The sequence below is a fragment of the Leuresthes tenuis genome, unplaced genomic scaffold (assembly GCF_036924035.1).
Source record: "Leuresthes tenuis unplaced genomic scaffold, fLeuTen1.0.hap1 SCAF_3, whole genome shotgun sequence".
Lineage (NCBI taxonomy): Eukaryota > Metazoa > Chordata > Actinopteri > Atheriniformes > Atherinopsidae > Leuresthes > Leuresthes tenuis.
Genome location: NW_027325357.1, coordinates 24,103,776 through 24,247,954, shown reverse-complemented (window position 1 = coordinate 24,247,954; position 144,179 = coordinate 24,103,776). Strand labels below are relative to the sequence as shown.

Sequence of the window (144,179 nt, the reverse complement as noted above, 5' to 3'; positions counted from 1 at the left end):
AGCTTTGAACAACCTTTGCAGAGCATTCCTGTTTGGTTGTATCAATGTCCTCCTGCAGTTTTATATTACAGCCAGCTTTTGAAACCTTATAATAATGTCATAGTTTTTCATAATTTCAGCTATTTTGTAGTTGGCATCAAAGTCTACTGAAGCAGAGTGCCAGTTTTGTATTAACTTATGTATGAAAAGACACTCCTATGCATGGAACAAAACAAAAAAAACGCTCTGTGTGTGGGTGTATGGCAACAGTGCCTCAACTTCTCAGTCCTCCATAAGGCTGTCAGCTGGCTTGAAAATATGACAAAACAACATGATGAGACAAAATTAGTCAAATATTTGTATAATGCTTGGATTTCCCAGGGTTTTGAAAAAGCAACATTTGCTGTAGAGGGATATTTTGGGGTTTTTTTGCAGTGGGATTTTGTGAAGTACTTATGAGTACTTATGAGTCATTGTCTTACTTTGTAGTAGAAAGCAGTCAGCTGCTTTCAGTCTGAAGAAGCAGGGAGAAATGTGACAGCCAACCAAGCTGACTAAGAGTGGATTTTATACATGGGGACACTTTTGCATCGGATTAGTTACGCTGAAGACCATTCATGTTACAAAAGAGACTGAGTTACATGGAATCTTTTTAGGAAGATTTTTGGAAGAAATAGAAACTGGGCTGAGTTCATCTGCCTGCATCTATTCCTGTAAACCACGCAGCAGCAGCTTGCGGGTAGAGGGCTTGTTTGGAAATAATACTTTCAAATGCAAAGTCATGACATGTTGTCATTTGCACATGAAACATGTAAGCCAGGTATTTCAGTTCTGAAAAGACTAAAATACCAGGCCTTAGTAAAAAGTTAATTTGCGCCATCAACAGGCCTTTTGTGTGCACTAGTTGTTGGTATATAAAATTAATGATTATGCCTGTTGATAGCTCTACATTTAGGTTTTACTAAATTACATTAATATGCTAATAGAGATGGAATTATGTTGTGATTTAGATGGTATGGTAATAGCCATTAACGATCCAGTACCCGTGACAAATTATCTGCCTACTTAAATGTGGCAGGGGAACCTGTATTTTTAGGTAGTTTGAACAATGGACATTTTGAAACATTTCTACTCCTTGTGACTAAAACCATAAAAAGAACGAGGTTATGACTTTGTCTAAAAAAAACTACAAGAAGTTATTTCCAGTCCTACATAATGAAACCATTTGAAATATAATTGTGCATATCCTACATTTAAATCTGTCAACCTGCGCAACGTTTTAGGGGCGTTATCTTGTATTCAGAAATACCCAATTAGAACCGATTAGAAATACTGTGGAAAGAGTACAATGAAAATCTCAGAGAATGTTGGGGTTGTTAGTACCTTTAAATATTCAAGAGAATTCTACTACAACATAGCCTCATGCAAGTGTTCTTGAAACATTACTTTATGGTTCTTGTCAATCTAATCATACAATGCCCACAGGTTAACTTTAGTGAGCTTAATCCTGTGATATGCAGGCACTTTGGTGTTGTATTATTTTGAAGGTAGAATATGAAAACTCCAATATGAGCAATAAATCCTTGTGTTCTGTGTTTATTCTGTGCTGTACTTTCAAGATAGTGTCAGTCTCAACTCGTCCTGACATTTGTTCAGAATTTAATTTGGATACCTATATTACGTAATTATTTTTCACTATCCAGGCTTTTTCATCTACTTGTGCGTTATGCTGGTTGAAGATTTCATGGCGTGTTCACCCTTGTAGCTTAGTTTGGCTTTCTGTTCTGGTTTGGTTTTCCTGTCGAACCAACGGATGTCTGAAATAAGACACATTGAGAAGGTCACACCTTGATATGACAGCTTTTCTAAAGTATATTTAGTTGACTTTCAACACAGTGCTTTACGCCAGGCTAAGTGTGCTCCTTGGGTTGAAGCAGAGCTTATGTGGTGTTTTATTTTTCAGAGATGTCAATAAGAACTTAAAGAGAACTTTAAAAAATAGCACTGGGAGGTAAGCTGGTAAAGCAGAGATATGCGGCAAAGGAAAAATGGTTCTGACACCTGCACTGAATAGTATTGAGTAATAGTGGTTGTGTTTGACAAAGAAGATAAGTTTGAAATCAAGACTCAGGTACTGTGCAGTACGTTTAAATGTGTTTGGTCTGTGATGACATTAACATTTTAATATTTACCTTCCAGCATAGTTTGTTTGGAAGTTACCCAAACACTCTTTTCAAAGGGCTTGAGTCTGCTTGTCTGGTGTGAACCAAGATTCAGACAACCGGTTTTTGAACTTCCTGTCTCATAGAGCAATCACAACACACTGCCTTCTGGAGCTTGAGAGGGTGGTGAAGAATAAATCGATGGTGGCCACACTTAACTTTCAAGAGTTTGAATCCAAGCACTTGAGTAAAGATGTCTGTTATCTTGCTACACAGACTTCTGTTTGGATGTAGGGGAAAAAAGCACTTGTTTGGATTCAAGAAAATGTTATGGTTTGGGCAAAATAGCCCCTTTTAAACACTGAAAACATGTTCATTGACATAATTTGCAACAAGCATCTCCTCCTTTTTATTGGTTTACTAGGGTGACATCGTTGCCATCAATGTTGCACGTACTGAAAGATTTCTATTGAATTCTGTTCTGGTGTGATGAAGTGTGAAGTCAAAGGGTCCTGACCGGATGCTCATATGAGGCAATTTTTCATTGATAAATTGATTAGGTTTAAGTTTAAGGTTCAAGTTTAAGAAAAAACGTCTGAACAAACACTGAAATTACTTACTAAAACAGAAGAAATCGTTCACATTCTTGGACACAAACCGGACCAGAACTAAAACTCATGCATCTTTTTCCATCTTTGATCCACACCAGACTAAACAAACTGTGGAGCACTGCAAAAATATTGCTCCCCTATTTCTGTTGTATTATTTGAAACCTTGCCTACAACTTGTAAACATTAGAGACTGCAGTTGTCCATATGCAATCATAGAATCAGACATGTTCTTTGTATATTTTCTCTTTTGGTACAACCAAGATTCAACTGCTGACGTGGAATAAGCCCATTTTCCAAACTAGAACATTCTCCTCCCTCACAATCTGCCGTCTTTCTGTTACTTTTCCTCCACATTATCCCTTCTGCACATAAATGCATCCCCCTGTCTCATCTTTTCTCCCCATCTCCTCCCCACGCTACAGACTAAAACAAACAGTTTATTTAAACAAGTGCTTCACTTTTGTTCCCTGCCACGAGTCGGGTCAGAAGGAAGCTGGCAGCAGATAGTGTGTGTTCAATGCATCACTGCTCAAGAGTCAATTAACTTAGGTCTGTGCAAATGAATAGAACAAGGGCGTAATCAGCTCCAATATCCCACTAAGTCCTGCCTCCTGACTCGTGTATTAAAGCATGCTGGTAAATTGACTGCTCTGGACTTTAGTGGGATGAATCTTAAGTGGTAGAGATTGGAGAATGCAAAAGAACACGGTCCAGAGTTTTTTTTTGAGGAGAGAAGAGAGATGAGAAGGAGAGATACACAGGGCCTGACTGCACCAGCTTAACAAAATGAGCTTTAAGGACACGGTCTGTTCAGATAACCTCCTCCTTCACAACACTGCATCAGCACCAGCATTATGAGACAGAGCAGGGTGCGTTACAAGTGCTTTTAATTAATTACCTTCCCATGGCCACAAACACAGCTTCAGTCACTCCGCACCATCGCCCCCAAACACTAATCCAGGAAATCCATGCTGACAATCCTCTCAAGGCTGTCCTCTCCTCTTAACATTCATTTTCCTGCTCATTTTACGTGTTGAACGCTAGTGAAATTTTATGTTTAGGATAATTTCCCAAGAGTGATTTAGCTGCCACTCCTCATAAATATAAGCAGACCAATGAGATCACAGTGAGATCTGCTCACCACAAATTTAACATCCAACTTACATTCCTGTTTCACAAGAATTTACCTATGATTTAATCAAGGCACTGTGTGCTGTAGAGTGTATACAGCGGTACCCCTAGGCAAGGCTGGATATCACCGGCTTCCCTTAAAATAATTAGTGTCTATTTATACAAGATGAAGACAGAATTATAATTCTGAAATATATATAGCAATGTGTATGTCATTGGTAGGACCTTTCGAAATATTTTACTCAACTGTTTTTCACTCGAGAATTGAAAGTCAATGTGTGTTTGACTTTTTACTTTTTTTGGAGACCGTCGAAAATAACACAAGGAAATGAACAAAGTGCTTTTCTTCTACGGAAATTTCTCATGAACACTACTATTAATCAATATCCTCTGAAAGTCTGAATTATTGTAGAAACAAGTGTGTTTCAACACCTTTGATAAGAGAGCATAAAAATCTAAAACAACCAACACAAGAGCCCACACTGTGTACCAGCTGTGACATGAGAAGTGAATAAAACTTTCAAATTGAATATGTCTGCCTTGCTCTTCCAATATTTCATTTCAGCTCTGTTCTGTTCAGTGAGCAGTGCAATAAAAGTTTGAATCATTTTTAAAGGCCGGTAAATCGAATCTGTGTGATTGGACACAATGGGGAAAAGGAGAAGAAAGGCCACAGTCATCAGCAGGCTGCAAGGTATTAGAGGCTCCTCTTATAGGAAGGCTTGGGGCTTTCGTCAATGTCAACTGGCACAATGGAGCAGGATCCAGGCTGGAGAACTCGTCAGTTATTTCATTGTTATTTGGTTCAGCCCATGTTCTCATTTTTCTCTGGCCAATATCCCAAAGGAAATTGAAGGTGCCGCTTTGTTGTCGCTGTCTATCTTGTGGTGACATGTTTAGAAATGCAGAAAATGAAAAAATAGAAAATGCCTTCGGGTGTGCTTACACTTGTGGTTTGTTTAACAGAATACAGAATAATTGTTACATACAACCTTTGTATCTAAAATAAGTTCACACATATGGAGTTGTGTTTCATTCATTAGCTCAAAATCAACGAAATCAGTCTCTACTCTCAACTTTTACTGTGTATTTGATTAGGTTCACAGTCTGAGTAGGTATATTTATCTACTCCACACAGCCCTAAAGCATTCCACAATGGAATAAAAGTATAAGTAGAGACTGTGGCACATATAGCACTTCCTTTAAAAGTATAGTTTCTGGCATTTTATGAATGCCTGAATGACCACTGCACAATTCTGCAGCTGAACTAGTCTGAAATTATCATAATATAAGAGTCTGTAATCTTCAGTCACTGCTTAGAATGGACTACAATATTGACTGCCCATCAGAGGATATTGAATAATAGAGTGGTGATTTCAGACAAAGACATTCTCTAACTGTATTCTTTCACTTACTAAGCACAAAAGAGCAATGATGATCTACACCTAATGACTGTTTTGTTCCCTCTGACTCACGTTGAAGTTACTGAACAGACTGAGATTGTGCAAAATCACTGTTACTCTAATGTGTGATATATTCTGACAAAAAACAAAGAAAAAAATAAATACCATGAGTAAAAAATATACATTTGTTTTAACTAGACTGGTCCTAAAATTCCTAAAAAACTGAGGTTGGATTGCTGAGACTGTCCGTGCTCTGTCTCCTGGTAACTTCTTAAATTCAAAGCTGTCTGCAGGAAAATGTGTGTAAATACAAGCAGAGACGAGAGAAGTCATCAATTACCGAATATCCATCGGTTGTGATATCAATTAGGAAGTTGAGGTTGTCATAGTTAGTTTGCGTGCAACATTCTGTATTACCCAGACACAATTTATCAAAACTTTGTCACAAACTGCTGCTCTTTAGAAAGAAATTCTCCAAGTGACATGCAGTCATGAGTGTTACATTGCATTCTGCCACACATCAGTGTAAAATTTTGGTTTCTGGTGGAACAGATGTGAACATATGGACGTTTCAGTTTAATCCTGCTCTCTATTCACATTGAAGTCTATGGAGTTTGTTGGCCTCAGTCATTTGGAGGCTTCTTCACGATCTGTTGACTTAGGGTGTTGTGTTATGAGAGAGACAATAATTCCTAATTTTTTATGGCTTTAGAATGAAAAGTGTGAACATTGCTGCAGTTCATTGAAAAAAAAGTATTCAGAAATGTTCAGCTTCCTCCATTGCTGAGTTTCAGCTGCACTTCATTTCTGTACACTGCCTATTCATCTTTATGGGGATTTTTTATCCAAAAGAAAGTGGAATTGTAATGTACAAAAATTCCAGCAACTACCATATGCCACTGTGCTAGAATCTGCTAGAATCCCCTTCTGCACAACAATTCCAATCTTCTATAAAACCAGGAGCTACCTTCATTTTCAAAGGCTGGCATTCGATGTCCAGTTCATTTTCTGTCTTTAAAACACTGGCCATAAGAGCACAGTGAATGATCATTTGAAAATTTCTAAAAGCTAATAAAGGTCCGTGGGATTTGTGTACAGTGTAAAATCACTTCATGCATTTGTCCATTGCCTTGTAGATTTGGAACGTTTGCCCAAGCATATATGTTATGACAAATTTGAAAACTGCATAAAAGAAAATGGAAGGGTGGTTAAATAAACAGCTGGCAGAATGGTTATTTCTTATTCTTATTCTTTCTTATTCTATTTCTTATTCTGTGAATAAGAATTGTTAAATTCTTATTCTGTGAATAAGAAAGTAAAGTAAGATGAAGAGAAACAAAACTTGAATAACTAAATAATACTTTACTGATCCCAAAATAAAGTAAGGGGCCTCAGAGCAGTCACCTGCACAGAGCCAGCGCAGATTATCAGTTTGTCCAGTTTCTTTGAGGCTCTGCTGCTGCCCCAACTGATGCCTGAAAAACAAATTGTACTCTCCACCACAGAGTTATGTTCAGGAAGCTGAAGGACAGAGTCAGTGTCACTCAAAAGTCTTGACTACATGATCTCTGTTAGTAATAAAAATGTGTTCCCAAATGTTAAATCCTCATTCACTAAACTTAACCATTAACACCAAGTAAACTCTTTTTTTTACACATGACACATTCACATTTTCTAATTAAGTAAGATTTAATGAAGTTAGTTTACAAAGTAAAGTAAACCAAAATAAAAAGTTTAAAAAAACAATCAAAACATTCACATTGTTGGTAGTTTCTGTCCACAACATGTTTAACAATGATGATATTTGATGTCCCTTTAAGAATACTTGAAGAGTATCTTTAAGATAGAAAAAGGTTTAGTAAGCATTTATCATCATTTACACACAGGAAATTGTTTTAAAACAATACTGATAAAAATAAGAACAATAATTAAGAAAAATACCACTAATGATAATAATAAACACCCAGACCCGTTGAGCTTGTCTGTGTCGTACTGGTGTACATGAATCCCAGAGCATCCATCTCTGTTACCCTTGTTCCCCGATGAGCTGTGCATCTCCAGCCCAATAAAAAACTCATGGAACTCTGCTGACAGCTCTGTGCTGCAGAGGGCTCTGATCAAAAAAGAGCTACAGCCATTCTAATAGCCACATCTCATTGCATTATATTTCACACAGTAAATACGGCATCAACCTGTCAAGGCCCGGTGAAATTTAGCACACGGTGCTGGCAGCCAATTTTTTTTATTTTTGAAAAAACTATCCAGGCAGGAGCTTTTCCATGTAAAAATGGGAGCAGACTGATACATTTGAACTGACCTTGTTGCAAATTTTTTTGAGGCACTGAGCATCAGCTTCAGACGCAGACACCCTTTATTGTCCAGAAGTCACCGGTAGACGAGCTATAAACACAATTAGAGGGCATAATTGTTTACTGCAAAATTCCAGCCTTAGATATTTACTCAATGTCTACAATCCTCACGATATCTACAATTATAGAAAAGTGTGTGCAATTAATGCTGGCATGTTTGAGCACCAATAGTTTTTTTGTTACTTTTTCAGCAGAAATGATTCATCAGCATTTATCTTTAAACAGCATGTAGTACCCACAATGAGCTTTTGCTCGAGTGGCAGCATGAAAATATTACTTTTGTATTTCATCTGCCATCATCAGTATATTTTTTCACTCCTTTTGTGGCAGCAGAGTTAGACAAAGCAGATATCAAGGGCAGAAGCAGAAAACCAGATAATCCTACTCCAGGCTTCATTCTGATGAAGCAGCGCACAAAGTGTTCAACTTTGAGAGGCTTGACTCTGAAGGATTCTGACTGATCACTGACAGCTTAGCTGAGACAGCTCTGTTTTCTGAGGAAAAATGTTGTTGTGTACATTTAGTGGTTGGAACTTTACACCTAAAGACTCCTTTCAGAAACCCTCAGCAGATCTGCAATTTGTCATGTCTTGTTTTGTGTTTTGTGTTTTTTCTGTCATGTCTTGGGTTTTGTTTTCAGGTTTTAGGTTTATTTTTACTCAATAGTTTTTTGCCATGTTTTCCTTGTCACGTCTTTAGGTTCATTCAAGTCACCTGTCTTTGTTTTCACAGCTGTGCTTCATCCCCAATCACCTTCCCACAGTACTTTAGTTTCCAGGTTCCCTCAGTTTAGTGCAAAAATCCTCACCTTAACTGTTAACTCTCGGCACCTTGATTCTTGCCACGAGCTGCATGTCTTCAGGTTTGTCAGGTCAGGTTTTGCCTCTTGTTCTTCCACAGCCATAGTCTTGTTTCATTTATTCCACAAGTTGTATTCAAATTTGAACACAACTTGGAGATTTTGTACAGTTCATGTCTTGATGATCTGTATTAGCTGAGTGACATGATTATATTGATAAGGAAAACGTAACACCTATGGGAATTTTGCATGATAGAAATGTTTTTAGGTGCTGCACTGACCTGCCTATATAGCATTTTCAATACTCGTAATGCTGTGCCAATACAGAGATGTTATGTCCTGTCATGATAACAGGTTGACATAGCTTTGTACAGAAGGGACTCCTGGGAAGTTCTAGAGTGATCAAATTCTGTCAAACTCGGTCCCATGATCTCAGTTCTACAAAAAATAGTGACAATAAGAAAACCAAAGACTGCTAGTCTGAAAGAGCTGCCAGAAGCTTATGAGAAATGATTACAAACATTGTCTGAATGTTTTAAATGTCAAATGATTTAAAGATTAATTGTGTTTGAGTTACTCAGTTGCATTATGGCATTATTACACCTCCTTTTAATAATTTAACAATGTTTAGTTGATTTGTTTCCATTAGACTTTACTCACAAGGTAACGGTAACATGTTCTTTTTTCAGAGCATCTTACTAACCGTGCATATTTCAGACATTTCAGTCTTTCTCTTGTGGAAGAAATAATCAATTTTGAAACTCCTGCAGTGAGATTCTAATATTTTCTAAATTGAGCCGAAGTCACACTATATTATCCTTTAACAGAAGCTGTGAGAAAAGTATTTTTGTAATGAACTAGAAAAAAGGAATGACAGAGAGCTCAGTCAGGTGCCGCACATTGTGAGAGTCTGATTAGAGGTACTGCTTTGAGTATCATCTTGCATGGAAATAAAGAACATTGTAAAACTGATTAGACAGAGGGATAATTTGAGAGAAATAGTGGAAACAGTTCATTAATTAGGCAATTGTTATATCCCTCGTCTAATCATAGTCTATGATTTGAGTCAGAGCCATTAGAATAAAAAACAACAGTCCATCAAATTAGATTTGAACAATTTCTTGAGTGTTTCTGCAACATATCAAACAAGTGTAATCTTATTATCTTCAATGTATAAGACAGTGTTGAGCTTAGACTGAACAAACCAAACTGATTTCATTACTCACAAAGAAGAAATGACAGGGCACTTAGGGATCCTGCTGATGGCAGTGATCTCACATCATGCACACTTAATGGAAGCTATGTTCTTGTGGTTTCCATATCAATGGAGCTGAAATGTCAGTGCAGTAATATACGTATCCCTTTCTGACCCTGCAGACTTAATTAAAGATCCTGGACACATCTGAAAGACGCCAAGATGAAAAAGATTGTTTTGATGAAGATGTTTTGCTTCTATGGTGGTAGCACGGTCTTCTGTACCACACGCTAACATGGGGCATGGCTGCCTTGGCTCAGCTGATAAAGTGGTAATTTTCCAACTAGAATATCGGTGCTTTATCTCCCTGTCCCTCCACGTGTTGAAGAGTCCTTGGACAAAACAGTCCTTGGACAGAGAAAAAACCCTCCTACTGTATAGAATAGCACATTTATGCTATGAAATGCTGAATAGGTGTCTTTATGAATGGACGCTTTGTAGAACATAGACAAGGTTAGAAAGGTGCGATGTAAGTGTGGATCATTTACGTCATATGTCTAGACATAGCCATGTACATGGATAATCAGCCAATGGAACTGGTAATTGTGTCACTTTTGATGTTTGAAGGACACTAAATTCAGAACCTCTGTCGTTCTTCCACTGTTTATATGACTAAATGCAGTTTACTGTAAATCCCATTTTGAGTGAACGCCTTTCAGTGCTTTTTGTAAGTTGTGGTTCACACTACACTGTACAGCTACCCTAACTCTGGAGAAACAAAAGAAAAGTTTGTAAACCCACAATGACAGCTGATAAAATTGCGGCAAAAATAATTTTCCTCCGTCACAAAAGCCCCTATCCTGGAGCAGCACATGGTGGGAAACCAGGAATAGTTCTGACCTAGTTGGAGTTTCTGCACCTCACCATCCAACTTCACCCTACTTCTAAATTCTGGGTCCCATGCCCTGGTTACTAGAGCCAAATATCTTCTCTAACTTTTCTCTTTTTTGATCTTAGCACTTTTGAATTAGTCAAAACATGACATTTCAAGTGACTGCTCAAATCAACCTCAAATTTTCATTTCATTCATTCGGCACAATCTTTTGTCCAAAGCGACTAACAGGTGAGGGACGCATTTGGAAGCGTCATGTCGGCGTCAGCAATTTTGCCCAAAGACATTTACACATAGAGAGGGGGAATAGGGAAGGGTCCTGCTGAAGGACGACCACTTTAACTCCTGGGCTACAGCCACAAGATGCAAGTATATTATGGTTATACTATCAACATTTTGTTCATAATATCACAATGCTTGCCATACATCTTTCAGTTAGTTAAAATTGATGAAAATTTGTATTATTTGTTATCACTGCTTAACTCTACATCAGTGACAAGTTTACAGTGTTCCTGGGGTGTAAAACACACATTCAAATAATGAATTAAATAGAAATCATGAGGAAACATAAGGAAAAAAACACAATAAAGCACAAACTTTAAAAAACAACATAACAATTTAGTTTTCTTGAGATAGGGGGTGAGTGTATGTTAGTATTTGTCAGTATATTCAGTGCCTGACTGAAGCTAAGTTGTCACAGATGCCACTGCCTGTACTCAAGAGCTGACATTTACTAAATTCAGTGCAGCAGATAGAAAATACACATGACTCAACTTAATGTTATAGATCCTCCCCAAGTGTCATGACTGAGACGATGAAAATGAGGATAAACCTTTGAGCTCACCATAATCCCCTTGTGACGTGGAGAAACTGCATCTTCTCATGGTAACATATGATGTCGAAAAAACAAAAGGCAGATTTCTTGTGAAGATAAAGTAGTTTGATTTGTCGCAAAAACAAGCTGTGTTATCTTGGGATAGCAGAATAATAAACTTGTGATCTTGCGATAACAGCATCAAAATACTTTTATGAGGCCAAGGAGGCAGCTCTCTGTTTCCTTAATCAACACAACAAGAGCACAAAAACTATAAGAAAAACGAGAAAAAGCGTCTTAGAAAACAGCAAAACAGGTCAATTATTTGTAATAGTGCCTTTTCTGAAATGTTGCCCCTTTTTTTTCAACGTTTTGTATTCTGTCTTTTGTGAAATTCTTTAAAAAATGAACCATGTCTTGTTGTATTTGGTGAGATGTGGAATGTTTTCTGTCTTGTTGTTGATCCTCTTCAGATGATTGTGATGATGTGATTTGGGTTTGCTGATGTGTATTGTCCACAGTAGTGTACAGCTTGTCTGTGACACAAAACAATAAAATAAAATGTAGGCTGATTAATACTTTTGTAATAGATAAAGCCTTGAAAAGTTCAGTTGTTTTATTCTGACTCTCCACAATATGATTGAAGTAAATACATCAAATACTGTTTTCATTACTCTCTGATGTGGATCGAATCATCCCCATGCACTTCTGACTATTGATTAACAAGCCAGGAGTTCTGAGACCTTTGACAAACAGATACAAGTGGGAATAATCCATTGCTGGCCACATTAATGGTGGTGTCCATTTATATACATGAAGGTCAGCCGATCAATGGTTAGTATTAAAACAAGAAACACAAGGTGGTGCTTTGTCAAATCAATGTGTGAGCAATCTATCGCCACGACGCCATAAAGTTTTGACCTTTTCAGTTGATAAAAATAAATCTCCATGGATCACTCAGGATTTTTGTGTCTACTTTCAACAAGTTCCCTGTAGCCATCAATTTCAAAATTAGACTGAATGCATCAACTCTTTTCTGGACATATATTTAACATGCACATAGAAATACCCTATAAGAATTCAGATGAACAAAGGAGAAATCTTACTAATAAATCTTCCATGAGACTGGTTATATGAATATTCTATCAACTAAAGTTTTGGTAGTCATCCCAGGAATGGATTTAGAATTATATGTAATGTGGCCAGTGAAAGGGCTTCTGTGCACAGTATTTCAGCACCATGCACAGCACCCAACTAAGTGAAGAGTTAAAGCCAAGTCTAAGAACAGTGAGAAACTGTGCTGCACTATGGGGTGTTGTGGCCAAAAATCTCTACTTTAGTCTCATGTCTCCAAAGGACATTGTTACAGAAGTCTTGAGATGCAACTTTGCAGACCTAAATCATGTTGAAAGAGGAAGAGGCTTTTTGTTTGCAACTATTCCAAAACAACCGTACCCAAGTCTTTTTCTAATTGTACTCTCATGGACTTTAACAAATGACATGCTAACCGAGGCCTGTAAAGTCTGAGATGTTGCATTTGAGTTTTGTGCATTGTTGTCTGAGCATTCTATGGTCAGTCATGGGGTGAACTTGTTGGGGCATTCACTTGTGGGAAGATTGGCTGCTGTCTTGAATGTTTCCCACTTGGGAACAATCTTTCTCATTGTAGAATGAATAACTGCTATTCTGAAATAGCCTTATAGTTCTTCCCAGTGTAACAGGTGTGCGAGAACCCAGTTGCAGTAACCAAAACCACAGGATTGTTCAATAAAGACTTTTTAATCTCTTCTTGAATTGTCTTTACATGAGTCAAACAAGCTGTATGTATGCAGTCCAAAAGCAGGCTTAATCACAGATTATCTTGAGATGTCAAACCTCTCGTACAAATCCAGTAAGTTGATGCAATCCTGCAGAGTAGGAGCAGAACGCCACACCAGCAGGCAAACACCAGTAAGGGAAAAGACTGAGATTGTGGTCGGAGACAGAGGGCAGAATAGTTTACCGGGAGAACGACGGCGCAGGTTAGTCAAAGGCAGGCAGGGTCAGCATCGGGCGATCAGTCCAAACTGAAATGCTGGCGCGTCTTGCATGGAGGCAAGCTTGCATGGATGCAACAATCTGGCAGTGAGTCTGTGAACTTAAATACAGGTTTGATTACTGATGAGGAGCACCTGAGTGCACAGGTGAACAGAGTTGGCTGATGAGCTGGGAGTGGCCAGCAGGGGGAGTGGCCAGCAGGGAGAGTGGCGCAGAGGGGTGGAGAGTGGAAAATACTGGCAGAGCAGCAGAGGAATGGATTGTGACATACAGAGAGATGGGCAGAAACACTTCCTTCTCAGCCGCTGTGTCAACAAACTCCTGAGTAGAGAATTGCCAAATTGTCGGCTTTTATGGAGGTGCTCAAACTCACTAATAATTTAGTTTATAATAAATATTTCATTGGCAGCTTTATTGGATGCTACTTATCCTGGAACTAGCAAAGGCTCACTTAGGTTTTTTCAAACTGCCTCTGCATGTTGCTTTAGTTATTAATTCAGCAAATAATGACATGGTGTAATATGTGTTTTAAGAAAATGTTTATTTTCATCAATTCATTTACTTTTTCATAGTTTCCCTGATAAGTGAGAAAATAGAATTGAAAAATATTGTCACGTCTTCTATCACATGACTATAGTCGGGTGTCTATACATTATGTCAGGAGTTTTGATATTTCTATCAATGAGGGATAAATGAGGGAAATGATAGACCATTAACTGGAGGCAACAGAGGGTGTGTTGCTGAACTGGTACATGTATGGCTCGCACATTCTCTGCTCTTGGAGAGAGTGCTGGCCGGAGGAGAGTGATGCACCAGAGATTGGTTGTTGATCAGAGTCGTCCCTTAATAGCTGCCCTGTTTTCTCGAAAAAAATCAGTTGAGAGGTTTGTAGCTGAGGGGTGGAGATGGATTTAGCAATGTTTTCAAGGTGGAAAATAATTTCCAAGTGTATGTTGTGGTGGTGCTAATCTTGTCTTTGTTAAAAGCAGTTTCAGACCCCTGTGCTGAATGTAAATGAGGATAGGCGGTATAGATAAACCTTGACATTAGCTTTGTTTTTGGACTCTTGCCTTTTTCTCATCTGAGATCAGTAATTTGAATATTATCTTTTATCCACAGGTGAGGTAGTTTAGAACCAGCAGGTTTGGTTGATAGAGATCAAATGCTATATGATCTTAGTGTCCTACAGAGAGACTCTTTGGCAGTGCTGGCATTTATTGAGGAAAATGGTCTTAGAGGAGGTAGAACAGAGAAAACAACAATCTACTAGAAAAGTGAATGCGAGAGATTTCAACATTTGCAGTGAAATGAGACCATTGGTGGTGGAACAGAGGAAAACATTGAAGTGAATGATTCAGATGAAGAACTACAAGCCTTCTTTAGGCCAAATGAGAAGATCATGAGCAGGAATTGTATGAACTCATATCTCCTGTGATAAGTAGAGGCAAACCATGTTCTGGAGTATAAGACAACAAGTTGTCTAGCTCATCCACAGAGTTGGGCAGTAACTAAAAATGTAAGGAGACTTTTATTGGAACAGCTGCCGAGATAGCATGCAATTCTTTGCACTGGTTGGATTGGGTTTTTTTTCTGGTTTGGTTAAAATCTCAGCCAGTGGATCAAGAGATAAATGATCAGCGTTTCAAGCAATAAAGTGAGCTCTGTAACTGCAAACTGGAAGTTTTACTATCCATCAGAGAAGTGGGGACACGTTGGTGAGGTTTGCTATAGTGACTTGAGACCAGACACATTTCTTTTAGTATGACAATTTTATCATGTACAGGAAGTTACAGAAATATAGTGGGCCTACATAGTTTAATGCTAGTGCTCAGGGGCATAGGACAGTTTTCCTAATCTATAGCCTTTCTCTGTGGTAGATTTGCTAGTTTTTACATTAGGACATTGTCACAGGAAGCTGCAGAACATGAGGCCTAATTATCTGTATTATTCTAACATGTATTTAACTAAACAGGATTGTTCATATGTTGGTGGATTTAACACCCAGCTGAGAATTTGTGAAGCTAAAAGTGCAAAATAGCACTTTTCAGTTGCAGTACACTGCAACTGCAGTATCAAACATCCTGCGAGCTTGGGAGCTCTTTGAGTTCAGCACCACGGGAGCTTATACTCCTCATTCTATCTGATATGAGAGGTGAACAGCTCTCTCTTTTCTCCAGGTTGTTCTCACAGTCAGTTACATGACCATGAACCATCATCAGAGACCTTGTGACTCAACATTAGTTTTCTGCTTGTGTTAAGCTGGGGCACCTTGGCCTTGTCTGCTCTTTCTAAATTCCCATGAATGCGATTTCTCATCTTGATGAACTGCGCCTGATCTCTTGTTAAAGTTTTTTGAGATGTTAAATTGACAATTATCTTGTAAAGCAGCCTGAATATAATATGTCTGTCCTTGTGGGAGCTGTGAATACAGCCTCTGTCACACCAGTAGAGCTTTGTCTGATTCTGATTCATTGTTTTTGCAGACACTAGGAATCATACAAACAAGCCCACTTTAAGTGTTTTCCCACCACAGCAGTTCAAACCCATGTGAACTTACTAATGCACATGTTATAGTGAAGCAGTATTTGTCTTTGTCTAAAGTACCTGAGCTGTAAAGCAGTGTGTTAAAAGCATACACTTTTGTAAAACAGATAGAGGCAAAAACATTGAAAACTTCAAAACAGATTCTAATTCTAACTGACTGACTCTAACTACCTGGATTCTCAAGTTAAGTTGTTCTAAAGAACCTAAAACTTGCTGAGTGCTATGAATCAGTTTGAGAACGTCGGGTCAATATTTCTATTTTCTGAACTGCTCAGAATAAAAGACGACTGTTTTTAAAAAAGAAAAGTCCAAGATGACACTTTTTGTGGTGAAAATTTTGAGCAAGGTTACTTTTTATTTTTTTATTCCTATCTCCAGTTTTAAACTCACAGATTCAATGACTTAAAGCTAAAGTTAACAGGTAATAATCAATAACGTCCCTCTTGGCGAGTATCATAGATAGTGAATGTCTTCTGTAGTCTTATTTGAGTTCGTTATTGGAGGACTTTCCCCTATTCTTCATGCAGAAAATTTTGGGCTATCTTGCAAGTACCTAATGAGTAACTTTTGAACCAACTTTACAAAGTTTTCTAAAAAGAACCAAGGTAGAAATACTGTGGAGTAAACAAACTACGCTGTGTAGTGTCAATATCTGCATTATGCATGACTGCAGTAAACAAAGTAGGAATTATTCTTAACTAAGTATGTTGTGATAATGCTTTAATGTCAGTGAAAATGTAACATGTTTCTTTCTGAGAAGCAGAAACAATGAGTAAACTTCAGTAAAAGTAAGTAACCTGCAAAAGTTTGTAACCTCTTGCCATCTCCCGCTTACTGCAGAGCTGATGATTTTCGCTGATATTCTGCCGAATCCATTATTTCTTCTATCAGTGAAATGTTCCCCCTGCAGCTGGCTGCAACAGAAAACACCAAGCATGATCAAACCCATCCCCACACTAAACAGTCAGAGGTGTTCTTTTCATAAGAAACTCCTCCCAAACAAACATACAGTATATTTGATCATTACATCAAAATCATTGCTGGAGCCTATCCCAGCTGTGACTGAGGGAGAAGCAGGGTACACCCTGGACAGGTCGTCGCTTCATACTACTGATACAGAATTTTGTTGTCAGAACACAGGAAACGTTTTTCCATAATTACTTCTCCATGAAGGTCATACGTTACAGGTGCTGCTGTACAGTGGACCAGCGAAAAAACCAGGCACAGACCAAAGGTAATTTTCAGTCCAACTTGGGTTTTGTTTTTTTCTCTTTCTGACAGATTTCCTTCTGAAAGTTGTCCAGGTCTTCCAAGCCAAAACTTTAACTCCATTGTCCCCATTAACTGCCCTGATTACATAACAAACTGATCAAATGGCTTCCAGAAAATGCTTTGCCATCTTTCTATACCCTTCTTGCACTTAGGGAACGTCACTTATTTTACTTTTCAGCTTTCTATGCAGCTACTTAAATGAGCCAATGGCTGTTGATCGTATGAACAGTTATCAGTGTTTGAGTTTTTACCTCAGAAGTTTACTAAATTACTATTTTACTAAATGACTATTTTAACTTAGTCTAACTTCTTTCTACTTAATTGCATGATAACTAAAACAATATTTAGGCATGGGTCCCCAAACCTTTCACAAAGTAAGAGATGGTATGTTGTGCATACCACATGTAAATCACCAATAAATAACCTTGGCGGGTTAAAACAGGTTTTGAAGTTAACATAAATCCCAAGTGTATTGTCTGCAGGGGCGATAAGGACCTGTTTGTTTTGCCTCCATACTGCAGTAAGCTAAAAATTGACTGGTACTATCTGAGCCTCTGGCGATTATCTGATGTGCCAGAGGGTTCATGCTGCAAAGACTAATTAGTTTCATTAACTTGCACTCAAGATAAAAAACAATTGCTCTCATGTAATTGAAATCCTGATTTTCTTATCCCTCAGCTCTCCTGTCGCCACAGCCTTGTCTCATGCTACTCTGGATGCAAAATTGGCCCCCTGACCAGCCCCTCCTGCTCTGTGCTTGAGGTTGATCTCACCATCTCCCCACTTTTTGCCTTTTTGCTAATTAATTTTGTCATACTCACACACCTCATCAGTTTTGTAAGCTCCTGTGAAAACTGCTCTGTTGTGAGAATCACTATTTTGGAGGTGTGACATTCCCTTCTGTGCTCTTGACAGTATCAAAAAACAAAAAACCGAGTGTTTGGCTTTTATGTGTTAGAGTGCACTAACACATAAAAGCCAAACATGCTGAAACACTCCTTATCATGGCCAGAACGTGTTAGAAAAATGTAGAATTTCTCACTAGAGTTGTGAGAAAATAAACCTGGCGGTCATCTGGAAAATCTGAAATTGTTCTGCTTCATCGAGTTGTGATAATCTTTTGCTGTTATGTTTTTTTCTTACTTCTCAAAGGAACTGTCACAAGTTGTCACCAAATTGCCAAACATGTTATTGTGACATCATAAATTCATGTGAGTAAAAGTTGTAATTGTTACTGTTACTATCAACAATTAGAATCCCTGTTAGCAACTCCATCATTTATCAGAAACATCATCATTGAATAATAAATAAAAGCTGCATTTAAAGTTCCAGCATCCACCTTTATTCAGCAACTGCAACAGAAACAACTAGATAGTCATGTTAACAGCTGGTGTCTTCATAATGAGATGTCACTTTTCATTCAAAATGAAACTCAGAGAATCAAGCTGAACCGTGATCCAACAAGACAGCCTGGATAGCATTTCCGAGACTTTGAACACACATGAAACAATCCCGCGAGGTAGAGCTCACTGACAGAAAGTACACACCAGTGGAACTATATTCAAGGTCAATGCAGACACTCTTCTACAAATTACAAAGCATTCACAGCCACTTAGCACATTTGTCTTATTATTCCTTTCACAATCCTCTTTGTTTCCTTCATCGTATCAGCAAGCGATAGTACAGCGTGATACTTGTGTGTTTTGGTGAAATGTTTCACCCCTCCCAAACATTGGCTTGTTACCAGATTTGTTGCTCGTATCAATATCCTCATCAGTATGAATTTATCATTATTATTTATGATTATTGAGTTTTACTGCAGCAGCAGTATAGATGGGTCATGTAGTCAAAAACTACACAAATATGCCTGATGTCATCTCAACCACAGAGATTAAAGCATTATTTTCATTTACTGATTTCCGATCTTTCTGATCTTGATTTCCTGATTATACAATCTAGTTTCCTATCAAATATAATCTAATTACATATATAAAAGGACAATATTCATAGTCACTTGCTTTAAGATAAACATTTCTTGTAATTAATTTGGTGCTCCTATATATTATATGGGAATTTATACAACTTGATATAAACAGTATATGGCTAAAACATCATTAGCTATCAATTAGAGCCACAGAAAAAAAAGCTTGTTGTTTTCATGTGTTTCTTTCTGTGTTCGTTGGTTTTCTTATTATTTGGTTTATTCATTGTGACAAATGCAGGTAAGACAGTCCCAAAGAAGACACAGAGCAAAAAAAAAAAAAAACTCCAAAAACTGCTTCCAAAAATCATCTCTTAAAGCTGGCTCCAAAAGCAAAGTCAACAACAATAATATCTGACATTGTGTTTGTTTTGTACTTTATTTATTACCAATGCCAAAAGTATCAACATTAGCCTCAGCTCAGTAAAATGGGTGTCAAGTTTTGGTGCTCTTATAAACAACAGAAAACTGTACCAATTTGGTGCGTGTCCTCTCCTAAAATCACCTGCTTGTTTTGTCCACCACTTCCCAAAAAATGAACTAATATACTGCAGTTCACCATGGAAATGAGCTTGCAGCTTAACTGAACACCACCTACCCCACTTGATTTGTCTGTAACATATCCTTTTCATCTCCTCTCTACAGCTTCCAGTCTTTTATGGCAGAGCAGATGACGGCTGATGTGTGAGATTTTGTGTGGAATTGTTTGGAAATTAAAAAACACCAGGGTTTGACCGAGAGACACAGCGGGGACTGACTCAAACCCGCTTGCTCTGTAGAGAGATATCGGCGTTTTGACCAAAGGGGGTGTGCCTACCATAAACGACCTTTTCAAACACTCAGACTGAATACCTTGTATTGAGGCTGCATTGGTAAATTTCTTTCTAGCCCACAGCTGCTTTGTTCTATTGAGAGTTAGAGCTGCATAAATCAAAGATGAAGATATTCTGATTGGCCATGACATCAAAGCAACCCCCATAAAAAGGTTGATACATGGACTTAGCAACACCTCTAAAGGTGTTCAGGGGTATTAGGCATCAACACTTTGGCAGCCGATCCTTTCATTTCTGTCAGTTTTCACTTTAGGTCTGGAGTGGGCTTTCCATGTTCATTAGACAGGGCATCCCATGGATGCTTTGTCCGATGGATGTCAGTGGAATTTGGGAGTCAATGCCTTCCATTTTCCCATTCTTCAATTCACTCCTGTGCAATTTTTGCATTTTAGCAGGATGCATTATCCTGCTCAGTTAGGCCTCAGCCATCAGGGAATACTGTTGCCTTGAAGAGCTATAAGTGGTCTGCATCAGTGCTGTGGTAGATTGGTGCATGTCAAAGTTTCATCCACAAGAATGCCAGCAGCACACTCCACAGCACAAATCCCACTTCTTTCACCAGTTTCCCTTTATAGTGCTGCCTGCTGCCATGTCTTACCCCAGTAAACAATATGCATTCACTCTGCCAGCCACTTGATGTTAAAGAAACATGCACCCACATACCAGGCCACTGTTCCCTTGACCTGTGGTGCAGTTTGAACCCACTGTACATTGTGCTTTTTGATGGTAGGTTTTCAGTCTGTTAATGGAGCAAATTGCGATGCACTGTGTCTTTTGGTACTTTTTTTTTTTCATCACAGTCAGCATTAAGGTTTTCATACGTTTTTGCTACAGTGGCACCTATGTAGGATCAGATATGCACTGGGCGTGAGTGAAGGAACCTTTTGTGTCTATGACCTGGTCAGAGGTTCACCATTAAACCAATTGTTCTTCCTTGAAGCAATTTTAACTGGTACTAACCATTACGTTCAAACCAGATCTTTTGAACAGACGTTTTGTTACTCCTGTCACATCCATGTATATCACTATTCTTTTTTCTCCCAAAAGCACATCATCTTCACATAGTGACCGTGCAAGTTCTCTCGTGTCTCTGTGACACCTTAACAGGAGCCATTTAGATTAGATAATCAACATTTTTCTCTTCCTTCATTAGTAGTTCCAACGTTGCTGCTGATAGGCATACAACCTATCAGCTCTACAAACATGACAGAACTGAAAAAGGATGACTGTAGCGGAAAGTGAAGGGAACAGTGGTGCCGGTGGTAATTGAATTATGTGGAGCTGTGACTCCCAAACTGGGAGCACTAGCAGATTCCAGGAATAACATCCCACATGTCTATCCAGAAATGCACATGTCATAGGTTCACATAAAAAAAAAGGCCACCATGTTCTTGTTGAAGAATGTTATCGTTCTCTCATGTTGTCTCATGTTTGGGAGAAGCCCAAACAAAATATTCATGCCAATATTCTGAACATGAATCATGGAGGCGGTTCTGGGATTGTTTGGGTAGCTGTGTCCTGCAACTGTCTTAGTCCTCTAATATCACTGTATTTTGGGGTGACTTCTAAGGTGTATTTGTACATTTTGGATGACCAACTGTTTTTTTTTATAGTGGTGCCATATTCTCTGATGACGGCGCTCAACTTGTAACTTGTAACTCTACTGCCTGACATATTTAAGCAGTGGTGGCTGTGAAAGGAAGACTGACTTATGAATTATAAAAATTGTCAGTCAACTTAGAGTTTCCACTGTTTTGTATGTTGGATAAGGAGAAAACTACATTTTTAACAGTTTACCAAAACAAACTACCTGAACTTTAAGATATCATTGTAAAATTCTCTGTATCGCTGTCATTTTTTTTTTAGCTTAAACGTGGATTCCAGAGCTGAACATCCTGAAAGTAATTATGTAGCATGAATGATTATGGGTTAATGCAAGAAGAAAGTGACTGTAATAAAGCACCGCAGGATGAACATGACATACTGACTGGCAGGCATTGCGAGACACTTCCTCCCTCTGAAGCATTACTTCCTGAATTTCCATTTCAATCAGCCTCTGCCTCCTGGGAGGCCCCAGGCTCCAGAGCCTGAATGGGAGGAGTCGCGCCCTCTCTTTGCCAAAAGTTGTTAGGATCGAGCAACACAGCCTGATGTCTCTGCGACGTGCACCTCTCTCACACCTGTTAGGAACCATACAGAGACAACATGCAACACAATCTCCATTCTCCCCATCCACCTCCTCCCAACCTAACTATCTCTCTCTGTCTCCCTCAGATAAACACCTCACTTTTTGTAAGCAAATTTTTCTGCAGTACAACAAATAAAAAAATGGAAATCTTACTTTCCTTTATTTTCACTTCCTTTAATCCTCAGTATGAAGAGTATAATTGAACACATCAAATTATCAAGACTACTGAGTAGCGTTATGTCTGCCCTGGAGGCTCGGTTCCTCCTAACTTAGTCATGGGCAATTTTAATTGGTCATTACGCATGGTTTCCTTTAGCGTTGGTGATGGAAATCCTCTTTTGTGGAGTAATTTGGCCATATTATCTGGGTTAAAAGGTGGATGCAGCTCTTTGAACTTAATGGCTGTATCCTGAATGTATGTGACACTCAGGCTGTGCTGAGGAGTCGAAGCAGCACTTTCTGTCTCTAAGTGGGATGCACTGATGCTCACTGACATAAATAGGTCCTGCATATTTTGCAACACATCGCCTGGATATATTTGGATGTGTTGCAATAAAACCTTTGTTAGCTCCATCTCCCAATCCGCCTCTTTTTATATTTATTTTTAACAGACTGTCGCACCTAAAAATTTTAATTTGTTTTGTAAATTAGTTGTGGTGTAGCAGCTCATGTTTGCATTGCTTGTTCAGGGGCAGGGACATAGAGAATCCTCTTGAATATAGATGCCTGTAAGAAGAACCTCGATAAAGTGATCAGAAGAAAAATTAGGCAAGGATAAGTGGTTCACTGACTCTCTCCCTTTGTGTCTTACTCTTTCAGAATGTGTGCTGTCAATACTGTAAGTAAAATGAAAGGGCTATTTAGATGAAATACAATAAAGACATTTCTGCCTCCGGGTCCACCAGCTCAGGATCGATGCCCGCCAAGCATGTTTTCCCCTAACTAACATACATGAATACCATCATAAGATGGATCTGTAGTAGCTCTTAAAGATTTCTTTTTCTGTCTCCCATGATTTGAAACAAGCCATGCGAGTGGTGAATATCATCTCACCAAGCTTTGTGTTGTTTTTTTTCTGATAAGGCCGAGAATTCAGCACGAATTGTCAGAAAGCTGATTCTTTACATTGACACACATTAGATTGGATTATCTTTTGTGCTGTAAGAGCTCATACATTGATGTCTGCAGCTCAGACCTATGAAGAATCTGATCGATTTCTTTCCATAACACAACAAATAAGGCTCATGCACATAAACAGTGTGAGCCAGAAGTTATTCCCTCTGGCTAAATCAGGATTCTAAACATGGCTACATTTTCCATTTTGTAGAGAGTTGAATTTGAAGTAAACACAAGAAACTTGTACTAAAAAATGGACCAGACTCAGAGAATAGTTCCCTATAATCCCAATATAGACCAGTGAGCAGTGCTGATCAACATGTCATTGGGGTCATCAGGTGGGACCCTGTTTCGTCTAGATGGGCCCACGACACCTCCAGGAGGCTAGACAGTGATCACTGACGTCCCGGAGTCACTCCCCTAATGCTAGCCATCACTGCTCCTCACACCACAACAACCATCTTTTCTTCCACAACCAGAAGCAACCCCAGCCTCTCACCAACAGCACACCAGTCATAGCAGGATGGGAATAAAAACCTTGGTTTGGGTAGGGGGTAAAAAATGTGAAGGTTATACCCAGTATGATGGTTTTATAAACATCTTGCGACACTATCTTTAAATACCATATATTTGTATTTATATTTTACATATATACAATGTATGAATCAAGTTTTTCTTTTCTTTTTCTTTTTTTAAATCTTTTGGCAAAATGGTATTCTGAAGAACGAGCTATAGACCTGTTGCAATTTAAACATGCTGTACAACAGAACTATTTGAAAATCTAAAATGGCATACTGTTTAATAAAGATGCATTTGCCTACAAGAGTAAATAGATGCATTACGCTTGAACATTCTCCAGCCACAGAAAAATGAAGCTCCAGTCAGTAATGTATTTTTCTATGCAGATCCTTTCTTATATACTAACATTAATTTCAACATATGGGGCATGCATAAACATTCTCAAATAAACTGAGTGGTATATAAAGACATGTCCTTGTGTTTAATTGCTCTTAAACACAAGGTTTCATGATCCATTCTGGTTGAAAGTTTGATTTGTGTTTCATCGCTGAGAGGTGATGTGTGCATAGCTATAGCCTTTATGATATGAAATTATCCATTTCAGTCCACCAATGGGATGTGGCATCAACTAAGTTAGCAATTAATTGTGTTGATAGTAATAACAAAGCTAAAATCTGAGACACAAATGGAAAGTTTCTTTTCTAGGTGGATGGACCCTATTCAAGGGAAAGTAATAAACGACTCCATGACATAAAGCAAATTTGGCCTCAAGATAGTGGTAATGATAGTTTCACTGATCTAAAGCATAGAGCAGCAAGTGCCGATGTTTCATAAGCACAATAATGCAGTCTGAAAGAGCGGGGTTATAGCTGGAGCACAGGAACAAAATGTATCTCAGTTAAGCAGACACAGTTTTCAGCAGCAGCAGAGAAAATCTGCAAGCAAGCACAGACCATGTGAGTGCAAGGACAGGTTGTTGAGGGAAAGCTTGACAAAAAGGGAAAAAAAAGAACGAACAAGAATTCAAGAAATCATGCATTCAAATTGAAATGCCATGCCCTTCAATTAAGATAGAAATAAGCCCCCAAGGAAATCTGGTATCAAAGTGAAACATTTGTATTTCTGTTTGTGTGCATATCTTTTTCTATGCATATAACTTAACAGATTCTGCTCCCGGTTATGTGGATCCTCCATTGTGCTCGTGTGTTGTGTGTACAAGTCGTGTGCAAATATGCTTAAAAGACAGGATTCCTGCTTTTCCCTTTCAGCTGGCAACTGAGGACATCTTATGAAAACACAGACCTTTTAAATCAACAGAGGAAATGTTTGATGTGTAAATGTGTATTCCAGAGATGTACATAAACTGCTATGAGCGATACAACATTTGTCTGTTTTAAGTTGTCACCAACGTTCTTCTTCATCGAAGCGCACTTCTTTCATATGTACATTGCCTTTCTGCCTTGACAAGAAAGCAAACTGGAAAGTGTGGCCTAAAGCAGAGCAAGTGAGCCTTTGTTTGAGAGATTGTACATTTTGTGCTCATACTGATACAAAACGTATAGCCCCAGTGGCTGAACAACTGTTTAGATTGTTTCATTTAAGAGTCATTTAATCTCAAATGCACCTCACCGCATGAAACATAATGTAAATTGTTTCTACACCTATATTAATGATTATTTCACAGAAATAATACCTACAATCCTGATAACTTAGTTCAAATATGTGATTATTACTAAATAGATAAGCTAGGTAGGACACATAATACAGTTTTGACATGTAGACAATGTCTAAATTTAAGAAATGTTAAATTTAAAAGCAAATCACTTGACATTTTATCTTGTATGTGTTCAGAGCTTTCTATCTCTGTTTTTTGCACAGCAACAAAACTTACATATATTCATCTACCACAGCAATCAAACTGATATTTGGCATTAAGTATAATGTCTCTTCATGACATTACGCTTTAGTCCACTTTTCCTTCCAATCATAAGTTGGCAAACAAGTACTCCCGTTGACCAGTGGAACCGGATAAGGTTTACTTAAACACACACTAAAAGCACATTTACATTTTGATGTAGATGGATTCAGTTCTGCCATTTGTTGGACTTTCACATTGGCTTTCTTTCAGCCCTGGGCATAACATATTCTACAGAACATCTGCCTGAACACGGCTTCTGTTTTTTAGAAAGATGTAAAGTCAACAGGTTTGTCCTTCAGGTATTGTTTCTTTGTACTCAATACATGCTGTATACATGTGCAGCATTTATATGTGCTACTGTGTGAGCAAACTGAACTCATCTTTCAAATCCAAGATAATCCCATTATTGTCCCATTAAGCAGCCAGACTGACTTAAAATTAGCTGCTGTCTTTTTTGATCAAGAGGACACTTTTCTGTTCTCTTTAACAGACTCAGAAATACACAAATTGTTGACATTTAAAAGAACTTGAATTAAACTAAATGACTGCACAGTTGCATTTAGAGTTGCTCATTAGTCATGAGCATCTTTCTGAATGCACAGGCAAGGTACACACAAAACAAAGGTTTGTATATTCCCTTAGATGTTTGAGCCTTAAATAGTAAACCAGTATAAATATGCTTATTCCCCCAAGATATGGTGTGCATGTCTCAATGCCTGCTAAAAAATCCTAAAGAAAAAGATTTCAAACATACGCCTGCCTTGTGTTTTTGTATGCTTTCAAACACTCTCTGCTGTATAACTCAGCCATTGGAAAAAGCCCCTCTGCATGAGCAGATCCCCTGATGCCTGATATAAAACCATCTAAAGGTTACAATCAGCTGAACCCCCCTTCCCACACGAGACTCCCTCATTCCCATCACTGCTGTTTATTTCTTAACCCAAAACATTTGTTCATTTCATTTGTGGCTTTAGAAGAAACAAAATATCCCAGAGATGTTTAGTTCTTCTTGATGTCTGATCTTACCACAAGCTCATTAAAAATACATATTCTTCAATCCAGCTTTGGCTGCTGGATAACTGCTTTTCTATCTGCCACTTTCTGAGAAAATGAAAAAAGTTGGTGTTAACACATTTCAGGATTTTCATGCCCACAGTATGATGGCAAAGTTACACATTAGTGTGTCCTGACATCAACCCGACAACCTGACATCACACATCAGGCTACTGTACTGTCTGTTTATGTACTGGTGTTCAAAGACAGTGTATTAAAAGAACAGCGTTCTTACACGTCCAATCTAATTATTCCATTGTTTTCCAGATTTAAATTTTCTCAGTTGTTTTATATCAAGATTGCAGTTTTTTACAGTCACACACAAACAAAAAAAGAAATCTATCACAACCGAACCAATGCACAAGACACTGGGCAGCCATAGCTCAGGTAGCAGAGAGGTCATTTTCCAACAGGAATTTTGGTGGTTCGATCCACAGCCCCTCCCCAAGTTGAAGTACCATTTGGCAAGACACTGAACCTCACATTAAACCAGACACTGTATGTTTGTTGATGTGTGAATGTAAGGAGGATATGCTGCAATTATATGCAAATATGTAATAAAAGCTGTTTTTGTTATTGTTTGAAAGAGAAAAACAGGGTAAAGGGCTTTTTAGAACCTTGATTAAGTTAAAAAGATGCTATTTATAGTATTTTTTTTTAAGTAATTGCCAGGAAAACAGGAAATGAGAGCAGCAGTTGGTTGAAACATGTACAAACAGAAATGTAAATGCAGTACAGAATTTGTACAATTCAAATGGGCTTGAAAGTCAATACTTACTATGACCACCATTATTCTTAATCACTGTCTGAACACTCTTAGACAAGCTCCCTGTCATTGCTTTAAGCAGCCTTAAGAATAGTTCTCCAGGCTTCTTTGAAGGACTTTCCAAAGCTTTTCTTTGGATGTTGGCTGCTTTTTGTTCCGTTTCTGTCAAGATGAGCCCACACTGCTTCAATAATGATGAGGTCTGGGCTCTGGGGAGGATTCATCCCTCCATAAGACCGGTTGCCACTGATTTCCAGTCCCGTTTTTGTGTCATTTGGCATACCTCAGCCTTTTCCCTCTGTTTCCCTCCTATTGTTAAAAAAGGCTTCCTGACAGATGAAAAATTTCTTTAAGGACGCACTGCTCATCATACATAGATATGCCAGGTTTTTAGTTTATGCTTCTTTGGGAATCACCCTGTCTGATCAAACATATAGTTTTACAACTGCAAACTGTATTATCTTGACAGGCTGTGGGAAGCAAAGTGCCTAAAGATAGAAGATACATAAAGATTGGTCCTTTGCTAAGTTGTCTTTTAGGTGTAGACATGACATTGGTTCGTCCCTTGAGTTAGATTCTTCTGTTTGGCTTGAATGATTCAAAGGTCAGAGTCAAGTGGCTTACCAGAATAAAAAAAAAAAGAAAAGGCATTTTCCTCTGATAATGGTCAGATACAAGGACTGGACTGAAAATGCATGAAAAATCAGCCAATGTTTCAAAGCAAAACTTTGAAAGACCTTCAGAAAGCCTTGAGCATTATACCTCAAGACGACTTTAAAAGATTACATGAAAGTTTTGCTCCTCTAACGCAATTGTCACTTAGTGACAAACACACAGTGCCGTCCCTAGAGCCGTTTTGCTGTAGAGAGGATGCCAGCTTTTGGATTTCAACTGAAAAATAGCTGTGTCTGTATTTCAGTTACAGCTATTGTTTCAGATACATTTGCAGGGGTTAGCCTGATGAGTGAACAATTCAAGCGGTAGGTATATGTTAGTCTGTGCACATGTGTGTGTGTAAGAGAGAGAGAGAGGGGGGGGGTCTAATTTCAGTATTGATATCTCTGATATCACTCACCAGGCACCAAACTGTCTGAACACTTAAAAAGAAGCCTCTTACAGCATTAAATCCTCAGTCTTATGCCATCAGAGACTTCTGTACACGGCTCACCAAGGACTGACTTTTCTAACTGTTTATAAAGTTTTTGCTACTGAACTCTGAGGGATGGACACTTTGTTGACGAATCTGTTTCTTCTTTCAGAAAACCCTTTTTCGATCTCAAGCAATCAACAATCACCAAACAATCTCAAAAGAAGATCCCAGGTCAAAAGCCTGGGATCAAATCTTGAACAATTAACGAAACAACAGAGGGCAGGAAACTCTTTGCTCTTCCTTTGGCTGTCACATTCATAATACATGGCCTTATACCAAGGACCATCAAAGCTGAGAGCGACAGACTTGGTACAGCACAATGGTCATTCCAGGTCACAAATCCGCCAATCTATTTTTCAAGAGTTATCTTGTGAAAGCGAAGCCCCTCTGTTCTTGATGATGAGTTATAAAAGATTCCCTTTTGTTTTCCTCAATACTTTTTTAATCTTGGCTTTAAGTGCCTCATCAATCTTTTATGCAGTTGGTCCTCTTGTCATTTGTGTGATGACTTTGATGTCAGCCTGCACTTTCCCTACCTGAATCCCATGTATATTTCATGTTTTCTCAGACAAGCACCATTCAATATTGTGCTGTTAAACGTATTAGTTTAAGATAATAGAGAACTGTCCGTATGTAGAATGATAACACTGATGCAGTTAAAAAATGTATCACGTACAGTATGGAATATTGGTTTTGGAGTTTCATTAGACAAATCAAAATTGGGATCAAACACTCTAACTGTACAGCATTTGCTATTTAGAATATAACACATTTTCACAGAAACGCTTTACCCTTGCAAGTGTTGGTGAACTTAATCCACAATGCACTCTGTCTGAGTCCTGCCCAGCACCAAGAACTACCGTGGTCAGGTGGGGCTCACATTAATTAAAAGCATGTGCTCCATGGAAGCACCGCTCTGCGATGCAGTAAAACACATTTATAGGTCTCTGTTGCCCACATTCTTTTCGCCCACTTTTCATCTCTATGACAAAATGTCCGCTCCCTGCTCAGAGAATAATTCTCTGCTCACTGACAGCTCCAGGATTATGACTGTGGGGAAGAGGGTGAGGTGGGCAGGAACAGGAGGTGACAACTGGGCTCCTCAAAGTCATCATGACAGTTGTAGATTACGGAGTATCCTCTCCCTCACTCTCTCTGGCAGGCCGACATGTGCAAAGGCCTGCATGCTGATGAGTTGTAGGAAAGATGAGGGAGGAAGGACGGTGGGACAGGATCATATTGCCTTGGTCCTAGGAAGAAAAGCTACTTGATCTCTCTGTTGCTGTTGCAGACCAGGCGCCTCTCACTAACCCCACTCAATAGGTGGAGACACAAAAGGCTGGTGTGAGCTGAATCATGTGACCGGGGCCTTTTGCTGAGTTCAGATCAGACCTTTGTGTCTGTTTGATGCTTCCATCTGTTTTCTGAAATAACCAATCAAAATGTAATAAGGCAGGTTTCCAAGAAAAATTAGGGCCTTGCAGTACATAGAACAGTATGGTGCACGAACACACTAAAATAAGCTTGTTCATGAGTGGGATTTCATATTTTCTGTTCAAATTTAGCTGAACAAGGCACCTTTTAACTGGTAAACATGAAATGAGGGCAACTCTTTCTCTCTTTCTAGCAGATTTACAATAATGTCTGCACCAGCCAAAGGTGCAGTTATGATCGAGACAGCATTACAGAAGTACAGACATGTAATTATAGATATGTGTAGAACTATGCAGGAATATTTGCGCGGAAGAGAGAAAGACAGAATATGACAATAATTGGAGTCCTAAAACGAAGGTGTGCTTCAGAGGATAGCTATAAATGAGTTAGTGAGACCTGCCAGCTGAATCTGAAGGATGTAACTGATGGTTTTGCATAGCAGAAATCCAGAATATAGAACCCGTAAGGTAAGTTGATAGTTGGTTGATAATTAAGCTTTGATAGTCACCCTTTTTATTCACTTTTATCACTTTATGGGCTTGGACCATCTTGTGGTGGAGGACGTTGCTGATTCATTATTTCATTGTAATAAGTTCATGGTTTTACTAATTTAACTGATGTTGGATAATTGTTAACTACTCTACAGTTTATGATCATTTAGACACATTAATGTTTCATTTAACTTGGCAGAAGCAGAATTTCTGCAAAAAGAATGGTAATATGTATAGTATGTGCTAAGTGTTTCATCCAAATCTGCAAAAATCACTGTCAGGGCTGAAAGACAAATGTTACACAGACTATGTACTAAAAACTTTTGGTATCGCTGTGAGTAATAAAATAGATATATGCTTGCAACTGCTCAGATGGCAGTGGAGCCAATACTCCATACTTCATGCACTCTACCATATCAGGAGAAAATTCAGAGAAGCTCAATAAGAAAGTGTGAAATGAATGTGAATCAGTTCATTTTGAGACTGTGAACTTAGTTCAGAATTTCAGATAGTGAACTATGAACTGTAATTTATTCAGCTTTAATCTGTGTGAACCGAATTCTGTTCTATTTCTTGCGAAGTCTTAGTTTGTGTGGTGTATTGGAGATGGTTGCCTTCAAACAGTCTGTGTGTAGATGATGCAGGAAGAACTCTGCTGACATAGACTTGTTCAAACACAGAAACCTTTATTGTCAACCAGGTCCGTATCAGAATTACAGAATGATGCATCAAGTCTGGAGAGATGCGTCAAGCCCGGATTCCCTAAAATCTCTGACTTACTGTAGGTGCGGTCTTCCTTAAGTAGAATCTGCCTGTTCCTAGTGGCCTTGAAGATGTTGCATGTTCCCATCACCAAGCACAAGGTCCGGACATGGTGTGTGCGTATCTATTGAGCCTCTTCTTGGACAAACTAACTGGGGAGTATGTTATTCTCAAAATGTCCTTGATTTAGCCTTGTCACAATGTCCTTGATTGAGACTCCCCTACACAGGTGAAGGTTATCAGACTTCTTATCACTTCCCAAAAAAACTTTGCACAGGTGGTAAATATCAGACACTACACTTGCAAAACACTAACCGAGAATGTGAACAAAAAGAGAGCTCTGCCCTGTTTTCAAGCTAAATAATTCAAATACAACAAATTTTCTTGCTTGTTATCTTTTTATATATATTTATATATTTTATTTTAATATTTGCTCATTTTAAATGTGATTTTAGCAACTTGTTTAAAAAAAAGTTGGGACAGGGCCGTGTTTGCTACCATGTTGCATCATCTTTCTTTGTAACCATATTCCACAAGCATATGAGAACTGAGGAGACCAGTTGCTGTAGTTTTGAAGGTGAAACATCTTCTCCTTCTTGCTTGACACATAATTGCAGTTGCTCAGAAATTCTCAGCTTCTTGGTCTATGCCTGTTTTCATCCACCAAATGTTTCTGGTGGGTAACAGGTTTGAACCGCCTGTTTGCTCAAGACAGCGTGAATTGGCAGCACTGAATAGCTAAGGCTCATAATGGTAATCTGTTTCAAAGCAAGCATTATCCTTGCTAAACAGCATTCTGTCTAGTGATAAGAAGCACTTAAAGCAAAATTACAATAGTCTAACAACAGGACAAGTAAAGAGAAAACATTAAGTCATTCATTTATTAGGGTTAGGGTTATTAAGACAGCTTCAAAGCAATATTTCTATAAAGTTTGCAAACACTGACTACCATAATCTATTAATTTTACCACACAAATGAGTAGATCAGAGCCCCAAAATGATAAATGGTGTGGATTTTGATTAATGATTCTCTGTGAAACATTATTTATAATCTAATTAATCTAGAGCAACAAAAGCATACTAATTTAGACAAAATCAAAAGCTTTCCATTATATTTATCAATTATCTTTGACAAACAGATTATCAGTTGACAAGTCAAGTCAAGATATTCCTTAAATGACACTAGAAAGAAAAAAAAGATATTGATTAATTCTGTACAAAATTTTGGTTTCAAAATGGATGTAAACATCCAACCGAAATTGTAAAAAATTGAGCTTCCTCTAAATAAGACCAACACACCCAGATAGCACGGTAGGGCATTGACTCTCGTCTCCATGTAATCCTTTAACTAGACTTAAATGGGCCTTGGTGCTTCAGGGCCCATTTGAGTGTACATTAATACAGCTGAATTTATAACACAGCTATTCAGGCTTCCTCCCCCAGTCCAAAAACATGTATGTTAGGTTAATCTGTGATTCTAAACTGACTCCAGGAGTGAGTGTGAACATATATGGTAGTTTGTCTCTATAATGGCCCTGAGGCAGACTGGCGACCTATCTGGGGTGTACCCCACTTCTTGCCCATGGCAACTGGGATAGGCTCCAGCCGCCTGTGACCCTGAATGAGATGAGACAGGGACAGAAAAAGAATGAATGAATGAATTCACATTCATTCATGCTAAATGAATTCAGACTCATTCATTCTCATTCAGATTCATTTTCTGTTGCTTTTGTCTGATGGATAAACACATCAGAAATATGACTGAAAATCACTTAAAGCATTTTTCAGATTTTTCCTCTGCACTAAAAAACAGATTTTCTAATCATATCATCTGACAAAATCATCATTCAAGTAACCCATAGACAATGCATTCAGTTATACATAGATGTACAATGTTTCCCACAGTGTTGGTAATAGCTCCATGTTGCACAGTATATCAATATCTTATCAGCTGTAGCTTGTCATCTAGATACATTTTTGAGGACACACATACCTAATTCATTTGAGAGAATAAATGTGCTACTTATTCATTCAAAAGTTACATATTCTTACTTTGATGCTTGCTAAACCAAGCATCCAAAACATCATGTCAGCTGTCTCCGAAGAGTGATACTCTTCACTTGTTGTCATGCAACTACTGTCAAGCTGAACATGCATCAGAACCTGATTTTCTCCATCTGGATTTTCTTTGCTTCCGAGTTTTAAACTCCAAAAACGAGGGAGAAGAAGTCATGCTGTTCTTTGCGTCACATTGACTCAAAAGTATTGGATCTATGTCACACATGACATGTGACAAAAATCACAATGAGGAGCTTTTCAGCTGCAGCATGAATGTGCCCTTGTCTTTCCATCTGTCTCTCCTGGCTCTCTCCATCGGTACTACTGTGTCTGATTCTGACACCCTAACCTTTCTATCACTTTGTCAATGTCTCTTTCCCCCTCGCCTGGTCTCCTTTACTGTCCCATTTGAGCCAGTACCCGTCCTATCTCTGCCGTCTCGCCCTCTCTTCTTAGCTCACACCTTCTCTCCTGACACCATCATTTAGTCTCCTCAAAATCCTTGTTTCCTCCGTAGATGGATTAACATACATTAAACATCTCATGGTGGCTCTGTAATAAAGGACAGCATTCAGCTTGTTTCTCCAAGAGCTGAAACCAGTCTGCACATCTCCCCAAGGTCAGGACAGCCCTGAATAGCCCACCTTAATTCATTTTGAGGGTGTGCCAGTATTTTGGCATGTCGTCTGTTTTGCATTGCCTAGCGGCCCAGGTGTTGCTTTTAGATTACAATGTGTGCTCACAAAGACAAGGGGAAGGCCTGTAATCAGGTTAGCTGTATAAAGACAGCTCCTCTCCCTCTTCATAAAATTATAGCTTTTGTGAGCAGTCAGGAGCATTTGTCCCAGAGGCTCTCTTACAGGCAACACAAAGCTGTGTCTGACTGCTTCTGTCTGTGAGTGCGAGAAGGAAGACACGATGGTGAAGAGGTGCGCTAGAGGTGCGCCGAGGTTGGAATGGAAATGACAACAAGGGTGAAAACACAACACGCAAAGACGTCATCCACCCCTTCCCCATCTACAGTCGTAGACAGGTTTCTCTGGAGACATTTGGCAAACAGCAGAGCATCTGTCATTATCTCCAAATTTAGTAAGGACTCCCTCAAAGCCAGCCTGTCTGTATCACTTGCGCATCGCCACAGCAGTAAACACACGCACACACACACAAATACATTTATATTGCAGGTCACTTTGCTGTCTGCCTATTAGGGATATCAGTCAAACAAACTGGAGCAGTGCCATTTCAAGCCCTGACCTCACCACCCACGGTCAAAAAATAATTAATGAAGCGGTGGGAAGACACATATCATTAACTTTTATCAGTGTTTCTGTGGGTGAAAACGAAACAATCAATTAAATGTACCTTGTAAAATCAAACCAGAGGCCATATACAAAAACACACAAATCTCTGTCTCTGCCTTGCGTGATTTGGGAATTGGAATTATTGATAATGGCCCAGAGCTTGTTCTTGCCATTCAAAAAAGAAGGCCATATGTAGGGAAAATAAAGCAAATATGTGGGAATCATGCAGCCTCTCGAAACAACAGGAAGCAAACTCAAATGCTCTCCGTCCATCTGTCCACCCCTCCCCTCTAAGTCATGACTTGAACGTGATATTTGGTTTGTCTCTGTTTTAAATACTTTTCCTTTTTAATTTCCACATCCACAGCGGCACCTGTTTAAAACAGAAATCTCTGTACTCTTAGCTGTCTAAAATCTCTCATAGCACTCAGTCCTCGCCTTCGACAATTCATCTCACTATTTGATTGCTCGTAAGACAGGGGGCAAAATAACAAGTTAAAGGATAGACAGCAGTTGAAAAAACCTCTAGGTAGCACTCTTATTTGGACAGGAAAGCAAAAGTTAAATGGAAAATCACAGCACACACTGTTAATTTAAAAGAAAATCCCATTTTACAGGGCTACTTCCTTGTTCTATGTGTTAGAACACAGTATTTGTCTCTCACCTGACAACTATTCGTCTACAATTTCACTTTTCATTTTTTCTTTTAGGGGTGCACAGTGGTGTGGTGGATAGCACCATCAGCTCACAATGAGTGCGTTCCTGGTTTGAATCCGGCTGGGGCTTTTCTGTGTGAAGTTTGGATGTTCTCCCTGCATATGTGTGGGTTCTCTCCAGTTACTCCGGCTTCCTCCAACCGCCCAAAAACACACATGTTAGGTTATTTGACGTCTCTAAATTGACCCTAGGAGTGAGTGTGATGGTTGTTTGCCTCCTTTGTGACTATGTGGATGGATGGATATTCTGCACAGTGTTTATTATTTTTCATATATTTTAAGGTATTCCAGTAGACTAACATTATCCATACAATCTTGACGATAAACAGTAGTTTTAAGGACTTTTCCCTCATTTAGTTAATTTCAATTTCTAGTTTCTGAGATTAATGTGGTTTTAATTTTTGATTAAGTTTTTTTTTAGCACAGAATATTGAATAAACTACAGTTTATTCCCACCTAAAATAGCAATAATAATAAATAAAATAATAAAATAGCAATCTATAAACTTCTAGCTCCTGTCAGTTGGTAGTTTCTCCTCCATGTTGTTTAATCGAAGTAAGGTATCAAAAATTTTGACAGCAACATTGTCACAATGTTCTCAGACACAGTTTTTCTGACACTGTGTGGCACATTATCAAAGCAGTGATGAGATCTCTTTAACAAGAGGCAAGAAAGCAACCCCCATAGCATGACAGGGTCTCAGCCAGGATTAATATAAACTGGGTGTTCTTTTTCAGAAATACTCTGGCTTATATATTTATACTTTTTTTGTCCTCCTCGGCCTTTGCTCATAGAGTCCTTACTTGATCCTTACTTGATTTATGGAATAGGCTTAAACTAGACTCCTCCAGGTCAGTATTTTACCTGAGTATTCAGATTTTACCGTATCACTGTGACTTAGGGGCACAGACATTCTATGTGTGTTGCTTTCTAGCTAAGTAGCCTGCATTGCGTAGCAAACAATTAAGCTCATTTTGCTTTCTACCTGAAAACATCTTGAAAGGGGCTTTTAGTGAAATCATCAAGACACTAAATTTTTTAGATTTGTGTGTATGCTGAATGTCAATACCACTTAAATTCATTGCAGGTATTGTGTTGTGCTCTCATTTAATTTACCAGCTGTTCATTTTGAACAATATACCATTTGTCAAGTGTTTGCCTAAACAAAAACAACAGAAAAAAGCTTTCTACAGTATTCATCATCTGTTTACTATTTCCATTCACATTCCCATTTTTCTATACATGTTAATCCTATTTTACAACAAACATGGGAGATTGTGCATCATGGACACACAAGCAGGAGGTCTGCATTTGCAGCATTAACCCTCATTAAACTTCGGTATGTTTATCTTATAGCACAGATGTTCCACAGCTTACTTTTTCTCATCACAACATGTGGTCGGATGAGAAAAGGAGCTCACTGTCATTGGTTACTCGTGCAGAAATATAGATGTTCTTTAGAAAATAAATCATTCTAGATGTTGATCGCAATCTGGCTTATTTGACTACAGTTTTAATGGTTAAACACTACTGATTCCAACGTAAACATTTGAAAAATCTATCTCAACATTGTACATGCTTCACAAGGCCTTTTCATCATGTATAATTAATTATGGAAGCTTAAAGTCTGTATACAAACATGCCACACCCAGAGTTCCAAATCAAATGTCTTTGTGTAATAAAACGTTCCCCTAAAGTTTTTCTTCTTCTTCTTCTACTCACATATACCATCGCCCAATGTTATCAACTCACAAACAGATTGGATTGGGGACTTATATAAGATGAATAACACAAATCAGCTTATTCACAATAACACAAAGGTCTGCCGAATAGAGGGGCTCCGTCAGCACTTTGCGAGAGACGGCAGCAGGAAACGAGCTCCACTGACAGTGTAAATCATAGATCAGTTCATTAACGAAATGGCATTGATGGATTTACACTGAGGTCAGAACATTACCGAGTGCCTGGAGGATTCTGACTCTTTTCTACAACCTTGTGTAATGTTCCATCTCTGTATCCTTTCTTTCACTGAATGTTTTAATTCTCTGTCCAAGACCTCAGGCATGTAAAGGAGATTTTCACAGTTGAAAGCCACAAGCGAGAGGATCCTTCTCCCTTTCAATTGACAACAACCTCAGAAAACAACACAAGTAAAAGAGAATTAATGTAGTGTCACACCAGCAAAGATTGTAGTCTTATTTGTTTTCTGTCACAGTAAATTATCAGTGCAATTGTTGTAAACTTTTCCACATTATTTCTCCATAAAACACTCTAACCTAGAGGTGTGTATTTTATTAAACAAGAAACCACAAATCTCTGTACTGCCAACAGAAATGTATGCATTAGTTCATGAAAGCAGGCAAAATTGTGCAGTCTGAGTGGGAGCCACAGCATCATAGTAAATATGCTCAAGGCTGATAAAGTTTTCATGTTCTCCCTGCATTTATGTATCAGCAGGTGTAGATCTGAATTTGAATAAGTGGACTGTCAACCTTTCAGTGTCCCCTCGGCCTAAAACATCCAGTATAGGGCAGATAATGAGGGCCTCAAAAGAAAACCTGGTGCTGAACTTTTTGCACAATCAGACTTGAGATATTTTGTAACAAACAAGTTCTGGTGAAATTACAGAGCTCAGAACTGCACATGAGTGATCTGTGCTCCAGTTAAAAAACCTTTTCGTGTTTATGTGTGAGAGACAAGAAGGGAAAGCAGGCTGTGAGTCACAGAGCACTTCTCCCTGCACAAAAGCGTCTTTCTTTTCTTCTATGGCATGAATTACCTTTGCTTGGAGCAGTCTATTTGGAAGCCAAAAACGGCATTCATGTGGCATGAAGAAAATCTTCAACAGAATTACTTTTCTATTGTGACATACAGTCTAAATGATTTTGGTCTTTGGGAAATGTTTGGATAATCTATTTTGTAGGTTTTACACTTTATGTTTATGCTTTGATTAAATGGGAATTCCAGTATTTTTAAACCTAGACCTTATATCTGGCATTAAATACGTTTATCTACTCACCGAGAACAGTTTGGCGAAACGACTTCATTAACACGCATGGCTGCAGCACAGCTCATTCACTCCGGTAAGAACGTCCATCTTACTCAAAGTTGTTGTTCACGTTGTCAAAAAGTTGATAAATATCCTGCCATGTTGCACAAAACCAGCGTTAGCAAACTCCGTGTGAAGTTAGCCGACTGTCACAGAGCAAGGAGTAAATAAACTGTGCTCCAGGGGGGCATGTGGATGAAGTGGTCCCAGTAGAGTGCCTGTGTAGAAATCCCTCCGTTAGCTCTCCTATAGCCGCAAGTAGCCACATGACAGCACCTATGAGCTAACAGAACTATAGTACACGTTCGTTCATTCATTCGCCTTAAAGTATTGATGAAATAAAGACAAATTCAATTCAATTCAATTCAATACAATTTTATTTTTACAGCGCCAGATTACAACAATTGTCATCTCAAGGCATATAAGTAATATAGTCCAATTCAAGCCAATTGGAATTCAATTCATTGTAATCATAATCCAATTAATTCAGATAATGCCTTATTTAGAGGCTGCATCATCTTTGCCCTGTTTCCTCGGTTATATGGATCGCAAGTTATCTAAATAGCTTGACTTTCGCCAAACGGTTCTCTGTGAGAAGATAAATGTATTTCATGCCAGAAATAAGATCTAGGTTTAAAAATACCGGCGTTCCCCTTTAATTGCCTCAGTTTGATGATATCACACTTATTCACACCTCAGTGCGTACTTAGCAGTTGACCCATATTAATTTAGGTATTTGTAACAGACCATCACCTGCATCTAGCTGGTCTAGCATCAGCTTGTAATATCAGTCATCCACCCAGATGAGATGAGTGTGTGATTGTCCAGTCCTGACAGTGCTGCTGAGGGGTTTCCATGGCTGCATTGTGGAAATGAGTATTTCTTTTTAGAGCAGCAGCACTGCCTGCTGAGAGCAACTTAGTCCATACTAGGTCAAGTAAAAGTGAAGCACTAGTCTCTTTGGCCCCTGTGTGTAGTCTGCTTCACCGCATTGTGGGAAGTGTATTCTGTGCTCTGCTCTCACCTCACCAGACTAGAATGAGTGTCAGTCCCCAGAGAGGAGCTGTCATGGGCAGGAAATATGCTATGAGAGGAAGAAGCCATGGCATCTACAGCCTTCTGATCAAGAACTGATACGGAGAGCTGTGGAGAAATGAGTGGAAGCATGAAACTGAGCAACAAAATAGAGTGTCCCTTAATTACACAGATTTACTTCACAGGGCTTTAATAAAATCCAGTGGCAGGACCTTTATAGACTTTACATTTACTAGTTCTCTCTTTTTACAAATCTATGAATAAGGAAAGGAATTAGTTGCACACTTGATAAATAGTAGGCAATTAGGATACATGTTTGAGAATAACTGATTGTGGTAAATGGACTGCATTTATATGATGCTTTTCTAGTCCTCTTGACCACTCAAACAGTTATCACATTACAAGTCACATTCACCCATTCACACACACACACACACACATATACACTATTCCTTACTATTTACAGTCTCACAGGCTAAGCGGGGCTTTTTTTTCTTCTCTATTATACACACTCTCACACGCCAATGAACGCATTAAAGGAAAGTAGGATTCTGTGTTTTGCTCAAAGACACTGTGCCTGTACTGGAGAAGCTGGGGAACAAACCTATGAAGATGAATATGTTTCAAAATGCAAGAGCGTGTAGATTTTATGTGAGAAGCTTTAGAGTACAATGTGACAATTTGCACTACAAAAATCTGAAGCGGTGTATCTAAATTTTTCAGCATCAACCAATCAGAGACTGGCAATAAGGAGAAGTTTTGTTTCCAGTGGTAGCACTAACTTGACAGTTGTAATCTAACAGCAGTCAGGCCTGCAGCATGTCTTTCTCACTCTCAAAGCAACAACTGCACTCATCACTCATCAGTCTTTTCCACTAATTAAAACTTAAAGAGATAGATTTTTGTTATAAGAAGAGACAAGGAAGCAACATTTACAATGAAGATAGGCAGCAGTTTTGTGTGTGCTGAACACTTACCAGAGGAGGAAGTCCGAAGCCAGATTCTGAGGCGAGATTATTACGACAGCCTCAACCTAAATGTCATTATAGTAAGACATTATTTAAGAGATGTGAGATATTAAATAAAACTGATAAAATACAGATGCAGAAACACTTTAACATCTATACCCTACATGTTTCGGTTGGCTGTGGGTTGCTGTCCATGTTGTCTACCGAGAGAGTTCACCTGTGTTACGATCATGTGTTTGTGTGTTCATCAGCTGATTTGTTGCTACATGAAACCCAGCCCAATCCATTTATGGCAATCTATGACTATTCCTACAACACGTTTTAAATGTAAATCTGCTTTTTTCTTGAATAATAATCTATGCTCCAGCAACGTAATTTTTCATTTGGGGAATTCATAGTATAATTGAATTGAACTGAATTTAAATTCAAATTAAGAGATACTAGGAAGCTTCGTAAAAAGACTTCATTCAATGGTAATTCTGAGTGGTTGCAGATGAGCATTGAAAAACAAAGGCCATGTAATAGAGGCATGGTCAGAGTTCAGTTTTCAGTGAACATTACCTCTGAACAATAAGAGCCCGAGAAAAGGCCACGCTTGCCTGGTTATTCATTTTTCTTCTCAATCTTAGAAGCTTGTATAGATTATGAACAAGCAAGAACACCAGTGGTGAGTAGACTTTGATACTGTAACTTATCCCGCTGGGCATCTTTGGTGGAAATGCCTTCAACAAATGCTGAAACACGGTCACCTGCTGAGGAAATGGATGTTTAGGAGTGAGGCAGTAGTTACAGAATGAGAGACACAATCTGTCTTCTATACAATTGGAAAAAATCATGTAATATCAAGCTAGTCAAATCCAGTCCACAGAATCAGTCAAAATGCACTGTTTATACATCAGTAAAAGAAAATGTGATAACTGTGTACATTTTCTTCTTATTTTTTCATTGCTTTCAGATTATATCTGCTCTCATCAGTCAGTAAGCTCTGCAGTTTTGTTGTCTTCGACAGATAGAAGATTTTTCTCCACGTAAATAAATGGAAGAACCTCACAGTCAAAGAGGTCCGTTGGAGCAGATGTGCTCTTTAAGCCTCGGCCCCATCCTCAGCTGCCAGAATGAATGGAATGCCATTTTTGTAAATGTGAATATGTCAAGTCTATTTGGATGCATTTGTGCCCGAAAACAATTTTCTGTTTACCTCAAAGCAACACAAATATTCAACAATTTCCCACAAAACAGAACCAATGTCTGAAAAGCAGATTTTTCTTATGTAAAACAGACATTCTTACATTCTACTCTTGACATGAATTCGCTCTTGTTTTCATGTGTGTGTTCAAAACTGGAACAAGAAAAAAGTGCATTGGAAGCTGAGAGGTGGAGGCGAGGCCAACATGACAGCACGCTTGGCTTGTTCAGCTGCTGACCCCACTCATCACCTAGCTCCAGGCTCTCCTTCCTCAAAAAACAATAGAATCTTTTCCTCTGCCTCTCAAGGCAGTGGGCTGTGCATTGGCAGCTGCCCAAAAAATGTGAGTTTAATAAAGTATCTGCATGTGGGAGAACTGGTGTGTTTAGCCAGAATAAAAACATTAAGTGCTACATTTAGCATCATCAAAGGTTTTGAAACATTTACAATTGTGAGGGCTTTCTACTGGTGTGTGGGTGTTCACAGGACAGAGATAATTACAGTCATACCTACATTGCTTTTCATAGGGATTATACAATTTTGCAATTCCTAAATACATTTATTTTTAGAAGTAGCAAGTTTCTATGGTAGAAACTGAAATTTGTGCTTGAAATATAAGTTATGAATGCCAGCACCTTTAAAGAGCACATTAGTTGCAAAAAATAAAAAATAAAGGCACTTCTGTGATGCTTTAATTTTAATCTTCCATAACAGGACCAGGTATTGGATTTAAAAAAGATTACTGTAACATTCCAGCAGCTTTCTTTGGTAATTTCCGATGCTTTTTATGTCAATTACAGAGAGCTTCTCACATCATATTTTGCAGTGGAAACAAAAGATGTTCCCTGCAATATGATACAATGGTGGCAAATACTTTTGGTTGTCACATTACCTCACAATCCATAGAAGCTAAAATATCAGTCTTTCAGGTAAAAAAAAAGAGAAAGAAAAGCTGATTTTTGAAGATTACAAAGAATTTCAAATCTGAAGCAGACAGGGGCAGAGGTGAAGCATGTGTTGGTGTAGTAGAGATACAGCAGCTGCATGAACACAAAATAACTAAAAATGACAGTAGTGTACTGTAATCCAGTTTAGAAGCCTAATCAGTGCAATATTAAAGTAGAGAGATGTACTGAGTTGAGCTGGAAAGGCGTCTGATGAAATTCTGTGAGCAGACATTTGCATCCATCCGGCCCTTCATCATGGAGATGAGACCGCGACTGTGTGCTTATCTGTGAGAATCTTTGAATGGCAAACATAATTATTCAATACGAAAAGTCCTTGGATGATTTAAGGATTGGATAATACAAATTACAAAAAACATTACTGAGTAAGTCCAACAAGAACTTTTAGAATGCATGTAAACATCTGAGTCTCATCATGTGTGGGTTTGTGCACTATTCACTGTTCTTGCCAACATTTAATACAATCGACATCACACCTAGCATCTTTATTGCTGGTGACCCAAGTACAGTGTCAAGCTTAATGTGTTTTGATGATTTTTGATTATGTTTTCAGATCGGCTGGTAATCAGCTTGTATGACTGGCTGTTTCGCTGTCAGCTGGAGCTGTCATCATCAGCTAATGTAAGCATGTTCACCAAAGAGTCCTCCTGGCTTGCACTAAGCTTATACACGCACACTTCTTAAACATTTATTTACTTTTTTGTTTATTTATTTATTTGTTTTTTCATTCACTCATTGTAAAAGTAGTTATTCACACAGTTCCAAGCTGGTGTTTGTTAGTCCAGTGTGAACCGCTTTCATTCAGCGTCTGTATCCTTACACTGAGGAGTTACGCTGGACCATGGTCCAGCCAATTGGGGCCATCTTGGATTCAATAATGCCTTGTCAGATCTGATCTCCATCTCTTTCAGTATCATATTAATAAACACTCACATATTTTTCTTGACATTGGCTTTCACACTTTCTCACACTGAATGTAAAATGTAGCCTTCGTTTCTATGCCCTTATTGAATAAATGCGGCAACACACAGCAGCATAATTTCACTATGACACTTACTGAAGGGCTGCGTTCACTCTATGCAGATACAACAGCAGCCCCTTCATGTGTTATTTACATCATCTTACATCCCATGTGATCCATGTGATGTATTATTGGGCTAAATTCTTTTCCCCAATGCACAAATGTGTCTGTGTTTAGACGTGAAAGTTAATGTATATTTATGTCTTTGTACATGACTGCACATCTGTTGTTTGTATATGTCTACATATAGTCATATAGCATACTAATGTGTAACCCACTGGTTTGTCATTTAATATGTAAAACATATAGAGCCAATTTTGTATGACCTGTTTTCTTTGTTCTCATCTTTTTACACCATCAGACAAGCTTTTTTGACATCTTAATTTTTGAATTTCATCTAATGCAACTACAATCGTTCCCTACCGTAAACCAAGAGTTTCACAGCCTGAGTGCGACAGAAAGTGTACCCCAGTTTATTTTGTAAGGAAGGGTGGGGACAGAAGAAGTCAGTGTGCACCAGTAATTAGGAGCTGCCACCAACTCATGGTAGGTGCAGCTGACCCAGAAGCACGGCTGCCTGGAGGTGAGGTCTCTGAAGTGGTTGGAAAGCACTTTGTTCCTTGTATATTCCCTGATCGTTTTGCTATCTAAGTGATTACCAGAGTGTCTGATGATGTCAAGTTCAGGCCGAAATGGAACAATTCGTACTATGAACCTAAAGCTCTGGTGCACCTGCATTGTTAATAAAAGGACATGCATCTGCTCTGGAGGTTGCCCATTTTATTGTACATCTATAACAAATATCTTTCTCTGGTGAGAGATTTTACTTGCCTCTTCTGTGTTCTCAAAGGATTATTTTTCTCAATCAGGTGTCAAGTGACTTTCTTCATGGAGCAAAGATAATGACGATGCTACTGAAACTACATCATTCTATATTTAAATGGTTGAATCCAGCCTAGTATGCCTTCAAATCATCTTAATAGTTGTTCTTATTGCTACAAGGCCATTGGAAGAAAATGGTTCAATATTTGTCCCAGCATTTTTTGACCCTCTTACTGCTGATCTTGACACTAAAATAGATTGATTCAGATTACATCTCAAAACTGTGCCCTGACTTCAGAGAATACTTATAGGTAATGTTCTTTTAAGCATCTTTTACCAATCTCTTAGCCAGATCATATTTTATGTTTTTATTAAAAACGGGTGCCCATTTGAGGTCATAATCTCCTCCGCATAATGCAGGTGTTCATTCTTTCTCACTTTTCTGATTTATGTTTCACTAATCTCTTCTTGTGGACTTGCATAGAGTGTGAGTGTAGCCAGTGAGTGACCTGGATATCTGTGACAATTATAAAGTCCAACAGGGAGTCTCAGTCACTTAAGCCTGTGTGAACGGGACAGTGTCTATTGTAAATATGTCCTCTGCCCTGAGGCCCACCTCTTGAGGCACGTTAGAGGCAGCAGTAATCTAGCTTCAATTTACCATCAGTAATAAAGCAACCATAATGACTTTTTTAGACCAAGTTCTGCGTTAAATTCTTTATCTGGTCTTTACATATGCAAGTGACGGGGCTTTCAAGAAACATGTCCAGTGGTGAGAGGGCAATTTTATTGTGGTCAGTGAAGCATAATTTACCACATTATTGGTTTTGAAATTGTCCAGGCCACATTTGGGCCCTGTGTAGACCAGTCTGAAGGTTTGAATTCTAGGCGGAAGTGAACTAACTTTGCTTGGGATGTCGTTGTTTTCCTCAGTGCAATTTGCACATCAGGGAGAGCGTTCCAGCTGTGATGAAAGGAAACTGATGAGGTTATAAATGCGAGAGCAACGGGCTAATGGGCAATGTGCTGTTATGTAATGAAACACAGCATAATGAAATGTAGGAATATTGTATGACCCTTGAAATAAGAGCCAGGCTTTTTTAATGAATATGGAAGCTGGGTGTTACATGCTGAGTTTATTTAATTTCACTGAAATATAGGCCAACTGTAAAATTGTAAAGGCAATTATGTTTCTGTTCAGGGTGAACGGCTCTTCGACAATGTATATCTACCTGACAACTAGAAAAGAAATAAGTGCCATCATCAGCTACACAAACCAATCTCAATCACTGAATATCCAATCTTGTCTCTTCCGCAGCATTGTCTACAATCGAAATAATTGACATGAAACACTCTTTTGAAGTGGCACTGTGCCAGCACAGGTCAGACATTCCTGTGAAATAAATCATTAAAACTGAAAGATAAATGAAAGGTGGAGGGACAGATTGGAGAAAAAGGAACGATAAACTGGGAAAGAGTGGGAGAAAAAGACGGCAAGAGCATGCTGAGGAAGCACAGTTCCTTTATTCTCATGCCACACACAGGAAAAGGCCACATCAATGATGCTGGCTGTTTCCAGCAAATAGAATAAAAAGGGAGAGGGAGAGAGGTAGGCGTGAAGCGGGAGAAAGTGAGCGTAATCCATTTGAGATTCTGGAAGGGACTCAGTCCTCCCTGTCACTCGTCCATCCTTCCCAGAAAACACAAAGAGCATTATGCATGAAGCCCAGAAGGTCTCCAAGCACACATCATGCTGTTGCCCAGCTCTACCGTACAAAGCCGCACTGACACAATTTCTCCAGGAATTCACAATGCTTCATAACACAATGAAATACGTCCAAATCAATGACAGGTTAAGAGGTGATAATTCCGGCAGCTTTCTGCTTTGACCACCCCTCTGTCCTCTTATTGAAGTGTGAATAACAGCCAGTCACCTGTCCAATACAACATCTCTTTCCCTGTAGGTAGGGTATGAATAAAAAATGACAAGCAGAGAGTTAAAAAAAAAATATTGAAATGCATGTCCTCTGTTCTTTTGAAGTCTCAAAGTGCAGTCTTGGTTTTTTGGGATTTTTGTGTATTTCATAATGAGTCATAATGTGATAACAGAAAAAAAGCTGAAGGCTGAGTCACATCATACTATATACAAGCTATATGATGGCATGCCTCAATAAAGAGCCATTATTGCAGAACCATGTTCACCTTTGCATACATCTTTCTAACACCCCCACTGGCAGAAACTCGAGCTTGTCTAGAAATTTCAGATATGATCAGTCTTCTAGCATGTTTAGGCTTATGTTTAGAGTTTTCAAATGTTCCCATATTCATCTGCGTGTTCTACATATGCAAAAGAGAAAATGACTCATTTTTAGGTCCAATCATGTCTTCGGATCATGATTCATAAAAGGGCTGCACATGCTGACATATATTCCCTGCAAGGATGCACAGTGATGTCACTTCAGTAATGATAATGGAAGAGATTTATTTTTCTTCTGAAGGAATTATTTTTAAATCTTTGCAGATATGAAAATCAGTAAGAAGTCAAACTGAAAATTCCCCTTAGCTGACTAGTGTAAACATGAAGGAATGTTTTCTTTAGATGCCACTTCTGTGTTCAGTTTCCAGTATGTTCGGTTTTCCATTTCCTCCAAAACCAGCTGAATACGTGATACAGATTATAAATTAAGAGCACATAGTCAGCATTTGGTATGTGGGTTCTCAGCTTGTTTGAATAAATATTGACAGCACTAAGGCCTGCAAAGATTGTTCGCCGCTCCCAGATGAGCCCCATACTTTATGTTAAAACTCAGTCCACTGGGCCATAGTATAAAACTGAGACTGAACTGATGGGTTAAGAAAAAGTAAAGAGGTTTAATAGGTTTTTTATTCTACTCTTAAATACAAGACAAATGGTGTCAGTACATATGACTCATATAAGAGTTTCCACACCAGAGCAGATGCCATTCTCTGCCATGAGGAGGAAGGAAGGGGGCAGAAGGCAAAGTTATGTGCAACACCTTGAACCATGTGCCTTCATAGAGCGTTACATTGACACAAACTTATAGCTATTTTTTCATTTTGGAGTCAATAACACAACAACGCTTTACTGCAGTTTTGTCACGTCTTGGCTGGCTTCAGGCAATAACTTTACTTGGTTGGATTAGAAAATGATCAGAAATACATTATTTTTAAAGGCACAACCTTCACCCTCATGGACATTATTTTTCTGGTTGCTTTGGTTATGTGAAAACCCAATTAAACTTTGTCACTTTCTGGTTGGCTTTGTGAAAGAACATGGCACCGTAAGGATAAGAAATCAAAATTTCTTGGGCAGAATTAGAAAATGATTGTGGTTACAACCAAAATAGATTATTCTTATTAGCTTTGCCATCATAGACCACTGGCGATTGCATATTGTTTAAATGTAATTGTAAGTCGTATCTGCCTCATAAAAACAGTTGTATGTTGCAGTGGTCTCCCTGCAATCCACACCAGGCACGCTTTATCTACACCTTCATAGGTGCAGGCAATGATGTCAGTTTGAATAACGAAGCCAATGCACCACCCAAAGATTCTCGCACTGCCACTGCATGGCCAGATAGGATGCAGATGACCATGATAGCCGCTTAATCATTATCGCTTTCAGTTTGCTATTGTTGGCGTTCAAGTTTGTGAAAAAAGGTTCTTCATTTATTTACGCTGGCTTCCTCCCTCAGTTCCGACATGCAGGTCAGGAAAATGAATAAATCAAAATGGTTTGTAGGTGTGACTTGTCTTCTCAATCTTTGTTCATCTCAGTTGCAGCTGTTATTTATCAAGGCTTTCCTTTCCCAAGTGAATGATAAGGTGAACATATTTCAGATGATGCCTCAATTTATAGATGTCCAGATGATCTCCTCACAAAGAAGCTGTAAAGACAAAGGCTGTCGGATGGCTGAGCTTCGTGGAGAGGTTGAATCACAGGTGTCACTTAGAATTCAGCTTTGTCACACCACGGCCCAAACCACTGCGGACAAATATTGGTTTTGTGTCAAAAAGCTACTTGAAAGTTAGATGTGTTAATCTTCCTGCTAATGGCCTGGCAAAGGCTTCCTTATTATTCTGGTCTCAGTCTCCCTCTACTGAGGGTGCCTTCACAAGGTTAATTAGTAGAGGGTCCCCTGAGGTTTCCCACTCAATGTGGGCTTAGGATAGTGGAGGTGCCTCAATACAAACAAGGTTAATGGAGCCTTAGATAACTGCCTCCTCCTCATTCCCTCATCCACATGCATCTACATGTTACTGTACCTAAAGTTATGCATCTGCCTCTGAGGTGGAAAGGCTGTTTGCCTTGGGAGTGCAAACTGTAGGTATAAGCTGTCTAGCTTACATTTGCATCAGCTTGCAGTCAATGCATTATTTAAGTAATAATTCTGTTGGCGTTGGGAAATAGCAGTATAGTAAACAACCAACCGCTATTTCTAGTAATAAAGTATGATGAAATCTAAGAATCATCATGTGTCGGTGTGCAGAAGGAGCAACAACAGAAAACATTTTCACAACTGAGAAATGCATTTGGATATCATTTTGCCCAGAAAACCATTTTAGGAACCACCATCCATCAATGATCTTGCAGCGTAGGAGCTTTTCTGATGTGGGCAATAATGTCCTATTGAGCTAATCTCAAGCCCCCGGGTGTATCTGTCATCGTTCCCCAAGAGAAAGAGGCAGTAACACAAGGCTTAAATCAAAGAAATAACACACAGAGCGAATGGGGCCCTTCGAAGGTCACAGTGTCACAAATGACTTTGCATCACGAGTCACACTCTGAATCACACTCTTGAATAAAGTGTGTCCTCAAGCCATTCCCTGAGGCGCATGGTTAAGCACACTGCACCTGGCCATTTGTGCCATTCTTTCCACTTCCTTCTCTCCTCCACCTCTATGACCTTTGTCAGGAAGAACATGATTTATCAAACCAATATCCCCTTCACAACCATCCAGATTGCTTTGATTTCTCTATTGACATCTTCTGCCATTCACCTGCATGCATTTTTCATGCATGTGATGGCATATTGAGCCTGAATGCACAGATGCTGGTGTCAAGAAGATAGTCCAAAAAAAGCCTGATCTTTCACAGCTGCCTGGAGCTTTATACACAAGTCGTGTTTACTTTACATTCTATGGGCTGGCCAGAGGATTTATATCTGTCTGCACATCTTCTTGTCCATTTGAAGATATGGGTTTCAGAGAGAAAGGGATGAGAGGCATCCTGCTGCGTCTTCGAGGTCACTGGTAGAGGAGGGTTTCTGATATGCTGGGGGTTTATAAGAGCAATGAGAGGCGGGAGAGGAACAGCTAAAAGTTTGAAATCATGACCCGGTCCTCCTTTGGTGACGAAGGTGGCACAGCATGTGCTGAGAGGCTTGTGAAAGTATCTGGCTCCTCTTACACTCATATGCACATCTAAGCGCTTTCCAAGCCTCTACTGGCCCTGTCACTGTGCTTCTGCCTGTTTGTGTGTGAGTGAGGTAGGGGGATGTGCATGTTTGTGTGCTTGGTTTTGTTTGGGTTATCAATTCTGTGCTTGCCTGTGCAGTGAGCCATGCTGTGTGTGATACTGAAGCCTGAGAAAAAGAAAATAAAAAACTCTTTTGAAGCCAGCTTTTCAGATGTCACCTCTCCTCATGCTGTTGAAGTTGAGAGTTTGTCAGCATTAGTTTTCCTTTGTGAGAATACAAGAAAGTCTCTGTAACCCCCTACTGCTGCAGTGCAGCATACCTCTTAATGCACAAGAACTGCACGGTATCTCTGCTGGAGAGAGGTTCTGAGGGCCCACCATTGTTGCTAAATGCATTTTCTCACATGCATACATGATTAACAGATCACTCATCTCCATTAAAGATTTTTTGTGTGATATCACAATTTTATATCACTCCTGCTTTGATCCTGGTAGGTTATTTCCATCCAGGGAAATGCAACAAAACCTGTAGGAACATCACACACTCATAGACCCAATACTTCACAAGCTGCGTTTGATGCATATGTCTCCAAGCATGGGACTGACTATGTTATTCCACAGCACATTAATGGAGGGCCTCCAGCTGAGTGTGGCTGACAGACATCTGGAGGAGAGAGATAGCTAAGATGTGGCAGCTTCTGTCGCTGTATTGATTCAATCTCCAACGCTGACATTCAGAGCAGACACAAGCCAAGCTTTGGCAATCTTATGTTCTCTGGCCGTATGGATTTTAGGGATAAAAAATAGAAAGTTATGGTAGGTGTTGCTGAAGTTTGGCAGTCAGCACTGTAGAAAAGTCTGCCCTGCTTGTCTTCTGGAAGAAAATATGTTTACTGTGTCATACCCTGTAAAAACTCTTTGGGAGTAAATGGCAGGATAAGGGGAAGAGTTTTGATTCATACATATGCATAGCTACGACATTGTGAACTCCATGGGTCAGCATGGAAAATGATGACTAATTATGTTTGCCGTCTGTCATATCAAAAGATGTGCTGAGCATGGGAAGGCAATGACCTCACCCTCCCCTTTTCACATTCTTCTTTTGTCCGATCTCTGTCACTCTCAGCTCCCAGTAGCATCTCTTTTGCCATTTTAAATTTCCATGTCAGGCAGTCTGTTTGCCGTCTGTGTGATTAAGCTACTATATTTCCTGTTTGTCGAACCAGCGGTTTAGTTAACTTATGCTCCATCTCTGTCTCTCATTCCCTGGCTAACCAAAGTCTAAATCTATAGATAAATATATATATATAGTAAAGCAGATTCCAAACCATATTTTACTGAGATCCCAGCTTCTGTCTGACTAAATATTCTTATTGCATGTGCCCTCACTCTTACATGTGCTGCCTGCTCTTTGGCCTTGTTGGCCTTTTGCTCTTTCGTTCTAAGGTCATCGCATTATTGTATGTACATATATTCAAAAAGTCTACATGATAAAACCTTTGCAAGTTGGTGCTTGGCCCCGCTGCTTTTTTTTTTAAGGCTGAGAGAAGAATTGTGAGTGCAAGTTGAATAAAAGCAAGAAATAGTAGCTGCTTCATCCAGAAAAAAGGACCAAAGAAGTGTCCAGGATCTCTGTGCACCTGACACAGAGAGTGAGAGGAGCAAACCTTGGATCCTTGTGGATTCCCTTCTCTCCTGGGTCCTACTATGCTGTCCAGCCACATTAATGAGATGAGCGAATCCTCTCTTTCATACCTTTGTTGACGTTTGGTGAGGTTTCTATGGTCAGGAGGACCGTGCCAGTGGAAGAGGCAGAGAAACTGAAACCAAAGAGATATTGAGTGACCTAAGAAAATCAGCTGGTGGAGATAGAGAGAGAAACATACATTAGACTAAGGTTTTAAAAAATGACAGAGGGATAGCAGATAAATAGAAAAGGATAGTGTGGTCCAGTACACTCTGGATGTCAGCATCAAGCTGTAAGCACTGTGGTTTGTAAGTCAAGCATCCGGCTGCTATTTAGGTGTGAGGGAGGAGGCGGTGCTCACCGTACAGCCTGTTGGGAACTGTGGCTCTCCATTTCCAGTACTCTGATGACTTGCAGCTTCACTGAGTGGTGACTCACAATAGATTATTGAGGGAAACCACAAATTAGTTGCTCGTGTTCCTGCTGGGAGACGAGCAGAGCGAGGAAACAATAGGACAAGAGGGAGTAAGATATGCAGGACTGCCATCACCCACAGCGCCTTTGAGAATTGCACAAGGGGAAAAATAATAACAGAAGCCATTTCTAACATGAGCAGCTACCTTATGTCAACATCTCTGTTGTGCAGTTTCCAATACTTTGTAAAAACACAAGATAAGATTAGATCAGTCTTATTTTTGATGACTTATGACTTGCATTGGGCTTGGGCATTAGAACAAAAAGAGCTGTAAATAAACATTCCTTTCTAAAGAGCCTAAATGTTTGCTGAGACTGCCTACCTTCTGCCTTCTTTGACACGAGTGACGGTGGTTTGCACTACTTAGAATAATTAGGTGACTGCTGTCACAACAGAGGAAAAAATTCTTCACTCAACGATGTCTCAACGAGAACATTTAAATTGGATTAAACTGGGTTATTGATAATCTCACTATTCTGAAAGTCCATTCCCTTCGGAGGAGAACATTTCCTCTTTGAGACACAGAAAAAGGGGGAAAATGAGGAAAAGAAAAAAAAGAAAAATCCTGGAAATGCTCAAGTGAAATTCAGCTCAACTTTGGCTTGTAGTGACTTTTTTAGATTCAACTTGAGCATACCACCCCTCATTGACACACAGAAACGGGGCGGGCAGTTTATATATTCAACAGGATTTGTTGACACACTGAAATACTATGCCAGTGCAGCACTTCTCACTTCATCTGTGTTCTTACTGTGGTTATGTTAAACGGGCCTGCTACCAAGGAATATTTTGCTGTGTGGAATATGGATCACTGACTATCAAAAGCTCTCACCCTAAAGAAGGAGGTTAAGAGCAAAAAGATCAAATAAACATGAGGCAGATTCTTTTCCAGTTGACTTAAGAATAGTCCCCATTTGCACATTTTAAAAGTTTCTCAAAGGTTTTATCATGTAGACTTAGTTATCTGAGCATAACAGGGCTTGGTAAAGGATCTCTTGGCTGTAGCTGTTCATCATCATCTCCTCCCCTCTGTCTTGTCCTCTGCAGCCTGCTGACACTGATGGTTTCTAAGTGAGTATCTCTCTCACTCTGTCATAATCACTGCTCTTTATGATCGGTTTGCCCTCTCTGCCCTTTCAAGATGCGGCATGTAATGAGGGCTCTGGAGGACTTTGTGAGTGGGCTATTTAGCTATTCATACAAGACCAGTTCACACATCCCACGCTCTCTAACTTGACTCCCTACCAATACCTTTCAGCTGAGCACAGTGATTGTTTGTCCTGCTGTCAAGGTCACAACTCTGAATGGAGCCGGAGCGGCTCCAATACTCAACATCCATGATGGGCCTTTTAGTGTCCACTTGCTTCATGTAAATTGACTGACTGATTTAAGTGAACTTTTGAAATAATAAATGGACAAGAAGTTTTCATTTAGTCCATGGTTATTTACATGCAACATTAATCTGTTGAGAGTTCTTCACATATTTCCATATTTATACAACAATCTACTGACATGTTACAGCGCAGCTGCACATGACTCATTCACTTGTGATGCTGCCAGACTGAGGACAAACATATTTTTTTCTTTAGAGTGAATTAGCTTTAAATTTGAAACAACCACTGTATACTTCTAGTGCTCAATGCACTGTAAAAATATGAATAAATACATACAGTAATGCATAACCTTTATTTTTCTCTATTTAACAAATGTAGCAAAGTATCTGTTTGCACCATGCCCATCACTCACAGGATTATTCAGACACACTGACTGGCAAATAATGAAAAAGATTAGCATGACAACATTTACAATTTCCAAAAAAACACTTAGTATAGGGGATTAATTACTATAATAAAATGTCATCATTCACCCATATGAAATCAAGGAGGAATGCGTGATTTATTTATTTATTTTTAATTTCACAACTTTTATTAGTCAATAAATGTTCTGTTTAAACCCTGATACTCACTTAAACTGTAAACAGTGTCACAACCCAAGCCCAAACATACCAAAGCAAAACATAACCAAACATAATTTTCATTAGGAGCCAAATTATAGTTGTATAATGATAATAACTGGTCAAATTATACAAATAGCATGATTGTTTAGTCAAAGAATAACTGTTTTTCATTGCAGTTGCAGGTGGGAGTTTTGTCATAAGGGTGCTTCTTTTTGTTTTATTCTAAATTACTTTACTGACGATGATAAGGACTATAAAGGAGACTTGCTGTCGGTGTCTGTATGTTCGGATGTGTGTTTTTCAGGGGGAATTCCCAAATAAATAAAAAGCTCGCAATACTTAAAAAAAAATAAAAAAAACAGCTCAACTGTTTATAGAAGAACTGGAGTTTTGTGTAATAACTCGACTCAAACCCACAACTCCTAGATAGAAAACTATATACAAAACCTGAATAAACAGTCTGGACTTTCCACCTCACGCTTAACTTGGCACTGCGAATGTGGGTGTCTCCGTTTAAGCACCGCCCCTGTCCTGCTGTTGACCTATGAACAGTTCCTTTTTCACACACGTGCTTCCAGCGTCACCTCTCTCCGGTCTTGCGTGTCAACATGGCGGCATCCATGGCATCCCAGGCTGCTGCAAGAGGACTGAGGACAGCGACATCAAAGCACATACTTCTCGACAAACTAAAGGTAGCTTTACATTGTATATGGCCGACAGTCCGTGCCTATCCTGCGGGTTGGTTGGGGTGTTACTGGTCCGTTGTCACCGTCTCTGGGAGCAGGCAGCGTAGTAGCAGGGCTAACAGGTTAGCATGTGTTGGTGGAGAGGGGCTTTGACAGATCACAGTTCAGCAGAGTGGCAGCCCTGTGGTGATGTAACTGGACTCTTCACTGCAGCCTTCAAACTCATTTTGTAATAACTGTAATCACGCACGTCACGAAACAAGTGCTGTTGCTCAAGATGGTAGTTAAACAATTAGCTTTTCTAAGGAAAATGTCACTGAACTATTTGCTAATTAAGCCCTGCCTGAGTGTTAAAAAGTGTGACGTACAGCCCTTTTTGTCTCACTTGAGTCTCCCATGCCATGCTTGTATGTTTGCTTATATTCATACAAAAATAAACTTGTTAGGCTCTGCTTTTTTCTTCTTTTTATATTTCATTGGACTACTTACTGTTCATGTTTACTGCTTAAAAAAACATTAAAAAGGGATCTCTTGGTTCTACACCCTGCCCTCAGGACATAGTTCACCGTTTTGGACTCCAGCCCCATTTCAGATAAGGCCTCAGTGCAAGGGATAACTCTTGCACTTTGATCTTCTTGTATTTGTTTGTGAGCTTTGAATGAACGCTCCAAGTTAATTGGATTAAATTAGTCTTCTTTCACAGTCAGAAATTATTACAGTTAGACCATCATTTGTTCAGCAAGCAAGGAATGTGGCGCAGTGATTACAATCAGAATTAAGCAAAGCCTCTGATTGTAGTGTGGTATAAATCTCCATGCCTGGTACTTACTTGCAAACAAAAGGAAAGTAAGCAGAGTTGTGTTTCTATGATAATTTCCAAAGCTTCAGAAGAGTCGGTCTTGGAGACTTATTTGGTTTATCTTTCGTGTGTCTGATACATTTTTTTTCTAACAGTAGCGTGGATGTATACTGAAAGGACAAAGCAGAGGTCTGTTGACGGCAAACACAAGTCCAGCCAAGGGACGGTTTTACTCAGGCCAGAGCATATAATGGTGCTTGAAAGTTTGGCGACGCTTCCAAATATTCAAGCTAAATGTGTTTTAAGCTTAAAAAACATTGTTCTAAAAGTCTATACAGTAAAGGAAATGAGGCAATAATATAATCCTTGATTAGAAACTCCCCGATATTGCACATGTGAGCAATAAGAACACAGTTACTAAACCTTTTTACCTCATATAAAGTTTAATTAAGATCAGGACATTATCTTATTTTTCTGCAAGCTGTTCAGAATAGACATTTAAATGTATGTATAGACTCATACAAAACAGCAAACATGCTTCGTAGTATGCCTTCACATTTCCTGTTCCTCTTTGATTGAATGACTTGTGTGTAGTAAGATATCAATTATAGCGTCAGCATCGCAATGTGGAATGAACTCATTCACATCGCCGTCATCTTTTATGCAGTGCGATAAATGAAACCTGGAACAGCCATTCTTTTTTTGTGCCATAGTTTTGACAGGACTAAGGCTGCCTTTGAGGCATTTAGATTTATTACCGGTGACGTGTCGGCTCTGCACGTGCGCAGCAAAGTGAGCACAATAGTTATGAGCAACAGTAGTTCTCTGGAATTGGGTTGATTTCTCTCATATTGAGAGAAATGAAACAATTGCCTCTATGCTGATGCAAGAGTCTTCACTGCCTTCTTCTGGGCTCAACTGTTCCTCCCTGCCCATGGTGAGATGAAGGAGGTGTAGAGCAGCCTCCAAGCTCTCCCACTGTCAGATCGCTGCTCAGAGCCAGCGCCTCCCTGTTGCCTTCTCTCTCCTGAGTTGGAGAAAGGGCTACAGTTTTGCTGTGAGCCTCCACCTTTCAACTTTGTTCTTTGCACTGTTCTCCTCAAGTCTGTAGGGAGGCCAGCCTCAGAAGAGGAAATGAGCTCACTTCTGAGGAAGGTAGCGGTAATGCCAGTCCTCCAGTCACAGAGGGGCTTCTCCTTCAGAGCTTTGGTCCGTCGAAACAAATTGTATATCATTTAAAGCCTTTTTTAACGAGTTAAATGAAGTTACAACATCAATATTTCATCCAACACACTTCTGCTTAACCATTGTGATGATTTATTCAGGAGAGGGTTGAGAGAGAGAGGGACACTATCAATTTGTGCAACTTGCTTCTCCAAAGCCACATTGCAATGGTGGAAGAAAAGTGGTTTGCACAAAAAAAATAAGTCATTTTAGTATGGAACTGCACAGGTTTTGTGCCAGTACATGCTTTAAGACATTACTATGCTTACTGCTGCAATGCTTCTGTGCAGGTACTTGGAGGTCAAGTACAAGGGCTCTGTGGGGAAGAAGTAACCAATATCAGTGTTTGTGTGTAAATAGGATTAAATATGAAGTCATCAATTCAGTTGTGAGATTACCTCGAAGAAATTATAAGTCCTCTCTAATGCCCTTTTGACACAGCTATCACCCAATAACATCTGGCTTTGGAGCGCAACGAGAAAGTATTTGATTGACATTCAGTCCCTCGTCAAATGCCTCTGCAGAGGATGTTGGTTTGTATCCTCCCCGGCTTGTTAGAGATGGGAGCATTTGTGTACAGGCTAATTTTCACTGAGGTTGCTGTGGTCCAGGGTTCAAGAATGGACTCAGCTCAGTTTTTCATTGCAGGAACACAAAAGAAGCGGCTGTAGCGGCTTACACTGAGGCTCTGTAACTGACAGCTACAACTCGCAGACTGAAATAGGTGACATTAACAGATTTTATCGTCTGTAAGACAACTGGGAGCTCGCACTCTGTGCTGCTGTGTGAAGCTGATGTCAGCAGACCCGTTATAAATAGTAAACTATCTTGTCTGGCTCAGAGAGCTGCGATTAATCAGAAACAGTGGTCCAACGTAGCCTGCAGGATGCAGCGTAATACCGTCCGTTTGTGTTGTCATAGTTACAGGCTTGTCCCCTGGCAGGCAGCAGTAGTTACTGGACGTTACTCCAGTTAGGGCTATATTGTAGCACTCGGAGCAGTGAGGATGAACATGCCACTACTGGCATTGGGAAAGGATTTAAGCAGCTTGTTTTAGTGGGGGTACCCATGTTTAGAATAATTTTTTTTAAAATTCGCTTCCTTGGTTTAGAAATGGCACTATTGTTGTTGTTTTACAATATTGTTCTTGAAATATTTTATCGTAGCCTCAAGTTATGCAATGTATGCATTCTTATGTGTGCCACAGTAGTAAGAGGAGTGGAATCAGTTTTTTCAGTCACAGCTATGCACTTTTTGCCAATTTTTGGATTTGAAATTTTCAAAAAACATTAATTTTATTGCTGCACCATTCTGTGTCTGTAGCTGAAAAACAGAACTGTAAAGAAACAGCTGATTCTATCACAGTTCACCTGTAAACTAAAGATCTTTCTCACTGTTTCACATCCTTAAATTACTGTTTAACTACACACGACCATATTTTCTATTTATTTAAGTACCAGGACTCAGATAAGTCTGATCTCCATTTTTATATTTTGATGTTTTGAAATTTGTGACACAAATCTATAGCTCTGATACAAGGTCTTCAACGGCTGGTGAAACCCAGGGGTTCTGTGCAACTGAAGTCTTTAGACGGATCAATGATCTTATACTATAATTCTGAGGAAGCTGCAAACTCGCTTTCATGCTCTGTCACTTTATCGATGTGGATCGTTCATGTTCCCATCTTAAAATCAAGAAACATTCGCATCTCTTGACATTATACTGTTGAAATTCTCCTTTAAAATGTTTGAATGTATGCAATTTTCTGTCTGCTTTTCTTTCGTTGCCCAACATCTGCCGTGCTTTTGTTCGAAATGCACGTGCACGCTGGATATCATGCAGTCTGCCTGAGACAGCGGATATCTGGCAGTGTAAAAAGACGGTGTTGTTTTGCAGCAGCATGCACTTAAAAAGTAAGTTGCAAAACTTCTAATCTCACTTTTACTGGCTCTTGTCCCTGCTTCTTCCCCTCGTCTCTCTCCCTTTCCTTTCTCCGTGTCTTACTCTCTATTCAACAAGGTGATAAGAGTAATGATCTGGGATTCTCTCTGGTCCACAGCACAATATCAGAGCCTGAACTGATTGACAGCCAAGTATTGCCACAATACAATCAAATCAGCGCTGGCAGTATGTCAGCCATGCTGAGAAATTCAATTTGCCGTGATTTGTCAACAACAATGCTGAGGACATCACAATATTCAGATGGTGAGGCGCCGCGATGCTCTTAAAGGAGTAGTGGGATGTTGCTGTTTCTCTCTCACTCATAAATCAAATCTCCAGAATTCTTGTCTGCACACTGAGATAATCCTCAGGCTGTTTTTCACTGTCCGGGATATGGTGGTGAATTGTAAACATTTGCTAAGTTTTTATTTTTCTAACGTGCTCCTCGTTAGTAAAAATCCAGCAGTGTGGAAGTCCAGCATGGCGTAAAGGGTATGCTGGGAAGAAACGTGGCTCAATGAGGCTCGGTCCTGAATATTTTACAGAGGGCGGGGGGTGCGGGGCGGAGAGCCCTCTGCTTGCAGCGACTTCTTTTGCTGGAACTTCAAACGACGAGAGGTTTCCCCCATCTGTCTCAGCAAGAACACATTTACATTTCCTCCCTGCGAGGGACACTGGAGGACGAAGTCAGCTCTGACTGGATTTGAATATCACTCTCCAAGGTTAATAGCCATTTCTGTAGCTGATGTGGTGCTTTGGCTTTTTCAATAATTTAGAACGGCTGCAGTCATTAGGAAACGTAACCAGCCTCTGAAACCAGGAAAGCGGCGGATGACTGTGGCATTACTATCAGCTGAAGTGCTGCTGTTGTTCTGTTGTAGATAATGAGGGAGAAGTGCAAGTGTTGCAGAGACGTAGTTCAAAAACAATGCCAGCGATTGCTCACAGCTGCAATTGTTTGGAAGAACAGACTATTGAAGATTACGGTCAATCTCTCCATCACTTTTGAAATTATCCCCTTAAATAAGTTGTAAGTATGATTTGAATTTCAAAGAGGAGTTTGCTTGCGGCCACTATCTGTGAATTTTTATGCTCGTTGAGGAGGGCTAGTTTGCCCTCAGCGATGCAAGAAAACTTCAGCAGAGTCTATATTTCTGTCTGATTTTCCATCCAAAAAGCAGTACTGGGCTTTTTGTGTCAGTGCACATTGCAAAATTACTTACTGGAAGTTGGACTCGCACAAAGCCCCGATGCAGTCGCGCTCCGTTTTGTCCGATAAGCATGTTGCGTAATGGGGGCTTCGGGAAGACGGTCAGCACAGTGGACAGAAGATATGTCCCTCCCTCATCGCTTATTATTCTAAAGTGGCAATACCTGCGCTGTATGCTAATCGTCAGGGAGAAAAGCAGAGGGGTAACCTCTGGTGACTTCAGTGACCTTTGGTCAAGCAGAACAAAATAACCGTACAGGAGCTTGATCAGTCATTACATTACAGTGAATAAGAACCTTATACACTTGCACGATGTTATACTTATTTAAGTACAATGTGAAGGTGACAGCAGTGCCCTGTTCGTGTTTTTCTTCTACAAGATGCACTGAATTTAGGAAGGAAGAGAGTTTTATTATGATGAAAGCATTTGTAGATTAGCAGGAATGTAGCAGAATAAGAATGTGGGGAAAAAAAAGTTAAAAAAAAAAGAAGAGCATTTTCCAGCTGTGAAGCACATGTGTGAACTGCAACTGTGAACAAAAATGTGTTGTCCGCACACTCCACTGAATACGTCCAGTGTTCACATGTGAAAACGACTACGTTGAGTTACCTTATATACTTTTTCCAAAAGAGAAATGACCATTAAATGTAACGATGTGCTACTGTGATTAAGGTAAAGTTTAACTTTGTCATACGTGCAACTCGAGCCAGACTTTTAGGATGCAGGTTTGCATCGGCGAGTCACTTCTGAAGCGTATGAAACAGAATTTCGACATCGCTCTGCATCCTTGCATTACCTTCTTCTTATTACTGTTGTTTTCCCTACAGACCTGACACCTTTGAATATAACTCTGTATGCCCTTCTCTTATTAACTATGCTAATTACTGAAATCCCTATCTGTGGAGACACAACAGCCAGGTTTTCCTTTCTTAAGCCTGTCTGCAAGAGATTAGAGCTGCCCTTCCTAAAGACCTGCCAATGATGCAAATCTCCCAGATCTAAATCCTGGAGCCATGCGCTACTGCTCTCGCCCCTTTCTCTGCTCTTGTTCTATCCCCAGTTCTGTAACAGGGGGATGTCGTTTCTCTGTCAGCACTCACATAGTCCTGGCATGACCTTTAGCTTAAGAGGCAAAGACATAGAAAATTACAAGTGTATATTAGCAGTAATGACAGCAAAAAGCTCACCCATTATGCCATAGACGGGACTGTGTGTAATACACTCCTTCTTACACACAAATACACATATATGTATATGTAATGGCTGTATATGTGTGTCTCATTATCTCAGAGCTTGTCAGATTTGAAAAGGAACCCTGTCTCTCTGCAGGTATGCTTTTGCTTTAAATAGAAAAATGCCAGTGAGTAACTGGCACGTTTCTGAGAAATCTTTGCCTTTTTTGTGCCTCTTTCGTTTCCTGTATGGCCTCGCCTGTATGCAGCTTACTTACTTCACTGCGCTTATCTAATTGCAAAACAGTTTGTATTTATGAGTTGCAACGAAGTAGCAAAGTGCCAGCTCATTAACACAGAAACATTTCAACCGCAATCAGTGCAGCGATGATGCCGACTGTCGCTCTGAGGGCCGCTGTGTGTCTGTGATTCACTGGACACTGTAAAGTTCTCCTTTTAATTGTTTTTCACCCGGATGGTTAGTTAAGAGGATGGAGGGAAAGAGATGAGTTCATAACCTGAATGGGAACAAATCAATTACATAGAATTGGTGAACTGGCAATCTGTTAATTTCTTAAACATTTGATAATGCCCCTTAAGGCGCATTCTGGTTAATTAACTCTGCAGTCATTTGTCGTCACTAATTGGGTAATGTCATTTCAAAGGGTTAGGGTCTGACCATGACAAGTAATTAGGATTTTAACCTCACCAGACATCTGGGGATGCTGCTTTGTAATATGAGGTACTCAGTGCCTGTTCACTGACTTGCATGAACAATTCAGAACAAGCTGCATAGCTTTGTACAGGTGAGCGTTTGGACAGGAGGAAATAAAAGTTCCAGTGCCACAGAGAAGATTAGTGTGGTAAAAGACATGCAAATTTTGAAATGGTTTCATTGCCAGCTCTGTTGTCCTTTTCAATTCTGATTATAGTCTTTCTCAAGTATGTTTGGAGTCCCTTTTGAGCCTGCATTCAGTACATGAACGGAGGATCAGTGCCCGTCAGCTCAGACTTCACACTCGCAGTTCCCCGCTCAGACAATATCAGAGAGCACCATTCGATTAAATAGTAGCCATGACCAGAGATCAGCCACTCGGTCGCAGATATTCTCCATTCTGTGCCAGTTTATCTTAGAGAGGTCATACAGCAGAGCGTGAAGTATGCAGCACCCGCATCACGGTGTTCCCTCATTTAGATTTAATTAGTTTTTATCAAAACAAAACGACAAAAAAAAGCCGTTCTCTCTGACCAGGAAAAAACAACTTTCCATTTTTCTTTCAGGCAGCAGACTGTTGCTCTGTTGTTAATTTTAGAGCATTGTACAGGCGCTGCCAAAAGTGCAACACTAAAAATAGATACACGCAAATAAACCCTTTTTCCTTTGACTGCTCAGTCCATCGCTTCCATTTCATAGGAAGTTGGATTTTCTTGAACTGTTCTTTCTCTTGGTGGGGATTTGTCAAATAGTCATTGTTCAATTATTAACATGCAAGGGAGTTTTCTATTAGTGACCAGGCTACGAACTCTGGTTATAAAGAGTAACGGATACTGATCAGAACCCGATTTTAACATTAAAGACGTAGTTACATCATCACACAGACCCCTGGATCTAATAAAATGTACCATAACCCTGTCGATGGCCTGATTTTACCGTTTAATGTGGACCGCCGATCCTTTCCAGTCATTTAAATCTCAGGTAGCTCTCGATGAGCTTTGCATGCATCATAACTCCTAATAGACTGTAATTATTTCACAACGAGGGAGAGGTTTCGCCTGGGGGAAGTGTCCTCCTGAGAGATTTGCAGAGGGAAAGACGGTAACTCATGACACACCTACTGTCACTGCCACAACTCAGAAACAGCAACAAACAGCAAGAGAATAAACTTTGGCAAACGCCTTGCATTCTCGAGCAAGTTGTTCCCGCTGGCTCAGTTACTCATTGCTTTTCTTTGTCCACAACATATGAAGTGTGTGGGGTGAGGAATGCAAACTACGGCCGCTTCTACCAAGTGAGCAGAGTTCGCACCCCATTTAAACATTAGCCGGCTTGTCTGATGCATCGCTCAGATGTTCTGGCAACAGCGGCGAATATGCCCACCAGTAAAAACTAATATTACATCTGCAGTGATCAACAAAAATCTGCAGATCATTGATTCAGTACAGCGGTAGGATGCTTAATCTGAACACTGTAGATGCTAACGCTATTAGCACCAGCAAGAATAACAACAGCACACAAGAAAAACAAGGTCAAAGGTAATAAAGTTACATGATCTTATAACTTGAAGCGTATAATGGAGCTGTGGTGAAAGATTCCAATCAGACTGTATTTCACAGACAGTATGCCTGTCAGACTTGAGCATGTATCAAAGTAAAGAACAAAGATAAGAAATGCCTAAAGGATTCCCTTTTATCAACAATGCCTATTTCAAGGTAGCCAATCAATGCCGCATTCATAGAAATAACTTCTTTTTATTTTGAATGGGCAACTAATATCTCAGAATTATGGGATAAATGCTACTCGGTGTGTTCAGAGTCACTGTAACTATTTTCCAGTCCATCCTGAAGTCGTCACGATGTTCTACTCACAATCATTTTACTCATTTGTAAGCCGCTTTGGATAAAAGCGTCTGCTAAATGCATAAACATAAACAACCCAAAAGATAAACCTCGAGGTGGCGATGTGTGAAAGGTCAGGGGATGAAGTTATAAGGCTTTTTTGACTTGATGTGGCAGTTTGTTCCATAGTTCAGCAATTTCAATGTGAAGCCTTTCTTTATTTGTGCATCGGCTTGTCTTGTGAATCAGTCCGGGATTGAGGTATTTGAATTGGCTCCTATTGAAGCCACCATGTTCAAATCACCAGATTTTCCAATGATAATAGCATCTGTGTCAGTGGCATGGTGTCTTCTGTCCAAATTGCACTCGGTCCTGTAAGCGCTTTGATCTTTATTCATTATGAGCTCAAACTCGTATGAACTTTTTGGAGGTGAAAAAGTCCACTTGGTAGTATGTTACTTTTTTTCTATTGACTTCTTAAAGGTGGTGAGTGACGAAGGTTGTCGTTAAGATGTCCTATAAGGTATTGATTGCAACTACTCCGTGTGTGTTCCACATCATTAATCAGAGCAGACTTTTCAGCATATCTGCTGCTTTACTTATTCATCAGCAGAGGTAGTCACCTTCTGCTTTTCTGTTACAAGTCAAAGGTTTTGCTTAGGTCTCCAGCAGGATTTTTGCAAGACTCTCTAGTTGTTTTTTCTTTTTCTTTCTTTTCAAAAGTCTTTGCATACTCTCGCAGAACACTAAGGAAGTAAAGTTGAATTGAATTTGATATTCAGAGTTTGCATAGAGGAAGAAAAACTAAATTTAAGCTCTACATGTTCTGGATATTTTCTTGGTCTCCGATTCTGAGTACAGGTCAAATTAAGATCCGAGTTATTGTACAGATTTCTTTCTTTTAAATAGGCTCTTGTAATAAAGGAGACATCTTTTTCACACGTTGGCACCATTTTGTGAAGTCAAAAATGAACAGAAAGACAGTTCCACTGTCCTCTTCTCAGCCATGAGTTTCCATTTGAATTCAAAGCAGCCTGTTTTAAGGCATGCAGTGACCCACTCGACTCCACTCCATCCTCTTGTGTGATTGGTTGTACTCCAAAACCCTTGAACTACATTATTAGCATGTGAAAGAGTATACTGTAAATAGCCTAAATAGCCTGAAAGCTAACTAGCACACCCGAAAGTAAATACTTGACTTACAACCTAATTCTCAAATACTTGCATTCCTCTTGTCTGCAGTTGAACTGCAGTTGAAGAGCGATGCTTCTGTCTGACACAGTCTTGTTACGCATCAATCGTTGAACCGGCCCAGGTTGTTACTCCTTTTACTCGAACCCTGGGCTTGACTATCGATCTATTCCTCTGTGTTAAGAACTGTTGTTTGTTTGTGTAACTGATGCAGAGGGTGGTGCTTTCATAGACAACTGAGGAAACGAATGTCCACAGATCTCCTTGTTTGCATATATAGCATCAAACAAAGTACTGTTCGAGAATTGTTAGCATTATTTCTTTCTTAAGTTAAGCCAAGTCCACCCTACAAAACTTTGAGCCCGACAGACAAATGTCGGAGGCCCGATTCGAGGCAAACCAGCAGGTTAATCAGCAGTCATGGATCGCTGTGTCAGAGTTCCAGTGGTGTGATCTGTGAGGCTCGCGGAGATGTCCCAGTCCTTGACCGAATATCTCGTGTGCTTGATATTTTCAAAGAGTCAGGAGGGGAGACGCGTCAAGTGATCTGTCGGTCAGTGTGGCGCTGCAGTCCGTGAGGGTGCAGGAGATACGGTCGGATGACACAAGGCTCAAGGGTGAACCTGGAAAAGGGAAATAAACAGCCAAGCAAACAGGCATTAGGTTAAATGTTAGTGAGAATGCCGTGCATCTTTGGTGCTTCCGGCGTGCATTATGTGACACATTGGTTGGACAAAGGTGCGGCGAGAAACTGACACGTTCTCTTCAACAACCAGGTGAGCAGAACAGATTATCACCGGGAGCATGTATATACATGGAGCGTGTACAGTGTAACGTTAATAGTGTGACAAGAGAGACTTGTGTGCTGTATGACTGTCGGAACCGCGTTATACAAATCAGTCAGACAAGTCAGAGGTGAAGTCTGGTAGAACAAAAAGCCTTGAGGTGTGACTTCCCTGTCACAGATCAGCCATGTAGTGTGAAAGCAGGAATGTGGATTTCACAGCTCCTGAACGCCAGAGAAACACGGCGTGTAATGTAAACAATGCAATGGTCTGACACCTTATTGTTTTAAGTGAACTTTTTCATAACGGCGGATGAGAATGCTGCAAATTTCAGTTACTAGAGTTGGAGGGCCCCAAAACAAAGTGCCAGGATTGTGTTGCTCTAAGTTTGTTTTTCATTCGGCAGTCATTTCAGACACCCTAACGTATGCTCTTCTGCACAGAAAACACAGTTATTTCAAAATATTCTCCCTTCTGTGACTGTCGCTTTATTACTAAAAGAGATCATGCACTGTGCAGAGCTGTTGTCCCATGTCAGGTGATTAGCCTGTGTTAGGAGATCATTTTCCCTGAGTGTTTCCAGCTGGCAGAACCACATCTTTAGTCACTATTGTATGGATTCTGTCTTGCTTCATTACCAAGAAACACATGAATCTTTTTGACCCGTGATGTCAACCCTTGAGATTTTGAGTGATAGATTGACAAGCGGTGCAGCATTGGCTGGATGCTGGTTTATGAGACTGATCAGAGGTGATTGCCTGCTTTGTAACCTTCCCAAGTAAATTACAGCTCCAATAAATTTCCAATCGGGCCAGACTTACCCTGTCAGATGGTAACTTTTTTGACATTGTTCCACTCTCTCACAGTGCTGCTTTAAACCAGCCCGAGGATATTGACTCCTTAAGTTTAAGAGAAGGGCAAGAGACAACGTAGTAGCATGTCTTGAAATGACTTTCCAAAGTGCCCAGATCAGTCACCACCTCAGTGGGATGACACTTCTCACAGCAAGTATGGTTTGACATTGTGCATTCTGCTCTTAACTAAACGTGAGACTGTGCAATTTTGAGCCTCTTAGGAGGCGGAGAAGTCCTGATGTTGCATGATGCTGAGCTGAATACCATATGGTCCAGCCGGAGAAGTGTTTTGAGAGTACCGGCGTGTACCATGATTTTGTCCTTCAATGCCACTTGTACATCAGCGCAGCTGCGACAAGGACGTGGGAATCTGATGCATCTGCTGCCATAGCACTCTCTGTCCTCTTTATGTCTTTGTATGAGGTGCAAAACCACTCCAAAAAACCCCACATTTTTTCTTTACAACATCCTGGTTACATGAAATGTATTCTAAACACAGCATATGGCTTCCTAAGTGTCAGGTATGTAAGTGCACTGTATGTCTATCCAGATCAGACAGCAAATGAGTTATTTTCAGAAGTTTGTCTGACAAGAAAATGTTTCAAAACTTAAAATTGGCTCATGCATAACATTTGTACCAATTATTATTATTATATACCAGATTATTCTGTTAATAGGATTTTATTCCATAATTGTGTATATTAATTGTAAAAGCTTTCCCAAGTTATTGTGCAGTTGTTATGTTGGAAAGATTTAGATTTTCTTTTGAGCCATCGGTGAAAACTGTTGCCTGACTTGTTCTGTTTGACCTTATCATGCTCTATTTATCCTACGTTCTCCCCAGTTTGCCAGAAATAAACTAAAATGGCATGACATGTGATTATTCACTAAATGTCAAGTTTGTTTCTGTTAGCCTACTAAAAGCAAAAGTCTTTCCTGGAATATTGGCTTTCTAAATATCAATGCATCCTCTCGCTATTTTGATTACGTTTTAGGGTCCTTAGCAGCAAATGGGAAATGCAGCTGTAAAGGCGATAACAAGCTGAATAATCATTAAAAAGCACAATCAGAAGGGCCAATCTGTGCAGGGACAGCTGCACAGCTATATTTTTATGTCAGTGATGCCATACAAACAGCACTTATGTTCCTTCATGTGAATGAAACCGGTTCCGGTTTGATATTCTTTGCTCAGTTTGAGGGTTATTTTTGTTTTTTATCTTGCAGGACAACTTGCAGCTCATTCATTAGCGCATCGCGGCCTGGTTTAGGACTCCTGTTGAAATGACGAGCCCACAGGAAAAGGCTGTGGGCTCAGTACCGCTGTCCTCATCTTTTTTCATCTGTTCCTGATAAAGAGCTGCAGTGGTGTTCCCTAATGATAGTCGGCTCACGCCAAATCATGAGACGTTGTCATCTTTGAGTGTAAAACTTATCAGTGTGTTTTTTTTATAATATATTTGTAAATACTGTTGCATTGGAAATCAAAAGCTTCAAATACAACATGTGATCCGTGACCCCCGATAAATCCTCATCTGAGCACCACCTACGTCTGTGTTCTTGAGCTCCAGAATAAGCCAGAAGCAGTTTTTTTCTGCGCCTTTAGGGACCCTTCCTCTAAGTTGTCACCGAGACACATTCCTCAACAGTATATCTGAAAAGATAAAGGACAGCTTTGGACATGAAATAAGTCTTGCCTTTTCAATTTCTTTTTTGGGGGGTTTCTTTCCTTTTTTTCTGAGTACACTACAGCATTGCTTCTCTTTCTTTCTCACCCTAATAACTTAATAGAGAATGCTATTTGTCACTGTCGCAGCTCCATGTCTCCACGTGTCCCACTTCTCTTCACATGGATGCATTCAAACGAACTATATTGAGTGCTTTTGTGTGTAGAGGAGTTTGCTGTGAATACTTTATCCCATCTTGGGCCCTTGGTACACAACTTTGTTTGTGCCCATGTGTAAAGCACATCTTGTGTGTGTCTTCTCTTATCTTCTTTGTGCGGCTGAAGAGTAAGTAGAGCGGTGGTTGGGCTAAAAGTAATGTGTTGGATTGTCTCTAGAGTGCTGCTGATGATAATTACTGTAGAGGGAATGTCCCAAGGGATGGCAGGCCAGATGCCTGCCTTGCTGCCATTCTGTCATCCACCGCTTACTGTTCTCTTCCAGGATATGTAGCTCTCAAATTATTCCCCTCCGGTGAAGAGCACAAGCGTGTCATGATGTTCATATCTGATAGCCTTAATCAAGATGCACAGAAACTGACACAGCGGTTGTGGTGGTGTTGGTCTGAAAGAGTAAGATGGTATTTTAAAGTAGTATGTCCTACTAGACTGATGTTTTTTTACCTTTGTTTCGTTTTATAAAGTATATTATTCTGTAAGTAAAGAAATGCCGCATATCGAGCATGAGGTGCACTGATTATTATTGAGCTATATTCACTATTCGTTATTGAAAAGGGTGATGAGATGGATCTTTTAGGAGAGAACGGCACTATCTTATTATTATTATTATTAATATGTTATTAATATTACAATTTATTTGCCCGTTATAGACGTAACGTAAACCCCAGCTAATAGTTGTAAAGTTAAAAGAAATAAATTGTTTGATGATCGCTTTTCAGGTAACCTGGGAAGATGCATTTTATATTCCAGTCACTAAGAGCCCCTTTTTATACAGACTGTCTATGGGTCTGGTGCATCCAGTGCCCTCGGTTCCTTTCCATTCTCCAGTGTCTTGCCCCAGGTAGCTGTCAGCGCCTGGGGCTTCACCTCCAGCCCCAGCTGAATCCTCCAATAAATGTGTTATTTTAGGAAGACTGCTTTGCTTTTTCATCTTCACTCTTGACTTTTCCTCGGGTGAACGTTGATGAGGGTTTGAGTTTCCTGTTTGTTGTTCTGAGAAGGCAAATAGCACATTTACAAGGATGTTCACTCTGCTTTTGCAAGGTTGTGTTGCAGTTTTATCAGATATTAATGACTTTTTCTTTAAAGTTATTGCAGGGACTTGCAGCTGTTTAGGAATATTAATGTATTCGAGCCTATGACGAGCGAAAGTATTCCTGTAACTAAAAGATAGTGGATGTGTTTGTCTTCTCAGCCTTTAATTATCTTTTCTGTGATGGAAAACTTAGTTGAATGTCTCTGCGCAGTAGATAATTTTGGGCTGTATGCCTTTTGAAAATTTCATTACAACCCTGTGTGTGGATTATTTTGTTCTTTTCAGGAGCTTTATATTTATGCCTTCAATATTTCAGACTACTCATGAGGCTAAACAAATTGATTTTCATTACGTGATGCCACCCAAGATTAGAAACGACAGGTTTAACCTGATCTTTAAAATTCAATTTAGGTCTAATCTGTACTCGGGTCAATTGATATTTTACAGTGACACCATTGGGGTAATTTCATCTCTGTAAACAATCACAGTAGAATTTAAATGATGCAGCAAGAATGTGGTCGAAGGGCAGTCTCTTAGCTTTCAGTAAACTCTCAACATGGACCTTAGAGGAGCTGATGCAAGGTGAGGCGAGCATCATTTCAAATAACGGAAAACAAAAAGTAAAGCTACCCGACAGACGGCACCCACCTGAGCAGCGGCCAAGGAACAGTTTAACCTTTTACTAAAAGCTACAGAATGCACAAAAGAGCCAAGCAACTCCAGAAGACACCTGGGGTGGATTATTGCCGGATTCATCCTTTGGTTAAGGAAAAACTCTTAACAGCTTAACATCAATCCAGAATCATTTAAGGCCGTCATGACTAAATGCAAACCACAGGTAACACCAGCACAGAATGGAGCGTTCTGCTTGGCCGATTGATTTTTGTGAACAGCCACACTGATGGACAGCTAAGAATTACCCATTCTATATATTCTATACTTTCATGAGAGGTGGGAATGAAGCGATAAAGCCCTGTTACTGGGAAACTAGGCTGAATGGACTCGTTGAATGACATCTTTTACAGCTTCATTTAAAATCCAACGTCAACATCTGAATGATGGTGACTGTGTCACTGTCAGAATATTTATGAACCTCCCTGTAAACTAAGAGACTAACGGACGGGGACATGCGGACATCCGGGCAGCAGCGCTGATGCTCCCGAGGCAAACAGTTTGGGGGGAGGGGGGGTGTCGGGGAAGGGGATGTTGTTGGACTGAAGGCCCTGTAGACGCCTGGCAGCAGTCAAATGAGTCTGGAAAACAGGGAAAAGTTGTTTTGCAACTGGACTTGTTAAGGCTGTGTGAATATGTTCCGCTCAAGTGAACATGTAAGAATGAATGACAGGCTGAAAAACAACCTACTTAAATTCATCCAAACCAGCCTTTCCGTTTGGTCACTGACGGATGCAGACGGACCCATTTTACAGTGAAGTAGTTATTTGTTTGTCTTAATTGCCCTTTTTTTTTTTTTTTTGCTTTTGGGATTGTTCAATTAGTTATTTTGTTACCTGTACCCTATATCTAAAAAGAGCTGCTGTGCATTTCCTGCTCTTCCTTTAAACCGCTGTAATAGAGTTCACTTGGGGATGTAAAAAGCATAGCTCTACATGCACAAAGTCGAGGGTGCAATAATTGAAGCATGTGAATAGTATATTATTTAAGACAAGACTGCAGATCCCCCCCATGTATTCAGTTATGCAAACGACGGGAGCGGTATATATCGGTGTTTGCTATTCTTCTTGAGAACAACCCATTTTGGCTCTAATGAAGTCTCTCGACGGGCTCTCGTGACTGAAGGAATGCAGAAAGCATGCTAATCCAGCGAGCTGTTGCACTGACGGTTATTTTAGGCATGAATTGTGTGTTACTGGTATTTTAGTTGTATGGGGGGGGGGGGATCAGTCATTAGAAATGATGGTACAAACTACATTATCCAACTTGACTTTTCTTCCACTATAAGATAATTTATTTAAGCCACTGTGACAACCTGCAGTGAAGCTCTTCTTGAAGCACAGTTGAGAAGAATTTTGAAGGGCAAAGTTAGGGGACATTATTCTAGTTTTTCATTTCAACACGAACATGTGCCCTGTGTGTGTGTGTGTGTTTGTAGAGATCCAAATATGAGGACTTCCCTTTGCTTCTCTCCTTTCCCTGTTTTGAACAAGCTGCTCTGGTGTGAAGCCCCTCGTGTAGTAATTATCCTGGGTCCAGCGAGTAAACAGATCCCCCTGATTTGCTTCGGAAGTCCTTCAGTTTTCATGTTAGAGCCACTTTTGCTGGTTATAAGGACCGGCGTCAGTGGCTGTTTTGCATGGAGCTATGTTTTGGTGTTTGAAAAACAGCTTTTGGTGCCTGAGAGGCGTGGGCACCAATTTATATGCACTGCATATACATTTAAGGCAGTTCCTGTTTCAGAGCGCAAACTTAAATTGATCATACACTGGGTTTTGCGGGGGCACACTTGCTGCTAATTGTGCCATTATAAAAAGTATTTTCCTTCACATTTCTTCATTTTTGGTCATCAGTTTGAATGAGAGGAAGGTGGAGAAAATGACCCGGCACTGATATAATAAGAGCTCAGGAGTTGGCGGTATTTTCTTCCCAATCACCCCAGACACTCTTAGAGAATTTCAGGCTTTGGAAGATTTGTGTTCAGACACCATTCATTTCCCAGAGCAGCAGCTTTTTACAGAAGTTATGGGATGGAGAAAAGGCTATAGTTACAGCGAGCTGTTATTTAAGGTCAAAAGGTTTTCTTCTCTCTTGTTATTACAACACGTTTGGCTTTGACTTCACCCAATCAGCCCTTTGTGCTGTCTCTGCTCCTCAACCTTCCCGAACACTTTATGGCGTTTTTGTTGTTGTACGTTTGTTCAGAGCCGAGCAGCCCCCGCTTAAGCAGGGTCGCCGTCATGCTTATGGGCTGTTCTCTCCTGCATTGTTGTCTGCTTTCTGGTGGAGTCAGCAGCAGCAACACTGAGCTCTCACCACCCATTAAATAGTGATGCTGGATGCTTACAATATTTAAATGATGAGTGTTTATCATATATTATGTATGTATTTAGATGCTGTGTGGTTTTAACTTTTAAGTAAAGCCACTGTTGCGCTTATCTCAAGCTGCACAAGCAGAGAGAATTAGGAGCAGGTTAGAAAAGCACTGGAATCAGCTAAGTTCCTGTAATGGATGCATTAGTTGGGCTGGCCTGCTTGAGCTGGTTGACGAGGCTTTCAGCTCTTTCTTCTGATCAACAAGGAATGATAATTTACCCTGATTTTATTATCATTTATTTATTTTATTCAAATAGGAGTTTGATTTGTACATTTTCTGTAATCACTCCTTTCCAAAAAAAAAAAAAATCTCAGAACATCCACTTAATAATGCGTAGGTGATCGGCCACAACCCTGCCCATGTTACATTAGCAGCAGCAAGCCAGCAGTTCTCCTTAAACCTATATGCTGTTATCTCATAGGCTTTGCTCATGATGAGTTTAACAGCAACACATCATTCATGAGCCTGCTGAACTGGCCAGAACTGTAAGTTCTGCAGTTAAACGAGTAAACCTGGGTTATGCGTCTGCATCGCTAAGGGGAGCGCTGACTGTAGGTTGTTGGAGCAAGCTTCCCGTGCACCTCATAAACTCTGAAATCTAAATCACTTGGTGTGGCAAAGTGTGTCAGACTTAATGGTGTATTTAAGTGCATCTCGTAAACCCAGGAATCTATTCTCCAATAGTCATAAAGGTTGTTTAAAACTCTTAACAATCCCTTTTTCTTTTTTCTTCTTATTTCTCTTTGTGTCTTTTATAATTACAGAAAAGCTATGTTTAAAAAAAATGTGGTTTGACTTTCTTTTGTGTTTACCGGAAAGCAGTCGCACCGTGCTTATTTATCCCAACATGGATCACTCTAAATGCGTGAGGTCCAGTGCTCTTTTAGACTTTCACAGCTGAGCCAGCTTCGGAACCATTTCAAGCTCTACGTCATTTAATGGCTGAATCACCGTTAAGGGTTAGTCCTTTTTACATTTCACCCTCTTTGTGACTCGGAGGTTGAGAGACGCTTATCAAATACTTCCCATTCCAGTGCCCACCCTCCCTTATGCCCCCTTATGAATTATCATTCACAGTCAGAACTCTGACGAAGTGCTTAAAAGAAAAAAGGAGTGGCCTTGTCATGCCCAGTGTGCCACAAAAACAGGCTAACCAACATGCACACTCATCCAGGAAAATGCGATCATCTTTTTAATCCACGTTAGAATTCATCCTTCAGCAGTTATTCACAGTTCAGTGCTTTCAGACGGTCATTCGTGTTCGTACATGGAGATATTTTTCTAATTTATCCATGCAGGCATTTTAATATTTTGTGTGTGTGTGTTATCATACGTGAGAAAGCAGCTTTGTAACCTTTATAACATTTCACAACACATTACAAACCCTGTCTGCTCGGTTGCTCAATTTAAGAAAAGTTGGAGAAGAGAAAAAGAAAATGACTTCACCGTGAGATGTATTCCACTTTCAAAAAAATTGTCTGAAAATAACAGCGTGGTTTCTTGCCGCCTCTGTCGGGTGAGTTTTTGAAAAATGGAGATTTTTGTGGCCATTTTCATGCTTTTGCCTTGAACGACTTAAAGCTTTTAAGCTTTTTGAGTGAGGAAAGGCTTTGAGACAGCCAACCCCTGAAAAAGAGCACCCATACATTGCGTTTTTGTTCGTGAAGTTAAAAAGATGCAGATTCAGTTTGACCTGCTATCGTCACATTTTAGGTTCAGATATGTGTTTTTCCCGCTGCAGACCTAACCGGCAGCGGCTGCCTACTTTCTTTCACATCCGGTAATTTTTTTTCTTGGTTAAGAGTTGAGGATTGAGAATGCAGACGGGAGCACAGTTGCTATAATGTAGCATTTTTTTACCATGTATTACAAACAACAGTACAACAAGACACATACTGAACATTTACACAATTTAAAAAGAAAAGCATCATAATCTTCTGCTCTGCATTGTGTGTATGTTCCTCTCGTGTTCATGCACTTGTCCTTGAATAACTGTCATCTTGTTCCAGCCTAACAGATGTACCAGTGGACAGCAGCGCAGATCATTTTATCTCGACTCAGTCAGAATAATATTTATCCTCCTGTTTAATTGTCAGAGGGTGAGGAAATAAAAAGGTTTGAGCATCATTTACATGCTAAACCCTAACTCGCCTAACACTCCTTGTTTTCCTTTTAATTTAATGGCCTTTCTCTTCTTTATGACTCCCTGGACTCCTTTCCCGTGAAAACATTTGCATTCACGCACACATGTTTTCCACACACCTGTGTGTGCTGTAGTGAAAGCTGGTGCAGAGGGATTCTCTCTCTGACACAGCCTGTGTCTCTCCTTCACTTTAAAAAGCCAATTTCTTTTTAATAGCAACAACAGCTGTAGCTGACAGGGCCCGCACCTGCTGATGGCGCCAACGGCTCCAGAGCTGTCCCGCAGCTTAGGCCTGACTGCTTGTCTCATTACAGGAAAAAGAGTGTAAGATGGTCGGAGGGGGCAGTGGAGGAGAGAAGAAGGGAGGAGATGTTTTGTGTTTTTGCATGCTGTAAAATACCTCAACAGAGAGCGCACTCACTTACTGAGATGATGAGTAGAAGAGGGACATTACTCATGATGGACGTCCTTGAAAAAGACATCTTATTGCAATAAGTTAATTGTATGTCATTTGCAGATCCTACTCTTACTGTCTCTGTGTTGCTCCTCTCTCTAGTGCACCTGGCTGAGTCCCAGGAGATGGCTGAATCTGCAGGAGTACCAGAGCAAGAAGCTGATGCAGGAGAGTGGCGTGGCTGTGCAGCGCTTCTACGTGGCTGACACGGCCTCTGAGGCCCTGGAGGCTGCGAAGAGGCTCAGTGAGTCGTGTTCCTAAGATATTCTGGATAACGTACAGATAATGATTTACAACTTTTCATTAAGACCCGAGAGGAATGTTTCGAGGAAAAGCTTTTTCGCTTAATTGTTGAACATTTTTTGTATTTATTATGTGTTGAGCTCATTTCAAGTTAGCTACAAAGCACAACTCAAATGCAACACAAATTATATTTTTGGGTGATTTAGAGTTTTTTTTACTAAAAAAAATTGCTCTGCAATTACTTATCATAAGGGGGGGGGGTCTTGAAAGAGCTCAGCAATAAGAGCTATGCATCTCTAATGGTGCTGAGGAGATTAAAAATGCATATCCACATGCACATAACACGCCACATCCTTGTAAATATGAGCCTGGGAGGTGTCAAAGGGACCAGGAAATCAGAGGGAATTTCCATCAGAAGGAAATGACTATGTGGTGTGAGGTGGAGAACTGAGGACACTGAAGCCAGAGACTTCTGGAGATCATTGCTAATGATTCTTTGTGTTGTTTTTAAAGCACTGTAAAGTTTTCCACCATATAGTTGAATGTTACAAGAGTAGAGTTTGAGTGTAGTTCACTCAGCTACACTGAGTGAACCTCTCATTTAACCTCATAAGCTGCCACATGTCCCCCAAGACGCCGTAAATTGTCCAGGTACATAATTCTCCTGTCCTGTCTCCTCACCTGCACAAAGAAGGGAACGTTCTCTTGATCCTTATTCTTTTACGGTCTCTCTGACATCTATCAGGCTCATGAGTATAAGGCGATGGTCTGTTACATGTTTGCAGATCTACATTTACAGATTTAGTACCTGCACTTCAGTATGTTCCCTTTGCAGTTCAGTAATAATCGCAGATGTACTGAAATCCCCCAGTTGTTTAGGATTAATTCAGTTAGTTTTATGGTGGATGTCATCGCGCTGCTGCGCACATTAAAATGATAACAGTCCAGTTCTTTGGTCCTGCTGAAGGATGTGCAAACGAGTGTGGTTGATAAGGGTTGAAGTTTTATCAGGTTTAATTACGTCTTTATCCTGTTTACTGATGTGTTTGAGTGTTTTTTTTAGCTTGGTGGTCATGCCTGCTCTGTTTTTCTTCACGGCACTCATCCGCGCTAATTTGTTTCACAGCCTCTCGCATTGAGTTTCTCACGCTTTGCATGTCATCTTTTTATTTTGTTTTCCTGTTTTTCTATTATTTATTTTTTTTAATGCAACTTGGATGATCGCCCCCGCACACTCACACAGAGCCATGCAAGAGGTACACTGAAACTACACTTGTACTACAAATCTTCTGGCATGCATTGTGCTGCATGAACAAAGATAGTCTAACACCCATTTGTATGCACCCACACATAGCTTTATATTCTGGCTCCTACCTTTCCCTTACTCTGCTTTGTTTCCATACACCAAGCTATGTAACACATACAGCCTATACTCTCACATTTATATTTCATTCAGTGTCCTCTCCAAATACAACAGCAACTTTGTGATAGTGCATCCAGGTTGACTTTCAGCCAGCTAGATGCCACTCTTATCAGCGTCTTGGCGCGTAAGCACCTGGGGCACCGCTTTCAGTGGCCCTGGTTATGATGCAGACCAAGATAAGCTGAATAGGAAGAAGAGGATATATATTTTCCTGACAGTACCTATATTGCTTGCTAAGGGATGAAATGAGGGCAATGGAAAACTCAGGAAAGAGGAGGTGGAAAGAACAGACAGCTTAATGAAACCTAGGCCAGATTCTAAGGTTGAATTACTTTGCAATTCTAGATTTGCAGTCCTTTTTTTTTTTTTTTAAGATCATTTAGAACTAAATAATTTGACCATATTAATGGTGTACTTTGGGGTTTGCATTGATTTTGCACCTCTAGAGTACACAAGCTTAAGTTGTTGTCAAATATGCTTTTTCAAATGGCGCCTGAAAGAGATTTATCACTGCAGTCTGTCGACCTCAGAGGATGCAATGTCATGATTTTTTTATTGGTTTCTGTAACCAATATTTCAAAGTCGGTTTCATAGAACCTAGAACTTTTCTATTGTTGCACCGTTGCATACCAGAAACACTTTTTAGATGGCTTGGCATCAGATGTTAATTAGCGGCGACACATTTGAGGCAACACGACTGTGGCTGCAGACTGCTGGGTTTTTGTAGCTTTCACAGCCAAATTGAAAATGCATGCAAACAATAATGTTCGCAGTAATTTGCTATTTTCTTTGTAAATTAAGCCCTCAGTTCCTATGGCACACTTCAGAGCTGCTTTGTCTCTGAACTTCATTAGTGCATTGAGCTCGGGTTAGTGTCCCTGTGCTCGTGCGTCACACTTATATATCCTGGCTTACAAGTAAAGCGTGCAATTTAGCATCTATGGATGCTTTATCTCTTTAGCTACACACTATCTGCAAATGGCTTTCTCTGGGGCTGTGTTGGGTCATACATAAATGTGATAGAGGGTGGAAGAAAAAGGGAGATTTATAACCTCTTTAGTTAAGATCTGTAGAGCTTATAAACAGACTGAGAATGCCAAGCTTCGACTCCCCAGGCGCGAGGGGAGGGCAGGGTATGGAGGCAGTTCTGCATAAAGCTCTGTTTAATGACTTTCCACTGCAGGGGACACATGGTATTACACTGTACAGGAGGTGTGGTTAGTGTCTGAGCTGTCTAGGAGCAACTCAAACAGATTTATGTGTGGTGCGGACATCCTGCTGTGCGCCCCTGGTTCCTTGTGCACACACCAGAGTGAACTCATCAAGCATCAAAGCACAGATGAATGTCATTCATAGCTTTCCTTTATGGGTACACATGCACATGCACAGAAACAAGTATCCTCCACGCTTCTGCACCCACTTAACCATGAAGTGGTACGGTTGACTGTTCAATTGCTGCTATACACAAACAGTATAGAAACACTTCTCATCCACTGAAGAGCCCGGCCCTCGTAAAGCGGACCCGGATTGATTTGTTCTACAACTGCTGAGGACAAATAGCCTAAAATCTTTCTACCTTTTCATCAAAACATTAAAAAGCGAAAAAATAAATAAAAAATGTCCGACATGGACCATCGATTCCTTTTTAACTTGAATGACAAGCCTTGGAGGAGTTTACATTGTGGCAGATGGGAGATGCACAAGCAGTCCGTGGCTTATGGAAAGACTGGTTTGATTTCTGTGGCGCCACACTGGGTGAATCCTGCAGGGAGTTATCAGAGAGTCTGAAGCTTTTGTAATGTGTGCTCTGCTGGGACACCGAGCCAGTGGCTCACTAACTGCTGCTGTCCATCCAAAACCAGTGACCCACATCCACCACCCACTCACAAGTTTTTAATCTTTGTGTTGTGTTGTGTGTGTGCTCTTAGCTTTAGTAGTGAGAAATAAACTTTTCTTTTTTGTTAAGCTCTCCCATTTTTGAATATTAATCATTTCTCTCCAGCTGAAAGACATTCAGGTATTCAGTTTTCTCGTCCTTTTGGTTATATAGATGGACTTTTTCAGACTTTTGGTAAAATCTGCTATAATCTTGAAATCAAAAATGGGGGAAACATTCAAGTAATTGTCGAGCTGGTAAAAAGTAGAACTGCTATGTGCAAAGTGGTGCTACACTGTGTCCCACACTGTGGTCGAGTTTTAGCTGCACCTTTCCCAAAACTGTCGAAAAAGTTTTGACGTTGTCTAAAATGTGATTATATGTAAAGAGCCAAATTATTTTAGTATTTAAGGCTTAAATATTCTATATAAACCCTAATACTGAAGCACAGAATGCTACACAATGCTGTTACATAAGGATCATGCAGTACATGTCATTCAAACTTCCAGGTTCTTCTACACTGAATAAACCCATTCTTTAGTTAGAAAACCTTACAAATGTTGAGGGATTCAACAAAAGTACATCTTTCTCAGGTTTTCCTGGGGCAAAGGCATCCTCAACTTACTAAAAGTTTCCAAAGTATTTCAATTCGATTTAAACTGAGATTCTGCTGCTCTAGTGGGACCTTTTGAGGGTTTTCTTGTGGCTCTATATTTAATTTAATGTGGACCTTTAAATTCAGGACCAGGTACAAAGACTACATATCGGTCCTGTCGAAACTGCAGATTTTATAGATTTTATACTCCATTTGAAAAAAAAAAAAAAAAAAAAAAGGGGTGATGTATCACCCCTTGTTCTTATGATCTTCTGTGTTTTGGAACTGAGGAGAGCGCTTCGTGTAGTTTTGAAAGCCAAATGTTCTCATTCTTGTTTAATATAGGATTTCAGCTGCTGAGCAACTTGGAGCCTTCTTTGGTATATTTTTGGCTAGACTATATGTGGCACAGCCCATAATCCATGGATGTTTCTGCCTGTCTGACAGAGAAGTCTCAGACTGAGTGGTGAAGTCACACCATTTGTCAGCCAGCTGGAGTTTTTCCATTGACTGTTACTCTTTCAGAAGGTTTATACACGCGGCCTCTCTTTTAAAGTCCTGTATGTGAAGCAGTGCAGCAGTTTCCACCCAGTGTATGTGGTGCCTTTTGTCTGAGGCACTATTGTATTCGAGAAACTTGATTCAGACCGTGGTTGTATGTGTTTTCTCACCTTTGCTCTCAACAGGCAGCTGCGAGAGTGAGTTACTATGGTTACAGAGGCATCTGTAGCCATGGCATCTCTTGCACTTAAACTTTTTCTCAGTTTTTCAGTGAGTTCATCCAAATTGTTGGTCCTTTTTTGCAATTGTTAAGCTTTGAAAATGGCCTTGTGAGCACTGAGATAAACAACCTTTAAGTTTAAAATTGTTTAAAATTTCATTAATCCTTATCATCTTGTATTTTAGTACTTTTTCATTCACATTAAATTTATTCTGTCTTTGACCAAGGTCCAATACCCTGCAAGCTCCCACTACATATGAATACTTAATGTTTTTATGTTCTTGTTAATATAGTGTAAAATATTAGATGGCTGTTCTTTTCATGATCAATTCTTGACCCAATCCAAGTATTTATATGATGTGATTGAACCCAGCAACGCTGACACAATGCCATTTTTGCATGCCTGCATAGTTAAAGATAATTAGGCTGTACAGTACAGAAAAAAACTGTCCTCTAACAAACTGCTCAGACTGGTCATATGGTAAGTTTTCAGCATGTCCTTTTGGTTTAGTAAATAATGAAATATTTCCTTACTTTGGGATATAGTGTACATGCCAGTTTAGAAGCCCAGATTATTTCACATTGGAGGTATCTTTTAAACGTGAAAGAAAATGATTTGGCGTTCAACCACAGGATTGTTCCTGTTTTTCATGTAGAACTCCCTGAGGGTGCGAAGATTACAGCTATTCAACATTGGTTTCTGGCCCTGCTCAGATATCTTAGTATGTTCATGACACTGTCCACTGTAGATGTTATTTTCCATAAGTCTGTCCATCCCTCTTGTCATTTTCTTTCTTCTGCAAGTCTCAGCCTCTTTAAAATTATATTTATACCCAATAATGTTAAACCAGTAATGTTACCTTCCCAAGTACCACACAATTTATTCAGTTCTTTGTGATCTTTTTTTTTAAATGTGTTGCTGGTAACCGGTTCAAATTAAGCATATCATTTTCTGAAAATAATGAAAAATGTCTGTTTCAACATTCAGCAACATACCCCCCCCCCCCCCCCCCCTTTTCTTTTTTCCTTCCTCAACAACGTATTTTCATGTGCATCTTATTTATCCATTCTGCATCACTGCTTTTTCTTTTCAGGGTAGATCAACAGATAGGCCTATGTGGACGTTTTTGTATAGATGGCTGTTTTGCATTTTATCCATTGATAGTACCATCATGAAGGCTATTGATTTGTTCGAACTTATTGTGCAGCACAATATGCATGTGAAAAAGACAAAGCTAATGGAATCGAGCAGAAACATTCGGAGTAGAGCCACAGTTGCACATACACATGAAACAGCAGAACGAGAGCAGCAAAACGGAAGTAGAGACTCTGAAATGAAACTTTTTTTTGTTTCTGTTTGCGCACAACGAATCGTGTGCAGGTAGATGCTAATGTTGGATAAACCTTGTTCATGATCATCAGCCTTAACAAATAGAAGCCCTAAAAGTACAGTGGTTAAACCAAATAAAAGTGTTCATCCACTTTGAAAGTCTGATTTAGATACTTTTATCTCAATTTTACCACTACATTAAAGAAAAACACCAGCATATTGTCACATAGGAATTCTAGCCCTCGAGCTCTAGCTGTGAGGATCCAACTTTTTTAGCCACGTTTCCATTCACCAGGAAAGCAAATTTTTTGAAAAGATACAAAAGAGAAATGTGAATCAGACAGACATGGAAAAACCGCTCATGAATTAAGTAATCCGTGTCATCAGTGTTTCTTCATTACAAGCATAATGCTTATTAAATCATCTTCTGACCTGGTAAAAACCTCCTCAGGCCGGTACATTTCTGCATATTATTGGACAGTTTTTCAATTTTTACTCTTTCCATTCACCTTCTTATTAATCTTATTAATAACCTTCTAGTGAAAATTAAAATAACAATGGAAACCTAGTTACTGAGAATTGATTAAAGTTTGTGAAGCAATCACTCGCAGGACCTCACTAATGACCACAGGAACTTCAGCCACAGTGGCCTGTTGCTATCATTTTTAAACTATTTACATCCATTCACTGATAACAACTTTTAAACACTGCAGGGTTTTTGTTCTCACTTTCTTGCTGTCTTTTGCCTTCACATTGTCTCATAATGTCTTCCAGCTTATAAAAGCCAAATTGGCATATTATTGAAGGTTAAAAGCCTTATTTTCACCAATTATTGTTTTCTTTTCAATGCTCCTAGCAATGATTGCTTTTGAAAGCATCCTCTTATACCTAGAATTTTTATTTTTACTTACAGGTTTTTCAACAGGTTTCTTTATTTTATTTTTTTTGCCTCGTAGCAAGTTTAAAATTTACCAAGAGCTCCTGTAACGAATGTAGATTTCATGTTTTATTTCGAAGCAGATTTGCATGACTTTGTACATGACTGCAAATATCCATGCTCACATACCTGTGCTCTGCAACACCCAAAGAGAATATGATTATGTAGTCCACTTTGTGTCTCGCCACATGCTTGACAGATGCATCTGTTGGGCAAATCTTGATGGATTCTCAGTCCGAATTCTATATCAAAACCACTTTTCCCCCACTCACTCTTTGCCTCAAAGCCCTTTATGTCTGCCATACCTTCCTGCCTCCCACAGAAATCATTCATTGACAAAATGTTGATGGAGGAATTCATGGCTCCAGTCTTATCTTAACCACACGCCTGAGCCTGTGTGAATGTGAACAAAATATAGCCGTGCAAATGTAAGTCTTCTATCTGATGAGATGCAGAGAATGTCTTTACGGTTGTCATCTTCATGGCTTTCCTTCGCTAACTGTGCCAGTCACATTTTCCATTTATTTCCTGTTTTTGTCATTCAGTTTTTAAAGTTCCCGTGATTTTCACAATCCTCGCTCACCTCATCTGCCCAGGCTGCTGTTTTTCCCAGAACTCTCACTGCCAGAATAACAATTAACAGAGGAAGGGAACATTTTAATATCTGTCACTCTGCCATGAATATTCAGTGTAAACTGTTTTTATTCATGACTGTCCAATCTCATGTGTGCTTATTAGAGGGATAGTCGATGTGATGTCGGCTTGCTGAATAGTGCCAAGCTACCTTGACATTAGCAAAGTCTTTGATGAGGCAGATGTATGTGAATGTATGCTTGTAAAATTAGTGATACATATTTTTTTATATTTTATTTATTATTTTATTTCTTCTTATTTATTTATTTTATATTTCATTATTTTGAGCGTGTGATAAACAGTATGTCTTCCTCTATCATCCATGTCAAAGGCGTCAGCAGTGGCAGAATTTTACCAAAATAGTTGGCAACATTTTGTGTATCACAGCTCGACTACAAACATGGCGTATCACCTAAAAACGGTAATACTTCAATATTATAGGCTTTTAATATGATATTAAACATATTTCAGTATTTTAGTCTAATAATCGTTTATTCGTTTTAGAACTGAAGGCGCACCCGCACGCAACAACGGCAGCATCCCTCAGATGCACCCAGACCACGCTGAATGTTAAAGGGGAACTTCGATATTTTCAAACCTAGACCTTATTTCTGGCATGAAATGCATTCATCTACTCACCGAGAACAGTTTGGCAAAAGTCGGCGTCCTTCGGAAGCTATTTAGATAACTCGAGATCCATATAGCGGAGTGAACGGGGGCATAGACGTAGACGATGCAGCCTCAATAAGGCATCATCTGTCTTTATTTCACCAATACTTTAAGGCAAATGAATGAATGAATGCGTACTATTGCACTGTTAGCTCATAGCTGCAATGTTGTTGTTATTAGTGGCTATCGGGGGGCTTATAGAGGGCTTTCTACACACTCGTCTACTGGGATGACGTCATCGACGCGCTGCTGCAGCACAGCTCATTCACTCCGGTAAGGACGTCCATCGTACTCAAAGTTGTCGTCCACGTCGTCAAAATCTGATAAATTTCCTGCCATGTTGCACAAAACTATCAGTAGGAAACTACATGTGAAGTTAGCCGACTGTCACAGAGCACGAGTGAATGAGCTGTGCTGCAGCAGCGCGTGTCGATGATACTGCAATTATACTCATTCATTCATTCATTCATTCGTCTTAAAGCATTGGTGAAATAAAGACAGATAATGCCTTATTTAGAGGCTGTATTGTCAATGCCCTGTTCTCTCCCGTTATATGGATATACGCAGATCTCGAGTTATCTAAATGTCTTCCGAAGGACGCCGACTTTCACCAAACTCGGTGAGTAGATAAATGTATTTCATGCCAGAAATAAGGTCCAGGTTTAAAAATACCGGAGTTCCCCTTTAAGCCTCCTCTATCATCCAAACGTAATTCTGTAATGCACAGCTTTATTTTGTCTGCACTTGTCTTGTTTATTGTTAGCTTTTTGTATAGCTTGTTATATCTTCATTTGTAAGTCGCTTTGGATAAAAGCGTCTGCTAAATACATAAACATAAACATTGATCTGGGATGTTTAATGAAGATATTTTTCTCTGAATTGCCTTTAGTGTTTAAATGCCTTCTAGTGCTTATATCAGTATATTTTTGGTAATCGTGGGCAATTATATTTTGCAGATGCACGTGATGTAAAATGCTGTCGCAGTCGAGTCCCCCCACCCCATCTGTTGATTTTTATTTTCTATTTTCTATTTTTTTTTTTTTTTTTTTTTGTCGAAATTTCAAGGTTTCAGTCGACCAAGAATTTCATTGGTTGACTACAGCCCTAGAAATGTTTAATTTTTAGATGGTTTGTGGATGATGGTGTTCACACTGCATTATCAAAGGTATTTGGATGTTCACACAGAATAATTATGACACTGCTGCATCATTCAGTCTGCAGGAACCATCTGAGCAGTGAAAAGCAGGGGTGGGCGACATTCTCGTATCTTTTCCTATGGAAATCTCATGGCTTGGGCTTCACATTGTTCTACAGGTGAAGGATCTCAGGATAGTATCGTATCTTGTATATTATCATAATTTGGCAGACAATCTGCTTTTCAGAAAAACTGTATAGCTCAGTTAGATAAATAAATCCATAAACACATACCGACAGAGTTTACCTATTTGCCAGCCAGCTGTGTTCAAATCTTCCTGCCCCGCTTGAACTAACCAAAAGTGTGACTCATTGACACAAAACATTAAGCACTGTTAAAGATGTAACCATAGCACTCAAAGTATACTGGAAATCCGGCCAACATCCTGAATGAATCATCAAAGAGGTGGACATGCATTATAAATAAACGCTTTGACTAGGCCAGAGCACCGGGACCTACTTTGGGCATTTGGGGGAGGATAGGACTTACAGAGTCATCCACTGCCTTGGAAGGTTGTACAGAAACAGACGGTATACCATAAACAAAGCCAAGTGTTTGTTTGAAGGATCTGTACTGTAGATTACCAGAAGGATGGTTCAAAACAACAAACATGACTTAATAATCAATCAATCTGTTGTATTTCTCTTCACTTGCACAAACCTTTAAATTCAGCTTAATATGAAAATAATCACATGCAAAGTGTGCATTGTAGTCGAAGATAAATCAACACAGCAATGCCTTTCTGTAGTTATGTAAATGTATGAGAACAACAGAAACATTTTTTAAGTGAATTAACAAAACCCCAATCAGCAAAGTATATCCCTAAAGCCTACAATCTATTTAGTGGACGTTACATTCTTGCTGGAATACATGAGAATGGCTCCTCGTTAAAGGTCTACAAGAAACTGTTAAAGTTGCATAGAGATGATATAACACATACTGTACTCATGCTTTTGCTGCTAAAAAATGAATAGATAAAAAGGAACAGCTTTCTCTGGCTGGGTGCTGAGAAGCATTTACACCTCTGACTGGGCCTGGTGCTGCCCAGAGTACAATATGCTCATTTACCCAACACTCTGCATAACCTGTGCCATCTGTCGTATAAATGTACTCCCCAACACAGGCATCACGAAAAGCAGTTATGAGGTTTTATCCATCTGCAACATATTTACCAGTTCACCTACACCCACTCTTTTCTCTGGGCAACTCAGTGTCCAGAGCGTACAAAGTGTTGATTAAGTGCTCATAGACGTAGCCAAAGTAAAGAAGGCTGAAACATGATCATAACTCAACAGGATTCGAAAGCTTAAGCATCGAATTGGGCCTAGAAATGGCTGAAGACAGATTTTCAAACATTTTATCGAGTGATAATATGAGGGCGGCTGTTGATGGAACGAATCGATGGCACAACTTGAAGTGAGGCCTCAGCAAAGTGGACTCGGGTATCATTTATGGGCTGATATTGTTTAATAATTACGCATCAATTTATACAGCTTTTGTTGCTTTATTATAAACTGTACAGTGTATTAAACCTTCAAAATATCTGATTACTTGATTGATGACGTACCTCTGTGGCACATTAGCATTACCCATGGCTCAATTCTTGTTTAATAGTGTCCCAACACCAACTGAATGCTTTTATTTCCATAAAACTAACGCTTAATTGAGCAGTGAATTTGTGAGAATACCAATTTTTTTTCTCCTTATTGTTTGGCTGTGTTGCTTTGTTATCATCCTCAGTTCCAGTTTTATCCTCTGTGGATTTTGACACCAGTGTCGTATAAAACCCAGCTCCTTTGACATCAAATTGTGTTTTACTCTGCTCTTTTTGTCCGAAACCGATCTTTTCGCATCAATTACAAATGTGTGGACAAATCTAGCAGGAGAGAACAGTATGATCAAAGAGAAAAATATGACGGCACAGCAGTACTGTCCACATTACATGCATGTATGGCCCGCTTCCTTTTCATCAGGGGACAAACAAATATATCTTACTGTCAAACATGGTTAAAGCATGAAACGTGGCCCGGGCTCTCTTCGCTGTGAATCCTCCCCCATCTCATTCACGATGTCCCCACTGGAGCTGCCTCATGCACTTCAACATTTCAAGCGCCTTTTAACACCACTTTCATCTTTCCCCTTCAGAAAATGAGACAGAGTCTCTGGTGAAAAGTGCCGACAGTAGTAGTTAGGGTTGAGTAGTGTTAGCTCAACTACGGCCTTCTCACTTCTGTCTCTGTCTGAAGTAGCGCAAGCTAATACGAGTCTCTCAGAAGTAAGTCTGTTTACGAACGTACACCAGCTGGGGCCTGTAGCAGTTCCTCCTCTCATTGGTCTATTGGACAAAGGACTATCAACAAGCTTCTCATCTATTGAGGCAACTGATCGTACATTGGGCTCTCGAGCTTCAAAGGATTATGGAGCCGTAGTCTTTTAAGGGAGATTGCTCTTGTATTGTGGCCATTTTTTCAGTCTTGCTGTCGGCCATTTAATTTGAAATCAGGATGGTTATTATTACCACATCTATTGTTTCCACTAAAAACACTGTGGTCTCTTGGCAAGGATACCGTCAATGACGAGAGAAGGTCTTTTATTGATGTTAATTTCAAATTAAAAGTCAAGCAGAAACAATGTTCAGCACTGTGTTTCAGCCCCCGCATGAAAAATGCTTAATTGTATGTGATACTCTGTAGTTTGTGTTTGCTGAACGTAATCGTAGCATATGCGATTGAATTGTTTGCCCCCAATGTTTTTCTTTTTTTGGAATATATGAACTTAGCATGTGCCTTTTTTTTTTTTTTTTTTTTTTTTTTTTTTTTTTTTTAAATTAATTAATTTTCTTATAAAGGAATTTGACCAATTTACTACCATTAACCATCTCACTGACGCTTATTTGCTCCAAGTTTGGAACACATATTATTTTAATAATTTCTTCTTAAATGGGTTGAGGTTCATTTAAATCTAGTAATGTAAAGTCAAAGCAATGTTGCTGTTTTTTATTGCTCTTACCCACATATTCTGACTTCTTTCTTTTATGGCTTTATTGCAATCTCTTGTAATTTCCATCCGTTTTGTCCACTGAGTACTGCAACTTCCCTACCTTTGTCCGTATAGCTCAATGCGCTTCAGTTTGTGCCCAGGTCTCATTCAAGAAAAATAATGTGCTTATTTGCTGAGCAAATATATATCGTGAGATCAGTGCACGAGACAAACAAAAAAAAGTCCAGGGTGTTGGGTGTAGTGAGCCCCATTCATCTCTGCCTCACCTCCACATTCCCTGCAAGGCTGCTGCTGATAGACGGAAGAGCTCTCGTCCCTCCATACGGCTGACCTGTCACAAAGGAAGACAGATGTTAGCCTGCAGTTTTCTGCCCGCTCTACCTGCCAAGATAACACGCATGGCACACAGTTTGGAAAGAAGCGGGGAGCGGCTGGTGTGAAACAAAAGGTTATTAACGCAGGCTCTGTGCCCTGCTGTCAGGCGGGTAAAACTGAATTCCCTCGCTGGCTGCGGAGCTACAAAAATGCACACATGTAGACTTTTTGTAGAATCTGCAAACACAACATGAGAGATCAAACGCAGACAAGCAGCCTACCCAGACACACATTACACTGACCTCTCCACGGGCCTCTTGTTATCCCTTACATTAGCAGGCTCTTAGGCCTTTAGTGTTGGTTGGAGAAGGCAATGCATCTGAAATTGTCTTAACGGCTGTAAATAGGCTTTGCAGGGTAAAGCAGCCTGTCCCTCAAAGAGCTGATTTCTGTAAGCAGCTTAGTGTTTCCACCTCCTCATTACACACCCTAACCTATTCATGTTGTGGGTAAGACATGGAATTATTCTTCACACATCCCCTCCATCGTATTAGGATGGTGCTAATGCGCCAGTAGAAGTTTGTTGTTGGGGGTTCCACTCCCAAAATAAATTCGACATAGTTGTTCTGCTGTGCTGGAGTTAGGGGTTAAATTGGGGAACCTATAGAAAAAACAGAAATGGAATGAAATGTCCAAGCACCTTGAGCTTTGTTGCTCCAACCATTAGGCATGCTTCATTACTCATCCATGGAAACTGCATTGTGAGTAGTCCTTCTGCCCTCTGATGCATCAGCAGAATGTTGCAGCAGCTGTTGGTACTTTTTTGATAGTTTCTTTTTTTCCTGCTGTTGTTCATGCTGAACTGATGAAAACTGCTCAGACAATAACGAGAGCCAAGTATCTCATTTTGTCTGGATTTTTGTGACGGTTTTGTCTATGAATAGACTTGGTGTTATTCCATTTAAGTGTGTCACGTTGTGGCCTGATAGACGTGCACGCATCATTCTCACCCCCAGATATCCCCGCGTCCATTTAGCACCCACTGTCCGCAACACCATTATCAGTACAGTCACACCTTTGTTTGCCATGCTATGACAAACTCTCCGTCATGGGTTTGAACTGCACCTCTCTGTCTGAGACCCGGGCCATCTCAGGTTGTCATTAGAGGTGCTTTCTACGTGCAAAAGCCTGGTGGACGTCTCCTCTAATGAGGACTCAGCTGTCAAGCAAGCAGTGAGTGAAGAAGGTGTTACATCGAGGTGCCACTGTCGGTTTCGGACACTGATATTCTTTTCCTTTGTGTACCACTAAGATGGCATCATTACTTGTAGATGAAGACAGACACAAGGACAGTGGGTTTAACTAGGCAAGACAGTGTGATGGTAATGATTTATTTAGTTGCAGCAAGCAAAATTGTCATTGTTGTTGTTTTGTGCCCAAATCAGTTTTTTAGTGTCTTGTTTTACCTTTGCTTGTGGTCTGACTGACATGTCTGTAGCAAGAAGGCTTTATAGAGTGGGAATAGGATCTATCAGTGTTATCTGACTTTTCAATCTCAACTGAACAGGCAACAACAGCAAGTATTGCTTCAAGGCCGTCATAAACTATATTGCCAAAAGTATTCACTCACCCTTCCAAATAATTAAATTCAGGTGTTCCCATCACTTCCGTGGCCATGCAGACTGCTTCTACAAATATTTGTGAAAGAATGGGTCGCTTTCAGGAGCTCAGTGAATTCCAGCGTGGTACCATGATAGTATGCTATCTGTGCAACAAGTCTAGTCGTGAAATTTCCTCGCTACTAAATATTCCACAGTCAACTGTCAGTGGGATTATTACAAAGTGGAAGTGATTGGAAACTACAGCAACTCAGCCACAAAGTGTAAGGCCACATAAGGGTGTAAGGGGTGTAAGGGTAAAAGCGGGGTCAGCGGATGCTGAGGCGCACAGTCAAGTCAAGTCAAATTTATTTGTAAAGCACATTTCATGTACAAAACAATTCAAAGTGCTTTACATAGAGTAAAAGCATTGCAGCAGGGAGTGGAAGAAGCATTAAAAATACATAAAAGAATATAAAGTGAAAGAAATCAAATAATTAAAATGAAATTAAATTTATTAAAAACAAGCAACAGTCTAGATAAGATAAAAGATATCGTACAGATTTCATGCATAGCTGCGTGAACAAAGAAATGTTTTTAACCTGGATTTAAAAATGTCTAAATTTGGTGAAAGTTTCATTTCAACTGGGAGTTTGTTCCACTTGTTTGCAGCATAACAGCTAAATGCTGCTTCTCCATGTTTAGTCTGGACTCTGGACTGGACCAGCTGACCTGAGTCCTTGGATCTAAGGGCTCTGCTGGGTTTATATTCTCTGAACATATCACAGATGTATTTTGGGCCTAAACCGTTCTGGAATTTGTAAACCATCAGTAGGCTTTTAAAATCTATTCTGTGACTGATTGGAAGCCAGTGTCAAGATTTTAAAACTGGTGTGATGTGTTCAGATCTCCTGGTTCTGGTTCTGGTTCTGGTCCTGGTTAAAACTCTACCAGCAGCGTTCTGGATGAGCTCCAGATGTTTGATGCTCATTTTGGGAAGTCCAGTTAAAAGACTATTACAGTAATCGAGTCAATAGTGCACAGAGGTTGTCAGCTTTCTGCAGAGTCAGTTGCTATACACCTCCAAACTTCATGTGGCCTTCAGATTAGCTCAAGAACAGTGCGTAGAGAGCTTCATGGAATGGGTTTCAGTGGGCGAGCAGCTGTGTCCACGCCATACATCACCAAGTGCAATGCAAAGTGTCGGATGAAGTGGTGAAAAGCACGCTGCCTCTGGGCTCTAGAGCAGTGGAGACGCGTTCTCTGGAGTGACCAATCACGCTTCTCCATCTGGCAATCTGATGGACGAGTCTGGGTTTGGCAGTTGCCAGGAGAACAGTGTTTGTCCAACTGCACTGTGCCAAGTGTAAAGTTTGGTGGAGGGGGGGTTATGGTGTGTGGTGGTTCTTAAGGAGCTGGGCTTGGCCCCTTAGTTCCAGTGAAAGGAACTCTGAATGCTTCAGCATACCAAGAGATTTTGGACAATTTCATGCTCCTAACTTTGTGGAAACAGTTTGGGGATGTTCCCTTCCTGTTCCAACATGACTGTGCACCAGTACACAAAGGAAGGTCCATAAAGACATGGATGAGCAAGTTTTGTGTGGAAGAACCTGACTGACCTGCACAGAATCCTGACCCAACCCGATGGAACACCTTTGGGATGAATTAGAGCAGAGACTGCAAGCCAGGTCTTCTCATCCAACATCAGTGTCTGACCTCACAAATGCGCTTCTGGTCAAAAATTCCCATAAACACACTCCTGAACCTTGTGGAAAGCTTGCCCAGAAGAGTTGAAGCTGTTATAGCTGCAAAGGGTGGGGCGACGTCACATTAAACCCTGTGGATTAAGAATGGGATGTCACTTAAGTTCATATGCCTGTAAAGGTAGATGAGGGAATACTTTTAGCAATATAGTGTATGTCAAGGTAGAAGCAAAACCTGTGTTTTCCTGACTTTTCTTTTGGTTCACTTCCAATCACTGTATGAATTGAGAAGCACTTTCTGTCTCACCTTTTCATAGTTGGGTAGAATTGGAAAAGGTGAAGGTTTACAGAAACCTCAAATTGTCTAAGATAATATCAGCTTTACATTTCTAGTTAAATTAAATGATCAATAAATGACAAGCAGCGTTATTATTAAGCATGACCTCTTCTGTGTAACTGTGCTTAAGTGGAATAAAAACAGGATGTGTAGTCAAGGTGATTACGCTGATTATTTTACTAAAGTAAGTTTTGACCTAATTTGACCCTCTTAAACACAAATGGAGAATGGAGGTGCATATTCAATTCTCTGCAGATATGATTAACAGAGCTCTCTTTTTTTTTTTTTTTAAAGCATTATCACACTGCGTTGCTTATGGTGCTTTTTGCCGCAGTATGTTACAGTTGTGAAAGAGAAAGCACACCCTCTTCCAGGTTTAAGGTTTTACAAATTAGGACATTATTAAAAATTAATCTGAACCTTACAGTTTTGAAATCTGGTAAATACATCCTCAGATGAATAACAATATGTGACATATGACACCATGTCATTATTTATTGAACGAAAACTGAGCCAAATGCAGAAGCAGGGAGAGAAAAACTTAGTACAATCTTTGATTCAGCAGCTTGTAGAACCAGCAGCAACGATCCTGATGTATTCATTTTTTTTGCATTGACGGTGTCAGTTTCTCACATCAGTCTCTGAGCTTCTTGACAACATTGCAGCTGATCATTTAGGTTTACGGACTTTTGTTTATGAAGGTTCCACTGCATTGTTTTAATTGAGGTGAGTTCTGCACTTTGACTGGGCCGAAGCAACACTTTGATTCTTTTCGGTTTTCTTCAGCCATTCCTATGTGGCTTTCCTGGTCTGATTGGAATCATTGTCCTGTTGCATGACCCGATTTCAGCCAAGCTTTAGTTAACAGACAGATGGCCTCACATTTGGCTCTGGAAGACTTTAATGTACACAGAGTTCATGGTCGGCTTGACTTGAAGATGCTTAGGTCCTGTTGGTGAAAAGCTTTTGCAGGTGCTGATTTCAACAAGTCGCAGTGCTTAACATTGTGACCACTTTGGTGGTGGTGGTTTAACATCTCCACTTTGGTCTCAGTTGTCCAAAGGACATTGTTTCAGAAGTCTGGTGGTTCAGATGCAACTTTTCTGAGCTTTGCATGGTCTGGCCTTAGTGGGACATCCACTTCTGGAAATATTTTCCACTTTGGCAAGAATCATTCTCACTGTATTGTTGGATTGGAAATGGCCTTTTAACCCTTCCCAGATTGATGGGAAGCAACAATTGTTTCTCGAAGATCATTATTGATGTATTTTCTAAATGGCACTGTTTTAAAACACACCTGAATGCTACAGACCAACAAACTGCCAAAACCTAGAGTGACTGCTGTGTGACGAGATGGGATTAATGAATCCAAATGGTTCAATGTGTTCAATGTGAGTCAGACTGTTGCAGACATTTTTCTTCAGCAGATCCCAAAGATTCTCATTTTGATTAAAGTCTGGATCTGCGATGTCTCACCCTCTCTTTATGTCGATCAACTAATCTTAAGCATTTGATTAGCTGCACTTGGCAGCTATTTACCCCTTTAATCCCAATGGAAGCATTAAGGATGGACTCTTTGAAAAATAAATCATGACTTCGTATAATAAATGAGGATATTGTTGCTCACCTGAGCATGTATTGTTGATGACCAGATGATTTTTAAAAAAAATCTATTTTTCTTGTAAAGATGCCACATTCAGTGAAAAGAACTGTGGGGAAAGCATAGTTACACCCACACCACTTATGTTGACAGTTTAGTAAAATACATTTCAATACATTTTTTTTCCATTAAGACTCATTTTTACATTTTTGACAGCAATCAACTATATCCTGATTTATCACCAGGTTTAGTGTCATGATGGGCACAGATGCTGAGGGTTGAAAATGGCCTTTTCTTTCCACCGGTGTAAATGGTGTTTATCCACACGAAGGCTCACATTCTCTGTGTGTGTTTGTTTTCCCCTTTTCTCCCAAGAGTTTGATTAGTCTTCCCCGTTTATCCACCACATTACTTTAATTATGGCACACATGGATGCTGTGAGACACCCACCCTGATCTTTTTCTCTCTCCGTGCAGATGGTAGCCTCATCTTTCTCTCTGTGGACTGGCGAGTAGCCTACATTTGTCCCTTACCAGCCAGCAATCCCCCTCATGGCACAGCCTCGCAGGCTTAATTAAATGTCGGACCAAAGCTAACTGTGCTGCCGGCCTCCCGTGAGCTACATGGAAATGGAGAAGGAGGGGGGGGGGGGCTGAATGAACGTGGAGAAAGAAAGACTTATTGTAGAAGTAGCATCCTCTTTGCCAGCTGCTGTCACAGGCGAGCAGACTGCGAGTTGATTTGCACTCATTACTGGGAAATGAGTAAGGCCTGAGGATGATGACCGCATTACTCAGAATGCATGTGATGTGATCGGAGATGTTGTGCGATGTTTAATCTCTTCCCCCGTGTCCCCAAGAAATAGAAAATAAATGGATCTGAAAATCTTGTTCTACATCTTCACAGTGGGCCATGCATGATCCAAATGGAAGTGGAGAACTGATTATGCAACAATGTTTTTCTGCCCCCAAGAAAAAGTCTCTCATTCAGCAGATCACCGGACCACTTTCTGCTGGAGATATTAGGAATAATTGTGGCAGCATCAAGTAAAGAAATGATAAATTTATCCGGGGCATCTTTGCTGTGTCCTCTCAGGAAGGAAAATGTACATTCAAGGAGGCATCTCGGACAGAATGTACAATATATTGCCGTCTTGTGGAACATACATGTGCGTCACCCTTCATTATCCTGACCTCATAGTTTACAGGTTTAATATTGCATTTTTCCACCACATAAACACCCTGAGCTCTGAGTTTTTGACGGAACTCGCTGGTGTCGTTACTTATTAAATTCAAGCATGTGACCTTCTCGCCTCTTGTACTTCACCATGTCTGGGTCGAACATAAAAAGCAGGCCTCGTTTCTGATTTTACATACTGCCTCCGCTTTTCCAGCAACTCCTCCCTCTGCTCCACGCTCATTAAGGACCAACCTTTGCCTTAGCGTTAGAGGCCATAATATGTCTGTCATACGACCAGATAATGGTCGCCTTGCTCTTTACCATGCACCATGTTCACTGTGATCTTTGAGGACATCATTATCCTTTCCATGTGTTTCAACTGAAAGTGGTGTTTCAGTCCTAACTAGAAGATTTCTTTCAGGTGTGTGTCGAAGAAATTGTGTGCACATATGATCACTCGATGTCTGTTTCCTCTCTTCTAAAGTTTCCCTAAGTATCGCCACACGTCTCTTCCAGCACCCACTCATAATTGCTGATATTGCTACAATATCTTGTTGTGGGCCCCGTAATAAGCAGGTTTGCCATCAAATAATAGTACAGCAGGAAAGAACACCTGCTTGGTTCTCACCCCATTACCTCCCTTAACACATTATTTTCCTTTTTAATATTTTCAATATGACTTTGCTTTAACACCTTGTCTTTGTTTTTGTCAGTGTGTCAAACGTTTTACCTTTCTTCACTTCTCAGCAATGCAATCTCTCACTTGGGCCGTAGCTTTGTTCTGCCACTTGCTTCTTCTTCTTCTTCATTTTTTTTTTTAAGCAGAAGTCATTTTCTCTGTGCTGTCCTTTTTCTGCAGCACATGCCCGCAGGACACTCTTTCTCATCTTGCTTTGAACTTGTTAATTTTGCACAGTAGCAGTTTTTAACCAACATATTTATTCATTTATAACTCCTCTTGAAGCCTTTTGCATACGAGGATACCTTCATGCTCTCATTTTCTCTTTTTCTCCCGTCAGCCCTTAATCACCCCACACAACTCGGGCCTCCCTAATGCAGTGTTTGTTTAATCCCTGTCGCAGTGTCAGAGGCTATTTTCTCTGGTTTCTTTTGACTTTACATTAACATTGAGCACAGGCAGCGTTTTTTTTTTAAGCTCTCTCGGCTCAGCAGCTCTTAGACAGTCCTCACCAGGCACTTTTTGTCCCTAGCAACAAGGTCAAGGAGCCTTTCTGACCAACACAGGACATCCCCTTCAACTCTCCACACCACCCACTTCCCACCCTGATGGCAGCTACCCGTCAATGGTTGAACTCCCCCTCTGAGATAATCATTACTTAGTCAGAGAGCATCTTTCATCAAGTGTCCTCGCTCCATTCGAATACAAGACTGTGGGCAGGATGCTGAATAGACAGCTGAGGGGTCTCCTCCTGATGTGTGAATTTTTTGCACAGTGCCACTGACAGCAGAGAGGATGCTGCCTGGTTATAGAATTGGGGAAAAGTCACATGAAAGCTTCAAACAGTTGAGCAGTTGCTTAATTTTCTGCTTTCACTGGCATTGTTCTTTAATACTAGTATTAAGGAAACATGCCTAAGTAACAGTTTGGGTGGATATTTTATGTAGATGCTGTACATAGCTTCAGTCCATACTGAAATATCTGTGTGTTGGGTGATTAGCCTGAAGTTTTTTAGGTGGTATCTCGAGAACCTAAAGCCTTCAGACTTTGACTTTTCCTCTTTTTCCACTTGTCGTCCCACACGTGGCAAAAAGATTTGCAGGGAGGTGAATAGTCCGTGTCGTTGTTGGTCCTCTGACACCCACATTTAAGGTCGCAATGTGACCGCGACTCATGTTTTTTAAGTTTGTTTTAATATTGATTTCAGTGTTGTGCAAACTTTACTCCAAAAGTCTAGAGTCTTTCCTCAGTTCTCTATGTTGCCAAGAAAATCGGTAACAGGTGCAGCGATTTATCAATACAAATAAAACGGAACTTTTTATTGAGACACATGCAAGCTTAAATGGAAATAAAGTGTATAAGGCAGAAATATAGTTTGCACAATTCTAAGGAGCTTGAAAGACAACATTTGGTATGACCACCTTTATTTTTCAGCACAGCCTTAAATGAGCTTTGTTGTCATTTCTTTAAATACTTTTCAGGAATAGTTCTCCAGGCTTCTTGGAGGAATTTCCAAAGCTCTATTTTGGATATTGTCTGGCTTTTGTTCTGTTCTCTGTTAAGATGTTCCCACTGCTTCAATAATGTTGAGGTCGGGGCTCTGGGGAGGATTCATCTCTCCATTAGACCTGCTGCCACTGATTTTCAGTCCATTTCTTGTGACATTTGGCATAGCTCAGCCTTTTCATCCATTTTTCCCTTTCTTAAGAATGCCCTGCCATTTCTTTTTCCACTTGTCCAGTTTTTTTTACGTAATTTTTAAGGACACACTGCACAACATGCAGAGATATGCCTGGAAAATACTATTTCATGCCTGTCAAACTGTGTTATCTTTGTCATTTTTTGAACTAAAGAAATGGGTACAGTGTGCAAGTGTGTCTTTGCTACACGATGCCAGTAACAAAGTGCATAAAGATATGGTTTGAAGCTGGTTCTTTGTTAAATTGTCTATGTGTGAACTCATCACTGGTCCCTCTTTGAGTTAGCTGTCTTTAAGTGCCTTAAAAAAACAGAAAAACACAAGGACTTGACTAGGATTGAGATTTTTTTTTTTAAAAGCAGCCGATGTCCAAAGACAAACTTTGAAAGACCTCCAGACCACTTCAAAGATTGAGGGGTAGATCAAGATTTTTTGGACAGTACTTTAGATAAAGCAAACCCTGTGTTACAGTGTTTGTATTCATAAGAACTGTGCTTGGTCTGCAGTGGAGTGTAAACTTTATATATTCAGACATATTCTTTTTTTACATTATACTCTCCCCTTTGTTTTCCTCTTTATTTCTGCCTTCAATCACATGGACAAATAAGTGTCAGACTCATGGGGGCATTTGAGGTTCTGAGCCTATTTCTTACTGTAAGTGTTCTGCCTAACTTTCCCTGACTTTCTTCTATGCCTTGATTTGCTTTCTCTCTTATGTTTTTCAGATGCCAAAGAGATCGTGCTGAAAGCTCAGATTCTGGCCGGTGGCAGAGGCAAGGGTGTGTTTGACAGTGGCCTTAAAGGTGGAGTGCACTTAACTAAGGAGTAAGTGTTCCCCTATGTGCGTTTCAAAAATACCGTGGGAGGATAGATTCAAGATATTTTCCCCAGTGACAGCGGCTTTTACGGCGAGGAGGCTCAAAGTGCTCTCTGAAGACGCTCCCTAAGCACAAAGGCACAGTTGGAGTTTCTTCTGCAGCAAATAAATGTTTTTTTACCTCCTTCCACTACCTCCCTCCTTCTCATTTTTGTGCCGCTCCTCCTAATTAAATGTTTTAAAGGGGATTTAAAGGTTAACCGTTACACTGTGCACCACTTACTGTTTCTTTTCTTTCTTTCGCTCTCAGGTTGATTGTTTTGTGCTACTGCTGAGGCTAATTTTGTTTCAAACTGTGGTGGATGCATTCCTTCAATGAGGGCTTGCTTCAAAAACCTTTGAAGTTTTCAAAAGGCTAAACAACCGCTTTAAAGAGCTCTTTTTTTTTTCTTAGACACCCCACTTTCCTACACCAGGTTTCCATGTACTGAGAAAGCACGGCCTCTTTAGTAAATGTGCTTTCCATTTACTGCGGCTTTAAAGGCAAAAAAACCCGGGGATTCACGAGAACTGTCGCAGACATGCATGCGCATCACCTTACCTCTGGGTTTGGAACGGTCGGAAACTTTTTCAAAGTGAGATACAGTGAAGTTCATCGTCCCCAGACAGCGACATGAGTGCACAGTTCACCTCCCTCTCATCTATCAAAGGATGAGTGCAACCCCCAGCTTCATTTGTATTCTCTTACAAAACCAGAAGAGGCTTACAGAAGTAACTCCGTTACAGAGAATACTGTAGGTAGAGGTTCATTCACAGTGATGTGTATCAAAGGGTCTCCAAAGACTGCTTGTTGTCAGAATATGTTACAGTAATACTCATAAAGGGGTGAGGCTGATAAACAAAGCTATTGAGAAGAGATAAAGTACTTACTCATCCGTAGATCTACCTGCTTGTCATACCATCAGTTTTGTAAGTGGAAGGTTTTTTTTTTTTTTGTGGCTTTTTGAACTGAAAATAAATCCCAAAGTTGACATTTAACTTCTCCCCTTTTAGCCCCGCTGTGGTTGGCGAGCTAGCTAATAAGATGCTCGGTTTTAACCTGACTACCAAGCAGACGCCTAAAGATGGAGTGAAAGTTAAAATGGTGAGCCGGAGAAAAAGGAAATCTACTTTCCTCTTTCCTCATGTTTTGATGGTGCTTTGTTTCTTCTTTTTCTGACCTCATTTCGAGGCACTGCGAGTCCAGCAATGCTGTTTTGTAAAATGAATGTCTGTGACGGCAGTCTGGCTTATGGCTTCTTGTTTTTATGCTGCATTCGAATAGTAGCTGTCCGCTGTTGTTAACTGTGTGTTTGCGCTGGCTGGTGTCATGGCTCATTGCATAAATTGAGCCAGGCCCAGCGTGAATTTAAAGTGCTTGGTAAACAACTGTTTCTATGTGACACTAACAAGCAGGACTATTATTTTCTCCGCTCGCATGCTGCATGCTGTACCTCCTCCTCGAAACAGACGTTTCCAGGTGATGAAAGGCGTCTCAGTCTGTGGCTTGTGTGTGGCTCCTCTTCTTCACCTTTCTTCATCTGTTTACCCCTTGCTACCCCCCACCTCTATCCAACTCCTGCCCACGTTCCTGCTGCAGAGTTAGTTATAATTAAGTGAGTCTCAGCAATAGCGAAAGTCATTCAAACAAGCTTACAATTAACGCTATGCCTAAAATGCAGATGGGACGGGCAAACGAGCAGCAAAATTATGTGGGTAAAACTTTAGTTGAGAGAGAAGAGACTTTCCTTTCAACTGGACATCGATACAGTAACGGTCTTATCAAGAAAATTTCCATATGTTGTAGAAATTAGACCTGAGAAGAGCAGCTATTAACTGACCCGACTGATCGATAACGATGTCAGTGTATACTGATCCAAACGATGCCGGAGTTTTATAGTTTTGCACACTCCACGAAGCTCATAACCACCCTCGGTGCCGGTAGCACCGCAGAGAATAGCCAGCATGTGAACGGGTTTGCTGCCATGACAAGAGAAGACGGGGTAAGATGAGACGGTGAGTGTGGAAGATGAAGAACACGACTGGAGGAGACTAAACTGCGCTTAAGGGTAGTGGGGAGAAAACGTTAAGCTGGAGAAAAACAAGCTGAAAGCAGATGAAAGGGAACTTAAAAGAATGTTTGAGTGACTGGAGAAAACAACATTTGGACAAGAAAATACGGGCGCTGTCTTTTAACATGGAGGATAGTGACAGCTGTCCATCCTCGTTCGCTGGGCAGTGGATGGAAGCTGAGCTGTAGGGCTGTGCATGCTCAAACAAACCTGTTGCCCCTTAACTACCACAGAACTGTTAGACTCCCGTCACCTGTTTTTCTTCCTTTTTGCCCTCTGAGCACACTGCTTCTTTCCATTTGTTTCTTCTTTTCACTACATGTGAGGTTTCCTTTTCCATTCTGCATAGTTTCAGTCAGCTTGTGGAATCTGCTTATTTCCTTGTGTGTTTTCAGTCTTTTCTGTTCTTCAGATTTTAATTGGAAATTTGAAATTTTATGATGTACAGGCTTGCTAAATACAAGGAGAATTTTATTTGAAAATTACATTCTTTTTTTTGTCTATAAACAAGAGATTTTAATCATCGTATCTCTGACCATTAAGTCCGGCCGGTCTCAGAACTGTCTTCTACCATTCCGCCCTTGTTTTTCCTTCTATGTCATGTCAAGGTGATGGTTGCTGAGGCCCTGGACATAAGCAGAGAGACTTATTTTGCCATCCTAATGGACCGCTCCTGTAATGGTCCCGTCATGGTGGGAAGCCCCCAGGGTGGAATGGATATTGAGGAAGTGGCTGCCAGCACCCCAGAACTCATCTTTAAGGTAAATGATTTCTAGCTCCTACTCGTCACTAAAATATTAAATGATTAACAGAAGATTTACTGATGGAATATTTTTGAATAACTTGAAATAGGTGTCTTTAATATGAAGTAGAAAAAACCCCAAAACTTCTCACCATCATTTCTTAAAGAGCTTATTTGGAGTTCAGTTTCTTTTTTTTTTTTTTTTTTTTTTTTTAGATTTGGCTGCAAATTCTGCCAAGTTTTCAATAAGCTCTACAGATGGAAGCAGTGCTGTGTTTGTATCCAGTTCCATTTGTGGTCCTGCCTACATATGCACATCAGACTCTGAGCACATGTACTGCAACACGTTGGAGCTTAATATGAACAAACAAAGAAACAAAGAAAAGATTAATCTTTTTCTCTCCACACTACAACAGCACAGGAAAAGAGTGCCATGCAAATGCATTACAGCAAAGACTGAAATTCTCCATTTAGATAAAAATGCACTTGTTTCTCCCCCTCGTCTTGGTAGCGTTCAGCCTACACAAGCATCGGTTTACAGTAGGCATGGGCCGGTATAAGTTTCTAACAGTAGGATAACCTTAGACATAGATGTCACAGATTTATGGTAAGGAGGTTTAAAACATCAGATTTTTATTGTTACGTCATTGTTGATACACACATACACGTAAGAGGAGAGTGATAGAGCACAAGTGTGTTAACTTCGCACGCACACACACACACACACACACACACACGCCCTCGTACAGTGAGTGAAAACTGCTAACATCCTAAACAATCAGCACTTCTCTACAATTCTCTCTGTCACCTAAAGTGAGAAGAGTAACTCACTGCTATTAGCTACTTAATTAGCCATGCTTTCTGCCTCGGTAGCAAGGCTAGTCGGCTATTTATTTCACTGCTACCAAGGAAATCCCCTCATAGCTGGTTGCAAATGTTCTTTTATTACAGCATTACTTTAAATCTGGCAGAGCGGTGAGAGGCGTTCCCGTACATTTAAAATCATCTTTGAGATTTCGCAGGCCGACACTCTTTATAAGCACATCTTGTGTGTTTGATTACCTTCCTCATCCAAAACTACGCCCAACTTTTCACTGTATTTGGACAGTGAAAAGTTGAGGTGTAAACCTCCTACACCTGACTGACGGCTTGTGCCGAGAGGAGGTGGAGCGCAAGTCCTTTACCAAATTCCTTTACCTTCTCTTTTTAACAAGCCATAAAAACAGCCACAAAACTGTTTGAAAGCTTGTTTGAAACTGAAACCAGACACACGCCTCGCTTATTCAGGACCAGGATCAAGTTGGATCATTTTGGGGCTTTCGTAGAGTTCTCCCCTTCTGTTTTCTTGGTGGTGTGATTAAGATGTTTCTCTTTTGAAAATAAAAACCTTTGCTTCAAGCAAGAGGATTTTAGCACTCTATGAAAGTTTTTTTCATTTAGGTTTTCACTCTTTTATAAAGGCCTGATTAGCAGTTTGCTGCAGAAGTGTTTCTTCTTTTTTTTCCTCTGTTAGTTACTTCTATCTTCCATCCATAATCGGTCCTTTTCATACAGCAGTGACCTTTGACCTTTCACCAGAGCTCAGTTCCGAGTTGTAAGAAACGCTCTGAATACTTTTGTGATTATTAAGTCTTTAGTTTTTAACCAATCACTGAAACTCAGAATTGTGTTTACACCGAGACAAACATCGATTATTTAAGATTAATCTGAGCCACGACAAAAATGTGGAATGCTCAAAAGTATCTGACAACGTTCAGTCAGCTGTCAGTCGTGATGCCACATAGCTTTTTATAGCATGAACTTACTTCTTAAAGAAAACTGATCAGAAAAATGAACAATTGAAGACACACTGAGGTGATATGAAGCAATTACTATGACAGAAACCATGTTTTGACATCCTTCACAATGGTTATAAAGGAGCCTCTTTCTGTCTGAAAGTCAAACATAACCAGCGTCTGACGGTCAGAAGTCCCTGTGCCAGTTTCACTTACTTTTGAGTCATGCTGCAGTTTTATGGTGTAAGCCTACCACTTCAGCCTCCATTTTCTGGTCACTGCATTTACTCACATTTGTCATCCTTTCTCCTTCGCTTTCACTGCTACTCTTACAGGAAGTCATAGACATATTCGAAGGGGTGCGAGATGACCAGGCACTTCGCATGGCAACTAATTTGGGTTTCAAAGGACCTCTGCAAAGACAGGTAATAGGCTCCCTGACATTATAGTCCAAATGCAAAGAGGAGGCGCACGATGCCACATGCACATAGACAGACAGATGCATGCCCATTTACAAACGGACCATACTTTGGCTGTTATTAGTTTTCCAGAAGCAGTTGTAAAGTGTCATTACACAAGGCTCGCTTGGCAGGTGGTCCGTTGTTGTAGCTGGCAGTGATGCACGGCACGGCACAGTAACAGGCTCAGGGAGCTGACATCACTAATGGCACCACTATTTGACTTCATGCAGTAAGAAGCAAATTTTTAGGACAGAAAACAAGTTTTCCAAATTACGTTCAGGCATCATTTGCTTATAAAATAAGACTGTGGAAGCACAGCACTGGAGCACCCCGGGTTTCCCAGTCCAAACGGGTATCTGTGCATGGATGAGTTGATTTCAAAGGCCTCTTTGACTCTTGGCATCAGATCACTAATTTGTTTTCTTTTCCACAGGCACCTCGGCGTGAGGAATCAGATTAGCTCGAGCACATGGAAAACGTATAAATCAGTCAAAAAATAAGTTTCCCTTCGTGAAAACAAACTTGAGTTAAATTGCATGCTAGCTTTGGTTGCATTCCGTTGTTTGTGTCATTTAATTTGCAAGATGTTGAAAGGTCATTGATTTTAAACAGGCAAGGGGAGAAATGAAAAAGGATTGCTTAGGTGCCTGTCTTGTTAGAATCATCTCTCCCTGTTGCTGTGAGTCAGCTACCAGGCTGTGTGCTACAGACAGAATTAAAGCTGGTCTGAAACACCTTTTCTGTTTTGACTAAGTAGTTTGAAGATATTAGGATTCCAGCTTTAAACCAATTAACTACTCTAATCACACTTAATAGTGATAAAGGATGACTATGAAGCAGATGATTAAAATCCAGAAAACCAAGCAAATATTTTTCTAACAATAACAATACTCAGAACAGAGGGGACTTTACCCAACAAAATATAGAATATAGGAATAGAGGCCTAAAACAGAACTGTTGAACCCATGGTGAAAAGGAGGGTAAATTCAAGTTTAAACTGTTCTGCAAGTTCCAAAAAACCTCTCAGACAGGCCAACAAATTAAGTTACCTGAATTCATAATATACATATACATATATGATATGAGCTGTGCCTCCAAGAGACACAAAATGGGATTCATTAGGGGAAAGGCAAAAGTTTGTGTCTGCATGCCAGCACTGTTTCAGTGGTGTGTATGAATCCAAGCTGTTTTATTGTTACCTTTGAACAATTAAAGCAATGTAGATATGAACTAAAATCCCTTTTACGATTCAGGCTGTGGTGTTGATTTACTGTGATTACTTAAGTGCTGTGGCATATTACAACTGCTATGTTGGGATTTAAAAAAAAAAAAAAAAAGAAGAGCAATCCCAGGGAAAAGAAAAAGATTTATACTATATTGGATAGAAGTGTGCTGATGTGTGTCTCAGTGCTGGTGAAAGCACTAAATGAAATTTACTCTGGCATACACAGATAAACGCATTCATGCAAAACCAGCTCAGACAGCGGGGTGTTGAAGGTGCTATGCCTTTTTTCATGTAGCTTGTGAAGGAGGCTGAGTGGCCCTGGCGGGTCTGGTGCTCAGAGTCAGAACCTCAGGTAATTACTGTCGTCTGTGGACCTTGCAGGCAGCAGATCAGATTAAGAGGCTCTATGATCTGTTCCTGAAAGTCGACGCCACTCAAGTCGAAGTCAATCCTCTCGGAGAGACTCCCGAAGGACAAGGTACCGTCTTTCATAGAAAATGCTTGTCTTTGCTTGTGTGTGTGTGTGTGGCCTCCATCGTGTGCGTTTTCATGTTGAATATTTCAATATCTTATTCCTTTCTGTTTGAAGATGCAGCCACCTATTAAACACCGACTGTGAGATGCAGGCACATTATCTCCTCAGGACTGCATGCGTTAGAAAATGTGCTGTTTTCTGTAATTGCAGCACACTCGCATCAGCCTCTTTTCAGCATGACTTTGTCTGGATCAAAATCTAAATGGCTTTGGGGAGATGAGCTATTCATACTCGCAGCATGTTGATGTTCGTCGATGTCTCTTTTTTGAAGATGATTAACTTAAGGCATAAATTCTGTCATCCAAAAGTAATGAGGAGTTACAAATTACGGCAGCCGCATCGACTAACTCCCTAATGTACCCCTCACTCTGCTAAGAATAACAAATCAGGGATGCGCTGTCCAAAGTTTATTTCTAGTAGAATAAATATGTATCGAATGAGTTTGCAAGTTTCTGAAATGCCAAGAATTTAGTGTACATCTTTGTCTGATCTTGAGCAAAAAAATGTCCATTTTTATTCCAAAGCCAGGCTAAAAAAGCAGTATCCGAGAGTCAGAAAATGTCTAGTTCTTATTCTTAAAATCCATTGTTATATTTAGAATTTCCTCAGATCACTGAGAACTGAAGAAGCACTTTCTAAGAAATGTGGTGCCTTTGAATGCATCAAAGGGAGATGATGACAAATTAAAAGCTAAAAAGGTCTGTCTTCTTCGAAGTGCAGTCTAATACATGTTCAGTCCATTGAGATCAAGCTGAAATAATCAGAAGCTGCATAGATTCGCTGGTAATTCAAGAGTCATGTTACGATAGCAATTCAACCAGTGGTTTAATGGCCAATAGTCACTTTATTGCTATTTGCAAAAAAAATTATTGTCAAATTAGAAAACCAAAATTCTTTTAGTGAATTCAGTCTTTTCACAGTCTGAGGAAAGAAACTGCTGCTGCGCCTGCTGGTATGACACCAGAATCTGTCCGACATGGCAGGAGGTTGAACAGGCTGAATGGGGTGCTGTGGGTTTTTTCTGGAACCTCATCTTACTGATAACACTTATTCTTAGTCGGTGGTGTTCTGGTCAGTTTTCATCTCCAGGTGCAGATCCTTCCGGGCCATGGAGTGAGCACATCACGTATCAGTTTATAATGTTTCCAGTTAGGATGCTACACTACTGAAGTTCACCAAGTCTTTGGCGCAGACGTTTAACCTTCTTGTGTTTCCTTTGGACGTACAGTCATTTCTGAGCTTCCCAGGGAGGAGATGTACTCTGATATAAACAGTCAGCTTTGTGGGTTTGTGGATGTTCTGTTGCAGGTTGTCCCCAGTGCACCACACTGCAATATTGTTGATTTTCCTCCTGATATGAAGAATCATCATTGGCTGTAATCCAGACAGCGTCGGTGCTGACAAACTTAATTTATTGTGGAGCAGAGCAATAAATGAAGTCACGGTTGTTAGACAACTGTTTGTACTTGTGGAAATTGCGAGTTTAGACCCAATGCAGCTCATCACTGTTTTTAAGTCTATATGAAAAAAGCTGTGCTTAAATGTTGGCTTTATCAACAAGGGACAGTCTGTCTGTCGTACCACAACAAAAGCATTTCCAGGCATGCTGCTTCTCCAGTGAAAACCGTCCCTAATGACTTGTTTAGAAAAAGGTCCATGGATTTGTGTTGTGTTGTCCTCTAAAGAGTGTTTGTTATCTAGCATCTACAGAGATTTTCTTGAAGTGCAGCAACACATTTCAGCTCAATTATTTACCTTGAAGTTCAAAGTCAAACGTTTGTGCCCAGTAAAAGTTTGCATTGCTGTACGGATCTCTCATGAGCAAAGCCAGTGCATCCGTTTCAAAATCATTTACCCAGTGGATGCTCAAGTTTCAGTTTCAGTAGGTTTTCTGTGCATGTTTTGCTGTATTTCCTGTGTATACCTGGGTTCCCTGGTGAAAGAACAAATATATGCTTGAATTTCATTAATTCTCTTAGCACTTCGAATCTGCTCAACATGACACGTGTTGAGGTTAACGTTGCGTTTGCTCATCATTCACGATGACAAAGACATTATGCATTGTCAGAAAGCATAACTCCGTCTCTTGCTATGCTGCTTTTGTTGAACTTTTGCTGAACCGTTTTTTTTTCCTCTCCTGAAGAAATGAGGGCGATCATCTCGTCTGCGGCGCTGAGCGCATATCGACTGTGATGCGTCCTGCTGAGACGTATTACATCGCGCTAAAGATACATGGCCTCTTTGATGTTATGTAGTCGCCTAAAAAAATAAAGTTTCTTGTTCAAAGTGTGCTTTATCAAACATTGACAAGATGTGTTTATTATTCCATGATTTCTTATGAATATTAATGAGGAAAATGACTCCTTTCAAAAGCTGGATTTTTTTGGAGGTATGATGTTCTTTTTCTATCAACAAGAAGGCTGTGATCCAAGCGAGCTTTGGAAGCGGGCTACACATGAATCTCAGCTCATTCAATGGCTCGATTTGTTCACATTTCACCAGGGAGCACAGCTATTTTCAAGCAGGCATTCCACATACATGTATCAGAAACGAGAATTTCTCAAGGGGGGCGTTCTTTCTTTTCTTTTTTGGTAATAGCTGAATTCATTTTGTTGGTACACTGCAATAATGGATGTGTCAGCACAAAGAGCGAAGGGAGCTGTGCTGTGGTAAACCTTGTTTACCTGAAGGAGACTTCTTAGCATTCTCAGTAGTTTGCCTGCCACATGTAATGTGTTTATGTATGAATTGTTACGCCTGACTTTGCTTTTTTTTAACTATACCGTCGCATTCATTAGAAGAGTTCATTAAAAAAATGTTTTTCGCCTTTAAAACAGTTGCAGTCATGTGAAAGCAGACATACATCCTCTTTCAATCCAGTTCTAAGGTTTAACGTATCAGGACAAAACGGGAAAACAAAAATGTGGTTCTAACTCTGTGTTGATATTAGGTGAATGCATATTCAGATGAACAACAACACACAACCTATTGCACAGTGTCACCATTTATTGAGTGAAAACTAAGTTAAATTTTTGTGTTAAAAAACAAAAAAAAACTGAGTACATTCCATGATTCAGTAGCTTATTGAGTCACCTTTCGCAGCAATAACGAGGAGCAGTCATTTTCTCCAAGGTGTTATCAACGGCTCACATTGTTGTGGAGGGATTTTGACCCACTTTCTTTACAATGTTGCTTCAGTTCATTGGGCTTTCTGGGAATTTGTTAATGCACAGTTCACAGCTCTTCAGGTCCTGTTACAGCATTTTAATGGGTTCAGGGTCTGAACCCTTAACTGGACTATTGCAAAAAACTCGATTCTTGTCTTTTCCAGTCATTCGGTTGTAGGTTTTTTTGGATTCAGTCCCGTTACATGACCACACAGCTCTTGGACACGTGACCTCACATTCGACACGGAATGCTTTGATATACAAAGGAGTTCACGGTCGACTCAATGACTGCAAGATGCTCTGGTGCTGGTACTGTAGAATAAGCCCAAATCGTAACCCCTCCACCTCTGTGTGTTGACAGGTGGGATGAGGCATTTGTACCCACTTGCTCGGTTTGGTTTTCACTAAACATTGCACTTTACATTGTGATCAGACATCTCCACTTTGGTCTTGTATGTCCATAGGACATTGCTCCAGAAGTCTTGTTGTTAGTTCAGATGTATCTTTACAAACTTTAGCTGTGCTGCCATGCTCTTTTTAGTGGTTTTCTCCGTTCAAACCAGCCGTTCTTGTTGAGTCTTCATCTAATATCACTGTTGTGAGCTGTAACAATTACCACGCTGGATGCGTTGTGTTGAGTCTGAGATGTAGCTCCTGGTCTTTTCTTGCAGATTCTCTCAGCATTGTAAGGTCTGACTTTGGGGTGAACTCTGGGGAAGATTGACAGCTGGCTTAAATGTTTTCCACTTTTGAATATTTTTTCTCTCTGTAGATAGATGGAGTCCGAATTGTTTGGAAATGGCCTCATAACCCTTCCCAGATACCCTCTTAATTCCTATGGAAGTAGAAATCCCCTCTTTCTTACTACTTCTGTATTTTGGCTTAGTTTTTCATCAGTAAGTAATGACTTTGTGAAATATGTCATGTGTTGTTGTTAACCCTGTTAACCCTAGCGAATTGCAAGACCTCATAAGAACCAGATCAATTAGTTTTTATCTTCTGATATGGAAAACCTTGCATTAACAGAGGGTGAACTTAGCTTGTGACAGTATTTACCATGATGGTTTTTATAGATATTTAAAGACCTCTGCCTTATCCCTGTTTCCATCTTGTGTGTTGTTTCTTATGTTGTCTTCCACCTCTCTCCTTTTGTCCGCATCCTTATCCCAGTGGTTTGCTTTGATGCTAAGATCAATTTTGATGACAACGCTGAGTTCCGTCAGAAAGCCGTGTTTGCCATGGATGACATGGCTGAGAGCGACCCCACAGAGATGGAGGCAGCCAAGTGGGACCTCAAATATATTGGACTGGACGGAAACATAGCCTGCTTTGGTATAAAAACAAAGCCTTGTAACAGAACTCATTCACCTGCACACACACACACACACACACACACACACACACACACACACACACACACACACACACACACACCAACCAATAAATGAATTCTTCCTCATAAGTAAACCCCTCCTGACATAAGGCCACGATGTGTCTCTTAAGTCACATAAGTGAAAAGCTTGGACGCCGTTAAAACTTAGAGTGAAGGCAGCACGGGCACTCCTCCAGTGCACGTTACAAGCAGCTGTCTGAAGACTCCAGAATGAATACTGCCATAACCAATGTGTTCTAATTAGCTATAATCCGCCCAGAAAGTCTCCAGCGAGCCAGATTGTTAGCATTCTCATTAAAGCCCCCCTCTCTTGTCATAAATCAAAGCTTTTACAGTGTACGGCAGCACTAACAGGTGCTCTCGTTCTTTACCCTGTAGCCTCATAAACACATTAGATGTCTGTTAGCACCACTCCCCCTCCAAGCACATGCTCGCGCCTCATCCCGCATCCACAGCTTCCACTCTCTTAGAGTCACAACAGCTTTTAAGACCCTGCAGCTTCCTTGAGAGCTCCATAAGACACCAAAGTGACAGCTGTTAAAGCAAATTTCCCTTTTATTGAGTCCTCAGTCGGGTTGCTTGCCAGGACGCTAGTTCAGCTTAGCTAAACCAAATGAGGTAAGACATTCTTGTGCAATTGGCTCCTGCACAACTCAGCAGGGGTGCGGCACTGGCAGTCAGTTAGATGATGATACTGTCCACAGAAAAAGCGTAGAGGAAACTCTTTTAATCAACACTTCTTTCTCTGAAGCTGAAACTTGACTTGTGAACAAATCTTCTCAAATGTTCCTGCTTAGAGTTCCAGTACATTCACTTTTTAATTTAGTGCTTGATTCTTCTGTCGCCCATTGTCCCCCTCAGTGTGGGTAATATAGCTTTAATCAACACATGTTTAATGGCGTCACACTTTCCTCTCAGGAACTTTTTTTTTTTTTTTTTTTTTTTTTTCAATTTCCAGACATTAGCATTGTATTAATGAGGAAAATGTATTCTCATTATATTTAATAATGGCAATGTACTTTAGGTCGTCATTAGGCTATAGTACCATTGACATTTATTATGAATGTGCATACAAACGAGTGCACTTTTGACGCTGTTTATGTGTCCTTAACATGACACCATCACTCCGTTTGTATTTTTTTCCTGAAATAGTGAATGGAGCTGGTTTGGCCATGGCCACATGTGACATCATTGACCTGCATGGAGGAAAACCAGCTAATTTCCTGGACCTGGGTGGGGGAGTCAAAGAGAGGCAGGTGTATGAGGCTTTCAAGCTGCTCACGGCTGACCCAAAGGTAGGAACTAAATGATGAAAAATAAATATGTTCGCATCCCTTTGTCTTGCCTAGATTGACTCTAACAATTAAGTACATTAGCAAAACAAGATCTTTATGTTAAAGCATTGCCTTACAGATGAAAGCAGGAGAGCTGAAAATGTTTTCCCATGTTTGTCATGTATCTTGCCATAGCGCGTTCAAAAAGCTCTCTCTGTTTGGGAAGCGACTTGTCACTGAGACAACGGCACTCATTAGGCTGGAGGCCTTGGCATATGTCCATGTTTCACTGAGAGAAACAGACTACGGGCGTCTGCGTCGTTATATGCCATCATTTCAGTTGCTGTGGCTTGATAAATTGGTGCTCTGCTGTAAATTTGGGTGTTTGTTATCGCGTACATCCGCCTGCACATGTAAACACACGGCATAGTGGGCTTGCTTAGGCGATTCCCAGCTCTGAGTGAGTGGCAGCCTGGGATGTTTAACAAATGATTCTACTCTATGTTCAGAAAGCTGATAACTCCCAACTAAACAATGTGAGCCTTGTAACTATACCACAGTGCTGATTTTGTGTTGACAGTCACATCTCTAATTCCCCCACTGCTGTCACTCTTACATCCCTGCACTGAGATGTGGTCTGTCTCAGCGAATCTGGCATCCCTTGTTGTGTGGAATGCAAAGTAAAACTAGATAGAAAATTCAGTCCTCAGACCAGCTTTTTCGAAAAACCTTTTATTACAGCAACACATGCTTCTTTGCCTTAGCAGCAGATCCTCTGAAGACTGTGGAGCTGAGGAAGCTGTGAAAGTTCTCCTTCAGTTTTATCACTCTGTCAGAAACAAATAAAGAAACAACACATATGACACAGCATTGTTTTGTTAAAACACCTCTCACAAATCATTTAAATTCCTGTGATTTTTGGCGAATCTCTTTCTCAGTCAGGAATTAGGAAAATGAATTGTTTTCTGACTGCTTGAATTCTTTCAGACATAAGCATGCGTGTCCAGGAGAGCTTCCCTTCAACCCTCCGTGACGTTGCTTTTTTCTGTGTTCGGTGTTCACGATGGTTCACATTTGGCTTTTCTTACTCACTTTGCCTGTCAGCCGTTTTAATGTCGGGGTTTAGTGGTGTATGTAATCTCACTATGATAAGGAATAGCATACATACTATTAACACCTAGAAACAATCGCTGTTTTATGGTATGTGATGCACAGTCTGCTCTTAAAGTAGAAACTCCTGTTGTTGGTACACTGCCAGAAAACTCCATTCTAACTAAACCGCCTACTGCAGAAGAATTTCTACGGTGGCATTTTGAAGCACTGCACGGAACACACCGGTGTGGCACACCTCTGTGGATGAATGCAGAAAATCTGCTACCTTTAACACCCCGGCAGGTGATACATTGCCCGACTCAAATATCTAGCGTTTGATCGATTTGGCCTTATGAATTAAAACCAGTAGAGTGCAGTGGAACATGGATTGAGAGGGTAAAAAAGAAATGCACTTAAAGGGGGAGAAACTCAACTTGTCACTCTGTTCCTGTATGCGGCCATCATCATCATCATCATCATCATCATCATCATCATCATCGTTTTTATTATTACTTTAATACTCTTTGAAAATAATTTGGATATCTACAAAGGCAAAATTTGAGAAGAATAAATGATAATAAAAAATAATAGATTAAAAAACTCCCTTGAGGACAAGAGGACATCCTCCTCCTGTTCCTCTTTCTCTTCTTGTCCTGGGCTGCCTCTCCAAATCCAGATGGGGGAGTAAGCCGGCTGCCTGTCCCTCCTGCTGTTGTGTATGGAAATAGCAACAAGAAGCTCCTCCCTAACGGTGAAAAAAAGTCAAATAGGATTGATATTAAATAGGGTTGGAAGTTCTATTAGCATTTCAACCAGGGTAGCTGAGAAACCTGCTCAGATCTGTGGAGGGAATGTTAATCATTTCATAATTAGAGCAAGCTGCTCATTTGCATTTTTTACCATTCCCTGTCCTAAAAACGTGTGTGGATACTCACATTTAGATCGCACCCAGTGTCTGCGGGGAGGTCTTCTTTCCTCCTATTCCCCTTCAGTATCAAAGCACAGCCATATGTGTTGGTACAAAACACTGCTTGATATGATTATCACAGCTTTTTGTTTAGATTAAGAACACATTTCTCTTTTATTTGGCTAAAAGTGTTCCTGGCTTTTATTTTTTGGGATATTTGTTTACAGTTAAGACAGTGAGTTCGGTGGCTGCCGGTAGAGAAGGCTATTTGTGTTCAGTGATGTTCTTTTTGGTTGAAAAGATTCACATTCTGTCCCCACAGATGGACACAATGATAGATGTCTTTTAAGCAGACAAGTAGGCTGTAACACAGGCTTGAAATATCCCACTGTGATGACGCCACACGTTGGGGAAAAAAAAACCCAGGTACTTTGGTGTCTGTCTTTTCTTTCAGTCTCTCTTCCTCACTCGTTCGCTTTTGTCTCTCTCTCTCTCTCTCTCTTTCCCGCTGCCTACCTCCTCAGATTTTACTTTGATGTCTCAGGCTCATTGTGTTGAGAGGAGTGGAAGCCATATGAGTGTACCGCTGGCACTGAATAACAGAGATGGAGCGTGAGATGACAAAGCATCCTTTTTCTTGTTTGCTTGAGTCTCCGGTATCCACCCTCACAGCATAATATACCTTAATCATGATCATTTTCTGAAAGTAAAGCGAGACAAAACGGAAGAAGCGGGGATGCCGTATGTCAGGAGTTGAACACCGAGAAGAAAGTTAAAATGAAATGAATAATGGGGCGGCTCACAACAGTATGTGTGCCTTAAATATGTGAGGTTTTATGTGGCTCATCTGGGTCTGCTAGACCACTCAGCCTTGTTTGAATTTAGGCCCCCGGCTCTTTAAGCGGGGATTTATTTATTTTCCATGTGGAAATAAATAGCTCCACTTTCTTCATACCCACGCATAGAACAGTTTGTTGACAGAATGGCTGAATTTATTGAGGTTTCCCTCAGATCACCTGTAGGCACAAAGTAGGAGCAGGCAGCAATACCAACAGCCAAATAACGTCGTTATTGCTCTGTGCCTGTGCCATGAAGGAAGTGGTAGATGGATGTTTTGTCCAATTCAACATTCATTTTATTCCCAGGGCTTAAGGCTGCTTTTTGTCTCATTTTTTTTTTTTTCTAAAGTAAATGATGAAATTTCTCTAAAATGCACCGTTTGCCTCCACATAAAACTGTGGGTTGTCATCGTGGATTATTTGATGGTTTATTTTGTTCTGATGTGATAACGTCACTGTTGCATAATTCAGATTCTCTTCAAGAACAAAGTGCCATTTCCTCCTTTAATTGCCGCATTCATTCCCCTTTCTACAACAGCCAGGAAGAAAAACTTTTTGTTTCCTGGTAAAAGGATAATCGCTGCATGAAGTTCCATCACACCGACTTCAGATTTAGAAAAATAAGCGGCACAGAACCAACTGCTGGTGAATGAACATGGAAAATTGAAGCCATATGACTCTATTCAAACATGTAGTTTGTGTGTGTGTGTGTGTGTGTGTGTTTGCTGGAGGAGCTTAGTTTCCCTGGGTTCTGTTTCCTCACCATCAGTTTTGTGTTTCTATTCACAACCCACAAGAACTTCATCCTTCTTTTTTTTTTTTTTTTTTTTTTTACAGAATCTGAAATATTCCAAGCAGAGAATGAACTGTTTCTGAAGGTGAATCAAGTCGCCCCCCCTAACCCCCCACCCACCCCATCCCCTTCCCCATCAGAACATTTTGTTCTGCTGACGTTGGGAGCAGAGTCAGTCACATTTCTGTTGTGAATGTTCAGCCTCCCACTTTGTTCTTCTGCGTATGTGCCAAGACAAGATTGAGATTAGGGAAGAGCAAAAATATCATGTAAAAAAAGGAGCAAATGCAGAGAAGGCAAATAACTTGCCAAAGGTGAGTCGTTTTTTTTTTTTTTTTTTTCCTGATGACATTGAAAATTGTGCAATTCTTATTTTTTGCAGATACGATAATGACAAAAACCAGCATATCTAGACAGCCCCGATCAGTACATATCAGCACGTACTGCGCAAACAGCCTGTCAGTCTGTTATTGTGTGTAAGTTCAGCTGAATTCTTACCTGTGCGCTCGTTGCACTCTGCAGCGTTTTGGGTTTTTTGCACTGCTGTGTTGTGTAAGGTGAAGTAGGCATGCAAAGTTAGGAGGCACTGCTCCGAGGTGAAGTAGACACAGATTGGCACATTAGCATTAGTTCATTCAGGTGACCCACCTCCCAGGCAAATACGGGGGAGTTTTCATATGCTGTTGTTTGTGCTGTTGTATAATCTTGCTGCAGATCATGGTGCAGCTTTTTGTTCCCACCAACATGTGTGTGTGATCTCAGTTTGGAGGCTGAGGCTCACATGTGTGTCTGTGTGTGTGCATTTGTGTGCAATCTCAAGTTTTTCCTTAAGAGTTCTCCCTGCATTTTTGTATCCTCGGTCTCAGTGTAGCATTATCACGTGCTCCATCCCCCACTGCCCTCAAAGAAAACTACATACAATTTACCTTCTTTCCAGCTCAGTGACTCCGCTTTAACTCACCTGTGGTCCGCCTTTAGCTACTTTCCACCTTCTTGCAGCAACTCCTGAGCCCATCTTCCCATCTACAGGAAACACAGCACTTTTGCATTGCAGCTGATGTCATTCACCACTAGTTATTCTGGTCATTTATATTGAAGGTGTTTTGTCAAAATGCCCTTAAAAAAGTTCTCAACATTTTTGTCATGTCAACATTTTCCCCTGTGTTTTATTTCACCTTCTTCTCTCTCTCTCTCTCTCTCTCTCTCTCTCTCTCTCTCTCTCTCTCTCTCTCTCTCTCTCTCTCTCTCTCTCTCTCTCTCTCTCTCTCTCTCTCTCTCTCTCTCTCTCTCTCTCTCTCTCTCTCTCTCTCTCTCTCTCTCTCTCTCTCGCTCTCTCAACTCCTTCCTTCTTTGTGCCTTTCTTCGATGTAGCCTTTCATCTCGCTAAATCCTGTTAAAGTCAATGTGAGGAGCTCCCCATAGTTTCATGCCTGCAAGTTAAATCCTGCAGGAGCTCAGTCACTGCCTTTCTCATCCCCATGTGGAGATGTCTGATCCCGTGTCTAATGTGCTTCCACATGTCTGTTGTCGCAGAAAGGCAGCGGCTCCAGTCCAAGCCAGGTGAGCCAGAGAAATTTGTTATGAAAAGTACACCATCCTCTCCTCTAAGAAAAGAAGCTCTGTGTTAAAGGGGCTGTTTCCTCAGGGTGTGAAAGTGCATGATTGTGTTGGAAATCACACCGTTTTTTCTTCCACTGTGAACAGATGCAAATAGGTGTTAATACATGCTTGTGTTGCCGCGCTAACACCGTATACGTGTCTGTACACACATGCAGTGCAGCTGAGACGCCAACAACTTTTAATCCCAATAGTCCCTATGATGCAAAAGTTCCGCGCTGTGTTATTTTAGAGGGAAAGAAATCACCTCTCTATCTGGAGCCGAAGGCCTCTGGGAGATTCTGGTCCCCTGTGCAATACATATAAGCAATGGAGGCCTAAGAGAGAAGGACAGAAAGAAGAAAGCAAGCTACCCCGATAATGGAGTTCATTCCCAGTGTCTGGAGTATAACACAGGCACTAAATAGGGGACCAGCAATGGGGGGACACATACTTAGTCCAACAACACACTGGGGCTGCCATAAGCAGACAGTTTGGGTGCTCTGAGTGGGTTTTGTTGATAAATTTCTTTTTTTTTCTTCTTTCAGTTATGTGCTGTGTAGGTCATTGTATTGGTTTGCCATTATTGGAGAAAGGCTCTACCTTTATATAATGATTTTTCCTGGGGAATTGCTTACTGTGCAGTAAAATCTAATTGTGATAGATGTGAGGTTGGGTTTGTGTGTATTGTTGTATGCCTCTATACATTTAAAATCACTCAACTATATGGGAGGCTTATGTTTTAGGCTAATCCTGGAATACACAGGTACTGTGTTAATCCTTGAAATGTTTTCACTGTGATCCTGATGAAATGCCACTGACTTGTCATTATCTTAGGCTGTTATATGTAGAATTATTTCTTTCTTTTATTTGCTAACATATAAAGTTGTTTGCATGTGTGCACATTGCAAGGTTGCTTTTTCTATGCTTCCAACATACAGGGCAGAAGTCTGAAACCCAGTTGTGCAGCCTAAGTGAAACACACATCTATAGATTGATGCAGTGTCAGTGACCTCACGTTACAGATCTACTTTACTCTGGAAAGTCTGAGGTGCATGTGAAAGCAGCATTCCATTTAATATAACTTGTTTATAGTGACCCCATTTTCAGTATTTGTCATTCCCGATTTACCACAACATGAAAGTGCCTGCCTAGTACTGTATGGACGTGTCCTCTGGAGTGTCCAGCTGTGTCTGGCACCAAGATGCTGACAGATGCTGGATCCATTGCATCATTGAGGTTTGAAGTACAGCCTCTGTGGATTTGATGTTCTTTTGCATTCTGTGACTGCTCAACCAGACCAGGATCTGGGCAGTTATGACCTGCATCAAAAGTCTTTGTAATGCTATTCAAACTATTCCTTAGCAGTTTCTGCTTAGTGGTAGCATTGTCTTGCTGTGGAATGCTACATCAGAAGTGTATTTGTGCAGCGTTAGCCCATTTCTCACAGGTTGTTTGAGGCTATGAGCATCGTTTTGCCTTTGTTGTATTTCGCTCTTCCGTATGTTTGTTTATAAGGTTCAGAAACAGTTTAAATTAACTAAATAAACACTTAATTTTGTTAATAATAATTTGTTCATCAACTACTTCTTTAACATGACTGACAAGAGGTTGGACTCTGTTTAAAAGAAAAATCAAGCCTCTGGACTGTAGAACTTCTTCCTCTTTTCATGTTGTACTGAGGACAGGCTGTACTCAGCCAAGACGTCTATCTTGAGCTGTTCTATGTTCAACAAAAAATGTAATGTTATTACAAATTGGTACTAGTGATCTCAGCAGTACAATACATATACATAACATCATATTTGATTCTTTTTTAAAATTTTTGTCGGTAAATGTAGTTGGTTTTAGTTAATTTTTCAACATTGTAAGTTAGCGCAGGTTTGACGTAGCTTTGGACAGTGGGCGTAGAATCAATAGAATTGGTGAAATGAACCACTTGGGATTCTCTTATGATTGTAGAAACATTGCCATCAGAATAACATACAGGGTCTCTCCCCTCAGAGATGACATGCATAAAGCCTTTCACTTTGCTCGAGCAGCCAACAAACACGAATGGTTTGCTTTGCGAATAACTAAGACATTTACACCTTGCAGAGGCTGCTGTGGTGAGGAAATTATATTAATGGGCTGCAGCTGCTCATGTCATCATTTTCAGTTTTTTCCTTTTTGACGTCACAACGCACTTCAAACCTGAATGGCTTCTCCACAGACATCACTTTTCAATGATTGGAGGAAAGAAATAATCAGGATTGTATTTTTTTGGTCTCTTGACACGCAAGGATCCCCAAACTATGCGAGAAAATAATCAAATCATTAGTTAATCAGTTCAGAGTGAATTGTTTGCCATGTCCGAACTTCTTTACAGAAGTTTGTTTTGTTCTTTCTCTTTTCCCCCTTACTTTGCCATTTCCATCACCCTTTTTAAATGCAGTACTTCAGCATATGCATGAAAAAGATTAGCGTCTACTCTCTCCCACTAACCGTGAATTAATTATCAAGTCATGAATTTGGGCAACAAAGTAAACGTTTCACCTAAGGAGAAAGGTTTAAGGGATGTCACACTCCAAAGTCTCTCAGTCCTCTGCTGAAGGTTAATGTGAAGATGACAAGAAAATGGCCGGAGATATACCACGGAGCCGATGACCTGTCAGATTGATTTGCCCTTCAGGGAACTAATGTCTTGTCTGTCGTCTTCTCCATTTGAGCAGGATTAGAACAGCACAGCATGCTTTCAGAGATGCGTGTCATTTTCCACAGCACCATCAGAAGACAACACTATTACTTAACCATCATGTATGCATAAAGAGTATGGGTTGCTAATGTATTCACCTCACCTCAGCACCTTGTCTTGGCAGCAATTTGTCCCCTGCTGGTTCTCGAACACGCTTACAGACGCACACTAACACACACACACACACAGACAGGGAGAGAGACAAGTCCCATGGTTATGTCTGATTGAGCTTTCTCCTGTCTGCCATTCCTCATCCGTGGGAAATCAATAGAGGATCTGGGATTGGAGCTCAGGCTAATTGAGCTCTGCTCTCTCTGCTCTCTTATTGCTGCCAGGAGCATTTTGTCATCACAGCACCTGGTTCGCACCACAGGGACAGGAGGAGCCAGCCAGCGATCAGATAGGGCCTTTGGATGTCACAAAGAGGAGAGCTGCCTGTGACTGAGCAACTTAGTCAAACACTCAGAGGAAAGGCAGAGCTGAGAAAAGCTTAATGTATTCTCTTGTGAGACGCTTTCACCTCTTCACATGATGATGAAGAAAGTAGAATTGTTTTGTATGTTCTGTTGAGTGAATTTTGGAAAGCAGAATCATCCCAGCAGTGATTGTCACTCTGGGTGTCCTCTTCCCTTTCTTCCTTTTTAAGTTGCCTCTCAGGCATTTGACCTAATCTAATGTTTTTTTTTCCAACCAGGAGACATCCACTTATTGGATTTTGAGAAGAATGTTTAAAAAAAAAATAAAAAAAGCATTGTTCTGGCTGTTTTAGTAATTATAATTCCACTTAGCTTGAAAAATGTTGGTATAACATTAAACCATGTCATCCTGCTGCAAACTGGTGTTACTGACACGCTGCTTTTCTCCTTCTCTCAGTATTCTTCCATCCAAACTGTCTGCTGTCATCACTCCACCCTTTCCCGTTTTTCCATTTTCCAAATACCTGAAGAACGAACATCAGAAGTAGCCCTGTACAGGATTGAGAGTTATAAGCTGTTGTTCTTCCTACATATCTATGCTCAGTTTAACAGAGCTTTTCCTAACATCCCCAAGGTTACACAATGTCCCTTAGGAATAGGTTAGATTTTCACGTTTGTTGCATCAGGTCATCTGGGACTGCTTTGGTGAGCATATTTATTCTGCTTCACTTTCTATCTGTGGGTGCACGCAGCTGTTTTGGTCCGGTCTGTAGATCATATTATTGTGCATAGCTTTGTGAAGCTGGCGTTGGTTCTAACAGAGCCAGAGGCTATTAATAACTCACGTTAACCCCCTAATTTTAGTCGGCCTCAGCTCTCAAATCCAACAGACCTCATGCCCTCTTTCTTGTTGCCCCCCCCCGGGGTTTGGACGAAGTCACAGGTTGAGACACTGGCTCATCTTCAGCAGCTCCTCTGTGGTATCCACCTCCATAGCTGCAGAACAGGACTTGCAACAGCAACTAAGGAACTTTATTTTGTCCTTTGCTTTCCCATCTTCCTTCGCTCAGAAAAATAGGATTAAAACGTATTTGTCACCTAAATTCATTCAACATTTTCCACATATTCCAACAGGCGATCAGTAAATATCAAAATTCTAAAAAGTTCCGGCCTTCCCCCGAGCAGTGTGGAGTGTGTCCCGTCTCTTCTCAGTGATCCTCTCCCCCACTTGACTTGTTTCAGGTATTTGTTGCTTTGTATGGCGAGACATGCTGGCAGCAGTACTGCGAGAGATTATTGTCACAATAATTGGCTTTTCCAGGCCCGATTTGATACGAGCCTCTTGTCTGATCCACACCCTTCTTTATTATCTCGTGTAATGGAAAGACAATGAGGCTTTCATAAAACATTCGCCTTGACATATCTCCAGAGAAATCGGCTCTTGCATTGTGCTTCTATGCTTTGGGTCAGGATGGATGGCAGTGCATCTGTGTGAAAACACAACACACTTATATTAGCATTCTACATATCTGCAGACATAAGAGGGAAAGGCTCTTGCAGTTAAATAGCAAACACTACACACCTTTAGCATCTGTCTGTCTCTAATAGCCTGTGCATTTACACTTTCGCATATGGAAAGATTTACCAGTTAATATTTTTCATGCATAGCTACAGTACGTACTACTTTACTAAATCCCTCATCCAGATATTACTGTGTCCGTATTCCTGGTAAGTAGCAATCTGAGGGGATGATTCACAAACAGATTGCATGATATAGTTCAATCCCTAGTTTTCTAACCATACTGACATGACTGTGTGCTGCTGCAGCTGTCTGCCTTGTTCACCCAGCAGCATGTAGAACACACACCTCCCCTACACTATTATCTACATCAGGATCTACTACTGCCAGAGAAGTATACAGATGGACAAGCGATTTGCACTGGGAAATTAGGAAGTAGTGTAAATGCCAAGGGAGTAGTTTTCCTTTCCACGTGTTTACTACATCTCAAATGATCGACACAACAACAACAACCTGCCTGTTTTTGTGTAAACCTCGGTGTTCAGTGATTTCCCCACATTCAGGGTTAGTTTCAGACTTGTCTTGTTGATGTGTGTTTTCTCCTCTCTTCTGTTTTTCATATTCTCTTTTAAAAAAGCACCAGTTCCAAAAATGCAACACCAACATATCCTTTAGACTTACTCTATGTCGCTGCCATTTCCTCTCATTTATTTCAATGTAATACGTCTACGAGTGATATGCCATTCGTTTTATTAAAGTTCTGTTGCCAAGACAACCGCCGGTTAGGCTTTATATTGTGGTATATTTTCATTGTTTAAACACACAGTATTAGTACCCTGAAATATCATAAAACGCTTGATAAAGGAAACTGAGAGGCTCCCTGAGATTTGTGACGATCAAAATGAGAACTAGTGTACGCACTGTAATGGATTCTTAATGAATCCTCGTTTGTTGAATTTTTTTTCTTGCTTTGGTCCTGTTTTTGTACAAATTTGTTGTTCTAAGTTCTCTTTGATGCAGTTTGATATGGTTACAAAAGGTAGCGATAAACCTTCGGTTGGTTCTCAGGGGGATGTCAAGATGTAAACAGGCAAGATGGGAGTATCCATCTACATCACCTCGCCACAGGGTAACTCAGAATGGGATTATCACGTCTTTAGGGTTCAAATTAAAATGACATCTCTTAGAATTTAGATTGTCCGCTCCTAAAATTTGCAGTTCCATCACGCCTTCCCACACTTTTCCTCTAACCCTCCTGTCCTATCATTTTTAACAGCTGCAGTGTCTTAACTTGTAGCAAACATCAGGATAGTCGGTCTGATGTGTGGAGAAGAAGGATAAGTCGCAGGGTGCTGGAAGAGAAGGAGTAAGGGAGAGTTGAGAAGAGCAATAGAAAAAAAGAAAAATAAGAATGAGGAGAAGGGGAGGGAATGGGTGGATGGAGCGGTAAAATGGGTGGAGGAGTGGGGGGTGGGAGAAGGGTCCTAGCAGTGATTACATTGTCCATCAGGCCACAGGACGGCCTGCATCAGCCCACAGGACGGCCTGCGTCAGCCCACACGATTGATGTTTGACAGAATAATTAGAAAACTGTCTCAGCCTGTAATCACTGGAGCTCATCTTGTAGAAGAAGACTTCCATTTGTGCTCGGCCCCACGTGCACACACAAACACACACAAACACACACACAAACAGGCGAGTGGAAGCCATATGTGGTTGACTGGTATATGAGACAGTGGGTTGATAGAGTGGTAAGATGGGAGTGTTCCTGTTTATTCTTAAGAATCTGAAAGACTTTATCTGCAGAGGTGTGGACAGCAGATGAGGTTGGCGCCTCACTCATCGGTTCACTGAAGGCAGGAGTGGAGAACACCCTGGTGATTTTAAAGGTGCAGCACTAGGATTAATGGAGTGTGAAATATGAATTAAATGGAGTTTTACCACAGTGGGTGGCAGACCCCTCCAAGCCCTGTTTGAGCTTTTTAAGTGCCAGTGTGTGTACTGTATGAGACGATGCTCGTCATAGTCACAGCTAACAGGAAGCACAGAGGATACTTGTCACCAGTACAGCATGCAGAGCCACATGTCACTGGGGCAGGGAGTTATCTCTAATTCTTATCATACACATTTTACAATTGACACAGCTGCAGCGGAGCAACATACTCTGTGTCGTTTATCATTTTAGCAGATATTCCAGCCTTTTCTTGGCCTTGGGGAAGCATGTGAGCTCAGTGTTCCTCTCCTTTTCAGTTGAATTCAATGTATTCATTGAGTACAGATTTACAACAAAAGTAATCTTCTTTACACCACCCAATGTGTCACGTAGAGCAGCAACTTAAGTGTCCAACTTAATTTCTAAACAGCTTTTGGAACTACACTTCTAAACATTGTCCAGTGTCCCATTTTTAATATCATCAACTGGCTCTTCTTGGTTCTTGTCCCAACATATGTTCTTTAGATTTATATTCTTTTATGATTCGAGAAAGAGAAAGCATAATGCAATCCTCTTCAGAGTCCTGCATTGTGGGGTTAATTTTGCAGGGTGAGCAACTTTTGAAGCCTGTTCAGAGTGATGGTGTTAGTAAGTGTTCCTTTAGGCCAGATTAACTAGCGGATGTTCCTGTGGGCTCATGTTCTACGATTTGCTTCCACGGAGGAAATAAATTCATGTCAAGTTAATAGAGTCTCCTGATATCTCTACTGCAGAATTGGGAAAAAAAAGAAAAAGCACTCATAGTGGGAATGTTGATCCTCAAAGAGTTTCTTCCTAACTCTTACTTCAGTCGGTCTGTTTTTGTGCCTAAAATACAAGTTACACAAACAAGGATTATATATGTTGCTGCGTTCATGTGTCACGTGAACTATAAGTAAAGTTTGGAAAAGAAAGCATTGGATAAGCTACTCAAAAAGTATGGATTATTTATTTTTCTGGGAGCTGAGTTGTATTGGGTTATATAAAATCTATTGTTACCAGGCTAATTAAATCCATCGCTCTTATGTCCAAAAAAAGAAATCAAGAAAAGTTCTGACATCTTTATTAGGTTAATGGCAGAAGCTTGCCCTTGGAGGTTCAAAAGTCACATTATCAGTCGACCTTGTATGGCCTTCCTGACACGGAGCAAGCCTCTAGACGAGACCTCCATCGATCTGGAAACTAGTCGTCCTCTTTCTTTTCTCCCGAGACTTTTATTGGTTTCTCTGATCCCTTTAATACCTGAGCAAACCCTTAATGGCTAATTGATATGCTGCTCTGTTCTCCTGACTCCCATCAAAAGTCGGCAGGGCAAAATGTCAGCCATGGAGCCATTTGTCGCCCACACCCACCCACACCCCCGCCCCTCTAAGACAACTTAAAAATCCTTCACATTTGCATTTGAGGGCAGTCCACTTTTGTTTGATGAGACTCGAGGACATGGGGAATTTTCATGTAGCAGCTCTCACTGCTGGGAGAAATTTGGTGGTGGGGGCACTTACATGTCCAATCAGTGTTTGCATCCATGTCTGGCTTTTTGAAAATTAAACCCTGATTGTGCCCATCTGTTTTGACCTGATTTAGGTGTTTCTGGCAATTTAGCACCCGCTTTCCCAGACCTGGTAGGACCCACAGGGGCTGCAGGGAAAGGAGAGAAAGCCAGACTGGGGAGCAAATTGTGTCTGTTCTATCAATTTCTAAATTACTCATTTAGCCAGAGCTGAGCGGCGTCGAGACACAGTCATCGTCATTCAATAACTGCCATGAATTGGTCTCTGATGAGAATGAAAAACAAATCAGTGGGTTTGTCTGTATGTGGAGCCTCTCTCCCTCTGTTTCTGATATTGATGGTAACACCAACAATCCACCTTTTCTATTTTGGTGCACTTACTTGTTCTAGCCAAAGCCTTTTCCCCCCTGTTGGTTGCCATGAAGTATGTGACATCTGTCATTTCTATTTTCCATGCAGATGAGTTTCTGTAGTTAACTCTCTCATCATTGATTCGGTGATAATCTCCTCCTTCTTGAATAGTCTGCCTTTGTGTTTTTCTCACAGCTTTAAGTAGCCCCTGAGGGGCTCCATCTTCTCATGTTTTTTGAGGAAACCGTTTCCCTGAATAAGAGGCACTTAGGTGAAAATTGGAATTGCAGTGACACTTAATGCAAAGGGGTGGCAAGTGAGGTCTACAACTGAGACTAGAGAGATTTCTGTAAACAGTCTTGATCCTTCCTTCCAACTTGTCAAAGAGCAATTAGCACACTTTCACAAAGATTATTCGTTTTTCTTCTCCTGCCTTTGCTGGATGCTAAGGAGAATCCTGCCTGTGATCACGTCACCTGTCAACCAGGTGAACAAATTTCAAATTTCTTGATCGCCTGGAATGAATTTGTTTGTTTTTGATAGTAAACGATAACTTTATAGAGTGGAATACCTGTTGGTCGAACACTTTTGGTCAAAATAGCTGAGGCAGCAACAGTTTATGCTGCTGTTTTCTTATGTGTTGTCATTATCTGTGCCTCTGTTCTTTTCTCACAAGTTAAATGTTAAGTTGTTTTTTCGACTGGCGGAATGCACTTCAAAGGTGAGCGGATGGCCTGCACAAATGGACATGTAAATGTGAGGGAGGTGACAAAAAAGCGGGATGGGGTGATGATTTGCCTTGCAAAGCACCTCCATCTGCCCTTTCGATGGCTCATTGGCTCCCAGTATCAGGTGCAATCTGAACTGGAATCATTTGGATAATTGACCTTCTGTGTGCATACATTAGAATAAATTAATTTTGATTGGCCGTGCAGCATTAGGAACAAAGTGGGAAATGTTGGCTCTTTTATATTCAGCTGCTGGTTTGTTGTACCCAGTCTCTGAGGTGATTATAAATGCCATTCCCCTACTATCATGCATTTTTTCACTGTAATAAAATAATACTTGCTCTGAGCAAAAGTAGAGCACAACACAGCTAGACACAGAACTGGATTCAACTTTTAAAGTGAAGCTTCTGTCTGACTTAGCAAAAAAGCACCCCCACAAATCTATGTGGGTGGTACTGAATGCTAATCTCTATGTATATCTCAGGTGTTTATGTGGAAGATGTATATTCATCCAAGGGCCACGGCTCATGTAAACATGTGGAAGTCGAGTGTCGTTGCCTCCTGTGGCTACTTGTCTTTCCCGTTTTTTGTTTTTTTCCCCCCAATCTTTAAAAGTGACCTTGATATTCCAATGAAAGTGACCATACTGTGTGTGTGTGTCGACACGGGGCCTACGCTGCTCTGTATGTGTCGTGGCTGTCTGATGGACAGCCATTAACCCTTGGTGAAAGGGTTGAGGAATATTTATGTCTGCTTGTCAGCAGTGGCACGACAGCCTCCAGGAATGAATAACAACCCTGCCCTGCGCTGGCTCCAATTGTTGAATCCAACTCACCACAAGATGGTTTGCGTGTGCGTGTTGGTGAGTGCAAGAGTGTGGGGAGGGGGCATTGTGATACCCTGAGGTGAGCAGCAGGAGACGAGTTGTACATCCCTCACTGACATCTGACAACCTCCCTGCTCACCACAGAGGCGGTGCTCTGCTCTGCTCTGCTCTGCTCCTCTCTGCAGCATGCACAGTGTCTCTCTGTTGCCTGGTATCTGCTCTTTTATTTTCTCTAAGTAATCTTCAACGTTCTTTACATTTCTGTAAATTGCATCAAATTCGAATGAGAAAAACAGAAGTTAGGATTTGTTGTAGTTTTGAGCAAACAATCTATTAGTCATTGTAATTCCTCAATATCCACAATTAGAACTGTCTTCTCTTAATTTATCCTCCTAATCTCTACTTTGAATAATTCTCGTCAAGTAGTAAATTCATGTCTCGCCTTTGGAAATATTTTGTAAAAAATATTTGCTCCCGAAAGATTAGTTTGTGCTGAACGATTAATGGAACTTTGATTAATGGAATTTCAAGTGTGACTTTGACCCTCCCTGATTATTGAAAGCATTATAATGATAATCTACCACACGCGATTATTATGAGACAGCCCACGTCGCTGCAGCTTGTCTTGTGCTATAAATGCAGCGCGCCCTTCCTGCTCAGCAACGCTTAGCTGAGTGGATGGAGCGTCATGTTTAAAGCTAAAAGGCAGAGTATCGAAAAGGAAAAACACCGGTGGTATGTAGAGATATGCTGTCCTCGAAGAAATTAAAAATATTACTCCTGATTTCAGTATGAGCCAAGATAATCATGCTTAAATATTCTCTTAATATGTTAAAACTATAATAGCATTCATTTGGGTCACCTCTGCTTCATGTGCTCACAGCTCATGTAGGATAAGTAGTTGTGTGTATATTTATATATATATATATATATATATATATATATTTATGTGTGTGTGAATGTATCCTAAAAATGTTATACAATTCCATAATGATGTAACAGTGATCAAGATTGATAACCTGCTGCATTAGATTGATATAATTGATTATTAATGTAATAATTAATGTTATTAACACTGTGCTACTGCTTTACATGCAGCCGGGACAGCTGGGAAACGGTGTATATTTATTTCATCCAGCAGTTTTTATTTCTTTGTTTGACAGCCCCTGGGTTGCTCTTAAAATTCCTCAGTGAGCCTCCCATTCCTCTGAATTGTGTGCTCAGTACCTGCTTCAGTAACCAAAGCTATCAAAGCATGTTAACAGGTCCTGGATGCCCTTCAACAACAAAGTAATCCTGTGCCTCCAAGCCAACACCGTGTGTGCCTGCCTACCATCTCCATGACAAAGGAGATGTGCAATGTGGCAAAGCATATTTTGTAAAGTTGACCTTCGGAGGAACATTCCAGGCTTTTAGGAAACTCAAAGAAGACAAATGCACACACGCCGCATACACACTGATCTTGAAGAAAAATGTGTTTATTATTAGCATTATGGTGTTAAACTTAGAACTTTTTTTGTTGGAAATTATTTGTGATATTCTTCACTTTATTTGACCAAAATGTCATAATAGCAAGCTGGAATTTAGACTTTAATACGGCGTTAAGGGTGACATTTACTACTTCTCTTAAACACATCTTCATAAATGTATTCCATCTGGCCTGAAGCACCAACTGCTGTTCTTGAATTCAAACAGTGTTTTTAATGTGAATTACAAAAGTGGAATTGATGGCACTATATCGTTAGAAAGGTTTTTACAAAGAGTGCGCATTTTTTGAACTCCTTGCCATGTCATCTCTGATAAGTCTTGCATTAGTATAGAATTTGACACAAATATCCTGCTCACCAAACAGCTGGATATAAGTGAGAGAGCTCCATAATCTCCAAGCTGGCATCTGGGAGACTGAAATGCTCCATGACAGGTGCGATTCCTAATTGTAAAGGATATGTCACATGATGAGGATGGAAGAGTTTTGGGTTCTGTTGCACAGTTTAAGAATGGTTCTGTTCTTGTGGTGTGAGGAAACTTCTACTGATCATTAAGATGGTGCTTTTTCTCTTTTGCTTTGCTGTAAAGAAGTTAACATTATTGTATTTCCTGTAGCTGTTTCAAAATGAAATCCGTTACCTAACTGTCAGAGGACTGTCTGCCTTCATATGATTGATGAGGAAAAGGAGGAACATCCAAGTGGAACTGGATTTTAAACCACCAAGATCATTATTTACACGGAAGACACAAGAGTACGGCATTCTTAAACATAGCAGTGGTTCTCTGTCACCTTTCCCACGTACTTAGCCAGGTCAACACAAGGCATGGCGCTGTTTAACTTTAACAGACAGCCCTGAGCTCAGTTGGGCTCAGTTCAGAGTGTGGATCAATCCTCTGTCTCAACACACTGGACTGAAATTTTATTGGCTTGCTATATCAGACAGTTTGTGTTTAATTAGTCTTGTTTGTGCCTCTCACATCTGTCAAGCATGTTTAAGATAATTTTAATGGGAATGCCTGGCAGTGGCTGAATCAGAAGGCAAATGATTGCAAACATTAAACACCACATGCTGTATGATTTTTATCTCCTGACTGTCAACACCAACTGGACCAGACTGAAATAGACCTTAATCCCATGTGGTCCAAAACAGTCATTATACCCAAATCGTAACCACCAGTGGCCCAAAAACTGTAATGTCATTTTAACCTTTTTTTCAACCAGAGATCTTGTTTTTGTGTGTTTAACACTCCAGCTCACTCACCTGTACATGTCTCACCATCTCTTGCTTTTAAAGGCTTCTCAAGCCCACCGATTCATTTACTATAACTTGTCCAACATATATAGGCTTTGCTTGACTTCTACAGAACCTCAGGGTGATTGATTGAAAAGCAGTGAAGAAAAACTGCCTTTTTTCTGATAACATACTGCTAGACGTGACCTTCCCAATCCTCCTCTCCTCTCCTTTCCTTTCCTCGCCCACCCATAGCTTCCCACAAACCTATTTTTGCTGGAAGAAAAGCCATCCTCACCTTGATTGGTTTCTGTTGGTTGGACTGTTGACGGATGTGAACTAGGCAAATTGATGCCGAGCAGGGTTCAGGCTGTGAAACGGTGCTGCTGAACACTCGACAGTTCGTATCAGCATGGTTTGTTCTCTGAAAAAGAGATTCCACTTTTGGCTGTGGCTCAGGTTGTTGATTGGTCATCCAACCATCAGAAGGTCGGTGGATCAATTTCGAGCCCCTCCGTGTGTTGAAGTGCCCTCGTGTTAGACTCAGAACCCCACGCAGCCCCTGATGGTGAGGATGAAATAAGAAAAAGCTGCATGTAAGAGGAGAAGAAGCACACCGTAGGATGCTTTGTAAAAATCTAACAAAGATTAAAATGCCACGGCATAGGTGCAGAACATTTCCTTCTCTGTGGCTGTCAGTTGAGTTTTAATTTGAAAAAAGAGTCTTTACATATTATAGTCATTTGTTAAAGGTGACATAAATGGGCCGTCAGTACAAAAAGCTTTTTCATAAGTACTTCTTTTGAACTCCATGTCATCTCCGACAAGTACCTTGAGTCTTACATTAGTGTGGAATGAGTTTTACTTAAAGTACATAAGTGTCCTGCACATCAAACAGCTGGATGCAAGTGAGAAAGCTGCGTAATCTCCAAGATAGCATCAGGAACACTGAAAAGCACCGTGGGAGACTTAATGTCCAATCATAAATCGTAAGCATTAAGCTGCGTGTGCATATGAGAATGGAAGAGTTTTGGAATCTGTTGAAGACAGGTTTAACGGCATCATCTTTGGTTTTTATAGGGCTCCAAAATCAAAAAGAAAAGCTAACCTGCGTTGACGGTGTCTGGTGGAGCTGACAGACCTGTACAAAGTTGTTCTTCATTATCACTTTCATTCTGTGATGAGACATTCTCTATCCATCTGACAGTGTAACTAAATGGTTTGATTAGCAAGATAATGATGTGAATTCTGTGCTACAGCTTTCCCAATTACCAGATCCTATCCCAGTTTAACAGCTACGGGATATTTTGGAGCAACTTGTTAAAGCATCAAATGAGGGAAGACCTCATCCTGTGAGTGCTCCAGCCTTCCAGTAGAGTTCCAAAGATGCGTAGAATCAGTATTAGGGTACATCAAAGGTGCTGGGACAGTCATTGGCTCTTAGCTTACTGCAAACACTTTGATCTGGACTTTGATAGAAGCCTGATATAATGCAAAAAGTATGCTATAGTGATGTAGCTGGATTATATTTTGGTCATTTACTACGAGCTGTTCTTGAATGGATTTATCTGACAATGTGCTGACAGAAGGCCCTAAAACCTGACATCTCTCCAATCAGAAATGTTCCTCTTTAGGAAGTGTTTGTGGGTTTTGTTCATTTGAACCATGCTTGTGTTTCTGAAGTCTAACAACAGTCACACTGAACAGTTGCTTTCTCAGTCCTGATACTTAGCTGGCAGGATAAAAGCCGTACAGTGTCCATCTGGAATGATTCAGACAGTAGTGTTCTTACTTGCCGTTCCTTCAGGTATGTCCAAAATATCAACATGTGAAAATGATTTATGTCTTTTATTTTTCCCTTTTAATTTGCCGTCTGTCTACATGTGTGGATAGTAGAGTGAGCTTGGTGATCAGTGCCGTGTCCTCCACTTGAAACCTCGTGTCCGATGTGCATCGATCAGACAGGTATCCAGCTGCCTGTTACAGTAGCTTTTTGGGTTTTTTCTCCAATCATGAGTGAAACTTCAGACACCGCTGTCTGTCAAATGTTGTCTCTGCCACTGACATGGCCAATCTTTGACATAATGCTCAGCCTGTCTCTCCACAGTCCCAAGAAGGAGCTGTCATGCTTCAGCAGGCCGGATAATTATTTCCCTCTTATCCCTCCTTGCCAGGGCCAATCCCAGCCTTAAATAGAAGCCAGGCCCGCATCACTTCCCATCACTTCTTTCTGTTCCTTTTCTTCTCCATCTCTCTTCTTCCATCTGTTTCACTTCACCTCACTTTCTTACTTCAAGTCCTCATGTCATTCTCTTTCTTGTTCTCTATCCTTTCCGAGAATACATTTGAATGGGCAAAATGGATCCTTGGAGTGGCAGAACTGTTGCTAAACATTCCATAAAAGATTGCAACATGTACTTCTTTATTACATGGTGTGCATTGCTTATTTGATGTTCCCGGCACGTTTAGCAAAGCCAACATCTTGATCTTCCTTTCTTCCTCTCAGTCCTGTCATGAAGCTTAATTGCAAAGTGGGAACGATTTGAAGGAATGAAATGAGTGTGAAACTTTTGATTCATTTAAAGTTGCTGTCACGTGACTGAGCTGTTTGCCTTTTGCAACAAGGTTGGACATTGCTTGTTTGTGTTGTCAATATACAATGTGTTGCTTTTTCTTTTCACCTTTTCCATTAATGGTAAATACTTGGTGCAAAATGCAAAACTCGGTGCTCTCTGCTTCGCTTGGAATGTTGCAGGTAAAATCACAGACCATGCAAGATAACTTCCAAAGAGAATCTTCAGTCCTCTCACATCAAAAGTTGTGATTAGAGCCAGGAAGCCAGCCCTGATTTTGGAAGCTGCACATGTTAACCTATGGCCCCGGGGCCGAGCGCCGGGCCCCCAGCAGATCGAAAACAAACAAACAAGGCCAGCCAGAACAGGCGGTGACAGTACAGGCTGTCTCCAGTAGATAAGACAGAACAATAGCCCTTAATAGGCCACAAGGAGACACACACCCATCTCCAGAACTGCCTTTTTGCTGCTCCTATCTGCTTGCTGGTAACAAAAGAAACAAGATTCTTTCCATTTTGTCTCCTGCAGAGAGATTAGTGGCGCTTAACAGGGGTATGGGTTTGAAAATGTGTATTTTTGTGATAATTCAGCAACAACTTATGAGAAGGAGCTTTGCAGAATGAGGAGGAATACAATGCATTTGTTATCCCGTGGGTACAACTTGTTTGTCTGCTGCTTGCAGTATCGGCCCTACAGCAGTGCGAAAGAAGAAATTCTTGAACCTGCAATGTAGCTTTTCAGTGCCATCTTCATATTTTAGTCGGTACAGATGGCCATTGATGTATGATTATGAGCTATGCCTGTGCCCATAAAAGCACTTGTATATTTTGTCAGACGTGTGTCAAAGACACGTCTCTTGAAAGCACACAGACTGGAGGACAGGTTCATGTGAGCATGTCAAATGGTCCGGGTTACATTTCTTTCTTGTCCCAAATGCAGTTATTGGGGCGTATAAAAGCAGGCAGAAAAGCCTGTTTTTCCTGTGAAGGCCATTTTTTTTTCCATATTTTGACTCAAAATGAGCCTTGGCAGGATATCAGAATGCCAGCAGCAATGATCCTATTTTCCAAAATTTTAATTTATTTTGCCAGTCCAGGTAAAAGGCACAAGCTCATGCTGCAGCTCTGCCTGAAAGAACACACAAAGATACTTTAGAAAGAGCAGGCTGGCACATTATGCTGCGCCCGATGCCTTTGTGCCGAGCTCTGATGAGAGAAATCTACCCTGCTGCCAACTTGGTTCACCTGAAATGAGCGCCTTAAAGGAGAAACCGTTCTTCTGTTAGAGCAGGTAAAATGCTTCTGAGTGTGATGTCAAAGATTTTAGTCGGATTGAACCATGCAGAGCTATTTCATTCCCTTTAGAGCTGGATTTCAGAGATGCTGAAAGCCTGAATGGAGCAGAGAACTGTGCGACTTTTGATTGGTATCAAACCAAGAGGATTGATGCTAATTTTAGCTTGCAGCCTTTTGGCCAGCTCATTAGAGAAGCATTTAAAAGCTGTACAGACTGCTAGGTTGTTGATAAGTTTTATGGAATTAGATAAACGCATTCTTGCCTGTTGTACTCTTGTGTCTTCAGCACTTTCAGTGAAAAGCTGTCAACTCTGGCCTCACCACAGTCTGTGGTGATTGTGAAGCAGCCCAGGTCTGTGATCTGTTCTTGGAGCGGAAGTGGGACACTTTCAACAAATCTCTGTTTCTATGTAGCTGGAAAATAAGTTGTGTGTTCATATAAACCAAAGACCAGGAGGAAAAGAAAAAAAAACTTGCAGCGAAGTGCATCTTGGTCCCTCCCACATTCATATTTCTAAAAACTGCATTTACCTTTTTGCCAAGCAACATAAATCATATCTTATGTATCATTAATATATGTGGGTGTCAATAGGAGATGCATGAATGGAAGAAATATGGTTCTTCCCAATGGAGACAGAGTTGAAAAATGAGCTGTAGATATGGTGAGAATAGAGCCCTTATAGTGTGGCTGCAAATGGCATCTAAATCTCTGCTGCCCCCCAGTGGGACACCATGTAACAGAGGGGAGGATGGATGTGTGCGTGCGTGTGTGTGTGTGTGTGACACCAAAAACGACCTTCAACCGCTCAAAATTCTATCCAGCATGGTCCTCTTCATGAAAACACATATGATGTGATGTGCTTGCTATAACTTTAGAAACACTCGGACATCTCTGTCATATCAGATGCATTTATCCATTGTTAATGCGCTGCTCGTTGCATTTCCTCTTGCTGGATGATGAGTACATTAAGTAATAAAAAAAATCTTTATTCAGTGGCAGTACAACTACTCTATTATCGATCTTTACCTTTGTAACACTAAATGCTAAGTTGGAACCAATTTATATCTTTTGCAGATTGCTGGTGGTCAGACTAAAAGTTAGGAATGGTGTTTCTGGGCTTAACCTTCTGGATGCAGTTGATTATATTCGAAACACAAAAACCAAAAAAAGTGATACATTTCTGGTTGACTTAACAAAGCTCTCAATGCTGTGGGCCTTAATTGTCCGTGGAAAACTCACACACAGGTCATGAGGAAGGACATTGAAGGAAAATGCCCGAAAGAATTAAAGATGGAGACGCACTGTGAGAACTGCAGATCACACCATCCTGTCAAACATGAGGTTGGGGAACCAGTGTTGTCATCATTTCTCTCTCATACAGTCATTTCACACACTGATCACTGTTACAGCACACGGTTGTAGTTCTCTTTAAAAAAACTGAGTTTGTTTTTTTTTCCAATTGTAAATTCACCTCTTTCATCTAAAGCTGTACTCGTGTTTTTAATCCATGTCTTAAGTGCGCACACAGGTCATACATTTCTGTAGTAAAGCAGATTCCTTTCAGTGCTGAAGTATCAGTCCTGGAGACCCGAATGAACAACGGATGTCTCAAGGCTTCACTCGCTCTTCAAGAATGATGGTTAAAAAAAAGACTAAACTGATTTTACTCACTGACAGAGTGTTGACCAGTGATTCTCAGTCTAAGAACAACTCGTTTCTTCAGTAGATCTGAGAGCTTGTAGCTTCAGTCTTTTCAGCAGAGAAGAAAGCATGTATTGTGCTCTTCTGACTTTGAATTTGTGATGTTTTTTTTAGGCTAACGCATGCTCGGGAATAAGTAAGTACATCAAGGCTTTTGCTGCTTTGAATTTGAGCGTGTTTATATTAGCCTCTCCATTATGTGGGAAAACTGGACCAAAATGTGGAGCTGTTTCGCCAGAGGGTCGCCAGAAAAGGGCTAATATATGAAAAACTTGGTTATACACTGAAAAAAAGTGTTTTTCTGAAGAGATTATGTTCAGTGTTTCCAAGAATCAGTGGCTGGCTTATATACAGACAAAATTACTGTGATTTTGGTGGAGAGTTTTTCCCTTTGACAGAATAAACATGGAACAAATACTTCACTTCAAGTCCCCTGTGACAACACTCCAGTAACCTACTGATGACTCAAACCTTGATTTGAATGGGCACCTATGTTTTAATGCTCAATTTTTATTTTTATTTTTTAAAGGGATAATGTAATGCCTGGCTTTCTTTGCATTCATCTCCATCCATTCACTTGCCATGTTCCATTAGATTCTCCTCATCTTGCGTTGGAACATCTGAGTCATGTTCACTTGTCATGATACCCTGGTCACATCCTGGCATAATAAACTCAATCAGCACGAAGCGGTTCTCTGTGTGTCCTGGTTGCTCAGTTTCCTCGTGCAGGAAACTTTATGGTGCTGCCTACATCTGTGTTTCTCCTTCTGGGTTCTGTATCGTTCGCTGCTGCTCATGAGGTGATGCTCATGAGGTGATGCTCATTTGGATAGCATGTCGAGGACAATGCCATGGCTGTCGCTCTGATAGTTATCCAAGTCCTTGATCTTCTCTCCCTGTAAACATCATTACCACACACAGAAAACATACACATTCACAACTGGCACGCACACACCCCCACAAGCTGCTCATCCAAATCGGCGCTAACAGATTAGCAGTGATTATAAACAAACATGGAGGATTAATCCTGTGTGCTCTAAGTCTACTTTTCTACTGAGCTAGCCAGGGTAATTACCAAGTGCTAGATTGTTAGTGTGATCGCGCACACTCGAGCTGCCTCACTTCCCTGCTTATTGATATCAGTTTCAGTTGCTCATTTTGAGAGAAACTTTAGGATATCTTGTCCAAAGAACTTGAAATAAGCATAGTACAGGTGGTGAGTTGGTTTGGCGCAGCGTGCCGTTCAGTTTGTCCTTAATAGCGGAGCAGCTACATCTTAACAAATGCAAATCAAAGTAAAGATGGTCATCGACCAGGTGAGCGTTAAAGTTTTGATCTGCTGGCCACTACTTATTCAATCTTTACTTTCTCGTGTGTTTTTATTCTTTTTTTCAAACCATCCAGGTGTTCGGCCTCTGTTGCCTCACTTCTTTTTTTTATTTGAGCTCGCTGTTGCCTCTTTCACCCGCCGCTACCATCAGTCTGACCTTCTCTACACAAAAGTTGGCCGTGCTCTATTATTTTCCTCAGTGGGGAGGTGTTAGCTCAGCAGCAGTTAATGTTGTTCTGAGGGTGTTTGCGGCTGTGTTGGATATGTGTAATTGTGCTTTAATATGTTCATCTTTGGTTTTAGTGCCGACTGTCTGCTATTCCACAAAAATGGTTAAGATCTTCTTTGGTAATTACCTTTTGGTTTTAATCGTTTTCCCTCATTTACAGGTTGAGGCCATCCTGGTCAACATCTTCGGGGGCATCGTCAACTGTGCCATCATTGCCAACGGCATAACCAAAGCCTGTCGAGAGTTGGAGTTAAAGGTACCGCTGGTGGTCAGGCTTGAAGGTAAAATAACAAAGTTTAATGTGTACACACAGTAGGCTGCTCCCAGCTGACACTCCCACTCTCCACAGTTCGTAATCTGCACTCCCCTCCCCAAAAAATATGGAGCATTGATCTCATCTAGCCTGTCATGAAAGCACTTTACCATAATGAGGATTTCATGACATGGCCAATGATACTGGCCTCAGAAGCTATGACATGCTACCAGGCTCACACCTCTGTGCCTTGTCACTGATCATGATTCAGTGATTACCTTGCCATGGCCTACATAAATCCTCTCCCATGTAAATAAACATGTAATCCAGCCAGTCTCCATTCACAAATATGTCACACAATATGTTTGGAAGCGTTCTTGTATTTGCAGACCTTCTAATTATTTCCACATTTCTTCATTATGACACAGACAAAAGGGGGTTGATAATAACTGGTAATGTGTCTATCTGTACCATTTTATCATTGAATTTATTTGCACTTTTGAACATTTGCCTCCAATTGGAAAACAATATTTTGTTCACAGTAGAAGATGTTGAGAGTGACGGATTTTTTTATTTCATGACGAATGAAAGCTCGTAATAAATTTGATGGAAGCAATACATTTCAAAGGAACTAAAAAGAAGCCGGCCGAAAATGTTACATCCAATTTGGTTAATTCACAACAGAGCAGCAACATGATTAGGTGTAAAAAGAGCACCTTAGAGAGGTTGGGTCTCTCAGAAGTAAAGACTAGAAAGTAAAGAAAGTAAAAACTGTGTCTAACTGTGCCTGTGGAGACTTTTCAGAGACATTTTTCTCAATATAAGATTACAATTTTAAATTGCAAAATGAATATTCAGAGAATCTGGTGAAAACTCTCTGTGCTCAAGAGACGTGTGATCAATATTGGATGCCAATGATCTTTGGGCCCTTGGGCAGCACTGCATTTAAAACAGGAGATCACTGCATGGCCAGTGGTGGATGAAATTTTGGTTTACAGGATTGAACAAGCATTGCATTCTGGTTTCTGTAGATTTTACTGGGTGTTCCAACATTTTTGAATTGAGGCTGTACAGAGAATGTCCATGTTGTATTAAACTTTGGAGCCATTATATTATTACTGCTGTACTCGCTGGGGCCCATCCATCTTCATTGTGGCCCAGTGACCCTGTGAAAACAGCAGTGCATTTCTCATACATGTCACTTTCTGCCGCAGTTGTCATTAGCGGCAGCCAGAGTAACGGGTGAGACAGCACTGATTGACTCACCTTTCACCTGTATATGCTAATGAAACCTGCTCAGGTTCGTGTGTGTGTGTGTGTGTGTGTGTGTGTGTGTGAGATGGCAGCTGTGACTCTCGGAGGCATGGGGCCAGTTAGCGGTTAGCTTAATTGTCAAGGTCCTGCTGAGTGGTGTGTCCAGAGCAAAGTGTAGGGAAGTGTGTGTGTTAGCTTTTAGCACTTTTCACTGTACGTCTGCACACACTGCTAATATACTTTGTAGGTCAGGGCATCTAAGCTCTGTGTAAGGTAGTGACGCTGAGAGTGAACACGGCTGATTGGAGCATAGCAGAGTGTGAAAGGTTTAGTTTTCTCTGTCAATTGCACCACCTCCTCTTAAACAGAAAGGAGAATGCCAAGCAAGTGTGTAATAGTGCCTCCAATCACACCATTTCACCTGAAGTAACTTGCATCACAACCACAAATAAAGAATAACAAGAACAAATGTGTGGCTTCAGCTTAAATTAAACAATCTGCCACTGCAAAATTGTCAAGCTTGAAAAAAAAAACAAAAAGCATAAAACACCTAACGTTTCAGAAGGGGAAGCTCACAAGTGCCGAGATTTGTTGCCTCAGAAGTGACTCGATTGATAATAGAAAGAGATGCACAATTAGTTACAAGACATTTGTCATATTAGGGCCACGTAATTCAGCCTGACTCACAAACAGTCCATAAGGTCAGTACTGTTGGACGGTCAGACCACGTTTCCCTGGCCGGGGCCTAATCCAAGCTTTAGTTTTGGGTCATTACATCCTGGGCTGCAGTCTTGCGGAGAGAATTGGTTCAGAATCAATCAGCTCAGCTTCCTTGGCTGACTGCAGGGCAGTGAGAGCGGCCCAGTGCTCTTCAACAGGATCAGAATGGATTAACAGGCACACTTTTAATTGGAAAGGCTCTTTTAAAAGGCTGGGGTTGATTGCACTGGCGGTAAGTTATGTATTCCCAAATGTGGAGGAGTATAGCCATGTGGTCTAAATGTTGTCAGGGATGATATTAGTTGATGTTGGAAGTGAATTAATCTAAAATTGACTAAGCTGCAGCACTGATGCTTGTGTAGATCCATTGTGTAATCATAAAGTACAGATTCACGAGAAAAACAACAGGTGTGTGCTCTTATGCACACAAATATGTCAGGTATGGATAGAAGGAGATATCTGATGAAGTGCAGTACTGCCCTCTTTGGCTACAGTGTGAATATGGACATATTGTATTGCACTGTGAGGATGCTGGCAAAAAAAAAAACGTCTCCTGTAAACAGTCCTCAGGGTCCAGGGAAAAGGGTAACTGCATTCACTTAACTGTGTTTCCCCAACCTATTGATTTGCTGAGCCATTCCCCAACTGTCTGACCAAGAGTGGAGGCTGCCTTCTCCTTACATTTACCCTCTCGTTTAATTAAAAAGAGATGTGAGATGTTAGTAAGGTTGAGCTGGCTCCTTCAGTCTTGACAGTGTCATTATAGCTAACAGGCCATCTGCTGCAGCTATAAAACGAAACAGCACATTCAAACCATACACACTGGCTGCTTATTCACCTGATGTTTTAGCACTCCAGGTTTTTGGTCAAATATTCACTAAATTTATGGTTGCATATGTTATATTATATCTTGTGAATCTCATGTCCTTTGTCTCTGAGTAATGTCTATGAATTCTAGATACAAATTGCTGCCATTTGTCGACACACTAAGGCTCTTTGTCAGAAGCATCAAAGATGGAGATGTAATTCACAAGACCGGGTTTTAGATATCATGGATTTAGCTGTAGCGTGTCTTTCTTAAACAGCAGTCTAGACCGTTTAAGAGACATGAAAACTTTCATTAATGACTGGCTAGAACATCAAAGAAGACGGCATCTGCTCTGTTGAACAGCACCCCGCTCTGCGTTCAGATCAGAAGCATTTGATGTTTGACACGCAGTAGCGGGGTTCGTTCATTTTGGACTGCGAAGGGAATATTCGCACTGTTTGGTCCTGATTATGAGGATTACCAGTCATATATATATAGATATATATATATATATACTTCCAAAGACCAGGGCTGAAATAACATCACTGTTAATTCATGTGTATCTACATAATTCAAATGGTTTGTCTTTCATCTTTGTCTTATTTTACCTTGGGACTGCAGATGGAAATGAGCAGTCTTGCTATTCTCCATTGTGCTTAAGTCTTGTGTTTTTGTCCTGATGTTCATCTACTTGTATTGTCGTGACTGCATATACTATCAAATTGAAATGAAAGGGAGAGGCTCTAACTGAGGTCCCCATTTCTGTGCCTCCTCTGCAAACTGAAGGACAGAAAATAATATATATATATTTTTTTATTTCTACCTCACAGATACAACAATTCTATACAGCGCACATTTTCTGTCTTATCCTTGACATACGGGGAACGATCGCAACTTCAAATTGTCTGTACACATCAAAGATTACAGCAGATAGTGTCTTTTTCTCAGCTTGTTAAGAAAGACTTAGCATCTGCAGCACCAACAGAACTCCTCCAGAGAAAGAATTAGCAGCGCTACGGACCTTATTATGCTGTTGAAATGAAGTGGCCTGTAATTGACTCATAGATTAAAGTGACATTCTCACAATTGTCACAAGTGAGCTGGCTAATTAGAGCAGAGGTCAAGCAGAAATGTGCTGTAAAGTGGCAGTATATCACATGGCTAAATACTAAGTTTAATACCGAGCAGCTCTCTGCTGTCCTTCGTTGAGCTTTTGAGGTTGGCCAGCGCATGTTTTACTTTGGACAGGAGTTGTGAAAAGTGCTGGTGTTGTGAAATGAGAATGTTTTAAAATCCAAATGATGCTTTTATGAAACAACTAGCATTGTTTAGTCGCATCATCATCTACTAAAGATTTAAAGGCCTTATGTGAATAAGACCTTTAAACCCTGACAGTAGGGGGTATTCTGACCATTTTCTGCCTAAGAGCAGAAAGAGTCTTCTTTGTTTTTGCTCATTTTAATTTCCATTTTTCATAATTAATCGTATGAAATAATAATTTAAAGAGGAAAAACGCTACTTGGTGTGTAAATGCCTTTGTTGTATGCACCCAGACTGTGAGTAGGTCTCTGGCAGCACCTAGTGGCTGCAGGTGAACACACACGTATGAATATACTTACACAGCTCGACACACACAGTCACACACTCCACAGGCAGGGGCTCAGGGCCTTGCCGCTGCTGCTGTGAGCTATCAGTGCTCCTTACGGCTCACAATAGAACTGCAGCCAGCTGTCTCGCTCACACCACATCGATGCATGACTCTTCCTTCACACTCCCACAGCCATGTCGCTCCCTCTCCCCTCACACTTTACATGGAAATCGCAGGTAGCACAGATGCATCCTTTAAGCAGCGCGACACAAAGTGTTGTTGCTCATGAATATTTACGGTCTGCAAAAATGCGTGAGTTGTTTGCTTTGTTTTGCTCCTAAGTGCTATTTCCATGGGTGGAATTGTCTTTTTTGGAATATCTTTTATATTGTGCATCTGTGTGGCAGCTTCCCCTACCGTGAGTTTGTCAAGTGTTGTTTTTAAGTTTGTTGTTTTAGACGCCTTATAGATTAGTCTGTCAGTGTATTGGTGTGGATCCATCCGTCCCAGTGCGGTTCCTATTTCAGCCTGTTGCATGTGAAGTACACAGCACCGCACCGTTCTTCTCGCTGTGAGCGACACCGGCAGCAATTGAGAGCCACGTACACCCAGAACACCCTCTGCCGTTTGATGAGAAAACAACTGCAGACACCCTATCCCCTGTCTGCGCGCCAGAGCGAGGTCTCTTCCTGCTCTTATTCTAATTAATTACATTGCAGAATTGATTGTTTGGAGTGCGAGCCTGCAGAAAATGTGTTTGGAATGACTTATTATATGGCTGGACAAAAGAGATGAAATATTAGGCGCTAAGTGGCGCTGGTAATAGAATTCCTCATGAAAGGTCTATTGATCAGGGTGTCCAGGCCTCAGGAGAATTCGCACGTCATGCCGTTTTAATTACACGCCAGCCAGGAGAGCTGAGGTCAACCTGTAAGCATCTGAGCGTGCTCGCACACCTCCGCTCATGTGAATGCAGGGAGGCGCTCACCGTGGCCAAACTTTGCACTGACATCACAGCTTTTTACGTCCACACACACAGTTATTTTCCACTTTAAAAGGTATCGGTAACGATTCATTAGAGTGAAAAAATGCACATCCAAATCGTCTGAGCCTTTTACATGCGTCGAGGAAAAAGCTGTCCAAATAATGCAAAAGTTGATGCACTTTGTTGCTAATTTACATGGATGACATTGTTTAACCTTCAGTAGCTGACTTAAGAAGAGTTTTAACACGTTTTAAAAAAAATAAGTGAATAAAAAGTTTGGCTGAATCCCATTTGGTTTGAGCTTTTTTTAAAAGATGTATGTAGCTCTATGTGTCTAACCCTTCACTGGAGTATCTTTTACGTTCCAACAAATTCTTGAGGACCAAACTTGTTTTTCTGACATTTCATAAAACGCTCTGAGAAGATGGGCTCACGTTTCAGATTTCTGTGAGCTCTTTACAGCCCCAACAAATGATTCTTCTTCCCTCAAACGTTCACACGAGCTTTGTAAAAATGCTCAAAGTTCCCAGATTATCAGTGAAGAAATCGAAGATGCAGAACCTCAACACAGATGTTTCCCTCATGCGTGTTTTTTTTCTTCTTTTCTTTTCCATTAATCATCTGTATTTGCTGTTAATACAGGTGTTTTTTTTACCTTAGCAGGAATTTTTAATACAGAACTCTCACACATTTACGTAGCTGCGTGATTATCGTCACTAAGTCCAGCTTCTCAGTAACTCATTCTCCAAATCTAAAATTATTTAAATAAATAAATAGTCAACAATCTCCACTTGTTTAGCACATTTAACCTTTTTGTTATATATACATAGAAATACAAATATTTTATAGAGGGAAGTAACTTGAGATCCAGATTTAAAGGTTGAAAGCTTCTACATAGATTCCGTAAATAACCATATTCACGTGCAAAATCTGTAAATGCCACACAAGCAGCTGGATTTTGTTGTTTTTAGCAGCAGAGGGGAGTTTCTGCTTCATTTGACCCTTTGCTCTGTTGCCCTCTCTTTACCAGTCACCCCCACCTCTCTTCACACTCACCCTCCTCTCCCCCTCGGTGTCCTTTCCGCCCACCACGGCGCCCCCTGCCCTGTGTTGTGACAGGACTGTCAGGCTTTCGTTTGGCTGAGCAGCGTGCAGCGCTGGGAGGCAGCCAGTTCAGTGTGTTGAGCCTAAGGGCTACACACAGTGTCTCAGGGAGCCTCTCTGTGTGTGCTTGGTTTCGGGTCCACCAGGGGCATGATCATCAGCGTGTCACCCAGCACCTGCTACTCCTGACCTCGCTGCAGCCGGGGGGGGGGAGCATCCCCACACACAAATTGCCCTTCTGCCCATTGTTCACAGTTACAACTGCTCTCAGATCAGCAGTCGAAATGTGCCACCGTTGACCCATAACTCCACCCATCTGTCTGTGTGGATTGATTCCTCTAGAGGAGCTCTTCCTCTTTCACACTGCCTGGTTTTTTAACATTGGTACAGATGGCAGAGCAGGTTCGGCCTTGTTAAGACCATTCTTTTTGTCATTTTTGTCGCTGCTTGTTCTAACAGTGTTTTCCCATGTCTGTTAGGGACCAACGTCCATGAGGCTAAGAGGATTCTGTCTGATAGCGGCCTGCCCATCACAGCAGCCGACAACCTGGATGACGCTGCCAAGAAGGCGGTGGCCGCCATTAAGAAATAGCTGATTCTATGTAGCCTCACTACACTCTGTCTGCCCATCAGTAGCATATGTTACCAATGATCATCACCATCAGCCTTTTCTTACATACACAGACCTCCAAAACCTCAAGCCTTTGCTCTCAGAGGCCTTTGCTTCTTTCTTAAACACCAGAAGTTTCTATCCTAACCATGGCATATAGAATTCAGCTGTTTTGGACTCATTTCTTGAAAAACTTTTAATTTTTTTTTTTTCTCATTAAACCTATTATGATTAAGGGAAAATCACCCACACTTTCAGGTTTAATCTTTTATATGATGAAATCACGTTGGCTCTTACTGCTTCTGGATGGAGACCATTTTGCATTCCGTTCTTCATTTTCTCTGCATATTTTGTTGCATTTTTAATTAATTAAGCAAGAAAGACATTCAATCTGGGAACTCCCTCAGTGGCACGCCATGGAACTACAACTATTGGAATTCCTACAGCGACCACTTAAACCAGTGCGTTGATTTCATTGTCCATGTTTGTTATAAAGAAAAACAACTGTGTCTGGAATTCCCACTCTGAACTTATACATCATGTCTTCTTTCTGTGCTACTCTGATTTACAGTCTGTCTCCTGCTTTTATCTGTGCCTAATAAATGAAGGCTAAAGGGTTTTGTATACGCTTCTTACCGAAGCATCGCGAAAAGGAATCAAGAAAAGAATTGTTCTTATCTTTTTTTTAATAATCATGAATTGTGTATATTGATATCTGAAATACAGTCTGAAACCTGTGTATATAATCTGAGAGATTAAAAACTAATATTTCCAAGTGACTTGCTTGTGTTTGTCCTCCTCACATCAGAGTGCATGATAAAAAGTTGGGAGGTCAGGGAGGTTTTTTTCTGAAGAAAATGCATTTGCAAAATCCTGTAAAAGTGATGTTGGTGTGAGAACAGACCGTCAATATGTTGTGCAGTTGTCTGCCCTTGACCCTTTAACACAGTTGACATGCAGAACAGCAGAAAACAGCTCAGCTGAGGTAGCTTCCGTTTTAACACAAGATCATTTCCAAGTAACTCGGGATATTTTCTTTATTCATGTCTGTCTGTTTTTGTGACACGTTTTTGCTTCGGATCAACCAATAATTCCTCCAGTCTACAAAAATATTCTTTTTGCTGTCCTATAAGACAAAGAAGCTGGGATCAGCAGATACTTCCTGTACTTGCCAAGAAAAAAAAAGAAATTTGTCAAAAAATGGTTATCCATCAGCTGCAGGGTAAGTTTGATAAAAGTTTGTTTTCAATCGGTTCACCCTTGTGAAAACTCGTCAAAATGCCATTTGGAAATGTATAATGACTAAATCAATTTTAAATATAAGATAAAATTATAATAAAACCTTACAGGGTTTGATATGACAATCTTCAGATGTCTTGGTGAGCATACATTG

The 144,179-nt window shown here is 40.4% G+C and overlaps 1 protein-coding gene across 1 annotated transcript; it reads left to right on the top strand.

The window, feature by feature from the left end:
- The first annotated feature begins 54,675 nt into the window (after positions 1-54,675).
- Positions 54,676-143,565, top strand: suclg2 (succinate-CoA ligase GDP-forming subunit beta). The gene is made up of 11 exons (XM_072382679.1): positions 54,676-54,791; positions 75,203-75,344; positions 97,558-97,657; positions 98,703-98,793; positions 100,369-100,521; positions 102,613-102,702; positions 104,345-104,441; positions 108,836-108,997; positions 110,211-110,353; positions 135,625-135,745; positions 142,656-143,565. Exons 1-11 carry the CDS (start codon positions 54,708-54,710, stop codon positions 142,766-142,768), a joined length of 1,296 nt encoding a protein of 431 aa, XP_072238780.1. The 5' UTR covers positions 54,676-54,707; the 3' UTR covers positions 142,769-143,565.
- The last annotated feature ends 614 nt before the right edge of the window (positions 143,566-144,179 follow it).

Bases quoted from the DNA above. Each gene is read 5' to 3' on its own strand.
- suclg2 (XM_072382679.1), top strand. From the start codon at position 54,708: ATGGCGGCATCCATGGCATCCCAGGCTGCTGCAAGAGGACTGAGGACA. The intron at 100,522-102,612 runs GTAAATGATTTC...CTACTCTTACAG, and splicing joins CCCCAGAACTCATCTTTAAG to GAAGTCATAGACATATTCGA. The intron at 135,746-142,655 runs GTAAAATAACAA...CATGTCTGTTAG, and splicing joins GCTGGTGGTCAGGCTTGAAG to GGACCAACGTCCATGAGGCT.